Raw genomic sequence first — 123,928 nt, forward strand, 5'->3', positions numbered from 1 at the left:
CTCTTCTCTTCTCTTCTTTTCTCTCTCTCTCTTTCTTTCTTTCTTTTGTTCTTCGTTCTTTCTCTTTCTTTTTGACAGAGTCTCACTCTGTCATCCAGGCTGGAGTGTAGTGGTGTGATCTCGGCTCACTGCAACTCCACTTCCCGGGTTCAAGTGATTCTCCTGCCTCAGCCTCCTGAGTAGCTGAAATTACAGGTGCCCACCACCATGCCCAGCTAATTTTTTGTATTTTTAGTAGAGACGGGGTTTTGCCGTATTGACCAAGCTGGTCTCGAACTCCTGACCTCTGGTGATCCACCCACCTCGGCCTCTCAAAGTGCTGGGATTACAGGCGTGAGCCATCGCACCCAGCTGTTTTCTCACCTTCTTTAAACCGCTGACTGGATTCCACATCCATGCCCAAGTTCAAATAGTTGTGTATGGTTTATAACAGTGTGTTCTATGGTGGTAGAAAAATAGACCTAGTCATGGCTCCCATAAATTGAAACACCGGTTTAAAGAGAGGAATGAATAGAATTTTGCAAATGGAATTTCTGATGTGAATCATTGAAAAGAATGTCACCTTATAGTGCCATTAGAATAACTTAAATTTTAACATTTTCCCATTGTGTTTTGTTTTTCCATTTTGGTTTTCTTTTTTCTTTTTGAGAGTTTTGTTCTGTCTCCCAGGCTGGAGTGCAGTGGCTCAATCATGGCTCAATGCAGCCTGGACCTCCCAAGCTCGAGCAATTCTTTCATCTCAGCCTCCCGAGTATCTGGCACCACAGGTGCATGCTACCACACGTGGCTAATATTTTTTTTTTTGTAGAGATGGGGTCTCATTATGTTGCTTGGGCTAGGCTTGAACTCCTGGGCTCAAGCAATTCTCCTGCTTCAGCCTCCCAAAGTGCAGAGATTACAGGCATGAGCCACCACACCTGACATTTTTTTCTATTTTAACTAGATTTTAATTTTTAGAGCAATTTCAGGTTCACAGAAAAATTAAGCAAGAAAGTACAGAGTTTCCGTATACCGCCTGACTATCCCCAAACCCAGCCTCCCACTATCAACATCATGCACCACAGTGGTATATTCGTTACAATTGATGAAGCTATGCTGGCACATCATTATCACCCAAGGTCCATAGTTTACATTAAGGGTCACTCTTGGTTTTGTACATTCTGTGAGTTTGGACAAAGGTATAATGACATGTATCCACCATTAGGGTAGCATACAGAATAGCCTCACTGCCTAAAAATTATCTGTGCTCTGCCCATTCTTCCCTTTCTCCTCACTATCCCCTGGCAATTATTGGTCTTTTTACCATGACCATATTGTTTTCTTTTCCAAAACATTGTATAGTTGGAATCTATACAATCTATACAGAGTGTAGCCTTTTCAGATTGGCTTCTTTCACTTAGTAATATACATTTAAGGTTCCTCCATGCCTTTTCATGGCTTGATAGCTCATTTGTTTTTAGAGTCAAAAAACATTCTATTGTCTAGATTTGCTACAATTCATTTTTCCATTTTACCTACTGAAGGACATCTTGGTTGCTTTCAAGTTTTAGCAATTGTGAATAAAGCTGCTATACACATCCATGTGAAGGTTTTATGTAGATGGAAGTTTTCAATCATTTGGGTAAAAGTCAAAGAGCACAACTGCTGGATTTTATGGTAAGAATATATTTAGTCAGCTGGGCTTTGGGAGGCCAAGGCAGGTGGATCACCCGAAGTCAGGAGTTCGAGACCAGCCTGGCCAATATGGTGAAACTCCGTCTCTACTAAAAATACAAAAAATTAGCCAGGCGTGGTGGTGGGCACCTGTAATCTCAGCTACTCAGGAGGCTAAGGCAGGAGAATCGCTTGAACCCAGGAGGCAGAGGTTGCAGTGAGCCAAGATCACACCACTGCACTCCAACCTGGGCAATAAGAGTGAAACTCTGTCTCAAAAAAAAAAAAAAAAAAAAAAAAAGAATATGTTTAGTTTTGTAAGAAATCACCAGACTGTCTTCCAAAGTGGCTGTATGATTTTGCATTTCCATCAGCAATGATTGAGAGTTCCTGTTGCTCCACATCCTCATCAGCATTTAGTATTGTCAGTGTTCTTGATTCTGGGCATTCCAATAGGAGTGTAGTGGTATCTCATTATTGTTTGAATTTGTATTTCCCTAATGATATGTGATGTGGAACATCTTTTCATATGTTTATTTGTCATCTGTGTATCTTCCTTGACAAGGTGTCTGTTCAGGCCTTTTGCCTATTTTTCAATTGAATTGTTTGTTTTCTTTTTTTTATGTATAAAAAATTGTTCTATTAATAATTAATATTAACATTTATTATTTCTGGTGATGGGATTGTGGCTATTTTGTTTTTTGTTTTTTTAATTTTTTATTCTGTTCTATTGTACAATGGCTTCCATTAGCCTGTTATGCTTTTGTAATAATAAAAATAAGCTGTCACTATACAAAATAAAAGAGAGATATTTAACTTATTTAGATTTAGCCCCCACTGTTTTTGAAAATAGTAACATTTAATAAACTTTAATCCTCCTTATCCTGAATGTATTTTGCTTTCTTTTTCTTTATTTTGTTTTTTAAAGACAGGGTCTCTCTACATTGCCCAGGCTGGAGTGTAGTAGCTATTTACAGGATTCACAGGAAGAGATCATTTTCTTACTGTTCTTTTTTGACAGTTGTTTTCATATTTTGGCTAACAGTTTTTAAATCAGATATGTCTTTTGCAAACATTTTCTCCTGGCCAGTGATGTGTCTTGTCATTTTCTTAACAGTGTCTTTTGAGGAGTGTACATTTTTTATTTTAATGAAATTCCATCTATCAATTATTTCTTTCATGGACTGTGCCTTTAGTGTTGTATCTAAAAAGTCATCACCGTACCCAAGGTCATCTTGATTTTCTCCTATGTTATCTTCTAGGAATTTTACACTTTGCATCTAACATTTAGGTCTATGACTCATTTTGTGTTACTCTTTGTGAAAGATGTAAGTAAGTCTGTGTCTAGACACCATTTTTTTGCATGTGGATGTTCAGTTGTTCAAGCATCATTTTTTTTTAAAAGATGGGGTCTTGCTCTGTTGCCCAGGCTCATCTCAAGCTCCTGGGCTCAAGAAATTCTCCCTGCCATAGTGCTGGGATTACAGGTGTGAGCCACCATGCTCAGTCCAAGCATTTGTTGAAAAGACTATCTTTGCTCAATTGTATTGTCCTTGCTCCTTTGTGAAAGATCAGTTGACTATATTTATGTGAATCTATTTCTATGCTCTTTGGTCTGTTTGTCTTTCTTTTACAAATACCATACCATCTTAATTACCATAGCTTTATAATAAGTCCTGAAGCTGAGTAGTGTCAGTACTCCAATTTGGTTCTTCTCCAATATTATGTTGGCTATTCTGGGGCTTTTGCCTCTTTTTATAAACTTTAGAGTCAATTTGCCAATATCTACAACATAATTCTGGGATTTTGATTGGGATTGCATTGAATTTATTCATCAAGTTGTTGGGAAGAACTGATATCATGACAATATCAAACATGGATTATCCCTCTTAGTTCTCTGAATTTCTTTCATCAGAGTTTAATAGTTGTAAATCTTGTACATATTTCACTAGATTTATAGCTAGATATCTCATTTTTGAAAATGCTAGTGTAAATGGCATTGTATTTTTATTTCAAGCTCCACTTGTTTATTGCTGGTGTATGGGAAAGTGATTGACTCTTATACAATAACCTCATATCCTCCAACCTTGCTATAATTGTTTTTTAGTTTCTTAAGGGTTTTTTTTTTTAGTTTCTTAAGGATTTTTCTACATAGACGATCATGTCATCTGCAAACAAAGTTTTACTTCTTTTTTTCCAACTTATATATCTTTTATTTATTTTTATTTTTCTTTTTTTTTTTTTGAGACGGAGTTTCGCTCTTGTTACTCAGGCTGGAGTGCAATGGTGCGATCTCGGCTCACCGCAACCTCCGTCTCCTGGGTTCAAGCAATTCTTCTGCCTCAGCCTCCTGAGTAGCTGGGACTACAGGCGTGTGCCACCATGCCCAGCTAATTTTTTGTATTTATAGTAGAGACGGGGTTTCACCATGTTGACCAGGATGGTCTCGATCTCTTGACCTCGTGATCCACCCGCCTCGGCTTCCCAAAGTGCTGGGATTACAGGTGTGAGCCACCGCGCCTGGCCTCTTTTTCTTGTTTTATTTCATTAGCTAGGACTTCTGATACAATGTTGGAAATAGGTGGTGAGAGATGTCTTTACTTTGTTCTGTATCTTTGCAGAATAGCTTCTAGTTTCTCAATATAAAGTATGATGTTAGCTGTAGGTTTTTTGTTAGCTGTAGGTTTTTTGTAGATGTCCTTTTTCAAGTTGAGGAAGTTTTCCTCTATTCCTATTCTGCTGAGAAGTGTTTTTTTTTTCTTTAAATCATGAATGGTTGTTGGATTTTGTTAATTGTGTTCTCTCCATTTGTGATATAATTATGTGACTTTTCTTTTTTAGCTTTTTGGTGTAATGGATTACAGTAGTTGACTTTTCAAATGTTGAACCATCCCTCCACACCTGGTATATCCCACCTGTTTGTGGTGCATAGTTTTTCAAAATTCATTGTTGGATTTGATTTGGTAAAATTTTGTTGAGGATTTTTGCATCTATGTTCGTGAGAGATGTTGGTTTGTAGTTTTATTTTCTTTTAATGGCCTTGTCTGATTCTGGTGTTAGTGAAGAGCTGGCCTCATAGAATGAATTATGAAGTATTCCTTCTGCTTCTATATTCTGAAAGATATTGTAGATAATTTGCATAATTTCTTTCTTAAATGTTTGGTAGAATTCATCTTGATAGAATTTACCATCTGTGCCTGGTGCTTTCTGTTGTAGAGGTTATTAATTATTGATTTAATTTCTTTAATAGGTTCAGAAATTCTCTATTCTTATTTAGATTGACAAGAGCAGAGTTTTGGTGGAGATTTTACTATGTTTCTTTAAAATTATTTTTAATTATTGTGGGTATATAGTAGGTGTATATATTTATAAGATACATGGGATGTTTTTATACAGTCATACAATGAATAATAATCACATCATGGAGAATGGGGTATCCATCCTCTCAAGCTCAATGGAAATTTTAAACAAGTGGGATCAAGATCCTGAAGGATGTCTTTGACGAACTGTAACAGGAGATAAAACATGGCTTTACCGGTATGATCCTGAAGACGAAGCACAATCACAGCAATGTCTACCAAGAGATGGAAATGGTCCAGTCAAAGCAAAAACAGACTAGTCAAGAGCAAAGGTCATAGCAACAGGTTTTGGAGATGGTGAAAGCATTTTGCTTGTTGACTTTTTGGAGGGCCAAAAGACAATAACATCTACTTTTTATGAGAGTATTTTAAGTTTGCCTAAACTTTGGCAGAAAAACTTCTGGGACAACTTCACCAGAAAGTCTTTCTTTACCAGAACAATGCTCCTGCTCATTCCTCTCATCAAATAAGGGGAATTTTGTGAGAGCTTTGATGGGAAATCATTAGAAATCCACCTTACAGCCCTGACTTGGCTCCTTCTGACTTCTTTTTGTTTCCTAATTTTAAAAATTCTTTAAATGGCACCTATTTTTTCTTCCGTTAGTTATATAAAAAAGACTACATTAACATAACTAAATTCCTACGGCCCTCAGGGGTAGACTAGCTAGCTTGTATTATTGCTTATAAAAGTGTCTTGACATTGATGGAACTTGTATTGAGAAATAAAGTTTATGTATTTTTATTTTTATCTTTAAAATGGTTTTAGACAGGGTCTTGCTCTATTGCCTAGGCTGGCGTGCAGTCGTGCATTCAAAGCTCAACTAAGCCTCAAACCCTTGGGCCTAAGCAGTTCTCCTGCCTCTGCTTCGCGAGTAATTACTAATATAGGCATGCACCGTCACCCCTGGCTTTTTAAAAAAAATTTCTTTTGTAGATACGGGTCTTGCTACATTGCCTATTTTTATCTTTTAATTCTATTTTTTCCACAAACTTGTTGAAGTCTCCTTGTATTTCTGTTATGCATATGTTATGTCTTTGTCTCACAGTTCTTGGACATTGTTTCTTTTTTTACAGAGCTTTTCTCTTTGCTTTTCAGTTTTAGAAGTTTCTATTGACATATACTCAAGCTCAGAGACTCTTTTCTCAGCTATGTGCAGTCTACAACTGAGTCAATTAAAAATACTCTTCATTTCTGTTACAGTATTTTGATCTTTACCATTTATTTTTTATTCTTTCTTAGAATCTCCACATCTCTGCTTACCTTATCCAGCTGCTCTTGTGTATTATCTACTTTTTAAATTAGAGCCCTTAGCACATTAATCATACATAGGATAGGAAAACCTAAACTGGCTCAGTGTGGACAAGCCTGTGAACTGCAAACCTCTTTGTTTTACCTCCTGGAGTTCTATCAGGTTCTCACAGTAAAGATCAGAGAAGAACTCCTTTGGGTTTCAAGTAGGGGGAGGAAAGTGATTATTTTGAAATATGCCAGAACATATTTCAAAAGGAAGGGAAGTTGGAATTATCAGCTGGTGGAATGAAAGCAATACACCAGCCGATAATCCACCAACTGATAATTCCAACTTCCCTTCCTTGTATGAGTCTGGTTCTAATGCTTGCTCTGTCTTTCAAAGTATATATATTTTTGTTTTTTAGTATGTCTTATAATTTTTGTTGAAAGCTGGTCATGGTGTACAGGTACTGGGTGAAAGGAACTCTGTTCAATAGGCCTTTAGTGATGTGGTGCCAAGGTTTTGGGGGAGGAGAAGCATTCTATAATTTTATGATTAGGTCTCATTATTTTAGTGATGCTCTGCCCCTGGGCTGTAAACTTCAAAAGTGCCTCTCTGTGTCCTCCCTCCTCCTAACCTTAGATGGGACAAAATGGCTTGAGGGGACTGGAGCTGGAGTTGGATATTTCCCCTCCTACAGGTAGAAGGCTAGAGCAGACTGGTGTTGGCCATTTCCCTTCAGCCAGATCACTTAGGCTCTGATAAAACCCCAATAGGTTAGGCTTCGGTAAAATAGATTCTCTTGATGGCAGACTTCTTAAGAACAGAATGCTCTGGCATATTTCAAAATAATCACTTTCCTCCCCCTACTTGAAACCCAAAGGAGTTCTTCTCTGATCTTTACTATGAGAACCTGATACAACTCCAGGAGGTAAAACAAAGAAGTTTTCAGTTCACAGGCTTGTCCACACTGAGCCTCCAGCAATTCGTCAATTACAGTTTAGGTTTTCCTAGCCTGTACTGCTTCCTGTGGATATTTCTGCTCAGTTGGGATTCTCTGGATTCCCCTGCCTGTCTCTCCAATTCTGGGGGCAGCAGGTTGTACTGTGACCTGACTTCCCTCACAGATCTAAGAAGTGTTGTTGATTTTTCAGTTTGTTCAGTTTTTACTCATTGTTAGTATGGATTGGCAACTTCCAAGCTCCTTACATACTGGACAGGAAACCAGAAATGTCTGTTGGGTTTTTAATGGAACCTTTCAATGTAGATGTTATCTCTGCAACTCTTAGGTACACATTTAAAAAACAAAAGAAAGTAATCTGATCTGTATTAAAATGTGAATTGCTCACTTAAATATTGGCAAGGTAGAAAGGTAGGCACTTAATTGTGTACTAAGTGTACAATAGATTAAATAGCTACTATTCTCCACAAGTAAAAGTTAAGTTTTTTTGTTAGAAAAGAATTTCAACCTCAATGGGTAGAACATGCAATAGTGGTTTGCTTTCAGAATACAGAGACTACACCCAAAAACATGACTTTTTATATTTACCCAATTACACCAACATCTCTTCCTTTTGTATTATTCAAAGAGACACTATTGGCAGAGTCCTCCGCACGCGAAAGAATGACTGGAGCGTCTCATTAGTGATGTAGTCCTCTCTACACTGGTGTGCATAAGAACATCTAGTAATCATTTCTGTGGTTTTTCAGGGTTTACAGCTCTGAAGTTCTATTTGAATTTTCAGACTGTCTCTCCCAAACTTCCTTATCATTCTTCCTTGACAAGAATCCTCTGCTCCAGTTTCTGAACTCTTGCCAATGTGCCCTCTTTACTCCCAGAGGCCCTTCCTTGCTCATATTGTTTCTTCTTCCAAGGATGCATTCTGCCCTACTCTGTGCCATCCAGCTCAAATCCAGACTTCTCTGTGAAACTTTCCACTATTCTGGCCTTTTTGGACTTATCTTGACTCTTCTAGTCTGCTCCACAGCATTAAACTTTTTTGTTTTGTTGTATGGCTTCATTTGTCTTATGTATTCAGAGCCTATCTCCTCAATAAGAGATTATATCTTATGTCTCTTTCATATGCCCCATAGCATTTAGTACAGTGGAAGGCACATAGCAGCTCTTGCTTGTTGGTGACTTGCTTGATTGTTGTCTAACACATTGGAGTGTTTACTGCTGTGGATGCCTGAAATTCTATACTTATGAAAAAATTGTCAACTTCGCTTTACTTTGACTTTATGGCATTTTCTTGGGGATAGGGGCTACCTGCATATAGCTACCCAACTTGTGCTTGCTATGTGAAAACTGTTTGGATGGGTATCAAATCTACTATAATTCCACTTACCTTCATTAAAAGACTTTTCTGGTTTGTCATTTGATTTAAAATTTTTTTTGTGTGGGGACATAGTAGGTGTATATTTATGGGTTACATGAGATATTTTGATATAGTCATGCAATGCTTAATAATCACATCAGGATAAATGGGATATCCATCAAGTCAAGCATTTATCTTTTGTGACACAAACATCCAATTATATTCTTTTACTTATTTTAAAATGTACAACTAAATTATTATTGACTACAGTCACCCTGTTGTGCTATCAAATACTAGTTCTCATTCGTTCTTTTGAACTATTTCTTGTACCCATTAGCCATCTCCACTTTGCCCGCACCCTCTCAACCCCCCACCACACATCCCAGCCTTTGGTAACCATACTCTTGTCTTTCCGAGGCCAGTTTATTTCACTTAACATAATGATCACCAGTTCCATCCATGTTGCAAATGATAGGATCTCCTTCTTCTTCTTCTTTTTCTTCTTCTTCTTCTTCAGTTGCTGAATAGTACTCAATTTTGTATAGGTACCACATTTGCTTTATTCATTCATCTGTTGATGGATGCTTAGGTTGCTTCCAAATCTTGGCTATTGTGAACAGGGCTGCAACAAGCATGGGAGTTCAGGTATCTCTATGACATACTGATGTTCTTTCTTTTGGGTATATAACTAGCAGTGGGATTGCTGGATCTTGAAGAACTTCCAAACTCTTCTCCATAGTGGTTGTACTAATTTACATTTTCACCGAAGGTGCATGAGGATTCCCTTTTCTCCACAGCCTCGCCAAAAGTTGTTATTGCCTGTCTTTTGGATTTAAGCCATTTTAACTGGGGGAGATAATATCTCATTGTAGTTCTGATTTGTATTTCTCTGATGATCAATGATATTGAATGCTTTTCATATGCCTGTTTGCCATTTGTATGTCTTCTTTTGAGAAATATCTACTCAAATCTTTTGCTGATTTTTAATTGAATTATTAGATTTTTTCCTATAGAGTTGTTTGAGCTCCTTATATATTCTGGTTATTAATCCCTCATCAGATGGGTAGTTTGCAAACATCTTCTCCCATTCTGTGGGTTGTTTCTTTACCTCACTGATTGTTTCTTTCACTGTGCAAAAGCTTTTTAACTTGATGTGATTCCATTCGTCCATTTTTGTTTTGGTTACCTGTGCTTATGGGGTATTACTCAAGAAATCTTTGCCAACTCCAAATGTCCTGGGGATTTTTCTTGTAGTAGCTTCATAGTTTGCAGTCTTAGATTTAAGTCTTTGATTCATTTTGATTTGATTTATTGTGTTGAGGTATATTCCTTCTATACCCCATTTGTTGAGGGTTTTATCAAGGAATGTTGAATTTCATCAAATGCTTTTTCAGCATCAATTGAAATGATCATATGGTTTTTTCCTTCATTCTGTTGATATGATGTATCACATTGATTGATTTGAATATGCTGAACCATCCTTGCATCCCAGGGATAAATCCCACTTGGTCATGATGAATGATCTTCTTTATGTGTTGTTGAATTCAATTTTCTAATATTTTGTTGAGGATTTTCACATTAATGTTCATCAGCTATTGGCCTGTAGTTTTATTTTTTGGATGTGCTTTTGTCTGTTTTTGGTTTCAGAGTAATAGGGCTTAATAGAATGAGTTTGGAAGTATTCTCTCCTCTTCTATTTTTCAAAATAGTTTGAGTAGGATTGGTATTATTTCTTCTTTAAATGTTCTGTAGAATTCAGCAGTGAAGCCATCAGATCCCAGGCTTTTCTTAAGTGGGAGATATTTTATTATGACTTCAATCTCTTTACTTGTTATTGTTCTACTTAGGTTTTGGATTTCTTCATGGTTCACTCTATGTAGGTTGTATGTGCCTAGGAATTTATCCATTTCTACAAGGTTTTACAATTTATTAGCATATAGTTGCTTATAATAGTCTCTATGTTCTCTCTATGGCATATAGTTGCTCATAATAGTCTCTATGCTCATTAATGTTTTATAATTTATTGGCATATAGTTGCTCATAATATCTCTATTCACTAATGAATTTCTGCAATATCAGTTGTAATGTCTGCTTTTCAATTGACAATTTTATTTATTTGGGCCTCCACTCTATTTTTCCTCCTTTCTTTACTCTTTTTTTAGTATCGCTAAAGGTTTGTCAATTTTGTCTTTTTGAAAAACCAACTTTTCACTTCCTTGATTTTTTGTTTTGTTTGTTTTAATTTCATTTATTTCTCTTCTGGTCTTTATTATTTATTTTCTTCTACTAATGGGCTTGCTTTGCTCTTGCTTTGTCCTCGCTTTTACAGTTCTTTGCGATGCACTGTTAGGTTGTTTATTTGAAGTTTTTCTATTTTTTTAATGTAGGTGCTTATTGCTATAAATTTTCCTCTTAATACTGCTTTGGCTATATCCCATAGGTTTTGGTATATTGTGTTTCAAGAAATTTTTGATTTTGTTATTAATTTCTCATTGACTCTCTGGTATTTCAGGAGCGAATTATCTAATTTTCATATTTGCATAGTTTCCAAGGTTCCTCTCATTATTATTGATTTCTAGTTTTATTCCATTGTGGCCAGAGAAGATTCTTGATATGCTTTCAGTTTTCTTGAAATTTTAAAGACTTGTTTTGTGGCCTAACATATGGCCTATCCTTGAGAATGTTCCATGTGCTGAGGAGAAAAATGTGTATTCTGTAGCCATTGGATGAAACATCCTGTAAACATCTATTCAGTCCATTTGGCCTACTGTACAGATTAAGTCTGATCTTTCTTTGTTGATTTTCTGTCTGAATGATCTGTCCAATGCTGAAAGTGAGTTCTTGAAGTCTCCAGCTATTTCTGTATTGAGTTCTTTCATTTTAGCTCTAATAATATTTACTTTGTATATCTGGGTGCTCCGGTGTTGAGTGCATATATATTTACAATTGTTATATCCTCTTGGTGAATTGATTCTTGTCATTATACAATGACCCTCCTTGTCTCTTTTTATAATTTTTGTCTTGAAATCTATTTTATCTGATTTGAATAGAGTGTCTCTTGCTCTTTTTTGGTTTCGTTTTCCATGGAATATCTCTTTCCATCCCTTGATTTTCAGTCTATGTGTGTCTTTATAAGTGAAGAGTGTCTCTTGTATGCAGCAGATAGTTGGTTCTTTTTTTATTAAATCCATTCAGTCACTCTATGTGTTTTTTGTTTGTTTGTTTTGTTTTTTGAGATGGATTCTCTCTCTGTTGCCCAGGCTGGAGTGCAGTGGCACAATCTCAGCTCATTGCAGACTCCGCCTCCTGGGTTCAAGTGATTCTCCTGCCTCAGCCTCTCCAGTAGCTGGGATTATAGGCACCCGCCACCACACCCAGCTAATTTTTTTTTGTAGTTTTAGTAGACATGGGGTTTCACCATGTTGGCCAAACTGGTCTCAAACTCCTGACCTTAAATGATCTGCCCACCTCGGCCTCCCAAAGTGCTCTATGTGTTTTGATTGGAGAGTTTAGTCTATGTCCATTCAGTGTTATTATTGGTGAGTAAGGACCCACTCCCACCACTTTGTTATTTGTTTTCTGCTTGTGTTGTGGCATTATCTTCCTTCCTTCTTTCCCACCTTACTTTTTGTGAAAGTAGTTTTATTTGGTGGTATGTTTTAATTTATTGCTTTTTATTTTTTGTGTATCTATCATAGGCTTTTTGATATGAGGTTACCATGAGGCTTGAAAATAACATTTTAAAACCCATTATTTTAAACTGATGAGAACTTAACTCTGCACAAACAAAGTAGCAAACAAAGAGAAACTGAATAAAAACTCTATACTTTAACATCATCTTGCTCTCCTACGTCTTCAGCTCTGTTTCTTTTTATATTTTGTGGTGAAGTTTGTTCAATTTGTTGTTCCTTTGGGAAAGACACTTTGGGAAAGACAATTGCTGCAGAACTTTTTTTTTTGAAATAGGGTCTTGGTCTGTCACCCAGGCTGCAGTGCAGTGGCACAATCACAGCTCATTGGAACCTCCACCTCCCCAGGCTCAAGTTATCCTCCCACCTCAGCCTCCCAAGTAGTTGGGACTACAGGTGCATGCCACCACACCCAGCTAATTTTTGTATTTTTTTTTTTTTGTAGAGATGGGGTTTCACTATGTTGCCCAGTTGGTATCGAATTCTTGAACTCAAGAAATCCACCCCCCTTGGCCTCCCAAAATGCAGGGGTTACAGGCATGAGCCATCATACCTGGCCTAATTGCTGGAGAATTCTATTTAGCCCTCTTGCTCCACCTCCCAACAAGGATTTCTTAAAGGCAATGGTTGGCCAGGAGCGGTGGCTCATGCCTGTAATCCCAGTACTTTAGGAGGCCAAGGCAGGTGGATCACTTGAGGCCAGGAATGTGAGAACAGCCTGACCAACATGGCGAATCCCCATGTCTACTCAGTAAGATTAGCCAAATGTGGTGGCACACGCCTGTAATCCCAGCTACTCAGGAGGATGAGTTGGGAGAATTGCTTGAACCCAGGAGGCAGAGGTTGTCATGAGCCACGATTGCACCATTGCACTACAGCCTGGGCAACAAGAGTGAAACTTAGTCTCAAAAAAAAAAAAAGCAATGGTCATGTAGCTATTAAAGAAACCTCTGACATTCAACTTGGAATCCCTTTGGATTCATGTTGCTTTAACACTATTTGTGCTTACCTAAATCTCCTGAGACATTAAGTCTATAACTTTGGTTTCCTGCTTTGTCTAGAAAGTAAGATTTGGCAATAGTGTTCAGTTGTATAGCTACAGGAATATCTTAAGATGCTATTTTATTTTATTGTTTTTGAGACAGAGTCTTGCTCTGTTGCCCAGGCTGGAGGACAGTGGTGCTGTCTCAGCTCACTGTAACCTCCACCTCCTGAGTTCAAGTAATTCTCCCACCTCAGCCTCTCAAGTAGCTGGGATTACAGGTGCATGCCACCATGACCCACTAATTTTTAAAATTTTTAGTAGAGATTGGATCTCACCATGTTGGCCAGGCTGGTCTCAAACTCCTGAGCTCAAGTGATCCGCCCGCCTTGGCCTCCCAAAGTGCTGGGATTACAGGTGTGAGCCACTGCGCCTAGCCAGGATGCTATTTTAGATTTCCATGATATAGGCTAGTATATGACCTCAGTAATATTTATATATATATATTTTCTGGATCCTTTGACATCATCTTGTGAATATTTTCCATGGCATATAGTCAGTCTACAAGAGTATTTAGATCTCATATAAATTCATTTTAATTGAAAGGCAGATTGGAAGCTTAGTCCAAAGACAAATTTGTAACTTTCTTGTTGGATTATTAGCCCTTGTAGCCAAAGATAAAACTGAATTTACTATGCAACCTTCTTTTACTTCCTTAGTAATGGGGAAAATGTTCAAGATGCGAACATCTATGTCCTAACTGACCATGTTATTATGGAATATGAAGTGGATCTTAAACGAATCTTTAAATTCTCAGGCAATGAGACATATGGCTACAGTCCAAGAAATTTGTCTTTCTAAATCTTTTGTTAATTGACAATATAGTCTAGATATCTTGGTGTTCACTGAATTTTTTTCTGTACTTGCCACATGCAGAGAACATGAGTGTCTATTTTTCCATATTAACTAAACAGTACAAAGAAATATTGCCAAGGAAGAAGATAATTATTGTTGTTATCTAAGAGTTATAAAAGTCTGGATTTTCAGCAAAATAATGGTGTGAAGAGGCCTATTTTCATAGAAAGAAGCACTGGTTATTGAAAGAAGCATGTGGCTCCCTATGATAAGTGTTTTTAAAAGGAATTTAGAGGCTACCAAGGGGAATAAAGTAAAAATAAGCTACATTACTTTCCTGAAGGAGAAATATCCTTGTTAACTTAGGTGACTGAGTAACACTAACTCCAGGGAACTTCCAGAGAATGAGACCTATAGCCAGTTACTATGCTGTTAGACAAGATAGCTCAAAAGATTTTCAATGGAAACTATAACAGTGTTTCTTCAGAATTGGGAGGTAAATGATGGCTCAGGCATGGAGTAGTATTCTTCTAAGATGGAGACAGGTTTAAGAAGTCTCAGATCTTATTAGAATTGAATCCCAGAAAACAAAAATTATATAACCCAAATATTCCAGGTTTTTCCAGCCGGTAAAATGAGATCACATGTACACTTGTATTCAAATTTTATCAGCTGCAAGTCTTCACCTGCTAGCAGGGGAATTTAACCCCCTTCCAAGGACTCTCTAGTTATTTATGGCTGTTTTCAGAGGAGTCGTTTGCCACATGTGCTTGTAACAAGTTCACTCGTGTTCTTATACACTAGCCTGCTGCTGCACATGCCCTTTGTGCAAACAGCATTGTCTGTGTCAAAGGTATTGGCTCCCTATTTTCACAAAGTTTCCAGTCCTTGAGGTACTGGGATCTAGGCCCCTCACCCAACATAATTTTGTACCTAAACAGCATTATTTTATCCCAGAATCACAAAAGTGCTTCATGAAAATGACTCCCTCAGCTTTGGCCATCTACCCTTCTTCCCCACCAGGCCTCAAATCCAAAGAGCCAGCCAGAGCACCAGCACTCTACCTTACCTTCTATTCTTTCCAGCGTTCATTCTCTTTTGCTGTGTGCTCCAGCAAATGAGAACCAACTTATCACTCCTCCTTCAGCCCAAACCTCAGTCTCCATGCATATAAACTTGTGCAAATAGATAAAAGAAGGGATGGGGGAAGTGTCATCTAATTTATCTCAGACAAGTTTCTGGCACTAGCTTCAGCCCAGCCAAGACACTGTTACACATATAATAAAACATAGGCTATGTTTCTATTGGAGCTGAGTGGGAATAGGAGGAGCACTTCAGAGGAAGGAAATCGTGGTTGATATAAAAGGAACCACCACTTCAGAAAGAGGATTACACTTTGGAAACGCTAGTGGCTCCACTTGTCTTTCTTTTTACTGCTATCTTTAATTTTTTCAGGTTTAATTTCAATATTGGGTCAAACTCTTTTGTTCCTTCATATTTAGACCCAGAAGAAGACAGAAATTCATATTTATGGCTGAACAACCACTTAAAATTTTTTTAAAACCACAAAATGCTATGGAAAGTCACTGACAATGTTGGATTTGGCTGACCATTTCGCCTTAAAATAATTCTATTGGTGTATCTGCAGTTGAAGCTTCTGTTCCATCTATCAGTGGAATATCTTTTCAGGGCAAAGCAGTCTTAATAATAAGACAGTATCACTCTTGAACTGGTGTTTTTATAAGATTGATGAAGTGCAAATAGCCCTTTTTAATGTAATCACAATGTGCAGATTTTCAAGCTGAAAAAAGTAGTTGAACTGTTACCTCATATCTTGAAGTAGAAAAATTTATAGACTTGATTTGTTAGATAGCGTTACCTATGAGGGAAATGACATTGAACTCCATTTCAACGGGTATTTAGTGAATAGGCAGACAAGAGGAAAGTTCTGGAAGCTGTGGGTGAAAACAAAGGAGATCTTAAAGTCATAAGAATTCTTGAACATTAAGAGTTGCTGACAACATAGAAGAGAGCTGGGAGTTAGTAAAAATATTGTAAAAGGTGGAAAGTGTTATAATGAGAAAGCAAATGGCTAGATTGACCTTGAAGAGTAATTCTTAATTGAGGGAGATTTTGCTCTCTAGGGGAAGTTTGGCAATATCTGAAGACATTTAAAAGAATAAACTTAAAAAAGGTGTATAGTACTTTTAGAGTTACAAAAAATGTTGCAAACATAGTACAAAGACTTCCATATGTCTTCATTCAGTTTTCCTTATTGTTAACATCCTACATTGGTATGATGTATTGTTACGTTAAGGAACAGATATTGACACGTTATTACTAACTAAAGTTTATACTTTATTTTGGTGTCCTTAGTTTTCCTTTTTCTGTTTCAGGGCCCCATCCAAGAAACTACATTGTATTTAGTTAGACTTCTCTTGGTTATAACAGTTTCTCTGTCTTTGTTTTTGATGACTTTGACAGTTTTCAGGAGTACTGATTAGGTATTTTGTAGCATATCTTTTAGTTGGGATTTGTCTAATGTTATTCTTTCGCTCTGTTGCCCAGTGCAATGGCGCGATCTTGGCTCACTGCAAAGTAGGCCTCCCGGGTTTAAGGGAGTCTCCTGCCTCAGGCCCCCTAGTAGCTGGGAGTACAGGTGCCCACCACCAGGCCTGGCTAATTTTTTTTTTTTTTTTTTTTTGAGACAGAGTCTTGCTCTGTCACCAGGCGCCAGGCTGGAGTGCAGTGGCACGATCTCGGCTCACTGCAACCTCTGCCTCCCAGGTTCAAGCAATTCTCCTGCCTCAGCCTCCCTAGTAGCTGGGACTACAGGCACACGCCACCATGCCCAGCTAATTTTTGTATTTTTTTAGTAGAGACGGGGTTACACCATGTTCCAGGATGGTCTTGCCCTCGTGATCCGCCCACCTCGGCCTCCCAAAGTGTTGGGATTACAGGCGTGAGCCACTGTGCCCGGCTTTTTAAAATATTTTTAGTAGAGATGGGGTTTCAACTTGTTGGCCAGGATGGTCTCAATTTCTTGACCTCGTGATCTGCCCACCTCGGTCTCCCAAAGTACTGGTATTCCAGGCGTGAGCCACCGCTCCCGGCTTTTTTTGTATTTTTAGTAGAGACGATTTTACACCATGTTGGCCAGGCTAGTCTGGAATTCCTGACCTCAGGTGATTCGCCTGCCTCAGCCTCACAAAGTGCTGTGAGCCACCACACCCAGCCAATTTGTCTAATGTTATTCTGATACGGGATTTTGGGGGAAGTGCAATTCTCATCTTATCATTTCTAAGAGTATCAACATGACATCACTGATGATGTTAACCTTGGCCACTTATCCAAGGTAGTGTTTGTGAGGGTGTTTTGTTTTGTTTTGTTTTGTTTTTTGAGACAGAGTCTAGCTCTGTCACCCAGGCTGGAGTGCAATGGTGCCGTCTCGGCTCACTGCAACCTCTGCCTCCTGGGTTCAAGCGATTCTCCTGCCTCAGCCTCGCTGGGATTACAGGTTATGCACCACCATGCCTGTATTTTTAGCAGAGACAGGGTTTCACTATGTTGGTCAGGCTAGTCTCAAATTCCTGACCTCAGGTGATCCACCTGCCTTGGCCTCCCAAAGTTTTTTATTTATTTATTTATTTTTGAGACGGAGTCTCGCTGTGTTGCCCAGGCCGGAGTGCAATGACGCGATCTCGGCCCACTGCAACCTCTGCCTCCCAGATTCAAGCAATTCTCCTGTCTCAGCCTCCCCAATAGCTGGGATCACAGGTGTGCACCACCATGCCCAGCTGATTTTTATATTTTTAGTAGAGGCAGGGTTTCACCATGTTGGCCAGGCTGGTCTGGAACACCTGACCTCAGATGATCTGCCCACCTCGGCCTCCCAAAGTGCTGGGATTACAGACATAAGCCACATTGTTTCTTCATTGTAAAGTTATTTTCCTGCCTTTCCATGCTCTACTCTTTGGAAGCAAGTCACTATGTGCAGCCCTCACTTAAAGGGTGAGGAATTATGTACTACCTCCTAGAGGGGAGTGTATCTAACATAAATTATTTAGAATTCTTCTGTGTGGGAAATTTGTCTCTTCTCCCTTTTTATCCATCATTTCTTTACATCAGTATGGACTCCTGGATATTCATTACAAACATTTTTTATTTTTGCAAAAGGACTTGGGAGGGTGCTTATGGCATCCTGTGGGCAGAGACCAGGGATGCTGCTCAATATCCTATAATGCACAGGACAGATTCCCCACAGAAAGAATTATCTGGCCCCAAATGTCAATAGGATCAAGGTTGGGAAACCCTGCCTGAGTGTCTGACTACTCTCTCTGCTACTCTAACAGTCTCTTACTCTGTTAGGAGGTACTGCTTATAGAAATGCAACTCTAAGTTTATAATTGAAGTCAGTGAATAAAAGTTGTGTTTTCAGAAAACTTTGTTGGAATTTAGAAAATGAATAATTCTTTTGGTGTTCTGTAGACATCCAGTAGGAGGTTTTGTCTCTCTAAGGCTCTATATAAACAAAGTGAGCTGAAAAGTTGAGGCAGCTACCCAGACTACTCAAATCCAATGGTATCCTCCACCTACCACCCTGTTATTGAAGAAAAATTTTGGCTCAGTGTGTGTAGATTGGCAGTCAGTATTGGAAGAATTTACCGAATATTTACTTAACACCAGTGTATGTGTTCCAGAGGCAGGGAAATCAGAAGAGGCTTTGGAATGAGGCTGGAGGTGGGAAAGGCAAAATTAAAAAGAAAATGCCACTTCCTTCAAAGTCTACCTCCCCTACGTGGCATCTATTTACTTTCTTGCCTTGCATTAGAACAGTTATACTCTACCAAGGTCAATTTTGCTTCTCTAAGACATTTGGCAATCTCTAGACATGTTTTTGGTGATCACAGCCTGGGAGAGGGGTGCTACTAGTATTTAGCAGGTAGAGATCAGGGATGCTGTTAAACCTTCTGCAATGTACAGAGCAGCTCCTCCCCAAATTATTCAGCTCAAATGTCAGTAGTGCTGAGTTTGACAAACCCTGGGCTAGAAGGAAAAGAAAACAGTATTTCAGGTTGATCAAATTAATTTCTGACAACCAAAGGGAAGTATATGTCTTGGTATATCCCCTCTTAAATATGTATGTGTGTGTGTGTGTGTGTGTGTGTGTGTGTGTGTGTGTGTTTGTTTCACCAATTCCTTTTAGCTACTGCTTTGGCCAGATTACACTTGGTGTTGTACACATTTCAGAGCATAGGTGTACTTAAATAAAATCAGACTTCTTACCCAGGACTATACTACCTTGAAAAACCAGTCTCTCCTCACCTCTCTGACTTCTTTCCATGCCCCCTCTGCCCTTAGTTATCTATGATCCATCCAGTTGTACAAGGCCCAAGCCCAGATTGGCTTTATGACTTTTGCTCTTGATGATCCTTTTTTTTTTTTAATTTGAGATGGAGTTTCGCTCTTGTCACCCAGGCTGTAGTGCAATGGCATGATCTTGGCTCACTGCAACCTCCGCCTCCCGGGTTCAAGCGATTCTCCTGCTTCAGTCTCTTGAGTAGCTGGGATTACAGGCACATGCCACTACACTCGGCTAATTTTTTTGTATTTTTGTAGAGATGGGGTTTCACCATGTTGGCCAGGCTGGTCTTGAACTCCTGACCTTAGGTGATACACCTGCCTCGGCCTCCCAAAGTGCTGGGATTACAGGCATGAGCCACCATGCCAGGCCTACATACTATTTTCAAGTTTCATACATGCTGTAGCATGTATCAGCACTTCATTCCTTTTTATGGATGAAAAATATTCCATTGTATGGATGTACCAAATTTGTTTGTCTAGTTATATGCTGATAGACATTTGGACTGTTCCACCTTTGGGCTCTTGTGAATAGTGCTGCTATGAATGTAAGTGTACATATATCTGAGTACTTGTTTTCCATTTTTTTTTTTTGAGGCAGAGTCTTGCTCTGTTGCCCAGGCTAGAGTGCAGTGACACAATCTCAGTTCACTGCAACCTCTGCCTCCTGGGTTCAAGCAATTCTCATGCCTCAGACTTCTGAGTAGCTGGGATTATGGGCATGTGCCACTACACCCAGCTTTTTTTTTTTTTTTTTTTTGTATTTTTAGTAGAGACGGTGTCCCGCCCTGTTGCCCAGGCTGGTCTCGAACTCCTGGTCTCAAGCAATCCACCTGCCTTGGCCTCTCAAAGTGCTGGGATTACAGGCATGAGCCACCACGCCCAGCCTCAATTATTTTGGATATATATACCTAGTAGTAGAATTGTTAGGTTATTAGTAACTCTATATTTAACTTTTTGAGGAACTGCTGAAGTGTTTTCCACAACAGCTGCACCACTTTGCATTCCTACCGGCAATGTAGGAGGATTCCAATTTCTCCATATTCTTGCCAACACTTGTTGTTTTCCAGCATTTAAAAAAAAATTATCATTATAGCCACCCTAGTGGGTATTTAATTGTTGTTTTGATTTGCCTTTCCCTAATGACTAGTGATGCTGAGCATCTTTTCATGTGTTTCGTGGTCATTTTGAATGTAGCTTATTTCTTACATTTGTGTATTTCTGAACGTTTACAGTTTCTATTATATAGTACAAAAGATGGAAAGATTGGAAGCAAACAAGAATGAGAAAGCTGCTGTTACAAAATTCTATTTGTCAAATACCCCAAATGTCTTCCTGTCCCTAACCCCTAAGAGTGTCGTATTTTCTGCTACACCAGGAAGTTCTTTTCTGATATCAAGTCTACAGGCTTGGAATATTTCCTGATATAGTTAAATGAAATAGTAAGAATGTCATAAAAGTGGCAGATAGGAAATAAGAAAAGCAAGCTATCAACTTCATGAACATGTTGGGTATGGAGGAGTTTGCAACCTGGAGTGTACCTTTGTCGAGGGGTAGATTAAGCACATCCAGATGATCAAAAAATGTATTGGAAAAGTTTAGATCTTTTCCCATAACAAATTATGTAAAAGAGAAGAAATATTCTTTCTCTTCAAAAATTCCAGTTGCTTCCTCATCAGACATATTCCACATAAATCCAACAGATCATCTTTTCCTGTTTTCCCTAGATATTCCTGTTGATTTTTTAATCCAAGTGAATCAGGGCACTTTATTAAGTGTGTTTATGATAATTTTGTTTATGGTTACATTGTAAAATCTCTAGGAAATGGTATGAGGTAGGCAACGTGGCAAAGTGGGATGATCACTGAACTGAGAGTCAGGTGCTCCAGTCCCCAGCTCTGAAATAACAAGTTTTGTAACCTTGGGTAAATTATTTAACCTCTTGAAGCCCCAGTTTCCTCATTTTTAAATAAATAAGTGACTGGACTCTTGATGATCTTTAAAGTCCTTTACTGTGCTATCATTTTATTTGAGAAGTTCATGTGTTAGGTACTTTAAATTTCACAGGCAAATGCATATTCTTTCTTTATTTACATTTACAGAAAGTAAAACTGTTGCCTCAGTCAAACCTGTATCATGAAAATTGTTTGTTTTAACAAAGAGGCCCAAGGACACAAACTTCGAAGTGCTGAAGCCATGCTCCTCTTTGTGTACTGGCCAAGTGCCTGGGAACACTTGTACGTGTGATGATCTGCCCTCTGCCCTGAGGTTTCTTAATCTAGGTTTTGCAATGCGTATCACAGACGTTTGTTTTTCAAACATGGTGCAATGGGCTCAGATAGGACATAGTACTGTTTCCTATTCAGTGGCTAAACCACTTCTCATCTTGTGCATTTTTCCAGTCTTTCATGCTGTAACTTCTGCGATGATCTCAAATGAGGACACTTTGACTTTGACTTAATTTGATGACACATTTTATTTTCTACAGGAAGGTACTGGATTTTAAAACTCCCCCTTTTTTTCCATTTGTAGGAAAAGTCATAATAAATGGTGAGGTCATTCTACCCTGCCACTATAGGGTTTTCTTCTAACATAGGCCCCAGTGAGCTCTGGGTCATCTCATTGCCACAAGGGTACAACTGGCAACTTCAGTCTCTGATGAGGAGTCAGGAGCTTAATATCTACCTGGGAAGGGTTATGTTACATTTAGGTACAGCACAGCATGAGTTTGTTCATAATCCTGGGATTAATACAAAAAGCGAATGGAAAGGGAAAGGCTAGCCGTCTCAGATGAGTGTAGCTGACATGGTCGATACATTAGTATCTTTTCCCCTAATTTTAGAGGTTTTCTCATCTTGAACACTGTAGCAGATAAAGGCTCTATTAAAGTTCACTAGCAGATAACTTCATCAGGGAACTGATCTGATCTGGATTATCTGAAAACTTGATTTTGATATTTTTATTACTCCATGACTATTTCTTTTTTGTTGATTTACAAATGTACTTTGCATCAGTGCTTTCCTTGTGTATCTGTATTTAGTCTTTTTTATTTTTCGAAGTCTTGCTCTTGTTGCCCAGGCTGGAGTGCAGTGGCACAATTTTGGCTCACTGTAACTTGTGCTCCCGGGTTCAAGTGATTCTCCTGCCTCAGCCTCCCAAGTAGCTGGGATTACAGGCATGTGTCACCACATCCGGCTAATTTTGTATTTTTAGTAGAGATGGAATTTCTCCATGTTAGTCATGCTGGTCTCGAACTCCCGACCTCAGGTGATCACCCCTCTTCAGCCTCCCAAAGTGCTGGGATTACAGGCGTGAGCCACTGAACCAGGCCCTGGTCTTTCTTTCAGCCTTAGGCAGAGGTTGTGGTGAGCCGAGAGCACACCATTGCACTCCAGTCTGGGCTACAGAGCGAGACTTCGTTTCAAAAAAAAAAAAAATGAAAAAAATAGCAGCTTTTGCAATGCTGAAAAACGAGGTATAGTATGTATGGGATGTGGGGAAGGGAGGTATGATTGAAGCTGAAGGGTCTTAAGGTTAATGTGTTCTGTTCAATTAAGCTGTCTCTCCCCCCACTTTTTTTCCCAATAGAATGTTAAAATATTGTTCTTCTGCAAAAAACTCCCTAATTTCAAATCCCAGACAAAAGAAATGACCTCTCTCTCTCTTCCCAGAATCAAACCCAGGTGAACTTCTCCCATGAGAGGACATTTATAGCAAATATCTTGAAGGTGAATCATAGATTTTAAGAAAGTCATTTTTAGCTATTTTATGTATCTAATACAGACTATCTCTATACAGACAGCTTCCAGAATCTGTGGCTAACCTCAGCTTTTTCTTTCTCTCTCTTTTCTTTTTTTTTTTTTGCAACAGTGTTTCACAGTATTGCCCAGGCTGCTGGAGTGCAGTGACGCAGTCACAGCTCATTGTAACCTTGAACTCCTGGGCTCAAGGGGTCTTCTGCCTCAGCCTTCCAGAGTAGCTGGGACTCAAGGTGCATGCCACCACACCCAATTAATAGTTGTTTTCTTTGTAGAGATGACATATGACTATGTTGCTCAGGATGGTCTTGAACTCCTGGGCTCAAGTGATCCTCCGACCTCAGTTTCCCAAGTAGCTGGGACTTCAGGCATAGGCCACCACACCTGGCCTTAACTTCAACTTTCTACAAGTTCGTTTCAATGGTATCTATGAAATAGTTCAATAAATCTAATTTTGTTGCCAAAGGGCAAAAATTTAGGTATGATGATCTAGAACAGCTTAGGAATTGGTCCTCCTGATGACTGTATTCTCTTTATTGAGCCATGGTGCAAGTAGGCCCTATATGAAGGTGTCAAAATTTTCTGTAGCTGTATATCACTGTACATAGACTAAATAAATACATTCCTGAAAGGATATTTGTAAAGCAAATTTTCATTCAGTAAGGCTCACTTTTCCACTGATTTTGTCTCTTTATTCTTGTTTATATTACAAAAGAAGTGCATGTTCACTTCACCTCTTTTGCTCAGATAGAAGTATATAAAGGAGTCTCTCATCCCTTTCTGCAGATATAACAACTGTTCATTATCTAGTATAGATCTTTCCGGATGTTTGCTGCAGACACATACTGTGACATATACTTATTTTTTTTCAAAATGAGAATGAATTATGTGTATTGAACTGCAAATTGCTCTTATTCACTTAATAATATATCACAGACATCATTTCATGTCATTATGTTTGCATGTAGATATCTAAATAATTGTACCTCATTTTTTTTTTTTACCTTACACAGTATTCCATAGTATGGATATACCATAAGGTATTAACCATATTCCTACTAATGAACACTTGGGATTTTTGACTAATTTTTCACTATTAAAATAATACTCTGGTTATTCTTCCTGTGCATATATCTTTGTGTATTTGTTCAAGTTTCTCTGTATAGTAGAGCCCAGTAAATGAAAATGTCAGAGTATGAGTGTTTTAAATTTTAAAAGATACAGCCAAATTGTCTTTTAAAAAGGCCAGGCTGGGTGCAATGGTTCACGTCTATAATCCCAGCACTTTGGGAGGCTGAGGTGGGCAGATCACAAGGTCAAGAGATCAAGACCATCCTGGCCAACATGGTGAAACCCTGTCTCTGCTAAAAATACAAAAGTTAGCTGGGCATGGTGGTGGGCGCCTTTAATCCCAGCTACTCGGAAGGATGAGGCATGAGAATCTCTTGAACCCAGGAGGCAGAGGTTGCAGTGAGCCAAGATTATGCCACTGCATTCCAGCCTGCGTGACAGCACAAGACTCTGTCTCAAAAACAAATCAAAACAAATAAAGTAAAATTAAAAAAAGGGGCCCAAACCAATTTATACTCCTACTTAGAATATATGAGTGCAAGTTTCTTCATATTCTTTTCAAAATTGAATATTATGAATCTAAAAATCTTACCAGTCTGAAAGGGAAATTTAAAATATTTAATATCCTCCCCCCCTTTTTTTTTTCAGACTGAGTCTTGCTCTGTCGCCAGGCTTGAGTGCAGTGGCATGATCTTGGCTCATTATAACCTCCGTTTCCTGGGTTCTAGAGATTCTCCTGCCTCAGCCTCCTGAGTAGCTGGGACTACAGGTGTGCACCACCACACCCAGCTAGTTTTTGTATTTTTAGGAGAGACGGGGTTTCACCATGTTGGCCAGGGTGGTCGTGATCTCTTGACCTTGTGAGCCACCCAACTCAGCCTCCCAAAGTGCTGGGATTACAGGTGTGAGCCACCGCGCCCGGCCTTAATAACCTTTTATATTTATTTCTAAAAGTAATAATTATTCATTCAAAAATATTTTTAAAAAATGTTTTATTTGAATAACAATGCTTGGCTAGTACCATGGGGCCACACAGGGTCCAAGTGAAGCAGACAGTTTTATTATAGAATTTTAATTTGAAGAGTGATGCTTTAAATAAATGTCCAAAGGTTTGTGTAGTCCCATAGTCCCATAATTATTTAAATATAATTATGAGGTTTGTCTATTTCATAAAAGGCATTAGCAATAGGAACAATTATAGGATTGATGGAAATGGAGATTAACTTGGAGGTCACATAGTGATTTAGTGAATGAAGTGGCTATAGACCACTTCTCAAGGAATTTAGTCCATAGCTATAAAGAAAGTCACTCAAGGCTGGGCTCGGTGGCTCACGCCTGTAATTCCAGCATTTTGGGAGGCCAAGCTGGTTGGATCATGAGATCAGGAGGTCGAGACCATCCTGGCTAACACGTTGAAACCCCGTCTCTACTAAAAATACAAAAAAAATTACCCAGGTGTGGTGGCACGTGCATGTGATCCCAGCTACTTGGGAGGGTGAGGCAGGAGAATCACTTGAACTCGGGAGGTGGAGGTTGCAGTGAGCTGAGATCATGCCACTGCACTCCAGCATGGGCGACAGAGTGAGACTCCATCTCAAAAAAAAAAAAAAGAAAGTCATGCAATAATTAGGAGAATCTAGAGAAAGACGACTGTTCTGGTTTAGCTTCATTTTTCTCATCTGTGAAATGAAGAGGTTGAACTTGGTAATTAATAGCCATCATTTTATACACACTTGCCATAAATCAGGAATTTTACAAGCATGATTTCACTTAATCCTCCCTCAGAAGAGCCTTATGAATGAGGTACCATTATTATCCACAATTTACAGAAGAGGCTGAGGCTCTGGAAAATGTTATATAACTTGGTCTAGGGTGTTTGGCTTAAGTCCAAAGCCCATATGGTTTCCATCCTGCTACTCTGCTTCTAAGTGGCCTCCCAGCACTAATAGTCAAAGATTTTGAGTAAGGGACACCTTAAAATTTTGTTATTTTACTGGTCTTTTAAGAATAGGACATATTGGAAGCTTTACGTATGTTAAAGGGAAAAGATAATAAAGAGAGATTTAAGCCAAGTTATGATATTGATGACCTATCCTTTTTCATAATATTACTGGGCTAGAATCACTACAGAGAGTGGGCAAAAATATACCAAAGGCAACTTTCTTATAGATTTGATGACAACCACAGCAGATTTTTCACTTGCTCATGGCCTTATGGATAATAAAAATATTTTGTTATTTTTGATCCCTTATGGGAACGTTGGAAAAACAATTTTCAAGCACAACTGTGGAGGATTTTATTTAGAGGGGGTTGGAGTTATCTTCAAAATGGACAAATAAGGAGTTTCATGAAAGAAACTGAAGTTAACTTTCATTAAAACACTCCTGGGATTTTGATGTGGACCACACTGTCTTGATGTATTAATTTGGAAAGGCCTGACTCCATACAATACTGTGTCTTCCTATCCGGGTGCTTTAAATGTCTATTTGTTTTGGTGTTTCCATTAATTTAAAACCCTGAAAAATATGCCAGAACGAAAAGAAGTGGTTATTTTGACAAAACGAATCATTTCTTAAAAATGACATTTAGATGTAGCTAGTATGCCTTTGATCATTTTCGAAAGGAGTGGCTTAGGTTATTATTTATGTTCACAGTGAGATCATCTGCCTAGGTTTCTGATTTCACTGGTTGTTTCACACAAGCCACTAAAGACAATATTTGGCCTGGTTGTTGGGTCTGCAAAAAATAAGGTTTGTTAACGACAAAATCTAACACAACTTGTCAATGCAAATATTATTATGAAGTCCTGCTGCTTGTAGTTGGACCACAAGAGAAATTATTATTATTCTACAAACCCGTGAAGTTTAACATGCAAAAGCTTGTTACACAGTCAATGAAGAACAGTTGTTTTCTGCCCTTCCATAAATAACTAATGCCAAGAGCAGCCTGGCTATCTGTTTCAGCTTCTTGTTACAGAATAACAAAACAGGCAAGGCCTAAATATCAGTGCCTGTTAACAGAGCTGTCCTTTAAATTCTCTTTAGCTTCTAATAGACTAATTCTCCTGCTTTTAGTACTTATTACATTGTATTTTGAATCTGTCAATTGCATTGTACATTTCCCTAACTCTTCCATTTCCATATGTTTATCTACTTTATTTCTAATTGGGTTGGTAGTTCTGGATAGGACTCATTACAGAGGCAGCTTGATGCAGCAGCAAGTACCCTGGTCTAGGAGTCATAAGCAGCGTAGTAGGAAATTCAGGCTCTGTTACTAGTTAGTTGTGTGAGTGGACAAGTCACATAATCTGCATCTATTTCTTCATCTGTGAAATAGGGATAATAATACCATATCTTCCTAACTAATAAACAACGTTCCAAATGTTCTCTTTAAAATGCCAGACAGATGCTTGGGAAATATTTTGCTCCTGGGTAGTAATTTCTGGAAGGTTTCTGATGACAAGAAATTAAGCAAGGTTTGTTTTGTCTCTGAAAAAGGAAAAGCTGGAAATAGCGTGGTTATACTTGGTTTCCTTTTTGGACATATAGTTCTTCTTTCCTCTTCAATTTGGGTGCTGTTAAATGTGGAAGAAGGTGAGATGTGGTAGGTGATGAAGACAGCCAGAACTGTACACACTAATGAATAGTTTAAGTAATAAGAGATCTTGAAAATCCAAGTAGTTTCTTGGTCTGATAAATATATCTGTATGTATATCATACACACATTCTTATACCAAAAAACGGATAGTTTCAGGCCATAGTGATTTCTTTCCTTTGTATCTTGTAGAGGTGGAGAAATTTCAGTAAGCTGAAGACTCTGTTCAGAGGAAATTACCTAATTGAAAATGTCTGGGCTAAGAGACTGATAATAAAGGAAACTGGCAAAAGTACTCTTTAATTACAGGTTCTTTTTCATCTTCATCCAACACATCGATTTATGTGCTACACTGGGTTTGTATTATGTCTATATATATATTTTTTATATGTCTATATTTTAATTCCACAACTAGACACTAACTTTGTTGAGAGCAGGGATAGTCATTTCTTCAATTTCATTTGTGGTAACCCAACTGTAGGTGACAGTGCTCTACACATCATAGTTACCACAGTGAATTATATACCTGACAAATGATTGGTATTGCTGGTATAAAACAAGATTTCATAAAATAAACATGACAAACTCGTTGTTTGAAGTACTGAACTTTCTAGGTCAATCTTGAAAAAGGAAGCTACATGACTGTCTTAGCAATATTCATAGGTATATTATAATGTAAGCGGGTGGGTCTGTTGGAAATTGAATTGGTAATACGGCTTTAGAGTAGTAACACACAAAAACTGTAGCTCTGTGGTCTCAGCTAACCGCTTGTAGTGTCACCTGGGCTGCTTATTAAAAAGTTAAATTTCTTATCCCTACCCAGATCAGAATCAAAATATCTGGGGGTTGTAGTTCCGGGAACCCACATTTTAACAAGCACTCCAGAAAATTGTGATGCACATTGAAGAACTACTCTAGCCTGTAATCTCAGGTGGTAAGGCATTATGTGTGTGTGTGTGTGTGTGTGTGTGTGTATATATATACACACACACACATATACACGCACAACTGATAATTCTATGGGAAAATGGCAATCAGCAAGTGAAGTGAAATGTCAATTACCATCAGGAACAGGAAGCTAGCTCGCCGTTATGCATCAGGGAACTGGAAGAATTCTTGAGATTTATTTTTTTGGGTGTTATATTCTTGGCAGTTTATCAGGGCTCATTTGCAATTAATGGTCTGTCCCTTTTGAAGTCATTAGATAGTTCGCTGGAATTTTATGTTTAATGGCAATTTCTTGTATCTGTTGTAACAACATTCGTATGACTGGCTTATAAGCAATGATCAGGGCCAGTAAGATGTCACAAAGCTGCGGTGACTTTTCCTTATCAGTTGGGGGCTCTTTTGCCATGAAATCATCGTGCAAATGGAAGAAAACGTGAAAATCCTGCGTCCCTGTGATATTTCATTAGTGGGAGAGAGTGGGGATCTTAACACAGTGAGAGACAAGATAAATGGATGAGAGGCATTATTAGCTCAGGCTTACAGGAGCAAGATACTTTTAGTCAGCGTTAAGATAGCTCTCTAAACGAGGAGCAGTGAAATCCAAACATGAGTATCTTTTGAGGGCAGCTGGAAGATGACTCGAGGGGAACTTTTATCCACTCGAGGGGTGGAGTTCTGCGAAGCAAGCCGCAGGTAAGGGCGTGGGCCAGTCCTGCGCCTCACTGCAATTAGGCGCAAGGACCTTCCGAAAGAACCACACCAGCAGCGAGCCTGACAGAAGCTGCTCGCCAGCCGGAGCAACAACTTGCGGCGAGCCGTTAGCCGCCTCGCGTTCCCCGCAGAACCCCTCCCGCACCCCGGGAAGCCCGCTCGGCTCCGCCTTTTCGGCTGACGTCCCGGGCGAGCGGGGGCGGGCGCGTGGGTGGGCCGAGCCGTTAACCTCCCGCGATTCGGCTGGCTCTGCCACACCACCGCGCGCCCCCGCTCCGCCCGCCCCTCCGGGCGCGTCTTTTCCGGGCTCGCGCCGCGCCCCGCCTCCGTTGGCTGTCTGGGTGCGCGCGCGGCGCTGCGGGTTTTTCTCCGGCCTCCGCGGCGGGCTCCTCCTGGTCCCAGCGCTAGCGGGCACGCGGCTCCTTCTTGCTAGCTTCCCGACTGTCGGCTGCGAAGACGCGGTGGGCAGCCCCTCCGGTGAGTATCCCTGGCTGGGGAGGCTGCGGCCCCGGAACCCCTGTCCTGTCGGTACCAGGGCCCCATCTCCAGGGGGGCTGGCTTACCTCACCTGAGCCGGGAGTAGGTTGGGTGGGCATTCCAGTTCCCGGAATCGGCTCTGTTTTTTTCTTGAGGGCGGGCTATCCGCTCGCCTCCCGGGGGCCGGGAAGATTCCCGAGGTCACTGTATCTGCTCCAGTGATGGAGAATGGGGTCCTCGGGACCCCAGCCTGCCTCTTACTGCCACTCACCGCACCCTGAGGGCCAGAAGTCATCTCCTGATCGGGGTACTAGGCTTTGCCACGGCCCTTTCCGGAAGAGACCACCAAGTGCTTGCTAGACCTCCAAACGACCTTTAGGGTGCCCCTAAACCTCAACTCCATTTTGTACCCTCCTAGTCGCTCTGTAACTGAGGACCAGGGAGTCTTTCTGGCCCTAGAAGCATCCGCCCTCTCGAATTTGAGGAATGCCCTTGCTTACGATATCTTCTTTGCTTCGGATATCTTCCTTGCTTCCGTAGGTTTAGGTATGTTAGCACACATCTGGATCCTGGTGAAGCATGCTTTCCTTCCTTTCCCCGTTCTGTCTACATCCCTGCCTTCAGTGGGTGCTGTATATTTAGCATGAGCTTTATTCACTTCCTCTTCCTCTCGTTTGAGTGCCCAAAAGAACTGTGGCTGATGTCTAACGACACAGAAAAATCTAGGAGAATATGATTCATTGTTTAACCCCATCAAGGGGTTACATATTTTAAATAAGACGTCATTTCTCCTCTTCACTCCAGCATCTCCTCCTTCAAAGGCATTTTTTCACCCTCTTGAAATTCATTTGCTCTATTCGCTCTTTTCACCTGAAAAAGGTCAGTCATCGCCCTGAGAAACAACAGTGAGATGCAAAATAAGAGTAAAATGGCACTGAAATGAATCCCTTTGGAAAAGTAAGAGGTTTGCTTTATTAGTTAATGGTCTCAGCACTTCAGTTTCCTCTGCTTTATTAGTTAATGGTCTTAGCGCTTCAGTTTTCTCTTCTGCAAAAATCAGTCTGTTGAACTAGAGCATAACTAGGGTTCCTTCTAGTGTTCTGATTCTAGGACCTCTAAATTCATGCAGGCTGCATAATGCAAATTTAACCTGATTAAAGCCTATTTCTCATAGTTGCTTGTCACTTTAGTTTTTCTTTTATGTTCCCTCTAATAAGAAAGACTTTTAAATGTTCTTGATATATAAGGCAGCAGGAGGAGATTCAATGATGGTACTGCCTGCCATTAAACATATCAATCAAGATTTTAATAGTGTAAGGCCTCTGCCTTAAATTGTAAAATAACTCATCTTTTGATCGAAACTGCTAAAGTGTAAGACATGTAAGGCTCCTGTTAGAATTAACACTCTCTCCCATTTAGGTGGGGGATGAAATATTAAACTGTCAGTATACTTGTACCTTAGGCTAAAGTACCTTATTGTCCTGTTATAAGAAGTAATTTGATAACTAAAAATCCATGGAAGATATAATACAGCAATTAAAAGCTCGAGTAAATTCCGTTTTGTGTGTGTGTGTGGTTTTTTTTTTTCTGGAAAATCCCCTAGTTAAAAAAAAACACAAGTGATTTAGATTAAGATATTTTTTTCAGCATTTTTGATAAGGGTGAGATGGGTGGAGAAAGAAGAGTCCTGTCCAATTCAATGACAAGAGAAATGAATTGGAACTCTGGAGAGGCTCAGGTTCTAGACCCAGCTCTAGCTAGATATATAACTTTGAACAAGTCATTTCACCTCTCTTAGTTTTTGCCTCTGTAAAATAAGTGTCTTTATGGTTGTTGAAATGATCCACAAGTTCCCCAATTTGAATGCTATATTCTTATATATATGACAAATATATATACACATATATGTGTATATATGTATACACACACCCACAATGCAATTTGCATTAAGGCTGTCATATATCCTGTTATACCAGTTGACTAGAATGTTTTTCTCAAAGGTTTGTGTGTAGTGGTTTTAATTTAGGTACGCTTAGGTTCTTAATTTATCCTGATTAAATAAATTACTATATGTGAAAGTCTATAAACTCAGAAGCATTTTACTTTTTTTTTTTTTTTTTAAGATGAGGTTTCACCATGTTGGCCAGGCTGGTCTTGAACTCCTGACCTCAAGTGATCCACCCACCTCAGCCTCCCTAAGTGCTAGGATTACAGGCGTGAGCCACCCCACCCGGCAAACTCAGAAGCATTTTACAAATGTCGGGTATTATGTTAATTTCTGCTTGCAAGTGAAATGTGTGTTATATCACACTATTTTTTAAACATCCATGGCCTTTAGAAATTTATAAGGGAATGTGTATATACTGCCTTACAACTGTAATTGGCTAGGGACTTTAAAAGAATATGAGGGCAGCTCATTCATTTATTAATCATTCAACTATCTTGTTCCTTCATCTGTCACTTCTTTTATGCCAGGCCCTCAGGACATGATGGTTAAGAAGACAAACCTTACCCTATGAGTTTATACTTTGGGCTGATGGAGATGGTTGTGGGGCATGTGGAGAGACAGATGTACATGCAGTTTACTTTTATTAAAAACAACAGTCAAATCAAAGACAAACAAAATTCTGGAGAAGTTAAGGATCCATTGGGAAGGAAGAGATGACTCTATTAATTGTGGCCTGTGGATTCTTTGACATTACTTTTTTCTTCATCCTTTCACTTTCAGTTGCTGAGCCTTTAGCAAAAACAAGCGCTTTGTTTTTCCACTTCTACCACTGGCTGGTCTTATGTACCCTTTCTTTCCCTTTTAACTTTTTATTTTGAGGTAGTTGTAGATTCACATACAGTTGTAAGAAATAATATGCTTTATCTGATTTTCCCCAATAGTACCTCATGCATAAGTATAGTGCAACATCACAACTACAAAATTGAAATGGATACAATCTATCAACCTTACTGAGATATTCAGATTTCGTCAGTTTTAATGCAGTCATTTGCATGTATGTATTTAGTTCTACATAATGTCATCACATGTAGATTCATATAAGCACCACCACAGTCAAGATACAGAACAATTGCATCACCACAAGGATCCTTTTTGTTGTCTTTTTATATATGTAGTCATCTCCTTTCCTCCCTGACTCCAGGCAACCGCTGATCTGTTTTCCATGTCTATAATTTTGTCATTTCAAAAATGCTTATATAAATGGGATCACACAGCATATAACCTTTTGAGACTGGCTTTATTTCACTCAGCATAATTCCCTGGAGAATAGTGCAGGGAATGTACCCGTTATCAATAGCTTGTTCCTTTCCATTGCTGAGTAGTATTCCATGATACGGATGTCCTGCATTTTCTTTAACCAGTCACCTGTTGAAGGGCATCTGATGTTTCCAGGGTTTTTGTTACTTGTTTTATTTATTTATCTATTTATTTATTTATTGCCTATTATGAATAAAACTCATATGAACAATTGTTTACAGGATTTTGTGTGAACATAAATTTCTGTTTCTCTTGGATAAATGCCCAAGAGTGTACCCCTTGGGTGGTATAGCACTTGCATGTTTAATTTTCTAACAAACTGCCAATCCGTTTTCCAGAATGGCTGGACCATTTTACATTCCCACCAGCAATGTGTGAATGTTCCTCATCCATGTCAACATTTGGTGGTGGTACTATTTTTTATTTTAGCTATTCTGATAGGTGTGTAGTGATATTTCCTCCTAGTTTTAATTTGTATTTTTCTGATGGCTAATGATGTTGATCCTCTTTCCATGTGTTTATTTGCTATCTCTATCTTCTTCAGTGAAATGTTGGTTCATATCTTTTGTCCATTTTCTATTTGGATTTTTTTTAACCTGGTAAGTTTTAAGAGTTCTTTATTTTCTATACTAATCATTTGTTAGGCAGTGGTTTGCAAATATGTTCTCCCAGTCCATAGCTTCTCTTTCCAACCTCTTCACAGGGAATTTCACAGAGGAAAAAGGCTTTAATTTGGATGAGGTCCAGTTTATTATTTTTTCTCTATGGGCTGTGCTTTTGGTGTCAAGAAATCTTGGGAACTTTTCTTATTTAATTTTTTCCTTTCTGTTCTGAATAACATCCATTATTTCTGTAAGCTATTTGAGCATTTTCTTTCAACAGTTTTAGAGCTCAAATATATTCTGTGAACAAGTGGCCTTGATGGATTAGAGTGTTAATACATATTCACACATGCTCTCCCTATATTAAAATGGCTGCCTTAAAAATATAATGTCTACCTCACCAGGCTGTCAAATGCAACATTAAAATTTGTATTTAAAATTAAACAGACGCATGATATGCAAAAGAGGTTCTTGGTTTCACTTTCTAAATTAAAAATATTTTGGCAAAACTGTATCATTTTTCATCAAGGATTTTGGTAAGTAATCCAAAGAACAAATTTGTATTCTCATTTAAATGTATTTTGAAAGTCTACTTCTACATTTTGAGTAGTGAAGTTATGATTCATGACCATGTATTGAGCAGACTTTTCTACTCACTGTTGATTATGAGAATAATGAATAAAAGATCATTGTGTTTGACTGTCTAGACTGCATTATTCCTTTTAGAGCTGCTACATAACATTCAAAACTGTCTCTTGAAATAAATATTAGGTTCAAGGTTATACTTACAGTTTATATTTTCAAAAATGTGTGTGCTCATATGAGAAGGACTTATAGGAAAAGGTTAGTGATTAGTTTTGAGAATATTCATTTCTGTAAAGCAGTACTGAAATTATTTCTCCCTTCAGTGTTACTGTATTTACTCAAATATGTGTGCAATGAGGGAAGTAGATTCTTATTTGAAAAAGAGAAAACATTGGTATAAGGCAGGGGCTGGCAAAATACTGCCTGTGGCCAAATCCTGCCCACCACCTGTTTTTGTAAATAAACTTCTCTTGGAATATAGCTGCATCCATTCATTTATGTATTTTCTGGCTGCATTCACAATACAGCATCAGAACTGAAACAGAGACCTTATGGCCTGTGAGGGCAATTTACTCTCTGGACCTTTACAGAAAAAGTTTGCTGACTCCAAAGATAAGGTAACCTTGTAAATTGTTGATTCCATGTACGCATGTGCACTCACACGCGCACGCACAAACAAAATTTAACAAACTACCCTGACCTTTTATACTTTCTGGTTACATTTTCAGGCGATATTATGATTCAGGAGAGTGCATTCATTTTCTTTACCAAGTCTCCAAAGCACTGTGGTCTAGGAGTAGCAATAAGGAATGCGTAGAGAGTTGGAGATGGTTGATTTTGTTGTTAAGTGTGGGTTATTTAAATGTAAATGTAAATTTGCAAGTGTGGCGATCAGTAAGCTGCAGACAGACTATGCAGTCTGTGATGTCTTTTGGAGATCCTGTTGTGAGCCATAGTGGTAATGAGAGAGCCAGGCGTGGTAAGTGTTTTTGCTCCTGAAACTGCCATATGATCTTTAAGTATGTAGTAGTAAGGGCCTATCAAACTGAACTTAGACTGTTGGTTTATTATTTTGTTTATACAGCTTCCTTTTTTATAACTAAGAAGTTGACACTTTAGTTCTTTTAAATGCTCTAAGTGTGATGTTGAAAATGAAAATTGAGTAAAGACAGGTGGCTATGTTTTTAGAAAGTAATAAATCTCTGTGTCTCATCATACACAAAATAATTTAAGAATATTTTTTAAAAATCTAAGTATATATTAAAATAAAAACTTCTGGAAAGCATAATACATCATAACCCAGTTAAAAAGACAAGTGATGGCTGGGCATTGTGGCTCACCCCTATAATCCCAGCACTTTGGGAGGCCAAGGTGGGAAGATTGCTTGAGCCCAGGAGTTTGGGACCAGCCTGGGCAACATTGTGAGACCCTGTTTCTACCAAAAAAAAAGAAAAAAAAAAAAGCCAGGCATGGTGGCATGTGCCTGTAGTCCTTGCTACTCCAGAGGCTGAAGTGGGAAGATCCCTTGAGCCTGGGAGGTAGAGGCTGCAGTGAGCTATGATTGCACCACTGTACTGTGGCCTGGGTGATAGAGCCTGTCTCAAAAAAAAAAGCTTTTACATATACAGTAGAAGCTTTAATTGACCTCCACTTAATTGACTTACCACCTTGAATAATTTTTATTTCCATTGTTAAAATACAGTGTACACTGAATACTTGTTATTAGTTGGTTGATCTCCAGTACTCCAGTGTGCTTGTGTACCTACCACAGTAGATGTTTTGTTTTTAATTACTAAACCTGTATATGTTGGTTGTATTTTTTTTTTTTTTGAGATGGAATTTCACTCTCATCACCCAGGCTGTAGTGCAGTGGCGCGATCTTTGCTCACTGCAACCTCCACCTCTTGGGTTCAAGTCATTCTCCTGCCTCAGTCTCCCAAATAGCTGGGATTACAGGAGCCTGCCACCATGCCCAGCTATTTTTTTGTATTTTTAGTAGAGATGGGGTTTCGCTATGTTGGCCAGGCTGGTCTTGAACACCTGACTTCAAGTGATCCACCCACTTCGGCCTCCTAAAGTGCTGGGATTACAGGCATGAGTCACCGTGCCTGGCCTGGTTGTATTTGCTTTTAAAATGTAATTTATTTAATATTTTGTAACCCGATGTAGTATGAGTGGGGGGAATTGGAGTTCTTTTTACTGAAAATTTACAAATGAAATAATACGATGTCTGGAATTTGCTTCATATTATACAAAGGGTGAGGGATGGAGGTGGGTTGTGGGTAGTATGGAAGAAACACAATTCAGCACATATGGATAATTGTTAAAGCTGAGTGATGGTTACATTAGATTCATTATGATAAAGCAAATTGTTTTGAGAAGAGTTAATGAAAGCAAGTTGCTTAAAAGAAAATACTGTCCAGTTAGATGTAAGATAACTATGCAGGGTATCTTGAAAAAATACAAAAATTTCAAAAGGTTTTATACTCACATTACTTTTCAGATGTCTTTTACATTGTTTGAGTTTTTTTTTTTTTTTTTTTTTTTTTTTCTTGAGATGGAGTCTCCCTCTATTTCCTAGGCTGGAGTGCAGCGGGGTGATCTTGGCTCACTACAACCTCTGCCTCCTGTGTTCAAGCAATGCTCCTGCCTCAGCCTCCCAAGTAGCTGGGACTACAGGTGCATGCCACCATGCCTGGCTAATTTTTGTTTTTTTTAGTAGAGACAGGGTTTCACTGTGTTGGCCAGGCTGGTCTTGAACTCCTGACCTCGTAATCCACCCACCTCGGCCTCCCAAAGTGCTGGGATCACAGGCGTGAGCCACAGTGCTCGGCAAAGTTTTACCTTAAACATTTAATTTGAATGTCTTTCTTTCTTTCTTTTCTTTTTGAGATTGAGTCTTGCTCTTGTTGGTGCCCAGGCTGGAGTGCAATGACATGATCTCAGCTTTCCTCAACCTCCACCTCCTGGGTTCAAGCGATTCTCCTGTCTCAGCCTCCCGAGTAGCTGAGATTACAGGCACATGCCACCACGCCGGCTAATTTTGTATTTTTAGTAGAGACAGTGTTTCTCCATGTTGCTTAGGTTGCTTTTGAACTCCCGACCTCAGTTGATCTGCCCACCTCGGCCTCCCAAAGTGCTGGGATTACAGGCATGAGCCACTGTGCCTAGCCAATTTAATTTAAATTTCTTTAAAATCAGTGGGCCAGGAGTTAGAGAAAAAGGTCTTGGCCTCTTGGCCCCATATAGGAAGTTTGAGGTTGGAATGGTGGCTCATGCCTGTAATCCCGACATTTTGGGGGGCCAAGGCAGGAGGATTGCTTAAAGCCAGTTCAAGACCAGCCTGAGCAATAAAGCAAGATCCTGTCTCAAAAAAAAAAAAAAAAAAAAAAAAAACACAGAAAAAAAAACAGCTGGGCATGGTAGCACATACCTATAGTCCCAGTTACTCAGGAGGCTGAGACAGGAGGATGAGTTGAGGCCAGGACTTCAAGGTGGCAGTGAGTCATGATCACATCACTGCACTCCACCCTGGGAGACAGAGTGAGATCCTGTCTTTAAAGTAAAACAAAACAAAACAACAAACCCAGGTCAGGTACAGTGGCTCACGCCTATAATCCCAGCACTTTGGAAGGCCAAGGCAGGCAGATCTCTTGAGGCCAGGAGTTTGAGACCAGCCTGGGCAACATGGTGAAACCCCATCTCTACAAAAAATACAAAAAATTACTATTTTTGAGTTGGAGTCTCACGCTCTTGCCCAGGTTGGAGTGCAGTGGGATGATCTCGGCTCACATACAACCTCTGCCTCATGGATTTAAGCGAGTCTCCTGCCTCAGCCTCCAGAGTAGCTGGCATTACAGGCACCTGCCACCATGCCTGGCTAATTTTTGTATTTTTACTAGAGCTGAGGTTTCACCATGTTGGCCAGGCTGGTCTTGAATGCCTGACCTCAAGTGATCCGCCCACCTCGGCCTCCCAAAGTGCTAGGATTACAGGCGTGAGCCACCGTGCCCAGCCCAAAAAATACAAATAATTAATTGGGCATGGTGGCATGTGCCTGTTGTTCCAGCTACTGGGGAGACTGAGGAGGGAGGATTGCTTGAGCTCAGTAGATGGAGGTTGCAGTGAACCATGATAACTCAACGTCACTGCATTCCACCCTGGGTGACAGAGTGAGACTCTGTCTCCAAAAAACAAAGCCAGGCATGGTAATGCAGACCTGTAGTCCCAGCTACTTGGGAGGCTGAGGTGGGAGAATACCTTGCACCTGGGAGGCAGAGGTTGCAGCGAGATAAGATCACACCACTGCATTCCAGCCTGGGCAACAGAGCAAAACCCTGTCTCAAAAAACAAACAAAAAAGCCCTCCCAAAATAAATAAACTGAAACCACATACACAAAAAGTTTGGTGAATGAGTATATATATATACCACTGATGAAATGAAAATGCAGTGTTTGCTATGCATATTTTTTATGATCATCTACCTGAAATTCACCTTTTAAATTATGTAACCAATTGTTCCAAATCACATTAGATAAAAGGGTTTCTACTGCATAATATCCATAATATATAAAGAGCTCCTACAGATCAATAAGAGAAAGGTACCCACTACAAAAAGCAAAAAGTGGCAGAAGATTATACATGGGCATTTCCCAGGAAAAGAAGTAGTGGTGAATAAAAAAGAAAAGATGTTCAAATTCACTCTGGTTATTAGGGAAATGTAAACCATTTTTCACCAGACGGATTGGCAGGAACTTAATAGCCACTTTTAACAAATAGGCACTCTCATACACTGTTAATGAGAGTGCACACGTATAACTCTTTGCTGAAGAATACCACAATTATCTCATTTTTAAATGTGTTATATTTTGACCAAAAAATTTTATTAGAAAACAATTCTTGGGGAATATCACCTGTGTATAAAACTGTATAAGGTTTCACTGCAGTGAAACTGTTTATAACTGTGAAAATTTGGCAGTATGCTAAATATCCATCAGTAGGGGAATGATTTAAAGAATGATAGTTTATACTGTGGAATACCATTAAGCTATTAAAGAAAAAAAGAAGAAAAGCTTCTTGGATAGACCTACAACTATATACACTGACATAGGAGTTCCAAAGTATGCTGTCAAGCAGGGGAAGAGAGGCAGAGGGAGTCAAAGAACAGTTGTATACCGTGAATCCACTTATCTAAAAATAAACAAACTCATCATATGTATGGGTAATACAAAACAATCTGATTGGTACACATCAAGAGTAATTATTCCTGGAGGAGAAGGGAGTGGCATTAGAGGAAGGCAGTCTAGTTTTACTTTTTCCCTGTACAATTCTATATGTTACAATTTACAATTACTATTTGATAGGTATACATATTACTAATATGAAACATTTGCATACTGGAGGATGCTTATAATATGATTCCTTCATTCAACAACACTCTCCTAGAAATGTGATTAATGCCTTGTACTGAGGGAACAGTCCGGTTATTAAAAAATGATGTTTTCTCCCATTGATGAAGTAGTATTTGTATTTTCTAAATTTTTGACACCAAAAATGTAAATATCGAAAAGAATAAAAGCAGTAATTTCATATCCAGAGACATTCATTGTTAACTTTTTGGTGTATATGCTTGTGCTTATATGTATGGACACTTGCATGCACATGTGCACATACATATAAATCACCTTTCTACAAAAATGGGTTTTTACTGTATATACTGATTTGTAACTTGCTTCTTTAACTCACCATTATATTGTGAGCATCTTGCAGGATCAGTAACTCTAAGTAAGTGAAAAAGACATCTGGTGGGAAAAGACCAACATTGTGCCATGTAAATATAGTGTTTTAGTTAAAATAACTGGTTTCTAGGACAAACTATAATTTAAAAAAAAGTCATGGTCACCAAAGTAAGTAACCAAGGAATTTTAAAGTCTTTAATGTTGAATCAGTTCAGTTCTGTTTTGAACTATGAACATGTTATTTACATTGTAGTTACCAGTGACGATAAAAGTGTGCAATATATTAAAATGTCATTAGGACACTTTTTTGGGTGGAGTTTGATTTTAATGAAGAATTGAAAACTGAACCTGAATGGTTATTTTTGTTCAAAGAAAAACCAACTGCTGTGACTAGTTTTGGTAAAGGTGTGTGTGGTTGTATTCTTTAATAACTTATAAAAGTAAAGAATATCTAGGTATCTGTAGCAACATTAACCTTTTTCTACAGTATCTCAGTTTGTAGTTTATCCAATTGATTATTAGGAGAACTGTGTCAAAGAATCAAGTTTGATTTGGGCATGTATGTATGTATGCTACTTTTTCTTGTCATCTAGAAGTATTTGTTAAATTTGCTGAAGACCCATTATAACTTCCTTTGAGTTTATGCTGTAGGACTTAGAGGTGAAAATACCTTACTTTTGTTGAAGGCTTTTTGTTACTTATTACTTTCCATGAATTCAATAGTACATTTTACAAAAGAGGATTCTACCTGGTAGATAATGTTGTTAATGTGAAGGCCCAACATAGCTACTCAAGTTTTTGTTATGGTGATTGAAACAGTGTCCCTATTCTCCAAAGCCATTTAGGCCTTTTTGGAATTGATTTCACAGTACATAGGATTTTAGGTGCTATCAAGTTGGCAGATTTTAAAGGGAATCAGGATAGAGCTTAATGAGAGGGCATGTGAGATTAAACTTTTAGAGAGGTATTGAAAATGTTAATGGTGGATTCTAGTGGTGGTTATGAGGTTAATGCAGTGGGGAAGTGTGGTGAAATACGTGTTTTCTTCTTTCTTTCTCTCTCTCTCTTTCCTTTCCTTTTTCTTTTCTTTTTTTTTTTTTTTTTGGAGTCTTGCTCTGTTGCCCAGGCTGGAGTGCAGTGGCATGATCTCAGCTCACTGCAACCTCTCCCTCCTGGGTTCAAGCGATTCTCCTGCCTCAGCCTCCCAAGTAGCTGGGACTACAGGTGCACACCACCAGGCCTGGCTACTTTTTATATTTTTAGTAGAGATGGGGTTTTACCATGTTGGCCCGGCTAGTCTCAAACACCTGATCTCAGGTGATCCGCCCGTCTTGGCCTCCCAAAGTGCTGGGATTATAGGCATGAGCCACCATGCCTGACCTCTGTTTTTTCTTAGGTATACTATTTTATTACCTTTAATGTGGACCTAAAGTATTTTAATACTATAAATTATGTTACAGTTTTGAAGAGCCAACTCTCTGGGGATACCTGAATGATGTTTTGTCAAAGAAAACTTGGAGAAATAGGCAGAGCTGCCACTGTTAAGATGGTGAAAATTCACTGTACTCAGAATATGTTAGTAATTTCTGCTTTTCAAATGAACTGAAAACAGAAAACTTCCCTCAGTCAGGAGACAGGAACTTGGTGAATGAGCATAAAATTCAGTCATGGCTTTAAGAAGAAAAAGAAGAACTAGAACTAATACCACATGGGATGAATCCAAGTAAAAGATCCTATACTCCACATGACCACTGAAGATACTAAGTTGAGAAGCAGCTTCAAAGAATACTTGAAAAATCACAACTTTACTGAAGAGTAGAACTGGGCAGAAGTAGCTGTAGCAATTGTTAGATGAATATGTTTCAGACGAATAGAGCAAAGAAGAGAAGAGCAGGCCTAGGACAATGGTATTCCTTCACCTGGAACCATGGAAACTCCTAATTTGGTCAACAGTCAATTGCAAGGTTAGTCTAGGATGGTTTAAAGTCTTTAGTGGAGTATTTGGGGTTCAGAAACTATCAGGAACCGAGGCAAGACCCAAAGGGTTTTGGAAGGCGTTGGGGTTCATCTGTACCCAGACAATTTTTTATAGGAGTAGGTTAGAATTTCTGTGAAGCAAGATGTTTCCATAATCTGGAAACTAGAAAAGGCAGGGCTCAGGCACACAGTATTGGTGAATTCTAGCAATCTGTAGATGGGAAGCTATGTAGTTTTTTTTTCTTCAAGTAGAAATATGTTAGCATATTCATTCCAATACAGTTACATGTTACATTTTTTAAGCAAAATGACTGACCTAAATATGTTATTCAGCTCAAACTTCCCCCCAGAAAATTTTGGACTGTTTTAGTAAGATTTTGTTTTTTAGCGTCAAGTATTAAGGCCAGGATTTTTATGTGGAAGCAGGTTTTTAAAAAAATTATATACACATTGACTTGATTTTAACATCCTCTTGATCACCAAGAGATTAAGTATTTAAATGTTTGTGAGAAAGTAGCTTTGTGTTTTTTTTGAGATAGAGTCTCACTCTGTTGCCCAGGCCGGAATGCAGTGGCACAATCTCGGCTCATTGCAATCTCTGTCTCCTGGGTTCAAGCGATTCTCCTGTTTCAGCCTCCTGAGTAGCTGGGATTACAGGCCTGCGCCACCACACCTGGCTAATTTTGGTATTTTTAGTAGAAAAGGGGTTTCACCATGTTGGCCAGGCTGGTCACAAACTCCTGGCCTCGAGTGATCTACCTACCTTGACCTTCCAAAGTGCTGGGATTACAAGCCTGAGCCACCAGGCCATTCCCCCAAAGAATTTACTTCATTACAGGTGGTATCCTTTAAAGTACAGTCTGTTTTAGAAGAGACAGTAGCAGAATGAAAACTTTCATTGGTGACTCCCTGACCTTCTTTTTTATTCCTGTTTAAAATGGATTTCCCCAACATCATCATTACAGCTCAGCCATACCTTTGCATTTCTTTGTGGACTTGGTTAGAACTGAATGATTGATGATTTTCAGCCTCAGGAGTACAAAATAGGGGAGTTGACACTTTCACCAGCCCTGCCAGCTGTCTTGAATCCTAGCTCAGTAGGGGTCACTCTCAAGCTGCCGTAGGCATAAGAGCTTTTACATAGGTGGCACTTCTGACACTTAGGAGAACATTCTAGTGGTGGGATAGTTCCCCAACCCCTGTCTTATCTCTGTGGTACCCTGCATCTATGCCATTGTTGTTTGGTTACATAAAATGTTGCTAGGGAATGATTGGCCTATGATTGCAGTGATAACATTTAGTAAAATGGAAGATTTATTCCTAACACATGTTTTAGAGAGCTGATCTTTTTTATTGAAAAACCTGTGGCCTGGCGTGGTGACGCATGCCTATAATCCCAGCACTTTGGGAGGCTGAGGCTGGCAGATCACCTGTGGTCATGAGTTCGAGACCAGCTGGGCAAACACGGTGAAACCCTGTCTCTACTAAAAATAAAAAATTAGCTGGGCGCGGTGGCAGGCACCTGTAATTCCAGCTACTCTGGTGGCTGAGGCAGGAGAATTGCTTGACCCCGGGGAGGGGGTAGGGTCACAGGTTGCAGTGAGCTGAGATCTTTCCACTTAACTCCAACCTGGGTGAGTGAGACTCTGCCTAAGAAAACAAAACAAAACAAAACAAAAAAAAAACTGTAACCCTAAAGACCATAGTTTTTGTTTTGTTTTGTTTGTTAGCCTCATACGGATAAAATACTTACTTATAATCTTGTTTCCAATTGTCTTCCACCAAGGAAGCCTGTTAACTGTCTTCCTGCACTCCCTTTGAAGGATCACCTTGCTTAGGGCACTGCCAGCTTAAAAGAGGAGGTGGATGCTGTACTACAACATTACCAAAGATGAGGAGGAGTGGCAGTGAACTTAGAGTCTGTAGCCAGAGTATACCTTGAGTTTTAAAAACCGATAATCTGAGATCTAGTCTGTACTTAAGAGACATATTTAAATAACAAATTGTAGACTATGGGATTTTTCTTTCTCTTCTTTTCTTTTCTTTTCTTTTTTGTGACAGGGTTTTACTTCCATGACCCAGGTTGGAGTGCAGTGGTGTGATCTCAGCTCACTGCAACCTCCACCTTCTGGGCTCAAGTGATCCTTTCACATCAACGTCCTAAGTACTGGGACTACAAGAGTGTGCCACCATGTCTGGTTAATTTTTGTATTTTTTGTAGAGATGGGGTTTTGCCATGTTGCCCATGCAGGTCTCCAACTCATGAGCTCAAGCAGTTTGCCTCCCTCAGTGTCCCAAAATGTTGGGATTACATGAGTGAGCCACTGTGCCTGGCTGACTATGGGATTTCTTAAGCTAAGTAGTATATTGAGAAGTCTGTAGTGCTTCATTTGATGATCACAGTCTCCAGTGAAAATCTGCAAAATTGAGTCAAAACTGAATTTGTCTTTCTTTTTCAAAGTTGGGATTATTGTTATACAGCACTTAAATGTTACTTTAATGACTTCAGTGAGATGTAAGCAACACATTTTGAAGCAGCTGACTTTGGTTGAAAGAATTATTTTTCTCTAATTTTGCATCATTCCTAGCAAATTATAACATTAAGGTCATATTATTTGTCCAGTTTTTAAATGTTGTAATGTTTTGTTCTGAAATCATGAAATCATGGGAAAATGTTATTTTTGCATTGTGAGGAGTGAGTAGGAATTTGTTTAGGACAGAAAACCAGATCTTAGAATTGTGGACTCTGCTGATGACCTGTACCTCTTTAGTTAAAATCAAAGTTGCGCACAGTTACCTGTTTGAGTTGTATAAAAATGTTCTGTGGAATGATCCTCTAAACCATGGGTGTCTAACCTTTTGGCTTCCCTGGACCATGCTGGAAGAAGAATTGTCTTGGGCTACACATAAAATACACTAACACTAACGATAACTCATGAGCTAAAAAAAAAAAAATTAAAATTAAAGATCCGTACATAATTTTCATGATATCTACCACCACAGATAAGCAAAAAGTCCTTGCATTCAAAGGGTTGGACACGGCTGTAAGTCTAAACTATTGCAATTTTTGTTGAGTTTGATTCTTGGCCAGGATTGGGGCCATGTCCTGTTATTGCCAGACTATTTTTCTTTTCCTTGCTCTTACCGGCACCGTCCTATTTGCTGCTGGAAGACCAGGATGCTGTCTGGGCTTGGCACAAGGCTCTGAACCTCAATGTCATTCCCTTCTACTTTCAGGCATTAGCAGCTCTGAAGACCATAAGATAGGGCTTTTGAAAGCATTTTGATATTAATCCTGTCTTACTCTTTTTTTTTTTTAATCAAGATGGAGTTTTGCTTTTGTCACCCAGACTGGAGTGCAGTGGTGCAATCTTGGCTCACTGCAACCTCCGCCTCCTGGGTTCAAGCAATTCTTTTGCCTCAGCCTCCCTAGTAGCTGGGATTATAGTTGCTTGCCACCACGCCCAGCTAATTTTTTGTATTTTTAGTAGAGGTAGGGTTTCACCATGTTGGCCAGGCTGGTCTCAAACTCCTGACCTTAGGTCATCTGCCTGCCTCGGCCTCCCAAAGTACTGGGATTACAGGTATGAGCCAATTTTATTCTTAAAAGAAAAAAAAAATCTGGCTTGTAAGGCACGGTCACATAGCCATCAGTCAGAGTTCAAGATGTATGGGAAGAGAGACCAGTTTTGTTTTCAAAACTGTCCTCTGTGTTGGCCTTGGTTTTGCTTTTGATGAAAAAGCAATCTACCTTCTTATCTTTTATTGCTATTCACGTTGGTTTCAGATACTTCAGGGAGGATTGAATTTCTGCCTAGTTTAAAGGTGATATATCTTAAATAATCACAGAAATAGCTGCAAAAGGATATCTTAAAGGTACATTACATTGCAGATTTAACAGAAGCTAAATGCATTAGGGATACATGGGCAATATCTACTAGTAGGAAATACCAACACTGTTAGGATTACAGCAGATTTCTTGGCTGACCTTTGTATGGGGATACATAACTCTCCTTCCTTAAATAGTATTTTATTGAGATGGGAAAAAAGACTCCTGCTCTGCTTGGGCTTTTTTAGTACTCTGGCTCTTCTCTTTAAGTCTTTTCTTAGAGTTCTTGTTTTGGCACTGTGCAAAAGTGCCTTATACCGAGGCATTTTAAGTACTTAAGGAATGAAACCTCCATTGGCTGTGTTCCACATTGGAACTAACCTATTCCAAACTTTACACTTGCTGGAGTGTTATTATAACCAGACAGCAGTGTTGTTTGTAACAGCTGGCTAGTCTGTAGATGAAATTGACCAAGATGTTTTAGTTTCTCAGTTGATGCTTTTCAACTCTGCATTTTTCTTTCCTCTGTTCTTTCAGAACCTCACTTTCATCCTTTGGCTTTGCATACCTTTTCTTGCCCCAATATTTGAAGGAAGTTTTTTTTTTTTTTTTTGAGACGGAGTTTCGCTCTTGTTACCCAGGCTGGAGTGCAATGGCGCGATCTCGGCTCACCGCAACCTCCGCCTCCTGGGTTCAGGCAATTCTCCTGCCTCAGCCTCCTGAGTAGCTGGGATTACAGGCACGCGCCACCATGCCCAGCTAATTTTTTGTATTTTTAGTAGAGACTGGGTTTCACCATGTTGACCAGGATGGTCTTGATCTCTTGACCTTGTGATCCACCCGCCTCGGCCCCCCAAAGTGCTGGGATTACAGGCGTGAGCCACCGCACCCGGCCTGAAGTAAGTTTTTAATAACATTCATTTTCAAAGCAAGCCACCTGATACTTAAGTAGTAACAGGTATAACTGGATAATTCCAGAGGGTAACTATGATTAACTTTTAAAAAGTTTATAATTGTCAGGTTGGACAATTATTATAGGGTTGAGGATTGCCTCATGTGTGACCTTTCTTTTCTATTCTAGCTACATGTCTAGCTCTCTTGTTAGTCTACTGTCCATTTAAAACATTATCATGAGGCCAACAAACATATGAAAAAATGCTCATCATCACTGGTCATTAGAGAAATGCAAATCAAAACTACATTGAGATACCATCTCACGCTAGTTAGAATGGCGATCATTAAAAAATCTGGAGACAACAGATGCTGGAGAGGATGTGGAGAAATAGGAACACTTTTACACTGTTGGTGGGAGTGTAAATTAGTTAAACCATATGGAAGACAGTGTGGTGATTCCTCAAGGACCTAGAAATAGAAATTCCATTTGACCCAGCAATCCCATTACTGGGTATATATCCAAAGGATTATAAATCATTCTACTATAAGGACACATGCACACGAATGTTCATTGCAGCACAGTTTACAATAGCAAAGACCTGGAACCAACCCAAATGCCCATCGATGATAGACTGGACAGGGAAAATGTGGCACATATACACCATGGAATATTATGCAGCCATCAAAAACGATGAGTTCGCATCCTTTGTAGGGACATGGATGAACCTGGAAACCATCATTCTCAGCAAACTGACACAAGAACAGAAAATCAAACACCGCATGTCTCACTCATAGGCGGGTGTTGAACAAGGAGAACACATGGACATGGGGAGGGGAGCATCACACACTGGGGTCTGTCGGGGGGAAATAGGAGAGGGACAGCGGTGGGTGGGGAGTTGGGGAGAGAGAGCATGGGGAGAAATGCCAGATATAGGTGATGAGGAAGGCAGCAAATCACACTGCCATGTGTGTACCTATGCAACAATCTTGCATGTTCTTCACATGTACCCCAAAACTTAAAATGCAATTAAAAAAAAAGAAATAAAAACTTACCTTCCTAAAACAAACAAACAAAAAAACATTATCAGTTGAATAGTAAGCTCCACAAGGTCAGGGCATAATATATACTTGCTGAGTATTTCTTGAACAACTGCATGAACATACACCTGTAACTGCCCTGGGTTTGGGAAACTAAATTTTTAAAAATATTTTGAAGGAAAAGGTTGTTACTGGCTATACTTAACTTTTAATTTCTTCTCTCCTTAAATCAACATGTTGTTATGGTTGTTATTCTTTAGCAATGAAGTTTACAAAACCAAATAAAATAGAGAATTAACCATTCGTTTCCCACTTCAGTGAGTCTGTACTCAGTAGGGTGACGTCACTTTGATATTCAGGAGAGGCCAGATGATATAATTGCCGTTATAACTTTCTGCAATTTAAAAGGGCATAGTAACTTACTACCAGAGAAGCTGTGTACCACCATATTCTTATTTTTATGTAGGGACACTTAACCAAATGGATTCTTTTGTTAGGAATTTTTTTTTTAAGTTTTAGTTTCATGCCTTCTAGATTGTTAAAATATGATCTTATTATTTTGTTATATATGTATTTATTGTTTTGTTTTATATATACACACACACACATACATTTTTTTTTTGAGATGGAATCGGAGTGCAGTGACATGATCTCAGCTCACTGCAACCACTGCCTCCTGGGTTCAAGTGATCCTCCTGCCTCAGCCTCCTGAGTAGCTGGGATTACAGGTGTACACCACCACGCTTGGCTAATTTTTGTATTTTTAGTGAGACAGGGTTTTGCCTTGTTGACCAGGCTGGTCTCAAACTCCTGACTTCAGACAATCCTCCCACCTCAGCCTCCTGAAGTTCTGGGATTACAAGTGTGAACCACTGTGCCTGGCCTGTTTTATAATTATAGGTTACAGAACATTTAAGATAGTTCAGAGGTCCTGTGTGATATGCACTCAGCTTCCCCTACTGTTAACATTTTATGTAACAGTAGTGTGATACTATTAACTAAACTATAGAATTTATTTGGATTTCCCTGTTTTTCTACTGAAGTCTTTTTGTTTGGTTCCAGAATTGAAAATTATTATACACGTTTATTTTAGAAAATATATTTAGGTAAAAACATAAAACAAAGTACAGTAATCTTCCTACCCAGAAACAACTACTGATATTTTTAGTATATATCCTTCCATACTGGTTTTTTTTTTTTTTTGAGATGGAGTCTTGTTCTGTCACCCAGGCTGGAGTACAGTAGCGCAATCTCGCGATCTCAGCTCACTGCAACCTCCATCTCCCAGGTTCAAGCAATTCTCTTGACTCAGCCTCCTGAGTAGCTGGGATTACAGGCATGTGCCACCACGCCTGGCTAATTTTTTATATTTTTAGTAGAGATGGGTTTTACCATGTTGGGCAGGCTGGTCTTGAACTCCTGACCTCAGGTGATGCACCTGCCTCGGCCTCCCAGAGTGGCTGGGATTACAGGCATGAGCCACCCAATCCTTTTTTTTTTTTTTGAGACGGAGTCTTGCTCTGTCACCCAGGCTGGAGTGTAGTGGCATGATCTCGGCTCACTGCAACCTCTGCCTCCCAAGTTCAAGCAATTCTCCTGTGTCAGCCTCCTGAACTGGGATTATAGGCGTGTGCCACCACACCCGGCTAATTTTTGTATTTTTAGTAGAGACTGGGTTTCACCATGTTGGTCAGGCTTGTCTAGAACTCCTGACCTTGTGATCCACCCGCCACGGCCTCCCAAAGTGCTAGGATTATAGGCGTGAGCCACTGCGTCCAACCCCTTCCATACTTTTTTGAATGGAGAATATAAATCTATTCACCCACCAAACTGTTGAGATTCCCCTAAAAGACAGGTTTCATAATCTATTTTATGTACTGTTTTGCCTTTTTTTTTTTTTTTGAGATAGGGTCTCTGTCACCTGGGCCAAAGTGCAGTGACATGATCGTGGCTCACTGCAGCTTCGACTTCCCCAGGCTCAAGTAATTGTCCCACCTCAGTGTCCCAAGTAGTTGGGACTACAGGCATTCACCACCACACCCAGCTAATTTTTTTTAGTATTTTTTGGTAGAGGTGGGTTTTTGCCATGTTGCCAAGTCTGGTCTCGATCTCCTAAGCTCAAGGGATCCCCTGCACCTCAGCCTCCCAAAGTGGTAGGATTACAGGCGTGAGCCACTGCACCTGACCCACATTTTGCTTTTTTTATACTTCCATAACATTTACTTTTTTTGTGACCCTCTTGCCATGTTTTCTGTTTTTAATACATATAGTTATATAGTCATAGGTTGCTTAATGACAGGGACATGTTCTGAGAAATGGGCTGTTAGGCAATTTCATCACTGTGAAGATTCTAGAGTATACTTACAGAAACCTAGATGGTATAGCCTACTATGCACTAAGACTGTATGGCACAGCCTATTGCTCTTAGGCTACAAACCTGTACAGCATGTGACTGTATTGAATGCTGTAGGCAGTTGTAACACAGTGCTCAATATTTATGTATGTAAATATATCTAAACATAGAAAAGGTACTGTAAAAAAAGTACAAAAGATGATTAAAAAATGGTCCAACTGTATAGGGTGCTTACCATGAATGGAGCTTGCAGGACTAGAATTTGCTCTCGGTGAGTCAGTGAATGAGTGGTGAGTGACTGTGAATGCCGAAGACATTACTGTATACTACTGTAGACTTTATAAACACTGTATATTTATGCTATACTAAATTTATAAAAATATTTTTATTTCTTCAGTAATAAATTAACCTTAGCTTACTATAACCTTTTTAGTTTATAAACTTTTAATTTTTTTGACTTTTTGATTCTTTTATAATAACATTTAGCTTAAAATACAAACACACTGTACAGTTGTATAAAAATATTTTTTTCTTTATGTCCTTATTCTGTAAGCTTTTTTTCTATTTTTAAAATTGATTTTTTTTCTCTTTATACTTCTGTGTTAAAACTAAGACACAATCACAAACATTAGCCGAGGCCTACACAGGGTCAGGGTCATCAGTATCACTGTCTTTCACCCCCACATCTTGTCCCACTGGAAGGTCTTCAAGGGCAGTAATGTGTATGCAGCTGTCATCTCCTATCAGAACAGTGTCTTCTTCTGGAATGCCTTCCAAACGACCTGCCTGAGGTGCTTGAAAAGGCATCATTCTTTTCAGAAATATCGATATGTCCATGGTGGTTTGCTAGGTTATTCCTTTTCTTCATCAGAGATTTTCATGAATAATGTGTTGTTCTGTGACTTCACTGGGCAACAGGAATTTTTCAGCTCCATTATATTCTTATGGGACCACTGTATATGCAGTCCGTCGTTGACTGAAACGTTGTTATTTGGTACATGACTGGAGTTTAATCCATTCCCTATTTTTAGATATTTTGTTATTTCCATCTCTTTGCTCAGTTCATTCTTCATGACTTTAAGTAAAAGGCCAACTGTGTGTGTGTTCTCAATCTTTCTCCCTCTAACAAATGAGAAATATGGCACTCTCATCATTACAGTGGCTCAATAAGCCAGTAATTCTAAATGTATGTATATTAGGTTAACCCACTTGAAATTGCCTTGTTTTCTTTTTGTATGTAGCAGATTTTTTACTATTGGGAATTTCATGTGGTTCAATCTAATAGCTTGAAAAAGCTTTCCAGGTTATTCTGACCACCCTGCACCCCTGTCCCATTTCTCACTTCCCTGAAAATCTGCATTTAGAATAGTGAACTGATTCTGAAGCCTTTGGACTAGGCAACAATGTTGACAAACTCACCTTGCAGGAGTCTCTGATAAATACAACATCCTTAAGACATATCCTTGTGTTGATGACATATGCAGAGAACTTTAACTATAGTGACTTGCATCTGTGTGCCAATACAATGGACATAGACTTCTGAGCTTTCATCTGAGCTCTGCAAGAGAGCTTGATGGTCCCCTATCCTGGTTCCGTATCTGTAGTGTCTAGCTAAGGACAGTGGTGCCACCCAGTGGCACTTTGTAGACAAGCTGCTGATGTTGCTCTAGCACTCTTCACCATATCAAATTCTTCTTTCCCATCCCTTTCCCTTCCCTTCTTTCCCCTTCCTCCCTTCCTTCCTTCCTTCCTCCCTCCCTCCCTCCCTCCCTCCCTCCCTCCCTTCCTTCCTTTCTCAGGGTCTCACTCTGTCACCCAGGCTGGAGTGGAGTGGCATAATCTCGGCTCACTGCACCCTCCACCTCCCAGCCTTAAGCGATCATCCCACCTCAGCCTCTGGAGTAGCTGACACTACAGTTGTGTGCCACCACAGCCTGCAAATTTTTGTAGAGTCCCCATGTTGCCCAGGCTGGTCTCAAACCCCTGGCTCAAGTGATCCACTTACCTCAGCCTCTTGAGTAGCTGGGACTACAGGCACATGCCATGACACCTGGCTTTCTTTTTCTTTATCGTATGCTCTTCCACATTCATGGTCTCACTTTCCTTTTATTTTCCCCACCTATGCCACTGGCACTTAGGAGTTTCATTTAGCCCAGCTGATAATATTCAGGGAGCTACACTAGCCATGTAATTTTGCTGTGATACCCTTATTTTAATAATGGCTTTGGAATATAGGATGTGAAATAATAAGTGTAAACATACTGAACACACTGTCACTCACTCTGCTTATGAAGTCATGGTTCTTACCCAGAATTGGCATCAAGTTTGTACTTAGTGAGAATATGACATGTCTTGGCCAGGCATGGTGGCTCACATCTGTAATCCCAGCACTTTGGGAGGCTGAGACAGGAGGGTTGCTTGAGCCCAGGAGTTTGAGACCAGCCTGGGCAAGATGGTGAGACCCTGTCTCTACAAAATTTTAAAAAATGAACCAGGCATGATGGCGTTTGCCTGTAGTCCCAACTACTCAGGAGGCCGAGGTAGGAAGCTTGCTTGAGCTCAGGAATTTGAGGCTGCAGTGAGCTGTGATTGTGCTACTGCACTACAGCCTGGGCAACAGAGCAAGACCCCATCTCAAAAAACAATATAGCACTTCTGCTCAATTTTGAGCCTCCTAATATATTAGAGGAAACTCTCCTATGTATTTCAAATGTGGAGAGGCATATACTTCTACTCAAATTGAAAGATTCAGCTTGGAAATGCTTTTTTGGTTTCCTTTCTACATAATATGACTTGTTATTTCATTCCAACTTAATTCCAAAAATATTTATTCAGCACCTGCTGTGAACCTGTACTGTGGTAGGCCGCGAGGATTACAATGGTTATCAAGACAGACATGACCTCTGCCTCTAAGGAGCTTACAGCCTAGCAGGGGAACAGAAACTTAGACAAGTTTAAGTGCTGTCCTGTAGGACACTTTGAGGTCGAATAGTAGAGGCACCTCACATAACATAGGAAGTAAAGGAAGGTTTCATTTAAACGAAGACCTAAGGGAAGCAAGAGGCCAGACACAGTGGCTCACGCCTATAGTCCCAGCACTTTGGGAGGCTGAGTCAGGCAGATCACAAAGTCAGGAGTTTGAGACCAGCCTGGCCAACATGGTGAAACTCTGTCTCTACTAAAAATACAAAAATTAGCTGGGCATGGTGGTGGATGCCTGTAATCCCAGCTACTCAGGAGGCTGAGACAGGAGAATTGCTTGAACCCAGGAGGCGGAGGTTGCAGTGAGCCGAGATGGTGCCACTTCACTCTAGCCTGGGTGACAGAGCAAGACTCTATCTTGGGGGGAAAAAAAAGAAAGAAAGAAAGGGCAGAAGAGAATGTTACTGGCAGAGAGGAAAGCATGTGCTAGAAGCAGAGGTTAGAGAATGAGCTTGATGCTTTTGAGAAATTAAAAGAAGTTCGAGTTCATAATGGCTAGAACTGTAAGATCAACTCTTTTAATTCCAATATACAGAAATATTGAAATTGTATGCATGGAAATGTAAGTAATAGTATTATTCCCTCCATTTTTATGGTTGTGGCAAATGAGGAAAAGATGTTAAATATTTTGCCCTAGGTCATCCATCTCTAGTAAGTGGCACAGCCAGGAATTGAACCCAGGTTGTCTGGCTGTAGCATATTGGCTCCTAACTAGCATACTGGATTGTCTCTCAGCTGGGGCATGGTCTTCCTTAGTAAATGGAATAGTCTGTGTCTAGTACTACCTACCATAAAAAGAGCTGGAGCTTGTAGGGTCTGGATCACTGAAACCACGTGTAGAAACACAGGTTTGCTTTAGTGTTTTATTCTTGGTTGGAAATGAAAAGCTTCATTTGATATGCAACTCTGAGGTTGCTGACACATATTTTCCAGAAAATCATAGATGGGAAATTATAACTGGTTACATATTTTGTTACAAAAATAAAATTAGTGTAAAATATGTATTCCCTGCAAGGCTAGGGTTTTTGGTTTGATTGTTAAAGTTAACTTGGCAATATCCTTTTCTATGATTTTTAAAGTTAGTTAGGCTGAGTGCAGTGGCTCATGCCTGTAATCCCAACCCTCTGGGCAACCAAGGCCAGAGGATCACTTGAGCCCAGAAGTTTGATACCAGCCTGATTAAGATAGTGAGATGCTTACTCTACAAAAATAAAAAATAAATTAGCTGGGTGCAGTGGTGAGGTTTTTGTTTTGTTTTGTTTTGTTTTTTTGTTTTGTTTTGTTTTGTTTTTGTTGTTGTTGTTGTTGAGATGGAGTCTTGCACTGTCGCCCAGGCTGTAATGCAATGGCGCGATCTCGGCTCACTGCAATCTCCGCCTCCTGGGTTCAAGCGATTCTCCTGCCTCTGCCTCCCAAGTAGCTGGGACTACAGGCATGTGCCACCACGCCCAGCTAATTATTTTGTATTTTTAGTAGAGACAGGGTTTCACCATGTTGACCAGGATGGTCTCGATCTCCTGACCTTGTGATCCACCTGCCTCGGCCTCCCAAAGTGCTGAGATTACAGAGTTGAGCCATTGTGCCTGGCTAGTGGTGAGTTCTTATGTCCTAGTTATAGGAGGCTAAGGCAGGAGGATCCCCTGAGCCCAGAAGTTCAAGGCAACAGTGAGCTATGATTGTGCCACTGTACTCCAGCTTGGGTAACAAAGCAAGACCCCATCTCTAAAAAGAAAAAAAAAATAAAAAATAAAGTTAGTTAAAGGGTGAACATAACTTATTATACAGGACTATAATCTTTTAAAATCACAAGTTGAATACCTATACATGGAGTAGTTTCTTACATTGCATTTGATTTATCCTCTATGTGTTTAAGATACAATTGTGTTTTTTGCTAAGATGAGAAATTGACTTCAGTTTGAAGTCATCAGTTAAGGTATTAATCTAGATTCTAGAAATTGCATTATAGATGTTGTACATAAACAGATTGTAATAACTTAATATCATTGAAATACTTGGAATAAAGAGTCTTGTGTGTATGTGATTAATGGTGTGCAGCTGGTGCTTTCATTTACTTGCCCATCTTATATGACTGGATTCAAACAGGAGTTTTTACATGGAAGTGTTTTTCCAGCAGTGAAGGCTGGCTTGTGCTAATATACCCATACATTCTTGCCTTGTTCTCCGTGGGACGAGAGTTAGGATATAACTAGGGTTATCATTAGGATATTTTTGTAAAAGAAAGAGTGGTTTGATAGTTATGCTGGGACAACCACAGGAAAGTCCTTGGAAATCTGGGAAATATGTTCACCTTTATTTTATTTTTTTTATTTATTTATTTTTTGAGATGGAATTTTGCTCTTGTTGCTCAGGCTGGAATGCAATGGCACAATCTTGGCTCATTGCAACCTCTGCCTCCTAAGCAATTCTCCTGCCTCAGCCTCTCGAGTAGCTGGGATTACAGGCATGTACCACCACGCCTGGCTAATTTTATATTTTTAGTAGAGATGGGGTTTCCCCATGTTGGCCAGGCTGGTCTCAAACTCCTGACCTCAGGTGATCCACCTGCCTCAGCCTCCCAAAGTGCTGGGATTACAGGCTTGAGCCACCGTGCCTGGCCTTGCCTTCATTTTAACCAGTTTATCCGGGGATCAAGTTTGTGAGTTTACCTTCAGAAGTACTGGCCCAACCCAGTTTAGTGAACCATCAATGACAGAGAGATTTCCCTTTACTTTGGAGTAAAAATGTTCATTTTTGAGTAAATATTCTACTGTATTATTATACTGGAATTGTATGTATAGCAGCTGCATTCTTTTTATACTTTTTAGCATTGTGAACTCCACGCTGCTAGACCCTGTTGGGGTTATTCCAGGACATATTTGTAGATGTGTGGGCCTTACAGGAAGTGAAATTACTTAATGATACTTTACCACTGCTGGAAACATTTTGAAATAAAAACTTTGAGAGAAAGAAATGATTCAGCCTTTTCTGCCTCCTACTTCTTTTTGAAGTCAGCTAGTACACATTTGTAATGTGATAGCACAGTTGACTGGAATTTCTGAAGCTAGACAGGTAAGATGATATCCTCTGAAGTTTGAGTATTTGGTCCCAGAACCAGGTTGTAAAGAAGAGAGTACTGATGGAAAGCTCACTTCAGAAGTCCCCTCCTTTCACAGGCCCTCTGATCACCCATGTGGAAAGTAGCCCTCTGAGTTTACTAATCACAGACATTAAAGGAATAGTATTCGTTTGGTTCCTTTTGTTTGAGTTACCTTCTCCTGGGGCAGGCTTCATTTCCTGTAGGGGATTGATTCTGGTCAGTTGAAAAACATTTTCATTATGGGGCAGAAGGTTGCAAGTATGGCATGGTACCTATTCAGTCTCATGCAGATATAATGTGGCATTTGAGTTCCCATTTGTTTTAATAGGATAAGTAAGTAGAATTCTTAGCTTTAAATAAATTATTTATACTTTCATCTGTGCAGAACCCCTCATGATTGGCTTTTTGATGTTATCTGTTTACTTGCTACTACAGGTTGAGTATCCCTTATCCAAAATGCCTGGGGTCAGAAGTGTTTGGATTTTGGAATTTTTCAGGTTTTGGAATATTTGCATTATATACGAACTGGTTGAACATCCCTAATCCAAAAATCTGGAATATTCTACTGAGAATGTCCTTTGTGTATCATGTTGGGGTGCTCACAAAGTTTCAGGTTTTGGAGCATTTCAGATTTTGGATTTTCAGATTAGGGAGAGTTAGCCTGTACTAGTCAATTTTTGTTGGTCACGTTTTGGCATAGGGGACCACAAAGGTGCTTAGCTTTAGGAAACAGTTAACAATGGTAGTTACAGAAAGGAAAAAAAACCCCTCATTTTATTTAGCTTATAGATTATATTACATGAACAAAAGAAGAGTTTATTTTGCTTTGAGCCTAATTTAAAAACAGAGATATCTAACCTACTTGCTTAGTGTAGGTAAAGCCAACTTTTAGTTCCTTTTACAGTATTACTTTGCCTCTTGAGTAGGGCTAAACACCTTTTGGACCATATTCATTGTTACAGTCAACATACACATAGACACACATTGGAATTAATTGAAAGGCTGATGCTATATTTTCTACTTTATTAATTAAATGGTAAAAGTAACATTCACTGTAGAAGTTTTAGAAAATGTAAAGAAATTATAAGGATAAAACTAAAAATCACCTCTAGGTGGGCGCAGTGCATGCCTGTAATTCTAGCACTTTGGGAAGCCGAGGCAGATGGACCACTTGAGCCCAGGAGTTGGAGACTAGCCTGGGCAATATGGCAAAACCCTGTCTCTACCAAAAATACAAAAAGTTAGCCTGGTCTGGTGGCACATGCCTATAGTCCCAGCTACTCAGGAGGCTGAGGTGGGAGGATTGCTTGAGCCCAAGAGCTCGAGGCTGCAGTGAGCTTAGAGTGCACCACTGCATTCCAGCCTGGGTGACAGAGCAAGACCCTGTCTCAATTAAAAAAAAATCACCTGTAATTCTACAACCTAGAGATTAACATTTTGGTTTATAGCCTATATAAATTTGAGGAAGTTGATCTTGAGTACTTGAAGTTTTATCTTAAATCAGTTTCACTTCATATATCTTAAACATTTTCTCATACTCTTAAATACCCTGGCAATGCTGCATTTGATGGCACATAGTAATTGATCACATGGATACATTATTTTACCAATCTCCTATTGGGCATTTGAAGTTGTTCCTATTTTTTTTTGTTATCTGTACCACTATGATGATTGTCGTCTTATTTTTTGTGTGAATCTATAATGATTTCCTTTAGGACAGGGGTCCCCAACCCCGAGGCCACAGATCAGTATGGGTCCAAGGACCAGAACTGGGCTGCACAGCAGGAGGTGAACGACAAGTGAGCATTTCTGCCTGAGCTCCACCTCTGGTCCCTGGTGCCTGAAAGTTTGGGAACTGCTGCTTTAGGATATTCCTAGAAATAGAAAGTGAAATTACAAGTGCAGGAAGTATAGCTTAAGGCCTGTTGTCACATATTGCCAAGTTGTTTTCTATTTAGCATGTACTAATTTTTACTTCTGTCAACACTAAAGTGCCTTTTTGTATACTTTCAGCCGAAGTAATTTCTTTATTCTTAATTGGCACTAGTTTTTATGGACTCCCAGTGCATTGCTCTTTGTTTTAGTAAATAAAAGTTATTCATGGCAGAAATGAAAGTAAGGAGTGATATTATAAGTAGTAGTAATGCAAAGAACTGGTAACCCCAGCTGGTACTTTGAGAATTGTCTAAACGGACCATATTTTAACGCTAAGAGTCTATGTTTCTAAAAGTACATGTTTTTCCTTTCTCAAATACTTTATCAGTCTCTAATGTAGAGGAAAGTGCTAATTTTTTCCTAAAATTATTATTCCATATGTACTTTTTTGCTCATTATGTTAAGCATTTCTCTGTGTGTGAGACTTACGTGTCATTTTTAAAAACAAAAACAAAACATACCTTCTGGCAAAAATTGCACAAATTTCGTGGAAAGTCTTGATCGTTACACAGGAGTACTTTCTGATAAGATCGCTTATGGTAACACTTTCTTCAAGTATTGTTCAGGTCTCTAGTATTTTAATGAATGCCTTGTAAATTCAGATTAATCCATGTATCAACACACTTCTTGACTAAACTTGGAAGGAGAGATGTGGTAAGGTCAGTGTTTGCTGTTATGTAATCTAGTTTCCAAAATATTTAAAAATCAGAATCGTAAGATTTTTAATTCTGAGTCAAGAATTACCAATGTGACAGCAATTTTCACGTGTCGAAAGTTTTTTTTCCCCGTAGTTGTTTCACAGTAATCAAGCTGTTTCTCAGGTGTGGACCTCAAAAAGTATGATCTGTTGATTTTTATGACTTTGAAAAATTCTTACTTAAGTGCAATTGATATATTGAGAACTCATAAAGAGAAGGTACCTTCTCTGTTGATACTGTTGCTAATTTAATCCTAGGTAACTGAAAGAATAGGAATGGTATACTTTCTTGTTTTTTTCTCATATTCTCACATTAATCTTTTATCTAGTCTCAAGATGGTCTTAAGAGTAAAGCGATAATTATAACTGATTAGAAAGAATTTCCTAATTTTAGTATAGTGGGAAGCACATAGGGTGCTTTCTTAATGTTCTAGAAAGCAGACCCTATTTTAGCTTCTTAGTCATGGAATGGGGGGAACTTTCTCTTTAAAATTTTTTTCTTTCTTTTTAAAATTATCTTACAGTTTTTGTTATGTTCAATTTTTAAAAGTTTTTACAATACTCCTGTGAGGAAGGTAAAGAGTAGGTGAATAAATTTTAATGTCAACTTATTACTTCAGTGTATAATTTATTTGTTTTATAGTAAGTTATTTCAAGCTAGTATATACCCCTATTCAAAAGTCAAGATTTAAACATTATTGTTAAAAAGTAAATGGGGCTGGGCACAGTGGCTCATGCCTGTAATTCCAGCACTTTGGGAGGCTGAGGCAGGCGAATCACCCGAGGTCAGGAGTCCGAGACCAGCATGACCAATATGGAGAAACCCTGTCTCTTCTAAAAAGACAAAATTAGCCAGACGTGGTGGCCCATGCCTGTAATCCCAGCTACTTGGGAGGCTGAGGCAGAAGAATCACTTGAACCCAGCAGGCAGAGGTTTCAGTGAGCCAAGATTGCGCCACTGCACTCCAGCCTGGGCAACAAGAGTGAAACTCTGTCTCAAACAAACAAACATAAAAAGTGAATGGAATTTTCTGGCATTTGAAAAAGCTTTCCTTGCATCAGATATTGAAAATCCCTCTAGTGTTTTAATGCTTCTATTTGTCATTAAATATGAGGCAGGGGTGGGTTTGTGGTTTAAAAAAATAAATAGCAACAATTTCCCAAAAGGTACATGTTTAAACTGAATTTGAAAGCTGAGATAAAAAGTATGGCTCAGAAATTGGAGATTTCAATTAAGCCTCAGGTAAAGGAAGCAAATGGGCAGAATAAACCACACAGACAAAATGTCAAACCAGGCCATGTTTATCTTTGAGCATCTTCCATTTCTTATTTTAGTAGGCATTTCACTAATTCCGTGTGTCTTTTACGCTGCTCTCTGTCACCGGTAGCAGAACAAGCTAAACTTGCTTAAGCAAAACTGTCCTAAGAAATGTACACTGCAGAGACTTTCCAAAGAGAGAGGGATGGATTCATTTGGAAACCTCTGTATGCACACTCTAATTTGTGTTCATTTTTCCCTGGAGAATGATTATACCTATATAATTAAAAAGTTGCCTTTGAAAACTGTTGGCACCAAAAACAGACAATAATTAATGCCCATCCCTCATTTTTAAAAACCATTTTATTGTGGTATGATTGACATGCAAAAAGCTATAAAGATGGAATGTATACGACTCAGTGAGTTTGGAGAAAATTATCACCACAATCTATGCCATAAATTCATCCATCACGTCTAAAAGTTTCCTGCTGCCCTTTTATTTATTGTTATTTGTGTGTATGTGTGATAAAAACACTTAACATAGATTTACCCTATTAGCAAATTTTAAAATATACAATGCTGTTAACTATTGGCACTATGCTGTACAGTAGGTCTCTGGGACTTTTTCATCTTTCATAACTGAAACTTTGTATCATTTGACTAATACCATCCTGTTTCTCCCTCTACTCAGCTCCTGGTCACCACAATTCTGCTCTCTGCTTCTATGAGTTTGACTATTTTAGATTCCTCTTATAAATGGTATCATGTCATATTTGTCCTTCTGTGTCTAGCTTACTTCACTTAGCATAGTCTTCTCCAGGTTTGCCCACGAGAAGAGTTTCTTTTTTAGAGACAACCTCATTATCTTCACTTTAAAGCCTATTTTGGTTCTGAGAGTCTACAACTTTGTATGTAAGGAGTGAAATTTCTATGCTTGCAGTTCATTAGGCACTTGATAGATCTACATCAGTATATATATCTCTAAACTAATCATGGGGGAGATTTATGTAACAAAATGAATGATAATAGAAGTATTAGCTAAGATTGGCATACAAACTAGGCTCTGTCTGAGTTTAGATGAAGAGAATGGGTCTAGTATAAATAAGCATTGCTTATTTGCTTTATTTTTATCTTATTTAAAAATAAAATACTTCATGGAAAAGTTAACTTTTTAAAAAAGTTTTTAAAAAATATTCAACCATTATAAAATATATGAAATGAAGTGAAAGTGTCCTTTTTATCCAGCCACCTAGAAATAACAGATGTTATGTTTGTTAGGTAACTTTGAAGCTTTTTAAAAAAATTTAATATATTTTGTAATGCTTGAATATTTTTTAAAAACTTTTAAAAATGTTGACTTTTCCATGAAGTATCTTATTTTTAAATAAGATAAAAATAAAGTAAATAAGCAATGCTTATTTGTTTATTTGATACCACGCCCAGCCCAGTTTTTTTTTTTTTTTCTTAAAGCAAGTTGCAGACATGTACAGATAGTATGATTCAGTTTTTGTTTAAAAATTGTATGTGTTGGCTAGGCACAGTGGCTCATGCCTGTAATCCCAGCATTTTGGGAGGCCGAGGCAGGTGGAGTTCGAGACCAGCCTGTCCAGTATGGTGAAACCCTGTCTCTACTCAAAATACAAAAATTAGCTGGGGATGGTGGTGCACACCTGTAATTCCAGATACTCAGGAGGCTGAGGCAGGAGAATTGCTTGAACCTGGAAAGGGAAAGTTTCAGTGAGCCGAGATCGTGCCACTGCACTCTAGCCTGGGTGACAGAGTGAGACTCCATTTCAACAAAATAATAATTGTATGTGTTTATTAGAATATGCTTAGAAAAAAGGCTTCAAAGTTACCCATCAAACATAAAAGCTGTTATTTCTAGGTGGTTGGATAAAAACGACACTTTTACTTCATTTAATATATTTTGTAATGTTTAAATATTTTTAAAAACCTTTTTTAAAAAAGTTAACTTTTCCATGAAGCAACATATCTAGTCCATTCTTTACATTGCACAGACTAGATTTTGGGTAGTTGTACTTAAGGTATACCATTTATTTAATATGTTTTAATATTTATGAATCAAGTGACTCATAATCTTATGATCATTTAGTCGTCCTGTACTACACACATTCACATATATTCTTAAGGGGAAAATAAAAGATTCTCCCACAGCTTAGCATGTGAGCAATACCTTCCAGTAGTTTGACTGGCTCACGACAGTTTTGTAGTCCTGATTTTAATGAGTAATTTTCTTGTTCCTTTAGGATTTTTAAAATAAATTTTTAAGTATACCTTTTTCGTTTTTGAGAAATTTGAAAGACCCTGAATCAGCTCGAAAAACTCAAAATATATGCAAATATTAAAGCATATAACATTCATCTGTAATTCTACCACCTAGCAATAACTAGTGTTAATATTTGAAGTACATTTTGCTAATTTTTCTATGAATATGTAACACTCAAATATGTACATATGTAGAATGCAGTCATACATACTGTTTTTAACCTGTATTATTTCTTGATAACATTTCTAAACATTGAACTGTATTTTAGTATGGCAGTTTTAATCTGCTACTTACCAATATGTGATTTATGTATACTTGTGTAAAATAAGACCTATCAAGGACCATTGCTTAGGGAATTGTTTTGAAAAGGACTTTTCCAGAATTTACTTTTAGATTTGAACATTAAGTGCTATAAGCTCTCTTAATATTTTTAATTTATTTCTTTCGTTCTTTTTTTTTGAGACCGAATCTCATTCTGTCACCCAGGCTGGAGTGCAGTGGCGCAATCTCAACTTCTGGGTTCAAGCGATTCTCCTGCGGCAGCCTCCCCAGTAGCTGGGTTATAGGCATGCACCACCACAGCCAGCTAAGTTTTGTATTTTTAATAGAGACGGGGCTTTGCCATGTTGGCAACACTGGTCTCGAACTCCTGACCTCAGGTGATCCGCCCACCTCGGCCTCCAAAAGTACTGGGATAACAGGCTTGGGCCACTGCACCTGCCAAAAGCTTTCTTAATATTTTTCCTCTGTTTTCTGAAACATTCTGTTTTAAACTTATTAAGATAGATTTTTGAGACATTAAGTACAGGATGACGATTCTTCATACTTGAAACATTTCCAACAGATGGTATCACAAGTTTAGCATTGACTTTACTTTTGGGATTATAGGCATGAACCACCGTGCCTAGCCAACACATACAATTTTTAAACAAAAACTGAATCATACTATCTATAAAAAAAAAACAACTGGACTGGGAGCGGTATCAAATAAACAAATAAGCATTGCTTATTTGCTTTTTTTTTATGTTTTCAAAATACTGGTTAACAGACCAACTTATTTGCAGAGAGGGCTAGAGCCAAGCACGTTAATGATTTGTTTTTAAGTCTGTCCCCAAATATGAAGGTTGTCTGAAATTGAACAACACTACCTTGTATTTGTATCAGTTTTTACTTTTTTTATATCACTTTTACTCTCCTGTTAGCTACATGGAGTTTATTTTGCTCACTGGCATTTGGTGAGTTGGGCTTTCTCAGTCCTGCCTTCTTTTCTAATTGTAGGATGATATACCTCTGATGCTGTATTCTCTCTCTCTGTGTCTCTGTCTGTCTGTCTCTCTCTCTCTCTCTGTGTCTGTCTCTCTCTCTCTCTAACACTGCCAGGTTATTGTTAGGTTGAAACAAACAATATTATATGCTTCAGTCTGCTAAAAATTTGCTAGGCTAAGACTTTCCAACTTTCTTGTATTACAAAAACCTTGCATATATCTGAAGTGAAAAGTCTAAAGTTTGTGTTACAATTTTATCTAAATCATCCCAATTCCTGATCATCTGAAATGCAACCTGCATGGTGGTAATCTGCTTGGTTTTTCATATTAAATTATTTATTCAATTTATTTTAATAGAATGACTTTAAGAGGAAGGTGCTATTTTGTAGGAGGAGACTAGGAGAGAGGAGAGTGCGGGATCAGTTTTTCTGTTATGTAGAACTAAATTAGGCTAGGTTACAAAATGTAATTTGGTTTCCTTTTCTTTGCTGGGTAGCTGCTACTTTCATTGTTTTTTGGTGAGGAAATAAATGGCTTTTCAGTGATAGGCATTGAGAAAAATTACTTCCTTCTCATTAGAAAACCTCTGAGAGTTGTTTCTCCTGTTCAGCCAATTTGGGGCTATGAGACTGGAGATGAGTAGAAGGTGTAAACTGGGGCTCTAATCGAACTTGGAGAATTCCCTGACACTCAATTATCCTCTAGTACCAAGCGTCAAGAGTTGACTATCCTTTGCAAATATTTATTTATGGAGTTATTTTCCAAATTAAGCAAACTAGTAGATAGTTTTGTATTTTCCCCTCTCCTTCTCCCCTCTCCCCTGCAACTACTGCCTTTAGATCTTTAGATGATTTTATAGAAGGAGGTTTTTGGTAATTTTTAAGTTATTGGAATTATCTGTGGGAGAAATGTGTACGTTTTTGTATAGAAGTATGAAGTTTTTCTTCCCCAACATTCTCCTTGTGAGCTCTTTGGATCTTATTTTAATATCTATACGCAAGTGTTCCCCCCACCCCCAACTTCATGTTAATAGCAAATGTTAGCCTTCTGGAAGGAAAGTAAGAACATATGAAATAGCATGACTTCTGTTTATAAGTAGTCTTAACTATTTGTGTTAAGACATATACTGATACTGTCCCTGGTACCCCCTCAACAAAAGTAGATTGTGGACATTAACATAAAGTTGAAAGTATTTCACTCTTAGTAACTAGCCTTTGTTAGTAATAGGCTTGGGTAGAAATCATTCTTTCCTTCATCCCTCTAATGGTAGCAAGGAGAAAATTAACTGTCTGAATTAACACCAGCTAGTTAGTGTGATGATTATAGTTACATGGATATTTGTTTATATGATTTCCATGGGGGCGTCTAGACTAAAAAAAAAAAAACAAACTTTAAGGGTTATTCTCATAATATAATCATATGCAAGTAGTAGTGAAAACTGCTGGATGGAATAAAGCTTCATTTCTTCAGAATATAGCATCATGCCCTGGAGGCCTCAGCTCTGTAGAAAGCAATATCTAATTACTGAAGGGCTTTATTTTACTATTCCAAGTATTCACATGGCGACTAGTTTTCTCCTGCATTGTCCAAAATAGGTCAAGGCCTCAAACATTTCTGGTGTATATATCTTTTACCTTTTTCTTCCTCCTCCTCCTTCTTCTTCTTCCTCCTCTGCTTCTTCTTCTTCTTCTTCCTCCTCTGCTGCTTCTTCTTCTTCTTCTCCTTCTTCTTCTTCTCCTTCTTCTTCTTCTTCTCCTTCTCCTTTTCCTCCTTCTCCTTCTCCTTCTCCTTCTCCTTCTCCTTCTCCTTCTTCTTCTTCTTTTCTTCTTCTTTTTTTTTTTTTTTTAGACAGTCTCACTCCAGATGCACAGGCTGGAGTGAAGTGGCGCAATCTTGGCTCACTGCAGCCTTGACCTCCCAGGCTCAGGTGATCCTCCCACCTCAGCCTCCTGAGTAGTTGGAACTATAGGCATGTACCACCATGCTCAGCTAAGTTTTTGTATTTTTAGTAGAGACGGGGTTTTGCCATTTTTCCCATACTGGTCTCGAACACCTGTACTAAAGGGATCCTCCAGCCATGGTTTCCCAAGGTGCTGAGATTACAGGCGTGAGCCACCATTACCTGGCCCTTTTGTTGTATATCTTGAAAAATGTCACAAAAATGATGTGTTTACAAATAGAAGGAAGATTGAAATATATTTAGCTTTCTACTTAGCCCAGTGTCGTGTTTGTATTTGGGAAGGAACCGTGCGTTGTTTCAAGGAAGTTACTCATTTTTTGTTTTGATGGGAAAATAGATGCCTACAGTCATCTGCATGTGGGGATGGCTGTCTTGTGTGACTGACTAGTTTGCTGTGGTCAGACATTGTCTCTGTGTCTGAACTTGGCTTTGGTCCTGACCATGGGAGAGTTAGAGATACAAATAAAACTGTTAAGAACATGGCTGTTGTTTCTTGCCATTTTCCCATAGAGTTTCAACTACTGTCACTCAGAGTCTCATTCAGTTACTTTCTGAGATCCTAATAGCACTAATTCTAATCAGACACTCATCTCTAGTCATTTCTTGTTTTTCCTTTAGTACCTGGCATATCATGAACTAAGGTGCAAAGATAATGTGAACAAGCCCTCAATCTTTCTTGCGAAGGGGCACTTTTCTCATGTCACTGTACTCATAAATGCTGTCTCACTGCAGATTGAAATCACAGAAGATATTCGTGTTCTTCTTAAGAGAAAAAGAGGACATTTGTAAGTATTTGTCCTTCAGAAATTTAAAATATGTAATTTTATTAGCTTTTTGAGAAAATTAAGTGACCATACTAATAGGCATCTTGACTCTTTTTATAGAGGAAAAACTCTACCAATATTTATGATTGTGTTTTAAAAGGCACTATTTTATAGCGCAAATAGGAAAACATTTTACCCTGTGCAGCTTCTAAAATTTAAACAATTTGCCACTCATTTGTAAAAGAGCAAGTGGTAATTAAAATTTAAACACAATCTTTCTATTTGAGTCATACCCAAAACTGGAGTCAAGAGATTGGAGTTCCAGTTCTGACTACTGAGGCTTATAGAATATGTGTCTTTGGCAAGCTACTTAGTCTCTCATTATCTCAGTTTCCTTATCTTTAAAATGAGTTTAATAATAAGTACCCAGGGGCTGAGCGCAGTGGCTCATGCCTGTAATCCCAGCACTTTGGGAGGCCGAGGCAGGTGGATCACAAGGTCAGGAGTTCAAGACCAGCCTGGCCAAGATGGTGAAACCCTGTCTCTACTAAAAATACAAAAATTAGCTGGGCATAGTGGCAGGTGCCTGTAATCTGAGCTGCTGGAGAGGCTGAGACAGAGAATTGCTTGAACTTGGGAGGTAGAGGTTGCAGTGAGCTGAGATTGCGCCACTGCCCTCCAGCCTGGGTGACAGAGCGAGACTCCATCTCAAAAAAAAAAAAAAAAAAGAAAAGAAAAAAGGTAAGTAACAATCAGTGGTTTATTATTGTTGTGTTGTTGAGACAGAGTCTCGCTCTGTTGCCATAGAGCGTGTAGTAGCGTGACCTTGGCTTACTGCAATGTCCGCCTCTCCCTCCCCAGTAGCTGGGATTACAGGTGTGTGCCACCATACCCAGTTAATTTTTTGTATTTTTAGTAGAGACGGGGTTTCACCATGTTGTCCAGGCTGGTCTTGAACTCCTGGCCTCAAGTGAAACTCCCACCTCTGCCTCCCAAAAGGCTGGATTACAGCTGTGAGCCACTGCACCTGTCCTCAGTGGTTCATTATTATTGATGAAGTTAAATCTATAGCAATTTATATTACCTCAATACACTGAAGCTTATGCTTTGAGAGACAGCCACAGTGTATACTTGCCCTGATACACTGAGGCTTATTCTTATTGTGTTATTCTTATTGAAGCTTATTCTTCAATGTGTCAGGGCAAGTATACATTGTGGCCGTCTCTCAAACTGATTTAAGTATATTTCTGATCTTTATAAATTTAAGTATATGTTTCATTGAGGCATCTCTTCTAGACTATGATATGGAGTAAAAGAAATACAACAGAGCACCTAAAATTAAAATCATAGTGTTTGAGGCTTGGACCTTGAAATTTTCCTAGTCCTGTAATCTCCAATTGTTGATTTTTAGACCAGAGCTGGTTAGCAAAAAGTTTTTACTGGTCCACGGTGAAGTTAGAAAAATAAGGACAGCAGATCATGAGTTTTTAAAAGCTAAACATTTTCAGTTTAAAGGATTGCTTCTTACAATATATATCTTTCCAATTTAGGGAAACTAAACATGTTCTTTATCTCATGAAATGATGGTGATAGTAAATGGTAGGGCTTTAAAAAAATTCATGCCTGGCAAAAACAACAACAACAACAACTTGGTAGCTCTGTGTCATTTCCCCGCACTATTCTTCTTTCTTTTATATTTTTTACTGGTTTGTGATATCTTAAAATATGAACCCAACTTTCTCATTTTACAGATGAGGAAACAGACATTGAGAGGTTACTTAATTTGTTCCAGGTCTCACAGCTCAGCAGCTTGTGAACCAGGACTAAAACCCTATATCTGATATCATCTCTCTAGAATTTTTGGTCTTCTGAAAATTGGTTTCATTTTAATAGGTTATAAATTTGAAACTGAAGATATAATAGTTCTTATATGCTAATAACTATTTTTGATTTCCAAGTATAAAGAAATTCAAGGCTGGGCACGGTGGCTCACGCCTGTAATCCCAGCACTTTGGGAGGCTGAGGTGGGCGGATCATGAGGTCTGGAGTTCAAGACCAGCCTGGCCAACATGGTGAAACCCCATCTCTACTAAAAACACAAAAATTAGCCAGGCATGGTGGTGCGCACCTGTAGTCCCAGCTACTTGGGAGGCTGAGGCCGAAGAATTGCTTGAAATTGGGAGGCAGAGGTTACAGTGAGCCGAGACTGTGCCACTGCACTCCAGCCTGGGCAACAGAGCCAGGCTCCGTGTAAAAAAAAAAAAAAAAAAAAAGAAATTCAAAAGACTATGTTTTTGTATAGCTAAGTGTTGAAGTCCACTGATTAGCCTGCATTAGAAGAATCTTAAACATGGCCAAAGATTTTCATCAGCAGACTAGAATTAGCTGTCACTAAATTCACTACTTAGGTATTACACAGTACCCAATGGCTGACAAAGAAGTTAAAATATCAATAAAGTTAATGTTTCCTTTTGTAAGTTGACAGACTATACTGCCACTATGAAGAGTGGTAGTATTCAAACTTCTATAATTTATTTAACTACAGAAAATACTGTTTTCTCTCTCACAGATACACACCTACACATACACATACATGTTTATAGCAGTCAGTCTGCAGCCCATCTAGATATGAAAGGGAAAAAAGTACCAAGGTGAAGAGTAGGAGTTACCAAAAGCATTGGCATGAACATATCTAGCCAGTTGTGTTCAGGAGTTTGCAGATAGTATCTTGTGACACTTTGGAGGCTCCCCATTAATTGCCTTTGTCTCAGCTTTCCCAAAATATGTTTCACAATGGAAATAATTAACTCCCTTATCACTCTTGTCTCACTCATCTTACTGAAGCATAAGTCAGATAAATAAATGAATGTGGAGGGAGAGAACAGAATGGCATGTATTCCCAATCCTAATGTGGAGACATTAACTCAAGGGGTACTTTCCATGGCTTCTTGTATTTGGCTTTGTGTGACTTCCTTCTTTAGGTAGGAATTCTTTAATTTCTAAAATGTCAGACACATTCAAAATGAAATGCTAATAAGGGTAAAAATGCATTTTTGAATTATCTGCTGTCTTTAGAATATGTGCTCTTCTGTTCTTTACTATGGCTAATATGTGAGTGTTGACTATATGGCCATAAGATTTCAATATTTAACATATTTATCAGTCTTTGAGTTCTTTAATTAGAATCACTTATAAGGTATATTTAGTACTGAAGAGCAGAATGAGTTTTTTTTTTTAAACATGATAAAATTTTGTATTATGGTGGTCAGGCAGCTGAATTATAGTCATTTAATTGGCCATTTTATAAGAAATGGTTTAAGACTACATTGTCGAATAATTTTTTAACAGTCTGACATATTGGAAACATCATTGACCAATAACTAACCTATTAAACTGGTTCCTCCTCTAGCAAATGAGGAGGGCAGATCATGTGGCAAAAGAAGGCACAGTTGTAAAATTCTCCTTCTAACATGAAGATATTCCTATGGGAAATACTACTGCTGCTTAAAGATTTTTTGAAACCTACACTCATGGTTGAAAGCCCTATGTTGTATTACTTTATTATAATAAATATGTAAGATGACAGGAGATAGATGTATAACCTATAGATATTTTCTATACTCTTCACGTGAACAAAACACATTTATTATAAAAGTTAACTTTAAATTCTATAACCCAATTATGTTTGGTTAACTTATGTTAAAATCAGCTATATATTCCAACAGAGAAAAAGCACCCAGTAAATCAGACTTTGTAGATAAAATAAAAGTCTGCCCTGCCCCATGGTGCAATGGGCAGTTTAATTTAGCAGCAAGGTTTTATGTACAGGGACCTGCAGCAGTTACTCTTTAGCATCAGTTGTACAACATTGACATTGTCATTATACTCTCTGCTCCCCTTCTACAGCACTGAACCATTTGTATTGCTGTCTAAACATATATCACCCAGAATTTAGTTTTTCTCCCTTTTTCATTATGTTTAATAAAGTTTGATTATAGCATCATGCTTAGCCAGTAGGTGTCACTTGTAGCCTGATTTATCCTCAAGATTCCTTTAAATGTAAGCTTTGGATTAAATTATTCACAACCAATTATTGGATTAAGTTGTATACAACCAATTCCCAACTTTAGAAAGCTACATATTTAAAAATCAAGTGTGTCTTGATCACTTAAAATGAGGAATAGATGTATAATTCTACACAGTGTATGTGAAGTGTGTAGGCAGCAACATTGGCTCCTAGAGCTCCGCATTTTAACGTATATAGATAGGATACCAATTATAACATCCTATGACCTAGAAACAACCTTATCTGATGCATGCCGGGGATCATCTTCTTAAGGCATGATGGGAGGGAACTCAGTCTAGAGCATTGAAAGTATTGTCAACATGGCAGCTGAGGTGCTTTCTTTGCTAGGAAAAGCTGGGAAGAGACTGGCAGAATGGCGACTTCAGGAGTTAATACCTCTCCAGGTGATGAAGTAAACAGGTTCAGTTTATCTTGTGAGAGACGCACCCAAAGATCAGTCATAACTGTGAGACAATTTCAAACTAGCCAGGCACAGGTGTTTTGTGTTGGTATACGGCATCTGTATAGTCATCTTAGGTTTTGTTTTGCTTTTCTCAGTTTTAAAATGTATTTATTATAATTACTGTATATTTGAGCTTAAGGTTTGATTGCACAAGTCATTTCCTATTTAGTACACTGCTTGTTATTTGCAGTATAACAATTTGAATCAGATGAGACAAGTGCCGTACTAATACATATATTTTACCTGATTATTTTGTCTTGCCGACTGATGAAACATCTTGTTAGCAACTCTTAATGCCTTTATTTTCTTAAGGTATTGGCATTCTCTAAGTTTTAATGTTAAAGTATAAAGTTAATTGTAATGCCTCCTGTAAAGTTTGATTTCATTTGCAAAGTGAAACCATTCTTACTCAGTCCAGTAGTTGAACTTTTTCTTGTACGTTTTACAATCATTTAGAAGTTTTTAATAGTGTGTGAAAGAAAATGAGATTTTAAGGAAGCACTCCACCCCTTTACAAAAGTCTTTGTGATGCAACATCTATTTAGAAATATGATCTTTTAAAGTACAGCAGGTATTCTTATCTGTTTAATCTCTTGGAACTTTTACAATTGTTTTCTGATTTAATGTTTACTCGTTTGTAACTAATCTTTTTCAGAAGGCACATTGTCTCTTTATTTTGTATTTAAATTACTCTTAAATAATGTGTAATTTGAAAGTGAGACTTCTAAAAAGTAGCACTTATATAGTTAACTGTTTATTTTCAAATTGACTTAAAAACTTTTTGTAAGATCTTATGTCAAGGACAAAGTTAATTTGTCACTACTGTGTGTTTCAACTTAGCAGATGCATGGATCCTTGCTTGGTTTAGTTCATTTTCTAAAACTTTTGAAAAAATGTCTTGGCATTAACCAACTGCAGTTCAGTAGTTTTTCTCTTTTATTCTCAAATTGGTGTTATGTCACATGCTTCTGGGTAAGATGATTTCTTCTTTTAAATTCAGACTTTAATTAATATGTAGTGTTTGTTTACATTGTGTACTAGAGCTTAATGTATCACTAACGCTTTTTGTGTTTAACCTATCTCAGAGTGTTTGAAGTAACTGGAATGAAATACTTAACATTAAACCTCACCTCAGAACAAAAAAATAAAATAAAATTGAATCTGATGTTTCGCTAAAACTTCTAGTACTTACTGGACATCTAGAGAGCCCCCCTCTTCCCACACACAATGTCTTAGGATATAGGACAGATCAGTGCTCAAAATTGTTGCCAGTATTTTTTCATACCCAAACTTTGTCACTCTCACTTATTTAGATTATACCAGTGTGACCAGGATCACAGACAATTGAGCTAAGAACATGGACTTTAAAATCAAATCGACCTGGGTTCAGATCTCTACTCAGCTGTGCTATCTTGGGCAACTTAATCTCTCTGAGTCTGTTATATCCTTAAAATGAAGATACTACCTCAAAGGAGTCTTCTGAAGGATTAAATGAGATAATATATCTGAAGGACTTAGCACAGTGCCTAGCCTGTAGTAAATGCTCAATACCTGGTTATTACTAAGATTCCCATATGGAATGTTAAAGTTCAGCAGGAGCAATTAATTATCCAATGACTGAAGATAATGCCCTGCCTTTTTCTGGCTGACATACAAATATATTACTTGATCTCAAGGAAGCACCACTCAAAGTTCATGTCCTCCTAATGGTGGGATAGCAGTAACACTCTTCATACGTGGAAGGACCACATACCTTTGAAAAGTATCAGTGAAAATGCACATAGTGCAAATTGTGTAACCTTCATGCTTTTATACCACACATCTTTTCTCTCTGTGCAACAGGCAGTTTTTCCAGTTTTATATTTTCTATTAAGCAACTAACAACATGTTCAAGTTTATTTTAATTACCAGGAATTTTAAGAGTATAGTATTTCCTAGGATGTTGGCATGGACAAGTGATTGCTTTTTAAGATGATTAAAGTTAGCTACCTTAACGTTACTGTACTTGCATATATTTTTACTTTATAGAACTAGAACAATTCAGTGTACATTCTTAATTCATTAAACAGTTTTACTGAAGCAAATACACAGAGGCTCTGTTCCAGTCACAGATTCAGCAGCAAATGAGACCAACTCTCTGCTTCGTGAAGCTGATATTCTAATGAGGACATAGACAGTAAACATGAAAAATAAAACATATGGTATATTAATGAAAATTACTAAGAAAAAAATAATGCAAGTATGGGATAGAAAGTGTGGGAAAACAATTTTAAAAGAAGGTGGCTGGAGAAATGCCTCACTGAGAAGGTGTTCTTTGAGTAAGAAAAAGAAAAGGAGGCGAGAGAATAAGCTACGTAGTTGTCTTGGAAGAACATTCTAGACAGAGAGAACATCAAGTACAAAGGTCATGAGGCAGGAACAAAAGGGACTACAGAAGACTGTTCCAGAGAAAGCATACTAGGAGGTGAAGTCAGAGCCTTGAGGGGTAGGGGAAAGATTATCTAGTCTTGTAGGTTACACTAAGGACTTTAACTTATATTCTGGGTGAGTCATATGGGAATTCTTTAAAAGATTTTGAGCAGAGGAATGGTATGATCTAACTAACATTTTGAGAATAGTACTCTGGCTTCTGAGTTTAGAATTTATAGTAGAGGTACAAAGTCGAAGCCGGAAGACTAGACTGGGTATCCCATTTATCCAGTTGAGAGATGATAGTGGCTTAAACCAGGATGGTAATAGTGGAGGTGGTGAGAAGTAGTTGAATTAGATTCAACTGTTTCGTAAGTCAAACCCTTAGGATTTGCTGATAAATTGCCTGTGGAATGTGTGAGAAAGAGAAGGGAGTAAAAGGGTGAATCTAAGATTTTTGGTCAAAGCAAGTGGAATAGATAAGAGATGGGTAAGACTGGGTGAGATAGGATTGTGGAAGGTTGATCTCAGTTTTGAACATGCTAGGTTTGAGGTATTTAACTGACATCTAAGTGGATCTGTTGAGGAAACAGATACATAAATCTAGTGTTTAAGGTAGATTTCCAGGCTTGAGGGAGAAATTTGGAAGTCATCATGACATATATATATGGTATTTAAAATTGTAAGGTTCAAGGACCAAGCCTCATATCATTTAGAGGTCAGGAATATGAGGAAGAAGCAGAAAAAAAAAGACTAAAAAGGAATAGCCAGGCAAGTAGGAAGAAAACCCGAAGAGTATGGTCTCCTGGAAGCTAAGTAAGGAAGTTTAAAGCAGAAGGGGGTTCAGCTGTGTTAAAGGCTGCCAGTCGGTCAAGGAAGAGAACTGAGCTTTAATTGACCTTTGGATCTAGTAGCATGGAAGTCACTGGAGACCCTGATGAGGAGAACGAGTTTATAGAGTGGTAGGAGACATAAGCCTGATGGTAGTGGGTTCAAGAGAAAATAGGAGAGAAGTGGGAGACAGAGAGCCATAGACACCTCTTTCAAGCAGTGCCAAAGAGATGGAAAATAAATGGGCTATAGCTGAAAAGAAGGTACAAGGGAGGGAATGTTTTCTAAGATGAAAGAAATAACAGCTGGTTATGATGCTGAAAGGTATGGTTCACAAGAGCAGGGGAAATTAATGAGGCAGGACAGAGAGGGAGGAATTGGTAGAGTAGCACTTCTGTGTCCTTGTAAAGACAGGGTGTAATGCACAAGTGAAGCTGTTGGCCTCAGCTAGGAACATCAACAGTTCATCCATGGTCACAGGAGAGAAAACAGTATGTGGCCACAGATGTGATTAGGTGGGTAGATGTAGTGGTGAGAGTTGGTGGATATTCTTTGGATTGTTGCTGTTTTCTCTGCAAAATAGTCAGGTCAGCTACTGAGAATGAGGCTGGATGAGGAATGTTGGTGGTCTGAAGAGAGTGAAGTATGAAATCCGGAAGAGTGGGCCAGTGAGTGGACTAGTGCAGTGTGGTCTCTCTGCATGAGGGAGAGCCCATTTGTGGTAGCAATCACAAATTTAAAGTGAGACATTCAGCACAGTTGTGTGTTTCTCACAGCAAATTCAGCTGCATAGGTACAGGTACAGATTAGGTGGAGAATTGGGTAGGATAGAACCAGGCTGAGGCTGAGTTGATTAAGTACAACCAAGTGAGAGCATGGCAAGAGAGATGAGTGCATTTGTCAGGAATTGAGTATGATTGCCTATGGAATTTAAGAGGAGCAAGACAAAGGTTTCTCCCAGCAGCACTATAAAGTAGGTCATACAAACAGTATTCCTGTTTTACAGATGAAACCATTAATATAGAGCTTTTTTAAAAATTATACTTTTAAGTTCTGGGTTATATGTGCAGAACGTGCAGGTTTGTTACATAGGCATACATGTGCCATGGTGGTTTGCTGCACCCATCAACCCATCATCTACATTAGGTATTTCTCCTAATGCTATCCTTCCCTTGGCCCCCCCAACCCCCCGACATGCCCCTGTGTGTGATGTTCCCCTCCCTGTGTTCATGTGTTCTCATTGTTCAACTCCCACTTATGAGTGAGAACATGTGGTATTTGATTTTCTGTTCCTGTGTTAGTTTGCTGAGAATGATGGTTTCTAGCTTCATCCATGTCCCTGCAAAGGACATAAACTCATTCCTTTTTATGGCTGCATAGAACCATGTTTTAAACACAGATCTATGAGCCTAGAAAATGTTTGTTGTTTCTCTTATGAGACATTATATTCTGCCTAATGATGGGTATAATGCTGTGCCCTTACCACCAACTCTTTTTTTTTTTTTAAGTGAAATGGAATGTTCAAATCTTTTTTGAAATGAAATCAATAGGCTGAGTATAACCCCTTGAAAACCTCTTGATAAGGAAGTATTGTAGTTTAAGATGGTAGGCAAAACTGGGCAGAGGCTGGTTAGTGTACTTGAAAGAACACTGGGTGCTCAAATTGTGCTCTGCCATTCATTTGCTTCTCTGTAAGATGAGGGATCATTCAATATCAGTGGTTCAAATATTCAGCGGAACTGGAAGTTCCAAGGAGTCCTTTAGGGGCTGTTATAGCCTCCCCTACTAGAGCAGCTCTGCTTTTTGCTTTCATCTACACTTGTGTTTTCATATCCATGTAAGATTTTATTCAAATGGATGACCCATTACCCCCTCACTACCTGCAGAAAGAATTTGAAAACCTCTAGACTGAATGATCTTTCTGGTTTCTTTCCACCTGAATGTTCTTTGAGCCTTGCCTACGTGTGTGTGTGTGTGTGTGTGTGTGTGTGTGTGTGTGTGTGTGTCTGTACTAAGCACCATGAGGATTACATAGAAAGCATTTCTCTTTCTCTAAGACCTCAGGCAAGTATGTATAAAAGATTAAATATATATAACATGAATAGCTAAAAAACATACAGTGCAGTTTAAACCCAACTAAAGTATAAACTCTTCAAAGGCTATTTTCTATTTCTTTATATATTTTCAGCCTTAAGTCTGTAGATTTCTCAATTGAGGGTAGGGTGGTACTCACCTCTTAGGGTAATTTTATAAATGTGAAGACATGCTTTCATGTCTGCTAATATTGTCTCTGAGAACGTATGCATTGAAACAAGTATTTTTTGTTATTTTAAATTAGTTTCTTTATCGTACTCTTTTATTACCAGTAAGAAATTATTTTTGAAAATGGTGTGTTGGTAGATTATGACTATCCTTGATGTTTATGAAAAGGTATCACAAAATATTTGTCATAAGAAAGACATCTTGGGTTTGATATGGTTGAGAACTACTGGTCTGTGTTCTATACTAAGGTGCCCAGAAGTTTGGAAGTGAAGGTAACATAATCATGTATCAGATTGAGTGGTAGCTTTGCTAATGATGTAAGAAATTAGAAAAAGTGAAGATTGTTCTGGACTTGAGTAGTCATGAAATCTTCAATGGGAGGAGAGGATTGTTAGAGGGGATCTTACATATTGAGGACCAGTACTGTGATAAACACTTGACATGACACACCTTATCTTGAAGAAATGAATGAGCAGACTTGTCTAAGAGACTGAGAAAGTACTTTCAGGTAGGGTAAATCATAGAATTTAAACCTGGAAAGGCCCTAAGAGATCATCCAGGCCAGATATTCTTATTTCATGGTTATTGCCTTTTGAAGTTCATGGATGGATTTCAAGGAACTTGTGAGTTCCTTGAAATTGTATCATTTAGCATGTCTTTCTGAGGGGAATTGGGTTTCTAGTTCTCATTCTCAAAAAGGCCTACTGATCTAGTGTGCTCCCAGACTCAGGCAGATGGTTTGCTCAAGGTTACATAGCCAGTTAGGGGCAGAGATGAGGATTGACACCCAGTGATTTCTAGTTTCTTGCTCATTTCAGTGCACTCAGCTAAATGACATAATCAAAGGCAGAGGCAGGATTAAGCTACCATTTTATAGTAGACGATATAAAAACAATCAACTAGCCTGGGGTCAATTGAATTAAGTCTGTTAGTCTTTCTACAAAAGTTGCAGAAGGATGGGCTTCAGTTTGTCTCTTCAAAGTTGACTAATACTTTGATTTTTATTGTTGAAATATGCTACTACTCACCAAAATAGCTTTCTCAGTGGAAGGCAAACTCCTTGAAAAATACTACTATTCTTGGACCGGGTGCAATGGCCCCCGCCTATAATCCCAGCACTTCGGGAGGCCACGGAGGGCAGATTACTTGAGCCCAGGAATTTGACCACAGCCTGAGCAACATAGTGAAACCCCATCTCTACAAAAAGCACAAAAAACCTAGCCAGGTGTGGTGACGCACATCTGTGTTCCCAGCTACTCCAGAGGCTGAGGTAGTAGGATCTCTTGAGCCCAGGAGGCAGAGGTTGCAGTGAGCTGAGATCATGCCACTGCACTCTAGCCTGGGTGACAAAGTGAGGTCTTGTCTCAAAAAAAAAAAATTACTATTCTTGAGACTGTTTCTGTGGTTTCTTTCCAATGACACTGCTTTTCTAACCTACAGCAGCCCCCAGCTTTCTACGTAATCCAATCAAAATTACCTTGCCTGATCTGTCAGATCTTGTAACTACCATAGTGTATTTAGTCAATGTGTACCCTGTGCCCGAGTCAGACTAGTGTCCTTGCTATTGGTACTTCCTATTCTCCCAAAGTTCTTTCATTCCCACCTTTTTTTTTAATATGGCCTCTGAGCCTGGAATGCCTTCTTTTCCTCTTTCATTTCTAGATGCCCAACATAAGGTCCAGCTTAAATCTGATCTCCACAAAGTCTCTCCTAGTTACTCTTGGCCATTTTGGACTTCCTCTGAACTCCTTTTGCATTTATTGTTTATACTACTGCTTATACTGTATGTGGTAGTTGTGTATTAGTTATGTATTACCACAAGGCTTTTCAGTAGAATTGCTTTAGTGATCATCTTGGGAATTGGGATTCCGGGAATTCTGGGGCAGGACTCTGGACATCCCCAAACCCTGTTTCAGCCAGAGCAACTCCACTTTTTTTTTTTTTTTATTGCATTTTAGGTTTTGGGGTACATGTGAATAACATGCAAGGTTGTTGCATAGGTGCACACATGGCAGTATGATTTGCTGCCTCCCTCCCCTTCACCTATATCTGGCATTTCTCCCCATGCTATCCCTCCCCAACTCCCCAACCCCCCACTATCCCCCCTCCCCCCCAACAGACCCCCGTGTATAGTGCTCCCCTCCCTGTGTCCATGTGTTCTCCTTGTTCAACACCCGCCTATGAGTGAGAACATGTGGTGTTTGATTTTGTGTTCTTGTGTCAGTTTGCTGAGAATGATGGTCTCCAGGTTCATCCATGTCCCTACGAAGGATGTGAACTCCTCCTTTTTAACAGCTGCATAATATTCCATGGTGTATATGTGCCACATTTTTCCTGTCCAGTCTATCATCGATGGGCACCTGGGCTGGTTCCAGGTCTTTGCTATTGTAAACTGTGCTGCAATGAACATTCGTGTGCATGTGTCCTTATAGTAGAACGATTTATAATCCTTTGGATATATGCCCAGTAATGGGATTGCTGGGTCAAATGGAATTTCTATTTCTAGGTCCTTGAGGAATCGCCACACTGTTTTCCACAATGGTTGAACTAATTTACACTCCCACCAACAGTGTAAAAGTGTTCCTATTTCTCCACATCCTCTCCAGCATCTGTTTTCTCCAGATTTTTTAATGATCGCCATTCTAACTGGCGTGAGATGGTATCTCAATGTAGTTTTGATTTGCATTTCTCTAATGACCAGTGATGATGAGCATTTTTTCATATGTTTGTTGGCCTCATGTATGTCTTCCCTTGTAAAGCATCTGTTCATATCCTTCGCCCATTTTTGAATGGGCTTGTTTGTTTTTTTCTTGTAAATCTTTTTTAGTTCATTGTAAATTCTGGATATCAGCCCTTTGTCAGACGGGTAGGCTGCAAAAATTTTTTGCCATTCTGTTGGTTGCCGATTCACTCTATTGACTGTTTCTTTTGCCGTGCAAAAGCTGTGGAGTTTGATTAGGTCCCATTTGTCTATTTTGGCTTTTGTTGCCAATGCTCTTGGTGTTTTGGTCATAAAGTCCTTGCCTACGCCTATGTCCTGAATGGTTTTGCCTAGGTTTCCTTCTAGTGTTTTTATGGTGTTACGTCTTATGTTTAAGTCTTTAATCCATCTGGAGTCAATTTTAGTGTAAGGTGTCAGGAAGGGGTCCAGCTTCTGCTTTCTGCATATGGCTAGCCAGTTTTCCCAACACCACTTACTGAACAGGGAATCCTTTCCCCATTGATTGTTTTTTTCAGGTTTGTCAAAGATCAAGTGGTTGTAGATATGTTGTGTCGCCTCCGACGCCTCTGTTCTGTTCCATTGGTCTATATCTCTGTTTTGGTACCAGTACCATGCTGTTTTGATTACTGTAGCCTTGTAGTAGAGTTTGATGTCTGGTAGTGTGATGCCTCCCGCAACTCCACTTTTAGTATTACATATCGGCAGTTTGCAGTAGTGTTTATTAGAAGAGATGGTTTTGTTGTACCCCCGTCCCCACGTGCCCAAACAGTTTAAAAAACACTGGATCTGTCTTCTGGGATAGTTAACTCATTATTGTTAACTTGTAATAGGCAAGGACCAGGAATTAATACTACTTTAGACTTGTATTACCACTCCTAGGCAACTAGTGCAGTTTTGAGCACAAAGTGGATATGTAGGAAATGATTTTACAATTGTATTGCTCCCATATGGGGAATAGGAGATAGTAAATAGCATTTCTTCAGAAATTTAATGAAGAACTCAGAATAATGTTTCTGGGTTGATCTTTGAGAAATAAATCTAAGTTGGTAGTTTCTGCCCCACTCCCCTCCCTTTAGATGTACATCTAACCCTATTTAAAGATGTCTAGTTTATATACACGTTTAAGAGAAATCTCATTCTTGGCATACCCTATTCTTCCAAAGTTTTGCCAAACTTAAATATCATATTCATGTATTTATATAAGCATTAAGGCTGTTATTCAACTCACAGAATGATATGCAGAGCTCCAGTACACCTAGAAACCTAGAAAAAATTAAATTCAGGAGTTGGTGTGCTCAAAGACATTTATGTCAATAATGATTATAAATGGAAAATGCCAGCCTTTCAGACCAGTTATTTCAGTTTTCTGTAATTAATTGTGTAAGGTAATAAAGACCTGAGTATTTAAATCAATTGTGCTATCAACTTGTTAATACTCTTTTGTTTTTGTTTTTGTTTTTCCTGCTCTCTGCTTGGTTCATTGTCATCACCTGCAGGTGTACTTTATTGTCGGCTTCCAAAGATTACTAACTTTTATCTGTATCACTAAGATTGAACTGCCTTGGCTCTACTGCTATTCTTACTGCTGCTTCCGTTATTGCCTTCTTCAGCAAAATAAGGCTTTCAAAAGCCAAAGAATAACAAGAAATAAGCACCGTTTTAGAAGCCTTTCCACTATGAAACTTAAGCTAAATGTGCTCACCATTATTTTGCTGCCTGTCCACTTGTTAATAACAATATACAGTGCCCTTATATTTATTCCATGGTATTTTCTTACCAATGCCAAGAAGAAAAACGCTATGGCAAAGAGAATAAAAGCTAAGCCCACTTCAGACAAACCCGGAAGTCCATATCGCTCTGTCACACACTTCGACTCGCTAGCTGTAATAGACATCCCTGGAGCAGATACTCTGGATAAATTGTTTGACTATGCCGTATCCAAGTTTGGGAAGAAGGACAGCCTTGGGACCAGGGAAATCCTAAGTGAAGAAAATGAAATGCAGCCAAATGGAAAAGTTTTTAAGAAGGTAAAGTATTTTAGTGCTTTTCATTTATTTTTTTAAAGACGAAGACACATTTGTTTTATCATAAATCGAGTGTGTTTTAAATATGCTGGCATTCTATTATAGTGATGTGTAAAACTACTCAGAAGCCGCTCATAGGTTCTGTATGTTCACTTAAGAGCATTTTTGGAGTTTTATGCTTTGGATAGTATTTAAATTGCTTGTTTGAATATACTAATATTAGATAATGTATCACTTTGACAGTTAATTCTTGGGAATTATAAATGGATGAACTATCTCGAAGTGAACCTCAGAGTGAACAACTTTGGTAGTGGACTCACTGCACTGGGACTAAAACCAAAGAACACGATTGCCATCTTCTGTGAGACCAGGGCCGAATGGATGATTGCAGCACAGACCTGCTTTAAGTACAACTTTCCTCGTAAGTGCCTCGTGTTTTAGCAGGAGGGAGAGAAGGATCTTTGCTTGCATGTGAAAATTGTTTTGAGATGCTTATGATTTCAAAGTACGTGTTGGTTAGCCATTTTACACACAAATTATGTCCATAATACAATATGTAATATTGTGGCTGAAAGATATCTAATAACTCCTGTTAAATATGGTAACTTCTAAGAGCTAATATGGTAATTGACATCTTTAAGGGATGTGATTTAGACTTTTATTTTCCAATTGGAAATGAATTGTACCTAAAAGAATTGGAGTTTGGAGGTATTTTTTGGAGGTGATATACAAAGAGTAATAATTAAAAGAACAAAAAACAATTCTTAGGGTAATTCAAGTTCATTGCTTCCCTTTGAGATCCCTTATTTGACTTATTCCATTTTACATGTGAAATATGCATATGACAGCTGGAATTGGCATTAGATATGTTAGAAAGTAAAATTGAGTATATTTCTAACACTCAAGCATTTGTTGTTGTCACTACTTAAGAAATAAACAATGCATTGTCACACAGTAAGTACTCTGTTGTTTGTTGAATGAAATATAACATTGTAGGGTAGGATTGAAGAGTTTGAATTTCAAACAAAAAAAATAGATAATATGAAAATGATCCCCTGTGTACCCATCACCCACTTTCAACGATGAACAGCTTGTGAAAAGTGGCTAATTTTAACCACGTTGTTGTTTCTGGTTGCCAGTCTAGAGCTGAATTTCCAATTCTTTCTAAGTTTAGAAAATGTCCTTTGATTCTAACTGATGTTGGTTTAAGTTTATGTTTAATTTTTGGTGGCTTCTAAGGAGTAGATCTCCTTGATCCCTCTAATTAAAGTGTGGAGGTCACCAATCACATTGGACATTGGACTCACTAAAACGGCTTCTTAGAAGGAGTAAGAACATTATTTGTGGCTGATCTTCTGACTTAAGATCCTTAAGATTTTCAAGGACTTATCTATTCTTTGGAGGCTATGGCCAATGAAAGTGTGTATCACAAGGAAGCCCTAGCTGGGCCAGTCTAACCTGAATTGAGTTCAGCCAGTACCTATTGGCCTTGGGCATCTTAATTGACAGATTTTTGATCAGCTGTGGCAATGCCAGTATTCTGTGTTTCTTCAGGTTTAGGAAGTGAGAGTTCTGGGAATTTGTAAGAAAAACTTTGTGCTACCAGGGAGTTTGAGGCAAGGTTGAAAGGTAGTAACAGAGACTATGAAATCAAATTAAATTACACAATGTCTTGGTGTCTCTAAGTGTACCTATTGTTAAAGACTGACTTAAATAATATCTCTTTCTAATAGATGTTTATTACTTAAAATTTGTGTTTATTTTTATTACGTAGTTGTGACTTTATATGCCACACTTGGCAAAGAAGCAGTAGTTCATGGGCTAAATGAATCTGAGGCTTCCTATCTGATTACTAGTGTCGAACTTCTGGAAAGTAAACTTAAGGTAAATATGAAGTTTTCTTTTAATTCATGGTTGCATTGTCTGGCAGGACAGGAAAATGTTCAATAAGTGAATTTTTGTTGCAGGCTCCAATTTAATAGCTGTTTTGTTTTTCTTTCTGCTCAACAGACTGCATTGTTAGATATCAATTGTGTTAAGCATATCATTTATGTGGACAATAAGACTATCAATAAAGCAGACTACCCTGAAGGATTTGAGATTCACAGCATGCAATCAGTAGAAGAGTTGGGATCCAACCCAGAAAACTGTAAGTAAAGCAGTAAAAATAATTTAATTTACCTATTCCAGGTTTGTTATTTCAGTAGGTTAGGGAAACAAGTGACATGAATAAATCCACAAAAATTCTTTGACTGAAAAAATAAAGTTTAAAAATGTTTAAAAACTATCAAGACCATATATGACTAAGATTTTCTCTCCCTTTCTCCTCAAAAAAAGTAACTTAGTAAATTTCACTAAATAGTTGAGATGTAATCAGTGGTTCAGACTTTATGGCAGTTGCTGTCAAATGATTCCTTTTTTTTTTTGATATGGAGTGTCGCTCTGTCACCTAGGCTGGGGTGCAGTAGCGCCGTCTCGGCTCACTGCAACCTCTACCTCCTGGGTTCAAACAATTCTCCTGCCTCAGCCTCCCGAGTAGCTGGGATTACAGGCACCCACTACCACCCCGGCTAATTTTTGTATTTTTAGTAGAGATGGGGTTTCACCATATTGGTCAGGTTGGTCTTGAACTTCTGACCTCAGGCGCTTCATCTGCCTCAGCCTCACAAAGTGCTAGGATTACAGACGTAAGCCACCGCTCCTGGCCTGATTCTTCGTTTTTTAAAAATAACCCACTATAACCTTCCAATTTGGGCCTCATAAAAGAATAATGTCTTAGGCCTTCCATTCAGTGAACTTTCTGAAAAAAATGCTTAATGCTAGTTATCTTAATGATGTTTCGGAGGATGCAAAACTGTTTAGCAAGATTAATGCTTGGATTTATTTTACCACTGAGGCGGTGTTTGGTATTTCATGTGAAACAACTGTACCTTGTAGCAAAATGTCAGTTGGCCGTCAGGGCAGAGAGTTGAGGAGATTAATACTCCATTTGAAGAGTTTCCTTATCATGGTTAATGAGATGGTTATAATACCATACTACAATGAGGAGATGATTCATTTTTGCAGAAGAAAATGTTGGTCGAACTTCTACTCAGCTTCTGAACATTTTACTATTAGATAATGAACACGCATTTATAGTAACAGGTATAGATTATAGCTTTCTGCCATGTGTCCAGAATGGCAGAGAGTCTGAGATTTTACCCTGCTTGCAGGTAAACAGATATGCCTGCAAAACTTCATGGGACCATAGACTTGGGTCAGAGATGAGGGACACTTTTTACTCACAACAATATCAGTAGCTAGAAGTATCATATCAGCATTTGTGGCATAGGAGAGGAACTCTGAGCTTAAAGGGCCTGAATATCTTCTTTTTTTATACTGGAAAGTAAGCATGCGTGCTGTTTGCTCTGTAGGGAGACACTGTCTCTGTGAAACATGCTTGTAAAAATAGTCTGGAACAAAGTCAGTGTCTCTGCTTGCAAGATGTGCAGAACACGAGAGCCATGGAGAATTGTTTCTCTATTCCAGGTTGACTCTGTAAGATTGGGGTAAATTTGACTGGGAAGTCCTGCTTGGTAGGGATCAGTTGCCAGTTCTGCTGATTCACCAAAGGGTGTTGGCCCCAAACTAAGGGGTCAGCAATCTTCATAATTTTGTGTGAGCAATGATGTAATAGGCCATATATCCCAGTTAGTTCTATTCATCTCTGCAATAGATAGGATACATATGTTTTTGTGGTACGTAGTTATTATGATGCCACTTTTTGCATATTTATTTAAAAGTGGGCAGAAGCAAAGTATCACATTATGTGCTTAGATTAAGATGAATTTAACTTAGCTACTGCTGTTGCTTTGGTTAATCATCAGAGGAAGTACACAGTCCTTATTTGCTTGGTTTATAAACTATGACTGTAACTTTAAAAAGCCTTAAAATTAGCCAGTTTAAGTATAACTTTATCTTTATTTCAGTGGTATAGCTCACTGTTTTAAAAAGTTGTTTTAACTGGTGTATGAAAATGTAAATAATTTTTGTAAAGATTTTTAAATCTGATAATCCTGTTAAACTTAGTATTTAATTCTGATATATCTGTGGCTTCTTAGCCATTTTGGTATATTCTTGGAAGAATTAGTATTTAATTCTGATATATCTGTGGCATCTTAGCCATTTTGGTATATTCTTGGAAGGAAAAGCAGTTACTAGGTTAGCACTATACACTGTCCTGAAAGTGGAAGCTCCAGGGTGCTGTTTAAAACTCAGCATCTTTGAGTTTAACATCGGAGTCACCTTTAAAGATCAGATCCAGTGGTTTTCAATCAGGGGCATGATAAGAGAATCACTTGTGGAGCTTTTGTTCTATCCCAGACGTACTGAATCTGAATTTTCAGAAAGGGGGTTCAGAAATAGTATTTTGTTTAAGTTCTGCAGGTGATTCTGATACCCACTAGTGGTTAATAACCACAATCTGTTCAGCTGTCTTATTTTAGAGATGAGAAACTGAGGCCTAAGAAGTTTATACACAATACTCTATCCTCCTGATTCTCCAAAGTCCTATAAATCTTTCCACAATATTGCTCTGTATACAGTATTGTGGAGGGGCAACGCACAGACAGGGATTAGGTTAAACATCCAGAAAATGGGCCAAATTGAGTCCAAAATTCTCACTTCAACCAGAATTTGACAAACATTTTTGTCTTCTAGCCCAGGCTGAAGCACAGTGGTACGACCATAGCTTACCACAGCTTCAACCTTTTGGGATCACCCAATCCTTCTGCCTCAGCCTCTTGTGTAGCAAGGACTACAGGTGCATGCCACTGCATCTGGCTAACATTTTTAGTTTCTGTAGAGACAGGGTCTTACTGTGTTGGCCAAGCTGGTCTTGAAATCTGGGGCTCAAGTGATCCTCTCACCTCGGCCTCTCAAAGTACTAGGATTACAGGCATGAGCCACCTCACTCAGCTCATTTTGATGATTTAAAGCAAATACTGTCTATTGATAGTTTATCATCATGCAAAATCTGAATTTCCTATTATTGTTTAGTAATTTAACTTTTGAACTGACATAAATGTGGTATTTTTCATTCATTCATTTAGTGAGCATTCCTCCAAGTAGACCAACACCTTCAGACATGGCCATTGTTATGTATACTAGTGGTTCTACAGGCCGACCTAAGGGAGTGATGATGCATCATAGCAATTTGATAGCTGGAATGACGGGCCAATGTGAAAGAATACCTGGACTGGGGTAAGATAATTCTTTAACTTTCTTCTTAGAAATCAGAGTTCATGTTCACCATTCTCTAAACTCAATCTATAATAAAATGATAAAATTTGTTATTGGTATTTATGACTTCAAATGCCTTTTCAAGAATGGTTAAAATATTTCTCTTATTTTGTTTTAGACCAAAGGACACATATATTGGCTACTTGCCTTTGGCTCATGTGCTAGAATTGACAGCAGAGATATCTTGCTTTACCTATGGCTGCAGGATTGGATATTCTTCTCCGCTTACACTCTCTGACCAGGTGACAAACTTTTCAGTATATTGGCATGATCATATGATGCTACATAGTTTGGCTGAGAACACATTACTAGGACATGAGATATTTTAATTCAGCTAAAGTGTTTTCCTTGACATCAAAATAGCTTCCATGAACAATAGGTAGCTATAGTAAATTACCCTGTAGATTTGTTAGCATTGCTTTAGCTATATATTTTTAAATTATTTCTTTTTCTTTTCTTTTCTTTCTTTCTTTCTTTTTTTTTTGAGATGGAATCTTGCTCTGTTGCCCAGGCTGAAGTGCAATGGTGTGATCTTGGCTCACTGCAACCTCTGTCTCCCGGGTTCAAGTGATTCTCCTACCTCAGACTCCCGAGTAGCTGGGATTACAGGAACTCGCCCCTATGCTCAGCTATTTTTTGTATTTTTAGTAGAGATGGGGTTTCACCATGTTGTCCAGGTTAGTCTCAAACTCCTGACCTCAGGTGATCGGCCTGCCTCAGCATCCCAAAGTGCTGGGATTACAGGCATGAGCCACTGCACCCAGCCTTAAAATTATTTCAAAATGAAAAATTACTTTTATCTTTCTCTACTAGATTTTTACTTTTGAGAGCTAAGATAGAGAATATAAATACAATGAGCCTTTTTGACACACTAACCATGAGCATTGGTGGGTTTTTTTGGAAGGAGATATGATAGGGTTTTGGCTGTTTTCCCGAGATTTTTCTAGAGCAGTGCTGTCTGATACAGTAGTCACTAGGCAGGTACTTAAATAAAAATTAAGTAAAATTAAATTGAAAAAAAATTTTTTTATTTGCTTTGGCCATATTTCAAGCTCTCAGTAGCTACATGTGACTAACAGCTACCATATTAGTCAGCAAAGATAAAGAATATTTTCATCATCACAGAAAGTTCTGTTGGTCAGCACTGAGGCAACTCCAAAGGTAGTCTCAGCTTACCGTACTAAGTCAGGATTCTTCCTTCTCCCTGTGGTTCATAGCAGAAAGCTCAACAATGGGTAGGGTTAACTCACGTGTGTTATGCCCATTTGAAATTACACACCTAATACCTATTGGTGACAGTTCTGGTTTTGTTTGTTTGTTTGTTTGTTTGTTTGTTTGTTTTTAAATTTCTTCTTTGGAATAATTGCTATAGAAAAGCTTCAAACAGGCATGGGGGGAAAAAGAGCTATTAAAGAAGCTGTGGGGTTCCAGATGCTGAAAGATAAAGCGAGTATAGATAGAAATGACTTGTCAATATGTGGCTCTGCTCCTCCAACACTGGGGGCCCCGCTGTTATTTTTCAGACCCCCCAACCCCAGGCAATGCTGCCTTTTGTTTGAGAGTCTCCATGGAGCATGCAGTTGGTAAGATGTGTCCTTGGTGCTCACAGTTAGAAATTGTAATACTTTATTTGTAGAAATACCATTTTAGGGAGAGGTTAGGTAGGTTGTATAGTATTGAGACAAAAAGTTAAATAGTTTTTTTTTTTTTGGACTTGAGATTCCAATCACCTTTTTTTTTTTTGATGTATGACTTGAAGTGCACAAATATTAAGTGTACTGCTTGATTAGATTTAATAAGCATATACACATATAGACCTCTGTGATCATCACCATCTAGATTAGGAAAGCAAAGAACATTTTCAGCACTCTTGAATGTCCCTTGTGTCCCCTCCTAGTCATTGCCACATTGGATTCTTTTTGAAAGAAGAATCCAGCCGAGCACAGTGGCTTACACCTGTAATCCCAGCACTTTGGGAGGCCAAGGTGGGTGGATCACAAGGTCAGGAGTTCGAGACCAGCCTGGCCAACATAGTGAAACCCCGTCTTTACTAAAAATACAAAAAAAATTAGCCAGGCATGGTAGCGGGCACCTGTAGTCCCAGCTACTACTGAGGCAGGAGAATTATTTGAACCAGGAAAGTGGAGGTTTTAGTGAGCCAAGATCGCGCCACTACACTCCAGCCTGGGTGACAGAGTGAGACTCTGTCTCAAAAAAAAAAAAAAGAAAAAGAAAAAAAGAAAAGAAAGAAGAATCCAGTCTCCTTTAACGTGGCTTTTTCTGCAAGAAAAAGTCTGTTCCGAACAACTTCTAACTTTGTACTTTAAGAAACACAATCTCTTTGTATGACAGGGTGCTGCTGTATTTGACTATACCACTCAGCTATAAGTTCACACTTAAGATCTGCTAGAATAGTAATGAGGTGAATAAATACACTATCCAACTGATAAACAGAACTTGATCCAGTAAAATCAAAGTAGACCTATCAATAAGACTGAAGCTTAAACTCTAAAAAAATTAGTAAAATCTGTGATGAATATGTTTTATTGTCATGCGTTTTTCTTGTGATCAGAGACATTATCAAAATGTAAAATACATTTCAGTAAACTTTGAGTATATATATTTTTTCCTTTTGTGAACTTCAGAAGCTGTGACTAGCCACTCTTTTCTTTTTCACTGCCTTTCTGAGAACAATAGCCTCAGTGTGGAAAGGAGGGACAGTTGGAGTCTGTTGCTGGTCTGACTTAATTCTTGCTGTCTCTTAGGCCAAGCTAGTACATTAGAAGCCTGTTGAATAAAATTCACACCTACTTTTAAAATGAACTTTACTGTAAAGACTCTCAATCTTACTAGGAATCTAAAACCCAGGAATTTCCTTCACATAGGAAATCAGAAGAACGCAGGAGACTAGAAACACCTCATTTGAAGCCAACTGATGATAGCAATATTGTCATAACCAGGATTACTATGATCGCAAGAAGACAGAAAACTGAAAAAATTACTAAAAGTAAAAAAAACAAAAAACAAATAAGGGCTTCTTATGGCTTCTGCTATCCTGGAATTGCTCTCTGTAGCAAAAACTAGTCAATAGCATGCAGAGGGTAACTCTGACCTGAAGAACATGAGAGCCCATTTCGTCTCTACAGAGCAGCCCTCCTGTGTATGGTGTACATGGTTTGTGTGTAGGTTTCCACTTGCAAATTTGCATATACTTGCACATACATAAAATGAGTTATTTTATTTCCTTTATCCAGATTAAATAAACGTAGGAGAAAGGCAACTTAATTCTACCAGGAGAACTCTCCTCTCCATGGCCGAGCTGGTAGTTCTTATGGATCACTCTGCTTAACAGCTGGTTTTCTTCTTCCCTGTATTAGCAATGGTTAGCATATTATAAACACCTAAACTTGCAAGCTAATGAACTGTGTTACAGCAGATTTTTATTTTTATCTTGCTTTTTTGGTGGGTTACTTTATCAACTTTTCTACCAATTGTTCTAACATTTGAAATCCCAAATATTATTTATGTGTATAAGAAAGATAAAAAGGGAATATGTGCACGTTTATGTATATATATGCGTAGCCCTACTTTGTCCCTGGCAGTGTCCTCTGTATCTTACCAACCAGAATATTACCAAATTAGTGTTTCACTATGTTAATTGATGTTCATAGTGGTGTCTTTAAGATGTGGCTTTGCCTATTGGTTGATCAAAGAAAGTTAAAATCACCTTCAATTTTGTTTTAGTGTTATGTCTGTCTTAATCAAGTTTTTTTTGTAAATGTAGTAGTAGTCTGTGCTATATTTGAAAATATGTTGTTAATAAGAATGTTTGATTCATCAAAATATTCCATTCTCTTGTTATCCTGCATCAAGATTTCTCCTCTAAGGAAGATGAAATGTGCTAGAAGAAGTTATCTGTAGCACTAAAGTACTTACACTTGAAATTTGTAAGTTGTGATAGTTGTTAACAGATAATCACAGAGCAATAAAAGCTCCAAGTCCATGTTTAGCTTCTGTATTTGTTATTAATATTTGAATTACAACATGATTTGTTAACGTTGGTTTTCCTGATCATATTTACTTTTTCTTCAATATAGTCCAGCAAAATTAAAAAAGGAAGCAAAGGAGACTGTACTGTACTGAAGCCCACACTTATGGCTGCTGTTCCGGTGAGTACAGAATGTGAATATGAATATGAGGATCGTTTATATAATTTATTGCTTGTACTTGGACCTTTTAAAAAGTAATATATTTAGATATGTCTCTACATTTTAAAATAATTTTACCTTGTTGAAATCACAGCAAATGTGTTCATTAAAATCTTAGGTACCATACTGGGGAAGACAAAATGGTAAGCTTTTGAAATGCCTGTTTGAGTTTGCCAATACATGAAAATTAGGTGATGAAAATGACCTAGTTCAGATTACCTACTGTGAGAATGGGTCAGACTGTTTTAAGGTAGAATATACTCTAAAGGTCATCTTGTTTAATGTCTTAATTTAAAACAAATGAGGAAACTTTAGGCCATCCTAAGGAGCTGAGGAATCGTATACAAGGTGGAGGATCTAAACCCTCCCAACCCTCTTATGGTGATTAAGTAAACTGAAAATTGGAGAGTGCTTCCAAAGGAAAAAAGTGTAATTCTATATATTCAGAATCCTTATGTGAAATACTGCCTTTAAAAAAAAACAAGATGTTGGGCCGGGCGCGGTGGCTCACGCCTGTAATCTCAGCACTTTGGGAGGCCGAGGCGGGTGGATCACGAGGTCAAGAGATCGAGACCATCCTGGTCAACATGGTGAAACCCCGTCTCTACTAAAAATACAAAAAATTAGCTGGGCATGGTGGCGCGTGCCTGTAATCCCAGCTACTCAGGAGGCTGAGGCAGGAGAATTGCCTGAACCCAGGAGGCGGAGGTTGTGGTGAGCCCAGATGGCGCCATTGCATTCCAGCCTGGGTAACGAGCAAAACTCCGTCTCAAACAAACAAACAAACAAACAAAAAAAAAACAAGGTGTTACATTTTATAGCCTTGTAATAATGAATTTTGGAACATTTAACACCGTGTTTCAGATTTGTGTAATCAAATATGTTCTAGCTTTTTTTATGCTTCAGAAACCCCAGAAAGACTGTGTATCGCTACTGCTTATATTATGATCAAACTTGAAATCCTATCCCAATATCTTTCACAGAATTACTTTTGTATATGGAAAGTCTAAGATTAGATAAGAAAGTGTTCAGTCCAAGTTTTCCTGAGAATTACAGATGGAAGATACTTAATCGTTTTTTTAGCTTCTAATTGCAAAATTACCAAATAACAAAGAACTAGAATAGGTCAGAGAAACCTTTGCCTTTTTATTTAGAGGTGCTGTATAATTCGTAAAGTTTTCAAACAGAAAGAAGAGGCTTCTGACTAAAACCATAATAAAAAGTTGTTAATAATAGCTAGTGCAGTGCTTCCTATGTCCTAAGCACTGTGTAAAATGCCTTTCTCACTTCATTCTTTCTAAGACTGCAAGGTGGGCCCTGTTATCCCTATCTTATAAAGAAGGAAGGTTGACCCAAAGCCACACAGCTCGTAGGTGATGGAATTGAAGTTTGAACTCCACCAATCTGATACTGATGGAGTATCAGTCCACCAGTGTTCTTAACCACTATGGCTGTCTAATTAGGTCTGTTTTATGTTCTTGTTATTATTTCATTTTGGAAAACAATACATTGGCTTTATTATCTAGTGTAAGGAATTCCCTAGTAAACCTTATCGGATAACATAGGAAGGGGTAAGGGCTGAAGTGTCAAAGAAGTCATCTTAAATTTTAGGCCTAAAGGATAAGCACAGTTAGCAGATAGGCTGCTTATACTCTAATTGCCCATTGTCCATTCTTCCTTGCTTTACTTTGTGTCTTGAGGGGCGACGTTCTGTGCATGAATTACCAGTGCTTCCTTGTCTTACAACTTCTAGTTGGGTTCAGCCAATTGGAGGCCCTCATGAGAGATCAGCAGGCAGAAAGATAGAGAGTCTGCACACTTATTACCTTTGTTCCTTTGCTGCTGGGCTGCAAATTTTAGCAGTTGTCAGGAGCCTCAGTTGGATAGTCTCCTTCCCATTGGTTGTAACCAGGTCTTTGCCATGGCTACAGTCCTCATCCAGGTTCCAGTGACACTTCTTTTCTTACTTCTTGAGGCCTTGAGATAGTTAATTGACTCCTATGTTGCAAGTCCATTGACACCTCATCAAGCATTATTGAGTTTCCTTTTTAGCTCCTCCTATTCCTCCAGAAATAGGCCATTTAAAAAAAAAAAAAACACTTTTTATTGAGAATTATTTTTGATCGAGTGTTTTTTGAGTTTGTTTCTTTCCTAGGTTAGAATGAAAGATTTATTGAGTACTATAACGTTCACAATGAGAATTCAGAATAAGTCACTACTTATCAACAGTGGCTCCATTGAACATCATGTAATGTTAGATTGAGATAAAGGGAGACTTAATGTGCCAACAATAAACCCTGCCAATGTATTACAACTGTATTATGTTCCTTACTGATCAAGGCCTTGCCCATGTCTCTGATTAGTATCTAGTGCTGGAAGTGGCAGTAGGCATGGTTCTTATACATCTGTCTCATTCCCAAGCACTTCCCCCCTCCCCCCTCCTCCCCCCTCCTTTTTAAGATCTCATGTGCTTTTTAAGAAGGGTGGTTATAGGCTGTTCAAGTCCTGCTAGGGAATGATTGGGGTTTATGTCACAGATCTAGAGAAGTATTTCAATTATATAATAGTGATTCCTTTTGTGGAAATGGAGAAAACAATAGTACCATGCTTGAGTGCTATGGTAACCATTTTAAGGAATAGTTCTGCTGTCTTCATTTGTGAGTGGCAGTATTCTAATATTGAAAGAACTGCCCATTAAGTTATTCATTATAGCATACCTTAATTTGTACTGGTAATTGAAGTACTTAGAAAGACATATTTATAAATGGGTGTGCTTTATGTAATAATTCTTGTTAATTTGTGCTAAATAATTTCAAGAAAACATCATTTAGTGGTAGTCTGGGCTGTTTGGTTTTTTTGATTTGTATTAACCTGGGAGTCAGTATATCTTAAACCTGGTCCTACCTCCAATTTTCCAAGTTTGTGTGAGCAAGAATACTATTCTTTGTGTCTATTAAAATGGAATAGAAATGCTTAAATTATAGATACTTAGGATTTTAAGAAACTGTAGTGCTTTCTGCCATGTTGTAAGAAGGTCACAAAGTTGTAGTAAAAAAGAGAAAAGCATCATGAATAGATTCAACATAGTTAGGTATATTTTGGTACTGTTTGAGAATAAGTGAATATATTGTAAAGAAGAGATTAAAAAATATTTTTCTGTGACAGCTGAGTGAATTCTTTAAACTCCAGCTAACATTTCTTAAAAATTTAGATTAATGTAATACATAGAACCGAAGAAATCCCCCATACCTGTCCTTAGTCTTTTTGAAGTAGTGAACAAGTAATCAATGAAATTAAGTATATAATTAAAGAAACAAATATGTCCCTTATGCTAAACACTTTTACCTAAGATGTTGCAAGCAAGGTATCTTGAACTAAGACTATGTCCATTCTTTTCAGATTATTGAATATTTTGTTTAACTTTCAGGAAATCATGGATAGAATTTATAAGAATGTTATGAGCAAAGTCCAAGAGATGAATTATATTCAGAAAACTCTGTTCAAGATAGGGTATGATTACAAATTGGAACAGATCAAAAAAGGATATGATGCACCTCTTTGCAATCTGTAAGTACATTTCATAAGCTCTGTGGTTTGAGCTTTTAAATTTTTTTATGCTTTTAAATCCAGAAGATGAATAAATAAATGGCAAGTTAATTCATTTGAATATCACCACCATGATCATAAGATTGAATTTCTCTTTTACTCTAAGTCTTATTGTTTATATAGCAAGCAGAGGACTCTGATCCTGGCCATTTAACAAATTTTAGTAATTGAGTACATATTTAAGATTTAATTATAAAATTTAGTCTTATGAAGAAAAACTAAAATTAAGACTTTTGAATCAAATACTTGAGTATAAAAAATGTCATTTCTAACTAAAAAAACTGATCTTCATTGCATACAGGTTTCTGATTTATTTTATTCAGGAAATAGTGTAGTAAGTATATGAATATAATCATTATTTTAAATGTGATGCTAAGGAGTGGGGATGGGGAAGCATTTTTTTTTTGGAAGGGAGATAAGACAGGTAACTAAATGTTCCAAAGATAATTTAAAAATTTTCCTCTGATGTCATTATTTTCTTTCATTTACTGTGTATCAGCATAGTTTCCCCATACTGCACATTATTTGTCTTCATTTTTAAAGAGGTTTTTCTGGCATTTTATTGTTATTGTACTTTAAGTTCTGTGGTACATGTGCAGATCTTGCTGGATTGTTGCGTAGGTACACACATGCCACGTGGTTTGCTGTCTCCTTCACCCTGTCACCTATGCCAGGCATTTCTCCCAGTGTTATCCTTCCCCAACCTCCCCACCCACCACTGTCCTTCCCCTAGCCCCTCAACCCCCAAGAGACCCCAGTGTGTGGTGTTCCCTTCCCTGTACCCATGTGTTCTCATTGTTCAACACCTGCCTATGAGTGAGAACATGCAGTGTTTGGTTTTCTGTTCTTGTGTCAGTTTGCTGAGAATGATGGTTTCCAGATTCATCCATGTCCCTACAAAGGACACAAACTCATAGTTTTTTATGGCTGCATAGTATTCCATGGTGTATATGTGTCATATTTTCTTTGTCCAGTCTATCATTGATGGGTATTTGGGTTGGTTCCAAGTCTTTGCTGTTGTAAACACTGCTACAGTGAACATATGTGTGCATGTGTCTTTATAATAGAACGATTTATAATCCTATGGGTATATACCCAGTAATGGGATTGCTGGGTCAAATGGAATTTCTATTTCTAGGTCCTTGAGGAATCGCCACACTGTCTCCCACAATGGTTGAACTAATTTACACTCCCACCAACAGTGTAAAAGTGTTCCTATTTCTCCACATCCTCTCCAGTGTCTGTTGTCTCCAGATTTTTTAATGATCGTCATTCTAACTGGCTTGAGATGGTATCACAATGTGGTTCTGATTTGCATTTCTCTAATGACCAGTGATGATGAGCATTTTTTCATATGTTTATTGGCCTCATAAATGTCTTCTTTTGAAAAGTGTCTGTTCATATCCTTCACCCACTTTTGAATGTTTGTTTTTTTCTTGTAAATCTGTTTTAGTTCTTTGTAGATTCTGGATATTAGCCCTTTGTCAGATGAGTAGATTGCAAAAAATTTTTTCCTATTCTACTGGTTGCTAGTTCACTCTAATGATTGTTTATTTAGCTGTGCAGAAACTGTTAAGCTTAATTAGATTCCATTTGTCTGTTTTGGCTTTTGTTACCATTGCTTTTGGTGTTTTAGTCATGAAGTCCTTGCCTGTGCCTATGTCCTAAATGGTATTACCTAGGTTTTCTTCTAGGATTTTTATGGTGTTAAGTCTTATGTTTAAATCTTCAATCCATCTGGAGTTAATTTTAGTGTAAGGTGTAAGGAAGGGGTCCAGTTTCTGCTTTCTGCACATGGCTAGCCAGTTTTCCCAACACCATTGATTAAACAGGGAATTATTTCCCCATTGCTTGTTTTTGTCAGGTTTGTCAAAGATCAGATGGTTGTAGATGTGTGGCGTTGCTTCTGAGGCCTCTGTTCTGTTCCACTGGTCTATATCTCTGTTTTGGTCCCAGTACCATGCTGCTTCGATTACTGTAGTCTTGTAGTATAGTTTGAAGTCAGGTAGTGTGATGCCTCCAGTTTGTTCTTTTTGCTTAGGATTGTCTTGGCTATGTGGGCTCTCTTTTGGTTCCATATGAAGTTTAAAGTGGTATAGATTTGCATATGTTGAACCAGCCTTGCATCCCCAGGATGAAGCCTACTTGATCGTAATGGATAAACTTTTTGATGTGCTGTTGCATTTGGTTTGCTAGTATTTTATTGAATATTTTTGCATCAATGTTCATCATGGATATTGGCCTGAAGTTTTCTTTTTTAGTTGTGTCTCTGCCAGGTTTTGTATCAGGATGATGTTGGTCTCATAAAATGAGCTAGGGAGGATTCCCTCTTTTTGTATTGTTTGGAATAGTTTCAGAAGGAATGATACCAGCTCTTCTTTGTACGTCTGGTAGAATTCGGCTGTGAACCTATCTGGACTTGGACTTTTTTTGGTTGGTAGGCTATTAATTGCTGCCTCAACTTTGGACCTTGTTATTGGTTTATTCAGGGTTTCAGCTTCTTGCTGGTTTAGTCTTGGGAGGGTGCAAGTGTCCAGGAATTTATCCATTTCTTCCAGATTTATTGGCTTATGTGCAGAGAGTTGTTTGTAGTAATCTCTGATGGTAGTTTTTATTTCTGTGAAATTGGTGGTCATATCCTCTTTATCATTTTTTATTGCATCTATTCGATTCTTCTGTCTTTTCTTTTTTATTAGTCTGGCTATTGATCTATTTTGTTGGTCTTTTAAAAAAACAACTCCTGGATTTATTGATTTCTTGAAGGTTTTTTTGTGTCTCTATCTACTTCAGTTCTGCTCTGATCTTAGTTATTTCATCTCTTCTGCTAGCTTTTGAGTCTTTTTGATCTTGCTCCTCTAGCTCTTTCAATTATGACAATAGGGTGTCGATTTTAGATCTTTCCTCACTTCTCATGTGGGCATTTATTGAGATAAATTTTCCTCTAGACACTGCTTTAAATGTGTCCCAGAGATTCTGGTACGTTGTGTCTTCATTCTCATTGGTTTCGAAGAACATCTTTATTTCTGCCTTCATTTCATTGTTTATACGGTCGTCATTCAGGAGCCAGTTGTTCAGTTTCCATGTAGTTGTGCAGTTTTGAGAGAGTTTCTTAATCCTGATTTCTAATTTGATTGCACTGTGGTCTGAGAGACTGTTTGTTAGGATTTCCGTTCTTTTGCATTTGCTGAGGAGTGATTTACTTCCAATTATGTGGTCAATTTTAGAGTAAGTGTGATGTGGTGCTGAGAAGAATGTATATTCTGTGGATTTAGGGTGAAGATTTCTGTAGATGTCCTGGATAGCCATGTTGATTTTCTGTCTTGTCGATCTGTCTAATATTGACAGTGGAGTGTTAAAGTCTCCCACTATTATTGTGCGGGAATCTAAGTCTCTTTGTAGGTCATTAAGAACTTGCTTTATGTATCTGGGTGCTCCTGTATTGGGTGCATATATATTTAGGATCGTTAGCTCTTCCTGTTGCATTGATCCTTTTACCATTATGTCATGCCCTTCTTTGTCTCTTTTGATCTATGTTGATTTAAAGTCCATTTTATCCGAGACTAGGATTGCAACCCCTGCCTTTTTTTTACTCTCCATTTGCTTGGTGAATCTTCGTCCATCCCTTTATTTTGAGTCATGTGTGTCTCTGCACATGAGATGCGTCTCCTGAATACTGCACACTGGTGGGTCTTGACTTTTTATCCAATTTGCCAGTCTGTGTCTTTTGATTGGGGCATGTGGGCCGTTTACATTTAACGTTAATATTGTTATGTGTGAATTTGATCCTGCCGTTTTGTTACTGGCTGGTTGTTTTGCCCGTTAGTTGATGCAGTTTCTTCATTGCATCGTTGGTCTTTACCGTTTGGTACATTTTTGCAGTGGCTGGTATTGGTTGTTCCTTTCCATGTTTAGTGCTTCCTTCAGGAGCTTTTGTAAGGCAGGTCTGGTGGTGACGAAATCTCTTAGCATTTGCTTGTCTGTAAAGGATTTTATTTTTCCTTCACTTATGAAGCTTAGTTTGGCTGGATATGAAATTCTGTGTTGAAAGTTCTTTTCTTTAAAGATGTTGAATATTGGCCCCTACTCTCTTCTAGCTTGCAGGGTTTCTGCCAAGAGATCTGCCGTGAGTCTGATGGGCTTCCCTTTGTGGGTGACCTGAATTTTCTCTCTGGCTGCCCTTAGCATTTTTTCCTTCATTTCAACACTGGTGAATCTGACAATTATGTGCCTTGGGTTGCTTTTCTTGAGGAATATCTTTGTAGTGTTCTCTGTATTTCCTGGATTTGAATGCTGGCCTGCCGTGCTAGGTTGGGGAAGTTCTCCTGGATAATATCATGTAGAGTGTATTCCAGCCTGGATTCATTCTCCCCATCACATTCAGGTACACCAATCAAGCATAAATTAGGTCTTTTCACATAATCTCATATTTCTTGGAGGCTTTGTTCATTTCTTTTCACTATTTTTTTTTCTCTAATCTTGCCTTCTTGTTTTATTTCATTGAGTTGATCTTCAATCTCTGATATCATTTCTTCTGCTTGGTCGATTTGGCTATTGAAATTTACGTATGCTTTGCAAAGTTCTCGTGCTGTGTTTTTCAGCTCCATCAAGTTGTTTATGTTCTTCTCTAAGCTGGTTGTTCTAGTTAGCATTTCGTGTAACCTTTTTTCAAGGTTTTTAGTTTCTTTGCATTGGGTTAGAACATGTTCCTTTAGCTCAGAGAAGTTTGTTATTACCCACCTTCTGAAGCCTGCTTCTGTCAATTTGTCAAACTCATTCTCCATCCTGCTTTGTTCCCTTGCTGGTGAGGAGTTGTGATCCCTTGGAGGAGGAGAGGCGTTCTGGTCTTTGATAGTTTCATCCTGTTTGCGCTGGTTTCTTTCCATCTTCGTGGATTTATCTGCCTTTGATCTTTGAAGTTGGTGATTTCGAACGGCGTCTCTGAGTGGACGTCTCTCTGTTAATGTTGAAGCTATTTCTTTTTGTTTTTTAGTTTTCCTTCTAACAGTCAGGCCCCTGTGCTGTAGAACTGCTGGAGGTCCACTCCAGACCTTGTTTGCCTGGGAATCACCTGCAGGCACTGCAGAGCAGTTAGGATTGCTGCCTGATCTTTCCTCTGGTAGCTTCGTCCCAGAAGAGTACCCGGCAGGTGTCAGCCAGAGCTCTCCTGTATGAGGCATTTTTTTTTGGTTATTCAGGGGTTAGGGGGCCGCTTGAGGAGGCAGTCTGTCCCTTGTCTGCCTGCAGAAGTGCTGCTGGGCTGCCTGGGACTCAGCCTGGCTGCTGTATAGGCTTCCTCTGGCTTTTGTTTACACAGGTGAGATTAGACCTGCCTTCACAATGGCGGATGCCCTAACCGCCACTGAGTTTGATCATCCTGTGTCGAGCTTGAACTGATGTGCTGGCTGTGAAACTCTGAAGCGAGAGGGCTTCAGTTTGCTAGTCTTTATGGGGGTGGGACCTGCTAAGCAATATCACCTGTCTCCCAGTTTTCAGCTCTCCCTCTTTCTGGAGGGCGGGTAGATCTGCCCTGTAGGTGCTTTCGGTGCTAGTCAAAAGTTCCGCCCAGATCTGTGCCGGAGCTGTCACTCAGATCTGTGTTGGTATCTTGCGGTGCTTTTCAGCCTGGTGTCATTTTCCCGGACTGTGGGTTGCAAAGGCCATGGGAGAAGCACAGTATCTGAACTGGAGTGCCAAGGGGGTAAAGTCCCTGATCCTCCATCCAGTTGCACTTCCTGGGTGGGGCAGCACCCCTCCCTGCCTCGGCTTGCCCTCCTTGGGCTAACACCCACTGTCCAACAAGTCCCACTGAAATGAACCTGGTACCTCGGTTGGAAATGCAGAGATTACTCGCCTCCTGTATCTCTCTCACTGGGAACTGCGCTCTGGAGCTGTTCCTATTTGGCCATCTTGGTGAAAGTCCTATCTTTTCTGGCATTTTTTTCAAGGTGTTACTAGTTGTTGCCTTGTTAACCTCTCATTCTCATCATGATTCTGACATTGAGATGTTCAACCAGTTGTGGAATCTTTCTCAGAGCTTATAAATTAGTGTGTTGCCAGGAATAATGTATGCATATATTAAAATCATTTATCCTCCCATTTATCAAGGTTACTGTTTAAAAAGGTGAAGGCTCTGCTGGGAGGTAATGTCCGCATGATGCTCTCTGGAGGGGCCCCGCTATCTCCTCAGACACACCGATTCATGAATGTCTGCTTCTGCTGCCCAATTGGCCAGGGTTATGGACTGACAGAATCATGTGGTGCTGGGACTGTTACTGAAGGTAAGCATTATTAATGTGGTAAATATTCTATATCAAGTGCTACTAATAAAATGCATTTGCATTACCTTTGGAAACCATGGTAACTTTAAAATACCTCTTAAGTAATACCGGATTCATTGCAAATTGATGTAGTTTTAGTTTTCTGAATTCTTAGTTATAAATATCATATGGACCCTTTAATTTTAAGCCAGATAGATAGATAGATAGATTTTTTTTTTTTTTTGAGACAGAGTTTCGCTCTTGTTGCCCAGGCTGGAGTGCAATGGCATGACCTCAGCTCACTGCAGCCTCTGTCTCCTGGGTTCAAACGATTCTCCTGCCTCAGCCTGCTGAGTAGCTGGGATTACAGGCATGTGCCACCATGCCCAGCTAATTTTTGTATTTTTAGTAGAGATGGGGTTTTGCCATGTTGGCCAGGCTGGTCTCAAACTCCTGACCTCAGGTGATCCGCTCATCTTTGCCTCCCAAAGTGCTGGGATTACAGGTGTGAGCCACTGCGCCCGGCCACCTTATAAATATTTATGCTACACTGTCAGTCCTCAAAATTCTGTCACCCTGGTCCTTTAGTCTTTTTTTTCTAAATGATCGCTTATTTAGAGAACTATACTGATAAAAATGAAGTATCACTTTTATGCTCCTTCTTAAATCTATATTCCTGTCCTGACTTTGCCTTCCCTTTTGTTATTTTCAGCAGCCTAAAGTGAGATTTCTCAACCTTGGCACGGTTCAAATTTTGAATCAGATAATTCTTTGTTTCTGAGGGCTCTTGCTTGCATTTCAGGATATTTAGTTGCCAAAGCAGATGTTTATGTGGTCACCCCAGCTGTGACAATGAAACATATCCCCAAACATTGCCAGATATCCCATGGGGGACAAAATCACTTTAGGTTTAGAACACTGGCGGATAGGAATTGGGTTTTTTTGGATGATCTTATTTTCACTTTAAACTTATTGTGTCCAAAATCAACGACATTATTCTAAACTGTCTCTCTATTGACAAATTTGTTTGTGTCAATGGTATCGCCATCCTTAAAGTCATTCAGAGTATTAGCTTTGAAGTCATCTAATTGTTTATTTTAAAATATCTTTAAATGTCGTCAGATCATTCCTTGATTAGGTTGCTCCTTTTCCTCCATACCACCTTTGTCATTCATCCAGTGTTTTATTGCTCCATTCAGCTTTTTTTTTTTTGAGACTGAGACACATTCTGTCACCAGGCTGGAGTGCAGTGGCATGATCATGCCTCCCGGGTTCAAGCAGTTCTCCTGCTTCAGACTCCCGAGTAGCTGGGAGCACGGGTGTGCACCAACATGCCCAGCTAATTTTTGTACATTTAGCAGAGATGGGTTTCACCATGTTGGCCAGGATGGTCTCAATCTCTTGACCTCATGATCTGCCTGCTTCGACCTCCCAAAGTGCTGAGATTACAGGTGTGAGTTAACATGCCATGCCTTTTTTTTTTTTTTTAAGACAGAGTCTCTCTCTGTTGCCCAGGCTGGAGTGCACTGGCACAATCTCAGATCACTGCAACCTCCACCTCCTGGGTTCAAGCAATTCTCCTGCCTCAGCCTCCCAAGTAGCTGGGGGTACAGGCACATGCCACCATGCCCGGCTAATTTTTGTATTTTTAGTAGAGGCAGGGTTTCACCATGTTGGCCAGGATAGTCTTGATCTCCTGACCTCGTGATCTGCCCACCTCAGCCTTCCAAAGTGCTGGGATCACAGGTATGAGCCACCGCGCTTGGCCCACAGCTGTCTTTTAATGCCCACTCTTCAATAATGTCTTTCCCAACTACTTCATTTTGCATTCATTGTTTGAGTCTCTAAGCTACTATTATGCTCACCTTCAGTGTCATGCATTTAGTATTTAAATGTTCTCTAAATTGTTTCACATGCATTTCTTCCCAGGTCATTTGTAAGGTCATTGAGTGCAGGGTCTCCTTATCTCTCATGTGTTTTCTTCACAATAGTTAATGTAATGCTACTTAAATAATAGACTGTCCATAAATATTTTATTATTGCTAGCAATAATCACATGTTGTAAAAGAATAAAATATCATCATCATGATGATGTTTGATACCATCAGCTAACATCTTTTGAATGCTTAGCTTGTGCCAAGAAGTGTTAAACATTGTCCACATATCATCTCTTTTAATCTTCACAGCATATCCCTATATGAAGTAGCTTCTGTTACTATCTCCATTTCATAGAGGTGGAAATGGAGGATTAGAGAGGTTAAGTTACTTGTCCATGTTACACAGCCAAAAAGGGGTAGAGCAGGAATTCCAATCAAAACCTATCTTATGACAATCTTAGGTAGATAATGTTGGAGCCATCTCTCCTCCTTTAACACAGATTTTTGTACTTAATTACGTAAAATATAACCATGAAAAGCAAAAATGATGTAACAGCAATGGAAATCATTGCACTATTGAAATGGAGTTGAAATACTGAAAAATGATCAAACTTTGCACTCCTTCTTTTGTCATCTTTCTGACTCTGGCTCTAACTCTAATATTCCCAGTACATTGGTACAAATTTGGAATGTGGTATGCTAATATCTCTGTTACTTTTTCCCTTACAGTAACTGACTATACTACTGGCAGAGTTGGAGCCCCTCTTATTTGCTGTGAGATTAAGTTAAAAGACTGGCAGGAAGGTAAGAATTTTATGGAAAGCTCTAGTGATTCAGGATATGCTGAAAACTACTATCAGCTTTTTGACTTTCATTTCTTTAAAGTCTGGGGACACAAATAATTCTCTGCTGTTTTGCTGTTGCCTGTCCCAGTGCATTCTTTTTCCTCAGTGATATCTTTAGGTTCCCACGAGGAAAACAAAATCTATAGAATCTAAGATTAATGATTCTGAACTTGCCAATACTTCAAGGTAAACAGAAAAAAATTCCTACTGGGGCTTTCTCTGGGATTGGAGAAGGTGAGGATCCTTGAAACTTGACTTTACTAAAGAGAATGATTGGGCTAAGAAAGAAACCCCAGATTTTTAGGAGATAGAGTGATGGGTTGCACACATACACACACCAACTTCTTGGATCTTGACCTGAGCAAAGATTTTCATAGTTCAGACTCAACTGTTCAGCTGTTTGTATAGCTGAATTTTTATATGTACCTGCAGAGACAAGCCACTTAGAAGAAACCTACGGACATTGATGATCATCTTTTCTATAAATTAGCTGAAGGCAAATGTCAGTCGATCTTCTTAATGAAAGATACTAAACATAGACATTAACTACAATAAAGTGGATTGTTAAATAAATAATTAACAGCCTAGCCATGCCAGATAAAGGAAGAATAATTAAAATGCTTAAGATTTTAAAAGAGAATATTTGCCTTAGGATGGAACCATAGACTAAAAAATTAAAGTACGTGTTACCTTGCAGGATGCAACCCTTAGGTCGTCCAAACCCCCCAAAATCAGTATGTTTTTATCTAACATAAACTTTAAGTTTCTAAAGCATTTTTTTATGTGTGCTATTATCAGTGCTCTATGAGCAAATGACTATTTCTTTTTAAAAAACATTTTAAAAAGCCAGTTGCATTCCCAACAGTTTTACACCTTGGGACTTAGTCTTCTCTTCTTCCATGGTAATGGCATTCCAATTTTACCATGAAAGTCTGAAGAAAATGGTATGTGCATATGTGTTTTGGACATCAACATCAGAATTATTTTACTAGATAAGTTTTTATTTGTTAGGCAGTGGAATCAGAGAAATGTTTAAAGGCAAAACTCTCCTTACCAAGTTTTTCTATAATTTTTATTTTCTGATTTCCTGGTACTGGGCCTTAATATCAGTTTTGGGGAGTAGGTCCATTGTTAAACATGTATTTGGAGTTTTCCTTGCTGTGAAGACTCCTTGGCTTTATACTGTAGGAGTAATCTCAGTTTTTTTCATACAATGGGTTTTATCATGTTGAAATTTTTAATAGTTTTAAATTTATCAGAGCATCTAACAGCTGAAAGGAACCCTGATGTTAATCCTTTTATGACACAAAATCTAATCTGTATCTTAGTTTACAAATTTAGATTTTCTTAAAGTAAGCTTTATTCAGTAATAAAGAGGTAATGAATAGTGTTAAAATATATTAGTAGTTATTGTCAATAAGTTTAGTGTTTGAACTTTTAAAGTCATGACTGGCCATAGGCAAAACTAATACAATTTCCTTCCTGTTTCCCATAGTCTCCTTTTCCTTCTCACTTTATGGCACTACCTTTTTAAGGTACTTACTACATGTTTTCTTTGATTAAAACCTCCTTAGAAAAAAATTTGAAATGCAAAGATATCAATGTGTTAGTAATTTACTTGTAACAGCCTCAAGTGTTACTCTTCCTGGGGTGAAGAGCTCTATGAACACCTAGCTGATGGTGTTCTGTGAAATGTTAGGATATGGGAAGGTTTGAGATGGGTAATTGTTGGTGGTAATTATCATTAAATCTTTCCTGGTGTTTTTAAAATCACAGTCACCCACTATCCTGATGTAAATCTTAGGAAATATAACCTAATGTTCTCTCATAAAGTGATATAAAATTTGATCAGCAGAAAAATACTAACATACAAGCTTTAAGAATTAATGAAAGTAGATTTTGTTGTAGAACAATAATGAATTTACTTTTATGATTTCCAGGCGGTTATACAATTAATGACAAGCCAAACCCCAGAGGCGAAATCGTAATTGGTGGACAGAACATCTCCATGGGATATTTTAAAAATGAAGAGAAAACAGCAGAGGATTATTCTGTGGATGAAAATGGACAAAGGTGGTTTTGCACTGGTGATATTGGAGAATTCCATCCCGATGGATGTTTACAGATTATAGGTCAGAATGTTTACTTTTTATGGTTTTCTTTAGTTTTTATAACTTCAATATATATGAAAGGTAATATTGATCAGTCATCAGTAAGGTTGATGGTTCCATTCATTCAAATTCTGGACAAGTTATTTAACTTATGTATGAGCTTTTCCATCAGTAAAACAGGGACAATACCAACCTCATAGGGCTGTTGCTAAGATTAAATGAGTTGATGTATGTAAAATATTCTAAACAGAGCCTGAACGTTAGTGTAAGTACTAACAGCAGTAGCAACAGCAGCACTGAGTGTAGCGAGAATGGGCAGGGAGATAGCAGATTAGTAATGAGAAAACAAAAAGAGCTCAGAGGAGGTTTTCTTGGTCAACCACATGTGATTTTTGTATAACTATTTCCATAACATACTCTATGCTAGGCCTTCCTCACTCTACCTTTCCACCCAAGGGGCAGCATGGACATATATATATATATATATATATTTTTTTTTTTTACTGTTGGCTATTTATATGGGTCTAACTAGGCCTGAACTTTATAAAATTAGTATCAATACTTTGGCATTGTCCTTATTGAGCCTACTGAAATGGACCTTTATGTTCAAGAACTGACTCCAAAATGGGCCCTTGTGATATTCACTTTGATGAGGCAAAAATTAAAACAAAACTTGTAGATGAGGACCACTCAGCAGGATCCCAATCAGGTCTTTTTTAAGATATAGAGTTTCCTCACCTATGTCTAGTGACTGATTTCAATCTGTCTCTGGACCTCACGATATTTGACCTGAATATAGTTAGAGATTTCCTGGGAAAATTGGTTCTTCATCTAGAAATTTGATCTGCTGGGGAAATTCCCAGGAACCCATGGTTCAGTTGAGAACTAATAAGCTTTTTTTCCCCTTGTTTCTTAACTGCACTGGAATCAAAGGTTATTTCTGTAGAGTGGGCTCCCAGGCTATGGGTAGGCAAATCAGCACTCACACAAAGGTTCCCAGGCCATGTGATGATTATTCAAGCTGTGCCATCCTGTGCTAGCACTTTCTTAGAGCACTGTCATTTTAACAAGATAATGTCGAATGTGGAAAAGGAGAGTTAACATGTGTTAAATGTGTTCTATATGCCAGACATTGTCGGATATGTCTGTATGAGGCAGGCATCATTATCTTGATAAAACTGAGGATTAAGAGGTTAACTGACATGCCCAGAATCACTTATCTAGCACCAGGCAGTTACCATTGAAATTGAATGTTCCAAAGTCCTAGTTCCTTCTATTAACTTGATTATAATACTTAAGATTATAATAAGATGCCAAAGCTTTGGATATAAAGTGTAACTTTTAGCCAATACTTACTTAACTAGGGATTTTCCTTTTAACTGGTGTGTATGGGCAAGCATTATACAGATGCAGTTTTTGCCACTTTAAAAGTAATGGCAAAAACCACAATTACTTTTGCACCAACCTAATAATAATTTTAGAAGAAATAGTTTTGTACATAACGATTAAGGCCATGATATTCAAAGAAGATAGTCAGAATTGCATATACCTTAGTAAAACAGACTATGGATGACTTAACATTCTTTATGATTTACAGATCGTAAGAAAGATCTAGTGAAGTTACAAGCAGGAGAATATGTATCTCTTGGGAAAGTAGAAGCTGCACTGAAGAATTGTCCACTTATTGACAACATCTGTGCTTTCGCCAAAAGGTTAACTTTCCAAAGTTGTATTTTTTTGTTTCATAAGTCAAAAGATATTTAGAAAAGAATATGATTACATATTATCATAAGGGTAACATCGATTTCTCTTAGAATTTTCTGGGGAATTGTACATTTATGGAAGTTACTGAATTCAATAGCTTGAACATCATTTGAGATAACGCAGACATGTTAACTGTTTATCGGACACGTGCATCTTGCTAAATACTTAACTATGTCACAAGTTATTTCATTTAACATCCATGACAACTGAGACTTAGCATAAGTAATTTTCACAAAAAAGTAAGACAACTACTACATTTGAGATGAGTTCTGAACCCAAGTTTTTCTAAATCAAAAGCCTTAAGAGACTGAGTCAATTTCTTTATATGTTGATATATCTTATTTTTATGAGTTTTATTCTTTTTAAAAATTGTAATTGAGGTAAAAAGCATATAATGTAAGGTTTACCATCTTAACCATTTCTAAGTGTACAGTTCAGTAGTGTTGCATATATTTACATTGGTGTGCAGCCAATCTCCAGACCTTTTTTTTCTTGCAAAATAGAAACTCTATACCCATTATTAAACAACAACTCCCATTCTTCCTCCCCGCTTCCCCTGGAAACCACCATTCTACTTTCTGTTTCTGTGAATTTGACTTCTCTAGAAATCTCACATAAGTAGAATTATATAGTTTTTGTCTTTTTGTGTTTGGCTTAATTCCCTTAGTATAATGTCCACAAGGATTATCCATGTTGTAGCATATGTCAGAATTTCCTTCATTTTAAAGGCTTAACAATATTCCATTGTATCCATAGAATGTATGTTGTTTGTATATTCATTATCAGTGGACACTTTGGTTGCTTTCCCTTCTTGGCTATTGTGAATAATGCTCCTAGGAAAATGGGTATGCAAATATCTCTTTGAGATTCTGCTTTCAATTATTTGGATAAATGTCCAGGAATTGCTGGATCATATGACAGTTCTATTTTTAATTTTTTAAGGAACTGCAATACTGTTTTCCATAGGAACAGCACCATTTTTACATTCCTATAACAGTACACAAGCATTCTATTTCCTCCACTTCTTTGCTAGCACTTGTTTGTTTTTTATAATACTCATCCTCATGGATGTGAGGGGATATTTTATTTTGGTTTTGATTTGCATTTCCCTAATGATTAGTGCCACTGAGCACCTTTCCCTATGATTGTTGGCCATTCATGTATTATCTCTGGAGATATGTCTATTCAAGTTCTTTGTTCATTTTTTTAATTAAGCTATTTGGTTTTTTGTTGAGTTGTGGAAATTATATATTCCGTTTATTAACCCCTTATCAGATAGATGATTTGCAAATATTTTTTCTGTTCCATAGATAGCCTTTTTACTCTGCCAGTTGAGTCTTTTGATACACAGAAGTTTTTAATTTTAACGTAGTCGCAGTTATCTGTTTTTGCTTTTCTTGCCCTTGCTTTTGGTGTCACATCCAAGAAATATACCAAATCTATTCTCATAAAGTGTTTCTTCTGTTTTTTTTTTTTTTTTTTCTAGCAGTTTTATAAGATTGGTACAAAAGTAGTTGCGGTTTTTGCCATTAATGTATAAATCCACAATTACTTTTGCACCGAACTGATAGCTCTTAAATGTTTAGCTTTTTTATCCATTTTGAGTTAATTTTTGTATATATTGTAAGGTAAAGGTCCACCTTCATTCGCTGCAGGTGGATATCCAGTTTTCCTAGCACCGTTTGTTGATGAGACTGTCCTTTCCTCATTGACTGGTCTTAACACCCTTGTCAAAGATCATTTCTCCATAGATACAAGGGTTTACTTCTAGTTTCTCTATTGCATTGGTCTATATGTCTGTCTTTATGCTGGTACTATGGGTTTTATTATTTCCTAGTGAAATTTTAATAAATAAGAGAAATATATATTTTGAATTATCTGTACTGTACTGTTTCATTGACTAATTTATGAATAACTTTTCTCAATGATTTCATTTCTAGTTTATTTTCTATCTTTTTAGTGACCAATCCTATGTGATCAGTTTTGTGGTTCCTAATCAGAAAAGGTTGACACTTTTGGCACAACAAAAAGGGGTAGAAGGAACTTGGGTTGATATCTGCAATAATCCTGCTATGGAAGCTGAAATACTGAAAGAAATTCGAGAAGCTGCAAATGCCAGTAAGTAAGAAATTGGTAGACTAGTATAGTCCCTAAAAGTCATCTAATAATGTCTTTTGCATTAGGCTCTTCGAGATGTTTGCTTTAATAATAAAATACAGGGTTTTAAGAAACCTACTTCTTAAATATGTATAATGGATTTCCATGTTGGAACAATCCTTCAGTGTCATATAGTAGAATAATCTATCTAGTTCTTTATTGCATGTTTTAACATCTCTGATCATCTAGCCTGTGTTTGGAATGGTCCATGTTTGGGTAGATCTATTATACAAGTCTACTTTGTGTCTGCAAAGTAGAAATTAATAACTTTAAGTTTAGTAACTAGTGTTTTAACCATGATTATGCTTTGTGTGTATACTTTGGCTCTGTAAATGGACTATCTCAGATGATGCATTAATAACCAATTGGAGAACATCTGATTATATAGTATGTGCCAGGAATTGTGTCACACACTAGGAATACAGAAAGTAGTAAGACTCGTTTCTTGCTCTCATGTAGTTCATTATCAGATGAGAGGGGCACATAAGAGAGACAACAATCTTAACAGCAATAGAGATATGAACAGAGAATCATAGTACCACAGATGAGGGTACCTAACATACCTGGGAGGACATGGAATAGATGTCACTTAAGCTCATTCTTAAGGGTTGATTAGAAGTTAACCAGGGAGGACATTCTAGGCTAAGAAGCAACATGAGTAAAGGCAAATAGGTATGTAAAGGATGATCTGTGAGGGAACTACAAGGAATCTGGCATTACTGGTACAGTATAAAGTATGAGGTAAGGCTGTAGAGGTTAGCAGAGGCCAAGCTGTGTAGTGCCTTCTATGCTGTGTTCAGAAATTTGGATGTAATCCTATAGGCAGTGGGGAGCCATTGGCAGGTTTTACTAGGTTAGTGACGTGGTCAGGTTTGCATTTTGGATAGATGCAGTCACTCTGGAGGCCGTGCTGAAGATGCATTTGAGAGAGACTGGACTGAGGCAGAAGGCCAGTTTAAGAGGGCTGTAGGAGATACTTAGATTGGGAGGTGTTGAGTAATGAGAGCCTGAAGCAGGGAATGAGGAAACATTTATGAAGCAAAATTGGCATACTTCACTGATTAATTGGATAATGTAGACAAGGGAAAAGAGAAGTCTAGGTTAGCCCCCAGATTTGTAGCTGAAGTGACAAGCTAAATACTACTACTGATTGAGCTAGAAAATACAAGAGGAAGATCCAGCATATACAAGAAGATGATGAGGTCGGTTTGGGACACACGTAGTTTGAAACACCTTTTGGATAGTCAGTTAAAATGTCCAGCAGGTGGTTGTGTATAGTCCAAATCTTATTGGGAGAGGCCTGGACTATACTATAGACTCGGGGATAATTGAAAACAAGACACATGGACACAGGGAGGGGAGCACTATACACGGGGGTCTGTTGTGGGGGAGTGGGGGGGACAGCGGGGGGGTGGGGAGTTGGGGAGGGATAGCATGGGGAGAAATGCCAGATATGGGTGAAGGGGAGGAAGGCAGCAAATCACACTGCCACGTATGCACCTATGCAACAACCTTGCATGTTTTTCACATGTACCCCAAAACCTAAAATGCAATAAAAAACAAACAAACAAACAAACAAAAAAAACAACAAGAAGGTAGATGGGCCAACCTTGGGTGAGATTGTAACGGGAGAGCAGGAGGCTGTGGATGGGTCTCTGGACAACACCAGCATATAAAGAATGGATGAAGAAAGAGATGTGTGTGGGAAGCATAATTTGCAAGATGCCAGGAGAGCAAAGCCCATGCAGACCACTGCTAAGAGTTTCAGGAAAGAGTAATCAACAGTTTTAATTTAGCAGAAAGGTCTGACAAAGCTTATTGGAACATTGATTGGAAAATTAAAGAGATTAAAAATTAATGCTCAACTTAAATAGTAGGCTTTTTTTTTCTTTTTTCCAACAAGGGATTCCATGTGGGTAGGCTGATTTTATAAACTTTTTTTTTTTTTTTTTTTTTTGGGAGATGGAGTCTTGCTCTGTCACTCAGGCTGGAGTGCAATGGCGTGATCTCGGCTCACCACAACCTCCGCTGCCCGGGTTCAAGGAATTCTCCTGACTCAGCCTCCTGAGTAGCTGGGATTACAGGCATGCACCACCATGCCTGGCCAATTTTTGTATTTTTAGCAGAGATGGGGTTTCACCATGTTGGTCAGGCTGGTCTCAAACGCCTGACCTCGTGATCTGCCCACCTTGGCCTCTCAAAGTGCTGGGATTACAGGCGTGAGCCACCATGCCTGGTCTTTATAACCTTTTTTAAGTTTCATTTTTATCAATATAACAAGTATATATAATTTTTAAAAAATATTATGGACTTGCAACAAAAAGCAGCCCATATTGTATCCCTCTTTCCCCAGGTCTCATCTGTCTTCAATTTTAGTTGTTTTGTTAAAGTCTCTGACATTCGCCTCCATTTTTCTAAAGAAAATTGTTTTATTGCTCCTTCTTGAATTTTTCATTTGTGATATTATCTACGGACTTCCAACCACCGAAGATTTACCTTTCTTATAACCATTCTCCTCCTCTTCCCCCCTACACTCTTTCTTTTCCAATATATAGTACAATTCACATTTTAGACCCAGGTTTACATTATGACTATGAAAATATTCACAGCTGAACTACATAGTGTTTTATGATTATATTTCCTTTCTTGGACAATTTTTTGGTTTTCCCTGGATCTTAAAATTTCCTTTCTTTATTAGTTTTCTGTATACCTATTCTTAAGTCTTCCTGTAAACTCTGATAAAATTGTAAAAATTATCCCTGATACAGGAAAGGATAGCGTGTCTGTATTTTTTTTTTCTCAGAGACATACTTCTTAGAGCCCTTTATCCTCGTGCTGAAATTTAGACTATTTGCTCGCCAAGGCTTCCGTTTACTGTCATCCTGGGAATTTCCTTTGTTTCTCTCTTATGTTGGATCTTGTTTCCTGGATCTCGTTTCTGTCTTTTTGCTTGTTTACTTGCTAGTTTGGATAGAGCACATCCTTGAGCAGCTTCCTGAGAAAGGTGCATGGGAGGTAAATTTTTGAGACTGTGCTTGCATGTCTGAATATGTTTTTATTCTGTCCTCACCCTTGAGATGTGTCTTGGCGTATTTTAGAATGATAAATTCTAAATCATTTTTCCTGAACACTCGCAGACTTGGTTCTGTTGTCTTCCAACTCCAGTGTTGCATCCTGATTCCCATTTATTTCTGTATGATCTATTTTCTCTCTCCTAGCTTTCAGAGTCATGTTAATTTCTGGTATTTTCGTAGTTCATAATGATGTATCTTAGTGTGGGTCTTTGATCATTTATCATTGTGCATACTCGGTGTGGGCCTTTTCAGTCTGGAGATCTCTGCCCTTTAGTTCTGGGAAATGTTAATTTATCTTTTGTTTGTTCATTTGCTTTTTTTCCGTAATTCCCCGCCCTCCCCCCCCACCCCCCGCCCTGTGCATCTGTTTCTGTATGGCTGTTGGACTTCCAGCTTTCATCCTCTGATTTTATTATCCTTTTTAGAATTTTCTATTTCTCTTTTTGTTTTATATTCTGGCGGAGTCTCAACTTTATCATCTCTTCGACTACTGAATTTCCAGTTTCCACTGTCAGAATTTTAATTTTGCCAGAGCTTGTTCCTGTCCTCTCAGTGTTCCTTTTAATAGCACCCTGTTGCTCTTTCATGGATGCAGTCGATTGTCTCTTATTCCTCTGAGGATATTAAAAGGAATCCTTTTTATGTAGTTTTCTTCTGTTATTGTCTCCTTTTCCTCCTCATTGCACTTTATGCTTGCTTTGGTCATTGCCTCCCAAGTGTCTGCTGATCCTTGTATGTCCATATTTAAGAATCAGGTACTAAAAAACTGTTTAGAAAGCTTACTGGGCTTCACTGAAAAGGTATTCAGATGTTCGTGTCTTTTTCTCTTAAGTCATTCTGTTTCTCAAAAGGAGATTTCTCCAGTCTCTTGCCCTGGTGATACTAGCCAGAATTCTGGTAGCCAAAAGACGTAAAGGAGTTATTGGGGGGATGAGAGAGCAGTGGGTCTTACCCTCGCTGAATCCTTCTGTTTTCAGCCTTATTCTCTCCTTCTGTTGTGCCTAATGTCCTTGAGTCCTAAGACTCTGCTTAAGTTTTTCCAAAAAGTAGACCTGTCTACAAGCAGCTTTGGGAAGAGCAGCACAGGGTGAGGGAGAACTATTCTCTAAACAGGCTGGGGCCCAGTGCTTTTGTTTCCAGCTTTACCTCTCATCTCTATCTTTAGAGGCACCGGCTTTAGGGGGCACTTGCCCAGGCTGTACTGTGAGGGCAGTTTGCTGCTTGTTGGCAGCCTCTTCTGTTGATAGCTGCTTTGGCTCCCTCAGCCCTGAGTTAATTGCCACTAATTCCTGTGCTTTTTGTCTGGTAAGCTTTTGTTGCACTTTCTCATTCAGTGCCGTTTTTCTCTTGTTTCACTTTTTGCCTTGTGGTTAATACCTTTTTCATTTTTAAATTATTCTAACAATGTAAATTTTTTTTTAGGCAGAGCAGAAACAAACTATGTACTCTTCATGTTTAGTTGGAAGCTGTTAACCTAATTTTAACCTATTGTTTTTCTCTTACAAATAAAAATATCATTTTTCTGATTATAGGTTATTTATACTTGTTAAAAATATTGGACAACAGAATATTATAAAGAAGGAAGTAAAAATCACTTGATAGTAGTTTATCTTTGGGTGGTGAGATTACATTTTGGTATATATATATATATATATATACTTAACCTGTCAACATCATCAAAGTTTTTCTATGTCAATAGATAGAAAATTACAGTATTGGCTGTGTGCAATAGCTCATGCCTGTAATCCCAGCACTTGGGAGGCCAAGGCAGGTGGATCACCTGGGGTCAGGAGTTCGAGACCAGCCTGGCCAACATGGTGAAACCTGATCTCTACTAAAAATACAACAATTAGCTGGGTGTGGTGGCAGGCACCTGTAATCCCAGCTACTCAGGAGGCTGAGACAGGACAATTCCTTGAACCCGGGAGGTGGAGGTTGCAGTGAGCTAAGACTGAGCCACTGCTCTCCAGCCTGGGCAACAAAGAGTGAAACTCTATCGCATAAAAAAAAAAAAAAAAATTACAGTATCATTTTAAATACGAAATAGTCCCAGTATATAAATAGCTATTTAAGTCCCTATTGGATTTTTAGGTGAGTTTCACTTTTTTCCCCCATCACTATAAACAAATATAACATGAATCTTGTATACTCAATAATTATTTTCTTATGTGATTATTTTCTTAGCGTGAATTCCTAGAAACAGAATTTCTGAGTCAAAGAAAGTATACATTTTAAAGACTTTTTTTCCTCATTGCTGAATTGCTGCCTCTCCCGGGAAAACTGAACCATATCTATCAGAAATACATGAATATACCTATTTCCCTAACAGGGCTCCTATTATTTCTATTTATCAAAAATTTAACTACTTAGGTACCATTTTGGTTTTAAAATATAGTTTATAGTGATAGTTTTTCTACCTGAAAACTAGTTTTTCCCCAGGAACAATTTTCTGAACTCTGGACACTGTAAAGTTTTAAATAACAATTGCCTCTTAACATAATCAGATTGAAAAAACTTATTTATTTTATTCCTATAAAGACAGTGTGACATAATATTTCCTTCTTCAAGATGGTTTTGTTATAATATTATTGATATAACACACTTTTATATTAATAACGTCAGGCTCCCAGAAACTTTTGTTACAAACCCTGATTTTGCTTTCAATATAGTATTTTCAAAAATATATTTTCTTCGAATAAGTATTTAAGTATAGCATTTCAAATATAATATTTTCTTTAAATATAGTATTTCAATAAATTGATATTGCACTGTAGTTATTCTTAGTCATCCTCTGAATGTACTAATGGATTAGAATGTGACTTGAGTGATTTTCCATTGCATATTTAATTGTGTAAAAGCAACAATGGAGGGAGTCAAGCTGCGTCCCAATTTGGTAGAAGGCAGAATAAAATCTTAGGACCCACTAGGACCCAATAGGCCCTCATAACTTTCCTGTGCTTGGAGTGAGGCATTTAATTCATGATTTGGATAATGAGTGCTAATCATGAGCTAAATGTATAAATCATGAATCTTTTGTGCCACAAAAGATTTATCTTGCCAACATTTTGCTTCAAATTATAATTTCAGAGACTTATGTAAAAAATTCTAAAATAGTCTTGATTGTATTCAGCAAATCTGTCAGAAATTATACATCTTTCATAGCAGGCCTCTTCATATTTTAAGTATAATTGTGAGGTATACATAGTATCATAAGAATGCAAAATACTTGTTTTGGATAATTTGAGCAACTACTAATGGCTATAAAAATCGATATTTGCTACCACCTGCTGGTCACGTTTCATAATTTTCTAGTTAATTCAGATAAAAATGCTATGTTTTTGTTTTTCTTTTTGTTTTCCTTCCCATAATCATTCTAACTTGTTGGCAGTTTATTCTATTTATAGGAAACTGTGACTGTTGATTGCTTTCTATGGCTTGTGGTATTAGATAATGTTTAGGAGTTCTTCAGATGAAATCTCTATAGCAGTCTTTATTTTTTTGGCTTTAAAGCAGGACTTTAATAAAGACTAAATAGAAAGATTGTTATCACCCTGCTTTCGTTTGTTTGTGTGCAACTGAAATAATGTGTTTGCCTTGTCCCAATTTTGTCAGTGTTTCTGGACTCGGACCTATGTATGCAAGAAAAGTAAAATGAAACAAAAAATTAGGGAGCCAAGTCTGTAGTTGAGAATTTAACTGTTTCCTTGAGTTTCAAATGTGACCTTGAGAGCAGATAGTCTTATTTTATGAACCTCTGTATAACTGAGCTGTACTTTATTAACAGAGTAGACCTGGTTAATTCAAGCAAATTTTATGTTCCTTTACTACCTGTTCAGACATTATTTTTAGGAAGTTGGTTCTAACTTATATTTGAAAGATTATTTTTCATACTCAGCTTTATATTTTTCTGTTGTTTTAGTGAGAAACTCACTAAAATGTAGACTAGTACAAAAAAGAACTTCCATGAATGTGAGTTCTTTGTGCTTGCCACTGAAACCAAATCATTTCTAAAGTCATCTAGACTATTTAGTAGTAGTTTTAAAGAATGTGCTGATGTTTGCTTCTTGGCATTTGGTGTTTTAAATAATCACATAAAATAAAGCTCATCTGTTTATTAACATTACTGTTAATAGGCCTCCATAATCTAAAGAATTACCCTTGTATTCATAATAAATAACTTGATGGCATATAATTTATGGAATTTAAAAGTATTAATACTATATTTATTACCTTTATGTCCTCACTTCCTTATATTTTTATAATATGCATTGAGTTATCTAACTCAAATACAATATTCATTGCATCAGTTTTTATAAAATTTAAAGATATGAAATTCACAATCCCTTTTTTATCTGTATTTGAATATATAGTAAAGCTTATAAAGAATATTTGTCTACAGGCTTAATTTTCTGTGGAATGAATTAATAAACTTGTATATGTTTATGGAAGGCTCTCAACCTAACCCTATGGATGGCAGTGAAAAAAATCAAAGACCTTGCCTTTATGGAGCTTACATTTTAGCTCCATGGTGAGACAAATATATAATATGTTGGGTAGTGATAGGTACTTTGAACAAAGCACAGTGTTAAGAAGATATAGAGAGACAAAGGGACTTTTCTTTTGTTATGAGTGATCAGGGAAGTCCTCTCTGGGGAGGTGGCATTTGAACAGACATATAGATGAAGTATGGAAGTGAACCACACAATTGTATTGAGAAAGACCATCCCAGGCAAATATAAAATCTCTGAAGAGGAAGAGGGGTGTGTGTGTGTGTGTGTGTGTGTGTGTGTGTGTGTGCGTGTGTGTGTGTGTAAATAATGTGTATATGTATGTATATTATAATAACCACATAGAGTAAAACTATCCAACTGAAACAACTTACGTGTGCTTTGAGAAATATAAAATGAAGTTGTAAGGCAGAGGTAGCATTAATAAACTATCTAGTATACCATTAAATAAGTTTGTGGTGATTGGTGATTCATCACCCCAATCATCTAGGTAAGTCCTGAAAAACTCATATTTTATTAATTGCTTCTCTCTCCCCTTCTATCCCTGTCCCCACTCCTTTCTCCTCTCTTCCCCCCACTCCTTTTCACCCATCTTTTCCCTTCTAATTTCAGTGAATTTGGAGCGATTTGAAATTCCAATCAAGGTTCGATTAAGTCCGGAGCCATGGACCCCTGAAACCGGTTTGGTAACAGATGCTTTCAAACTGAAAAGGAAGGAGCTGAAGAACCATTACCTCAAAGACATTGAACGAATGTATGGGGGCAAATAAAATGTTGCTCTTTTATTGACACTTGTGCAGGAGGTAGCCTGGTGGTTTTTCACTTCTAGAGTTTTAAGCCTTTGTTGAGCTGTCTGTTAGAAAGCAAGGTATATTATTCTAAAGATACAGTAAAAAGAAAACAAAACCAAAAGTGATTAAAGTTGTTGTCCAATTTACTTTAACTTAGTTTTGCATAGTTCTAGTGCAACTGAAATTGAAAAGTTATTTCCCTTTAGCTGTGTTATTATAGAGCAGAAATTCTGTTTTTAAAAATTAGCCTAAGATATATTTGTTTTTGTAAAGAAAAATATTTACCGTTGAACAAAATAAATTGGAGTTGGAGTAGAATGTAGTTTGAGGAAATTTGCAGCTTCCAATGCCTCTTGTCTTCCTATTTCAGAAGAAGTTTAAATATTAAGCATGACAGAAAATATGTATTAACACTAATCAAAACAAAAGTGCTGCAGGGCTTTAAAATTCTCTTCCAACCATTTATCTTGAAGGGAAAATTCAAGAGTAATATAATACACAAAATCAAGTAATACCTTAGAAGGTATTAAGATTATAATTGTTGTATAGATTAGATATAGAATCATTGTAACATTGTGAATAATTACAGTGCCTAAAGTAAGAATAAAACAACATATACAACACCAAAAAATATCTAGTAATATATTTAAAGGGAAATTGAGCTGCTGTTTTGAAACTTTGAGATCTAAAAATAACTGTAATTATTTGAATGACTTAAGAGGAAAGTACATTTTGTAAAATGCTGAAAATCGTCTTTTTGTGTTTATTCAAACTGAAAAGCTGAGACCAAGAGCAAAAAGATAGGAAAGTAATAAAAATTTAACAGGCAAACATTTTCTCTTAGAAAAGAGATAAAATCATAAGTATTTGGAATTAGAACTCTTACACATCACTGAACATGGGAAAGAGATTTAAACTCTGAATTTATCTTTGATAACAGGGATTGATTTTAAAATGTACTTGTATTAAATTACATTTGTAATTTAAGGTCTGTTTGCTGTTGCTGATTTGATTGTTGGTCAGTAGTTTGCATTTCAGAAAGCCTTTCATTTTGCTTTAATTTTAGCAAAGCGGGTTATAATGAATAATTTCCCCAATATCTTGCTCGAACTTACAGGTGATTAACTTGGATGAGTTTTGCGAAGTTAAAGGGAAGAAAACACTGTTATCATTTTTTCCTGTTTGGAAAGAGTTTAGAAACTGGAAATACTAGATTTGGGATAAGGGCAGAGTTACTTGATAAGGGACTGGTGTTTGTGCAGTAACTTGGAGTGTGGTTTCTTTTTGAATCTTTAATGACAACCTGGGATTATATATCCCTGATAGATATTCACACTTGAAACATAGTTACTGTAAAATGCAAAAATTCTTAATACTGTTATTCTTTGCACTTTTTCTTAATCATTTTATATATATGCATATATATATATGTTGCTTACGTTCTTTTGTACAGATGTGAACCACCATTGCAACAAAATAAATTCTTTTTGCTCTAAAATATTTATAAAGAAAATACTTAAGTGTTATGTATGTGGTGGTAATAAGGGAAGAATCAAGTATTATAAACAAGAATGAAGGTTTTTATAAAGATTTCTGTTCAGCGTTTTGCAACTTAAAATTCTAGGAAAGTTTTCCCTGAAGCTATGTGTGTGTGAGAATTCTCATTCCTCCCAACTTGGCTTTGAAGAATGAAAAAGCGTTATTATCAAGTAGACTATTATTCAGGTTCTATTTCTGCCCTGCTGTTTATCCCTTAAGAACGAGTTTCTTGGACTTTTCCAATATGTGATTTTTTTTTTCCCATATAGAATGGTGATTTTAAAGTGTGAGTGCATGCACTATCTTATCTCAGATATTTGCACCCCCAGTCCGCCCCCATCTCCCGAAAGCTAGAACACTGCCAACTGATCTGTTATATAGGTCCTTTAGAAACACATAATTAACACTTAAGGTTGGGTGCTGCTAATTCTTTGCAAAAATCCAAATATTGTTAAGGGACCAGGGAGATGCCACTACCCCTTGATTTTCCATATAAAAATATACATGTTTATGTAAACAAATCTTTCCATATTCATAGTGACTTTTCAAGTACTTGAGCCTAAAGACTTTGATCTCACATTTTTATAACTGTTTAAATTGTCACAATTATTACATACATGTCAGCCATCAACTAAAGTTGTACTTCAAAAATTTACAACAATATGTACATTTCTAAGTCAAACACTTGTGACTTTTACTTTAATTCAATGAATGTTCCTGCCTCCTTGCTATCTGTATTTATTCTTTTTTTCTCTAGAGTTGAATAATTGTGTGACGTTTCAGAAATATGGATAAATGATTCAAAAAGTAACAGTTAAGCAGAATAATGTTTCTTTGATCGTGATTAGTAATTCTTGCCTATATTTTCCTTATAGCATATGACAAATGTTTCTAAGGTAACAAGATGAGAACAGATAAAGATTGTGTGGTGTTTTGGATTTGGAGAGAAATATTTTAATTTTTAAATGCAGTTACAAATTATAATGTATTCATTTTTGTACTTTCTGTTAAAATGCATGATGTAGAATTGTTTAGATTTTGTGTTTATTCTTGATGAAAAGCTTTGTTCATTCTTGTTTTTAAGTTTGCACTCAAATCTTAAGAAATAAATTCACCCATGTTATCAAGCCAATTTGTACTTCATTATGCATTGAGATAAAATCTGCAGGCTTGAAGATTATTAACCAAACGTTTAAACACCTAATTTTAAAGTACTCATCTCTGGGTTTATGGAATTGCATTAAGCATTTAAACCAGCTTATATAGTCCCATTTGTAATACTGATATTTTGGAACAAAACATACTCATGTTGTGTGGATTATTAGTAGGTGCTACCAAATTATAACTGTCGTTTTTAGGCTAATTAATATTTTAGAGAGAAATTGATTTGAGTTATATGAGGGTGTGTATAAAATGGCATTAAAAGCTATATTTCCTGGCTTTGCCACTCAGTAGTTGTGTAATTTTCGGCAAATTAATTAACATCTTGGAGCTGCATTTCTCCATCTGGAAAAGGTGGGTTGATGGATGATAGGATCTGCCTAATAAGATTGTTGTGAGAGTTAAAATGTGAAGTGTTTAGAACAATAGCTTATGTTAGCTATTATTATTATCATAATCATTATTGTATCGAGACACTAGTCATCAGTCAGGTTATTTAAAGTATTGACTAGCACACTCACGGCCTTAAAGGAGTGACTGCCCCTGAAGATTTTGTGAAAAATGTTGTAGATTTAGAGGTCAGGAAACCTGGGCTCATTGACACTAGCTTTGTAACCATGGGCAAATCTCACAACCTTAGCCTTAGCCTTAGTTTCTTCTTCCCACTAAAGAAAAAAAAAAAAAAAAAAGAAAGCTTAAAAAATGATGCCTTTTGCAAAACGGGAAAGACAAATGACAGAAGAAATAGGGAACATGATAGTCCTTACGGTCCTTCATGTCTAGCTTTAGTATTCTGATATTACTGTTCCAAGCTCTATTTTCTTAAATGATTCTCTAGGTTCTGAGTTTCCCATAAGGCTATGAGGCTATGGATCACAAGAAGTTGAGGATTCTAATAGGTATAAGGAGTCTGTGACTTTTTTTTTTAAATGTATTTTTGTTTTGAGATAGGGTCTCATTCTGTCACCCAGGCTGGAGTACAGTGGTGCCATCATAGCTCACTGCAGCCTTGAACTCCTGGGCTCAAGCAATCCTGCCACTTTAGTCTACCAAGTAGCTGAGACTACAGGCATGCACCAGCACACCCAGCTAATTAATTTTTTTTTTTTTTAGAGATGGGATCTTGCTGTGTTGCCCAGGCTGGTCTTGAACTTCTGGCATCAAGCAGTCCTCCCACCTCAGCCACCCAAAGTGGCTGAGGGATTACAGGTGTGATCCACGGTGCCTGACCCTTATGATTTATAAAATTTTAATCAGGGTTTTGCACACATAATTTAAAGTAGTACTTCCAACCTTCTTCTTACTGTGATCCACAATTCTGAGCACACACATTTTATGAAAATATTTTGTGAAAAAACAATACTAATGAGATGCACACTGGTTTTCTATTCTATTTTATTTATTTAAATGTTGGCTGTGACTCACTAAATTGATTTAATGACCCTGTAAAATAGTGCTGTTCAGAAGAACTTTCTGTGAAGTTGAAAATGTTCAGTATCTGCACTGTCCACTGTAGTAATTGCCAGCCATATGTGGCTGTGGACCATTTAAAATGTGGTTATTGTTGGCCAGGCACAGTGGCTCATGCCTGTAATCCCAGCACTTTGGAAGACCACGATGACAGGATTGCTTGATGCCGAGAGTTCGAGACCAGTCTGGTTAACAACAGGACCCCATCTCTAAAAAAAAAGTAAACATTAACAAAAATTTAAAAAGATCTTTAAAAAATAAAATGTGGTTAGTGTGACTGAGGAACTGGATTTTTATTTTTATGTCCATATTGATCTGCATCACTCCAGAGAGATTGTAAATCACAGTTTGAAATGCACAGTTTTAAAGGCAGCTATTCTACAAAGTTTCTGAAAAACAGCTATCCACTGCCTTCATCCTCCCCATTTCCTCTACCTCAGAGGCAACCACTTTTAACTCTTAGTTGATTGTTCTGGTTTTTGCCATCTTGTATCTAAATAACATGCTTGTATCCCTGCTTCTTGATTTTATCGACCTTTCACTATACACAGGCACACTTATCATCCTCTCAATATAAATGCATAGTTAGATCAGTAAGTCTTTACATTATAATAACTGCTATTCAGAGCTGAAATGCAGTAGGAAGACAATGATTCATTTCCTTCTCCTGCCTGCACTTTTAAACCACTGAAGCTAATAATTGTCTTTTTGTCATTTGCTTGGTTTTCTTTGTACTTATCACTAATTCTACCAAAAGGTCTCCACCAATTGCTTAAAATCTCTCCAGACTTCCAGATAGCAAGAATTCTAACAATTTCATCTGGAAGAAATCTCTCCTACAACCAGATCATTCGCCCTTCTTTCCCTGGTGCAGGATCATTATTTTGGCATCTACCTTCACCGTCATCCTGAGAATTCCCTTTACCTTTGTCATGTGTTGGGTCTCCAGTTTTTTGTATCCCGTGTCTTTTTCTTACTGGGATTATTATTTATTTTTGATAGAATACATTCTACAGTAGCTTACTGAGAAAGGATGAATGGGAAATAAGTTGGAGGTCTTAATTGATAATCTGGTTGGGTATAGGATTGAAAATTTCCTCTGCGTGTGGAAAGCATCATTCCATTGTCAATAAGCTTTCCATCTTATCTCTCCAACAGGAACTTTCCATTCTAGTTTCTTTTTTTATTTTTATTTTTATTTTTTTGCCCTTTATGCCAATTTATTTTATATCTTTTTCAAGTACCATCCAACAAAAGACAATGAAGTTTACATCTGGGGCAGATACACGTAACTTAAGGCACTTGTAGTCCATCATGCCCATTGAATAACAACTTTGCTGTTGAAATTTCTTAAAACTTACCAAGTTAAAAGGCTGAGGGATGCAGAAGGAGGAGTATTTTTGTGTAATCTGTAAATTGGCTTTTCTAAGAAAGGAAGTAAATCTTGTTTTCCCAGATAAGTAAATAAGCAAGAGCTACATGCAGCAGTGTGAGTAGTAAGACCTTTCTTAAGTCTTTCCAAATGAATCAAAGGTGGGTATGCAATAGGAGAAAAAATTGATGGAAAAACATTGCAATATATTTAATATAATATATTGCAAACATATATTTTGTTTGCATAACGAATATATTTAGATAATTTAACATTTAAAAAGGCAAGAGGCGGCATTTTAGCAGCAAAGTGCTTAATAAAGAGTACATTGTAGAGAATTATACAAAAAAGTATCTCAAGCCAGTCAGAACGGGCATTATTAAAAAGTCAGGAAACAACAGATGCTGGAGAGGCTGTGGAGAAATAGGAACGCTTTTACACTGTTGGTGGGAGTGTAAATTAGTTCAAACATTGTGAAAGACAGTGTGGCAATTCCTCAAGGATCTAGAACCAGAAATACCATTTGACCCAGCAATCCCGTTACTGGGTATATACCCAAAGAATTATAAATCATTCTATTATAAAGACACACGCACA

The 123,928-nt window shown here is 38.1% G+C and overlaps 1 protein-coding gene across 5 annotated transcripts; it reads left to right on the forward strand.

Annotated features, from left to right (window-relative positions):
• Positions 1 to 29,900: 29,900 nt before the first annotated feature.
• Positions 29,901 to 120,460, forward strand: ACSL4 (acyl-CoA synthetase long chain family member 4). Of its 5 annotated transcripts, none has more exons than XM_021676420.2 (16): positions 29,902 to 30,008; positions 66,503 to 66,555; positions 80,784 to 81,314; positions 81,555 to 81,732; positions 83,086 to 83,195; positions 83,322 to 83,460; positions 86,402 to 86,552; positions 86,710 to 86,833; positions 90,689 to 90,760; positions 94,227 to 94,366; positions 100,511 to 100,683; positions 103,269 to 103,343; positions 105,325 to 105,516; positions 107,093 to 107,207; positions 109,220 to 109,377; positions 117,611 to 120,460. In XM_021676420.2, the coding sequence occupies exons 3-16, from the start codon at positions 80,964 to 80,966 to the stop codon at positions 117,766 to 117,768; spliced, it is 2,136 nt and encodes a 711-aa protein (XP_021532095.1). In that variant the 5' UTR covers positions 29,902 to 30,008; positions 66,503 to 66,555; positions 80,784 to 80,963; the 3' UTR covers positions 117,769 to 120,460. The 5 variants fall into 5 exon arrangements, with proteins under 5 accessions (XP_012307143.1, XP_021532095.1, XP_012307142.1 ...); XM_012451719.3 differs by having other exon boundaries at positions 81,075 to 81,314; XM_012451720.3 differs by lacking the exon at positions 66,503 to 66,555 and having other exon boundaries at positions 29,901 to 30,008; positions 81,075 to 81,314; positions 117,611 to 119,964.
• Positions 120,461 to 123,928: the final 3,468 nt, after the last annotated feature.

Source organism: Aotus nancymaae, unplaced genomic scaffold, assembly GCF_030222135.1.
Source record: "Aotus nancymaae isolate 86718 unplaced genomic scaffold, 86718_ANA_hifiasm-v0.15.2.pri h1tg000004l, whole genome shotgun sequence".
NCBI classification, from domain to species: domain Eukaryota; kingdom Metazoa; phylum Chordata; class Mammalia; order Primates; family Aotidae; genus Aotus; species Aotus nancymaae.

Coding starts and splice junctions, on each gene's coding strand:
- ACSL4 (XM_021676420.2), top strand. CDS start 80,964: ATGAAACTTAAGCTAAATGTGCTCACCATTATTTTGCTGCCTGTCCAC. Junction 81,733..83,085: donor CTTTAAGTACAACTTTCCTC/GTAAGTGCCTCG, acceptor TTTATTACGTAG/TTGTGACTTTATATGCCACA. Junction 86,553..86,709: donor GAAAGAATACCTGGACTGGG/GTAAGATAATTC, acceptor ATTTTGTTTTAG/ACCAAAGGACACATATATTG.